This window comes from Apodemus sylvaticus, chromosome 11 (genome assembly GCF_947179515.1).
Source record: "Apodemus sylvaticus chromosome 11, mApoSyl1.1, whole genome shotgun sequence".
NCBI lineage: Eukaryota > Metazoa > Chordata > Mammalia > Rodentia > Muridae > Apodemus > Apodemus sylvaticus.
Genome location: NC_067482.1, coordinates 47,449,800 through 47,593,978, shown reverse-complemented (window position 1 = coordinate 47,593,978; position 144,179 = coordinate 47,449,800). Strand labels below are relative to the sequence as shown.

General features: G+C 38.0%; 2 protein-coding genes across 3 annotated transcripts in view; one reads left to right on the top strand and one right to left on the bottom strand.

Annotated features, from left to right (window-relative positions):
- Arap2 (ArfGAP with RhoGAP domain, ankyrin repeat and PH domain 2) overlaps positions 1–3,245 on the bottom strand; it is a 169,855-nt gene extending 166,610 nt beyond the window's left edge. For both annotated transcript variants that reach the window (XM_052199605.1, XM_052199606.1), the window contains exon 1: positions 3,032–3,245. The gene's annotated coding sequence lies outside the window, so the exon portion shown is untranslated. The remainder of the gene's footprint in view (positions 1–3,031) is intronic.
- A 40,058-nt stretch (positions 3,246–43,303) lies between these two features.
- Dthd1 (death domain containing 1) lies at positions 43,304–125,974 on the top strand. Its single transcript, XM_052198660.1, has 10 exons — positions 43,304–43,574; positions 45,214–45,826; positions 49,849–50,179; positions 53,311–53,490; positions 64,786–65,036; positions 74,138–74,302; positions 77,833–78,122; positions 90,000–90,238; positions 117,466–117,523; positions 125,652–125,974. The coding sequence occupies exons 1-10, from the start codon at positions 43,304–43,306 to the stop codon at positions 125,972–125,974; spliced, it is 2,721 nt and encodes a 906-aa protein (XP_052054620.1).
- Positions 125,975–144,179: the final 18,205 nt, after the last annotated feature.

Below are 144,179 nucleotides of genomic sequence, written 5' to 3'. Positions count from 1 at the left end.
GACAATAAGTAAAGGCAATGGCATGGGTATAAACAAGCAGCCAAGAGCCAAATGGCCCAGTACAAGTAAGGAAGGGCTAGGGAGACAGGACAACATTTTCAGAAGAACATGATGCATGCAAAACAGCACTTACTCAGCTTTGTGACCTTAAAGTTTGCAGGGTTTGCAGTGTAATGCTTTATTTAAATCACGCAGGTATGACACCATCCTTTAGAAGTGATCAGGGACTCTAGAAATCTCCCATCAACTTAAGTAATACAACTAAAGTCAGGGCTTTCCAAGGCTGAGGTCAGAGTAAGAGCTACTCACTGGGGTTTCAGGAAGGCCACAGGTGGAGACACCAACACCTGAAAGTCGACCAAAGGCCAAGAAGGAGGCACAGGGAGAGAAGATAAACATCAGGCCACAGCAAGAAGGCGGAGCAGGTGCAATGGATCTAGAGTCCAACAAGTCCTGATGTCAGAATAGCAGCTGAAGTCAGCCGGAAAGTGAAGAGGCCAAACTTCTTGTGATTGAAGTGAAACTCTCTCCACAGTTCTTCTGACCGTCTCCACCCCAGCCTCCCAAGTCATCGCTAACCAGGAAAAGGATCAGTTTTCCTTGCTGTTGGACAGACCAAGCCTTCTCTCTGCGTACTCCGCCACACAGCATAACCAGTGGTGTTTTTCTGTTTCTTTTCTGTTCTCGTTTTCTATTCTTTTTTTTTTTTGAGAACCTTCAGGAATGAATAGCCATTTATTCCCTCAGCCATTCACCTCTGTATGCATATAAAAGTCAGAAAATAATTCTCTCCACCTCTCACAAATAGCTTTCCACAAAATTCCTTCCTCACCCAAATCAGAACAGGTTTGTTCTCACTTGGGCATCAGTAGAGAACTCTGCTGACGCTGAGAAAAACTTTAAGAAAATTTCTACACAGGATAATTAAAAGAAAACAGCACGGCTATTCTGATCAAGAGGGAAAAAGTGAGGCAAATTACTTTACTAATATATATTTGATTTGGGATATATTTTATGTATATTAATGTGTGTACGTGTTTCTGTGCATTGATGGAAGTGACACTCACTGCATTTGCATGGAAGTCAGAGGACAACTTGCTAGAATCAGTTTTCTCGTCCCACTATGAGGCCCTGGGTCTTAGGGATCAAACTCATGTCATTAGGCTTGGTAGAAATATAGCCATATATCCACGCCATGACCAATGTTTTTAAACTCTAAAATAGTAAACTCTAACACAGAAATGACTTAAGAAGGTATCCACTATCTTTTACTTTTATATTCAATGTGTTTGGCTAAAAGTTAACACATATTTCTGGGACCAATAAGAAGACATTGCCTGATTAGCCTTTTTACAAACAACCAGAAACACTCCACAGCTTAGCATGTGCAAAAGCAAAGACTAATAAGTGACTCAATACACATGTCTGAAGAAGGGGTGGGGCACGTGACAACCGAAACCATTAGAACTGTGGCTGTCATTCATACTTTGAATTTTATGGTCAAGTTCAGCACACTGAGTTCATTAGTTGCAAGGAAATGTGTTAGGAAGTAACAAAACAGAAGGCAAAGTGTCCTCCTCGGACCTGGAGAAGTCTAAAACCCAGAATCCTCAGAAGCAGGTTTGTAAAACTACAGTTTCAAAATGCTAATGTAAGAAACAAAAACTACAATCCAGTATAACTTGAGTTCTATTTAACCATGGTAACTAAAAGTACTTTAATCTGAAAAGCATTCACTGAGTGCCCAGGAGCCTCACAACTGGGAACTTGAGATGTCAGGAAAACAAGAATTTGTTTCTAAGTGGACCCTCAGCCTCTTTTCACAGGCAACCCACAAAATGCACGTGACAGGCTAAGGAGAGGAAGGAAAAAGAATACAAGAAAATCAGACCCATATAAAGTCGTGTTAACAAGCTTTGTGACTTACTCTCTAGGTGCATTTAAAAAAAAAATGGCTCGGACACATCAAGTCTATATAAAACCCTCTTGGTGTGAGGTGGCACCTAAAATGTGTGTTCAATCTCTCCTTGGACCGGAGCCAGGGGATAGTTCCATTTTAGGATATAGCCTACTTGCACGACCCACTTTTATGTTTCTCTCTTTTAAACATTGTTAAACGGTGGAATACCAAGTGTCTTTGCCCACCATACTTCTCTTGTAAGTGTATAAATGTCATAAATAAAAATCTTGTATTTTCCTTTCCTTTAAAAAGTTACTGCATTCATAGCCACCTTCCACTTAGTTACAGGCAAGGCTCCATACACTTCTGGTGCACAGAACTTAAGTGAAGAAAATCGATACTGGGCTTGTAAGTACAAAGCTATTATTGGGAATAACAATGACATCCGATTAAATGTACTTTTAAAAATAGCTTATTCCGATACTTAAAAAAAAATAAACTTAGGTGCTACTAAGTGTCCAATACTTCAAGGACAAACTTGGTATCCCTCATCTAACTTACAAAAGCCTGAGACAGTTTTCCACACAGCTTATCTTATCAATTCTTTTGTATTTTTTTCCTCTAAATATCAAAGGTTACTACTCACAATATAATTTCACAAACCGTCCAAGTCAATGAAACTCCAGATCGCCACCAAGAAATCTAAGACTGATTTTTAAGAAGAAAATGTCAGAATGAAGTAAAATAAAAACTTACTTCAATTAATAGATGGACACCAATTCTCCCAAGAGAACTGCTTCCCACAGTAAAACTGAAAGAGCTGCCTGGTAACCGCACTCCAGAGAGGTCCCCTGGTACCGTGCTGGGTTCGGGCAGGTGGAGGCCGAATGATTGTAATTAAAGTTAATTAACAGGGCTGCCTTCTTAAGTGTGTAACCAGAAAGGTGCGGGGGGCGCAGGGGGTAGCACAGAGCCCCAAGTCATAACCTCCACTGAGAAAAGAACTCAGTGCCTGGAACTCGCCCAGGCTGTTTTTTGGTCGGGGGCAGAGGATGAGACAGAGTTGGGTGGAGTTGACTGTCACCCTCCGGGTCAAATCCCAGACGCAAGTGCAGCTTTCCGATCACTTACCGCCTTTGGTTTCTCTTCTGACGCCCACTCGCGGGAAGCGCAGTCCAAGCAACACACAATCCGGAGCAGCCCCGAAGCGCGGCGTCCTCGCACCCGGGACCGTACCGTAGCTAGCGCACCCTGGGGACTCGCCTTGCTCGCGCGCGGCCGCCTAGCCCGAGCAGCGCAGCGCCGGCTTGTCCCCGTGGGGCGCTGTCCCCGACAGGCGAGCGGGCGGACCCCGCGCCGCACCTGGAGGCGGGAGCGCGGCTGGGCTCGGCGGGCGAGCGCGCAGCCCCGGAAGCCGCGCCCGCCCGGGCCGCCCAGGTGCTCGGCGCCGCGCCCGGCTGCTTCCTCCCGAGCCCCGGGGGCGGGGATCCGCGGCCGGCGGGGGCGGCCCGAGCTCAGCGGCGGGGGCGGCGGGGCAGGCCGTCCCGGTTCCGCAGCATTGCTGCGCGGCTGAGTCAGCCTGCCCGCCGCTGGGTCGCGCCTGCTGCCCAGGCCACCTGGAGGGCGTCTGCCCAGTGGGGACCAGGGAAGGGCGCGTCCGGGGGCGGGGGGTTGTCCCCGTCACCCTCCCGCGGAGACCCTCGCCGGATTCCTACTACCCGGTGCTGGGACTGTGCGCGCTGACCTGGGCTGATGGCCAATGGGGTGGATCCTGCCCCTCTGATCGTAGAAGCTCCAAACTACGAGAACTTTCCCTGTTGCCTCAGCATTTCCCAAACTTCAAGCTCACCTAGGACACCCCGTTTTCCTAGGTTCCAGGAATAAGTGTATCTATCAAACCCAACGTGGGATTCTGCCCAGTTGCGATCAGATTCTAAGATCCCCCCTTTTGAGATGAATCTGAGGAGAAGCATTGTAACACCAATGGCCTAAGGAACACTTAGCCCTGGGAAACTAGGTCTCAGACCTGGGGCTTGTTAAGAGTCTGGAAGGACTTTCTGTCTTTGAATCAGTCCTTGTCTGACCTTGGTGATAAAATGAAAAAGAGGGAATCCCAGAAACCTACCTGGGAGCAAGCAGGATCCTTGCTAACCAGCTTCATACTCCTGTTTGGAGGTTTTGTTTCGTTTTTGTTTTGTTTTGTTTTGTTTTGTTTTAACAGATTACCTACCAGAGTTTCTCCCTCAAAACATGAAAGTACTTATCTTCTCGCTGTATCTGTTGACGAAAGTGAAGCAATTAAAGTGAAGCACAGACCTTATTATGAAAATAGGATAATGGGTGAAGCTCACAGGGTGAGAGGCTTCCCAGGAGCTCAGGCCTTCATGAGTTCACATCACCAACTGCCATCTAAAACCACCATCTTTCCTGGGGTAAAGAGAGGCCCGAGCTGCAGCTTCCTTTACACTAAATATTTCACAGAAGCCCTAGCCGAATTTCCTTCATTTTCTCCCGAAAGATTTGAGGAATTATTTTTGTCTGTTTATTTTTCTTTTGTCTATTTTATTTATTTATGTATTTACTTACTTATTTATTTTGCTTCTACTTTTACTTTCCACAGCATTTATTACAAAGTTTCTGTGTGGTTGCTCTTTCCGGGATCCATCTTCCTCCTGCACTCCTGGTTTCTTTTTCTTTCTTTCGAACAGCTCTCACATACCATCCCCTCCCCCACCGCACCCCCATTCTTCATTAGCCTTCTTAAATCCTTCTCTGAACAAGATAGTTTATCAAATATACAAGTATTCTTAGATCAGTTATGGTGTCTTGGGAGGCCAAGCTTTCACATGTTACATTTCATGGTTGGTTTTATAAAATCTTTTGGACATTGTAGCTCCTTACACTACCTTAGTCCCTTAATCTTGTCATTCAGTTATCTGGGGTTTTCAAAAATTGTTCTGTTGGATAATTTGAACAAGCAACTCTGAAGATACAATGGTAAACAGCTACAAAACAATCTCTAGATGCCATCCTCTCCCGGGGGGGGGGGGGGGCAGACTTTGGTGCTGCAGGGTGCACCTGTGATTTAATAGCAGCTCTGGTAGGTAAAATATCACTCTGCTACAGACTGTACGCTCCTGAGTGCTAAGCTGGTCTGTGGAATCTTCATATGGGGGGGGGGGGGGCGGTACGGGAGAAGATAGCTCAGGAAAGATGGTAAAAGCTACCTTTTATTAATTGCTTGTTAATCATCAGGCTCTAGCCAAAGAACTGATACATATTTGATAGGTATGCCACAACTCTGAGCTGAAATAATTCTTCCAGTTTTATAAAGGCAGGTTTAATTGAAGTTGAAAGAGGCCAAGCAGTGACGAGCAGATAAATTGAGCGCATCTAAGCTGTATTAGTACAGCATAAATTATTTAAGTGACGCATTAAGAGGACAAAGTGGACAAAGAAATTGACTTTCTATAAGAATTAAGATATGGAGAGATGCCGACTGCTGAGCTCCTGGAGTAGCCATCTGCCCCCACTCCTTTCTCATCAGGTTGGAATTACTCCAAGGTGACCTGCTCCTGCCCCTGGTTCCTAGATTTTGGATAGCAGAGCAAATGGGACTGCTTAACACCTTCTTCCGCCATTGTTGCTCTCATCCTGAAGTACCCATAAAGCACTGGCATGAAATCCCCTCCATGCTAGCATCTCTCTCTCTCTCTCTCTCTCTCTCTCTCTCTCTCTCTCTCTCTCTCTCTCTCTCTCTCTCTCTCTCTCTCTCCCCCACCCCTGTTTTTCTAACTCCATAGCAATGCTAACTAACATCCACTGACTTCTTACAGGACAGGACAGCTACCTGCTACTCCCAGCACCTCACTTGTAGGAGCTCATGTTGTGACAACAGCAGCTCTCTATTGGTAGGAGTATTTTCCACAGATAAGAAGCCTAAGCCATCAACCAAGGGGCACACATGGTTCCAGCCAGAGATGTGGCAAAGGAATGCATTGTCGGACATCAGTGGGAGGAGAGGTCCTTGGTCCTGTGAAGGCTCAATAGAGGTCCTGGGAGTGGGTTGGGTGGAGGAGCATATTCTTGGAGGCAGGGTGTGGGAGGATGTGTTAGGGGTTTTGGGGGGGAGGGGGAAACCGGGAAGGGATATAGCATTTGAAATGTAAATGAAGAATATATTCAATTAAAAAAAAAAGAAACCAAAAGAAAACAGGATGGGAGTGACTTAAACTGTCATGTAGGAGCAAAAATAGAGATAGGTCCAAGTCAGTCTTCTCAGGGGGATTTTTCTCTGGTGAACACATCCGGGCTGAACCTGAAAAGGCCATATTCAAGATGAAGCTCTCGACATGCCCTGTGGGCTGAGGCGGTTTGAATACCTTCATTTGAGTATATATGTTGACATTTGGGCCCTTTTTTCTCCATCCATAAAAATAATGTTCCTTGGAGCAGTGTGATTTTGTATGTAAGGCATCTAGGAATTAGTAACCCCTCAGAGCACTTAGTTCTGTTGCTTTTTATTCTCCCATGATTCTCCAAGACCTAAGTTCAAGTTTCACTTCTCAATACTTTGAAAATATCTGATAGCCAGAATTTCTTATGCATAAAATCAATCACTCATTTTATATAAAATGCCCAATACTGTTTTGCCAGATAGAAAATGTAGAGTTGGAAATGTAAATAAATAAAATAATCAATATATATATATGTGTACATACATATACATATATATGTGTATATATATATATATATATATATATATGAGAGATGGCTCAGCGGTTAAGAGCACTGACTGCTCTTCCAAAGGTCCTGAGTTCAAATTCTATAAACCATGTATAAACCATGTGGTGGCTCACAACCATCCATAATGAGATCTGACGCCTCTTCTGGTGTGTCTGAAGATAGCTACAGTGTACTTATAATAAATAAATCTATAAAACAACAACAACAACAAAATATATATAATAAAATATAGAGTTGTGGGTACAGCAGGCAAGTTTGTTCATGATGATTAAATACATAGGTGTAAATAAGCAAATGAATATATTAATTTACAAATACTATACTTTTAACTCATATTTTATGAATTTATATTATTGAACATGGAATTTGACATAAAATTTTACTGGAGAACTAAATGTAAATCATCTTGTATTCTCATCTCTTCTATAACTACATCCCTTTATGTACTGCCATTATAAACAGGTATAGAGTTTAGTTAAGTATTATACAGTGAATCTATTTGTTCATTTTATCTAATTCAACTTTTATATCCCTTCATTAGCAACTTGCCAACTTTTCTTATCTCCTAAACCTCTCTGGTAACCATGGCTCTACAATATACATCAGTGAATTCATTCATTCACTCATTCTCTCTCTCCCTCTCTCTCTCTCTCTCTTTCTCTCTCTCCTCCCTCTCCTCCTTCCCTCCCTCGTTTCTTCTGCCTCCCTCCCTTAGAATGGGGTCTCTGCTGGTTGAGTTTTTGTTAGTCTATGTCTGTTTATGCGTTTGTTCCATTTGACACAAGCTGAAATCATCTGGGAAAAGCATGTTCTGCTATTATAAACTGGTATAATGTTTGGTTGTGTATTGTACAGTGAATCTATTTGTTCATTTTATTTAACTCAACGTTTATATCCTTTGATTAGCATCTCAACAACTTTTCTTAGCTCCTAACCTCTCTGGTAACTATGGTTCTACAATACACTTTGGTGAATTCATTCATTCATTCTTCTCTTCTCTTCTCTTCTCTTCTCTTCTCTTCTCTTCTCTTTTCTCTTCTCTTCTCTTCTCTTTTCTCTTCTCTTCCTCCCCCCTTCCTTCTGACCCCTCCCTTAGAATGAGGTCTCTGCTGGTTGAGGTTGTTTGTCTGTATGTCTGTCTGTGTGTTTGTTCCATTTGACACAAGCTGAAAACTTCTAGGGAAAAAGGCCAATCTTCTGCTTGGCCTATGGGCAGACCAGTGAGGTGATCTTTTTAAAGATTGATGGACTGTGGTCAGAAAGTATAAGATAATTAAACCCTTTATTTCCCAAATTGTTTTTGTTCACAAGTGATTCAGACTCTGCAGGCCCTATGTCATCAGCACTTACACATGGAATCTTTAAATTCCGTGTATAAGAAACTTGATGCAGTTTTGTTCTTCTGCACATAGATTGTTTTATTCCAATACCTTCCAGCAGTTCAGGGCCACTCTGGAAAACACACTAAGATACTGTTCTAATTTGCTTTTTACTACTGTGATTAAGACTGTGACCAAAGTTTCTACCTGCCAATACTGGACCTCTAGTTGGTGTCAACATATGAGTCTGTGGGGGACATTTCAGATCCAACCCACAGCAACTTCTGTCTGCATCCTAACTAGATCTGACAAATAATATTTTGGGCTATATTTGCCACCTTGGGCCTTGGAAGTGATCAGGTTAATTAACTAATGGAAAAACAAAAAGGTTTTGTGGTATTTCTGTTTTTGAACCCCATATTTTGATATATTTTCTTTTTTAGCTCTCTCAGGTGGGCTGAGGATAAGGTTCTACCATTATTACCTTTTTAATCCTTTTAGAAACTGAAAGTTACTTCAGCTAAGAATATACAACCTGTAAACAAGAGAGCTAGGATTGAAAAGTCTGTGATATGGTGAGGTGGTTTGAATACACTTGACCCAGGGAGTGACACTATTAGCAGGTATGGCCTTTTTGGAGTAGGCACAGCCTTGTTGGAGGAAATATGTCACTGTGGGAGAGGGTAATGAGACCCTCCTCCTAATCTTGAGAGGGTCAGTCTTTTCCTAGTGGTCTTCATCTAAAGATGTAGAACTCCCAGCTTCTCCTGCACCATGCCTGCCTGGACGCCACCATGTTCCCGTCTTGATGGTACTAGACTGAACTCTGAACCTGTAAGCCAGCCTCAATTAGAAGTTGTCCTTATAAGAGTTGCTTTGGTCATGGTGTCTGTTTACGCAGTAAAACCCTAAGACATATGGGTTTAAAGCCTGTACTTTGTACATTATTCTGTTATGTTATAGAAATTTCTTTAAAAGTATTCAGCCATAAAGAAAAGTAAGACATTGACATTTACAGGAGCATGGAAAGAAAAAGAAATCATGAAGTTGAGTATATTAGATTCAGAAAGACAAACACAGGGTGCTTCATTTCATATGGATAATGTAGATTTTAGTTTTTATATTGTATTTGTGAAGATGTGTGTCTATATAGGGATGGTACATCCTGAAACTAAAAAGAGGACCGACCAGAATAGGAAAAAGGGGAAATCTTAAAGAAGGGTTAGAAGGAAAACCAAAGAAGGTAACAGAAGAGTTCCAAAGGGAAAGGAAGTAAGGAGAGGGCTAGAACAGGGGAGGGTGCTATGAGGTATGATCTGCCAAAACAAAGTATGTGTGGACATACCCCATTGGTTCATATGCTAATTTTTATAAACTTAAAAGTGTAGTTTTACACCAGGCAGTGGTGGCTCACGCCTGTAATCCCAGCACTTTGGGAGGCAAACACAGGCAGATTTCTGAGTTCAAGGCCAGCCTGGTCTACAGTGTGAGTTCCAGGACAGCCAGGGCTATACAGAGAAACCCTGTCTTGACAAAACCAAATCCAAAAATGTAGTTTTACCACACAGACTTCTTTTCTGAAGTTAAAATCCCCTCTGGGGATAATGGTATTCCTAGCACTGAGTTGCAGCCAGTGTTCTCTCTTGATCATTATCCCTGGCCTGTAGTTTTTACTGAATGAAAAATCTTTGTCAGTCACCAATGCACTCTGCCTACAGAGACACACCCCTTCTTACTGTTTGCTCATGATTCCTGGCGTACCCATCATAGGGCCTTAGGTAAATGTTTGCTTTATTAAGGTGAAATACTTCAACACCTTAAGCTGACTCCTTGTGGCTCTTAGATATTTTAACAGCAGCTTTGAAAGCATCACTTAACTCCTCACCACAAGAAGACCAGTAAGTGGTCGGTATACCCAGACCACAAGAGATGTGACAGCTGAGGAAGGCTCTGCTCATTCAACTATTCACCACAATGTGTGGAAGCAACCTATATTACAAAATTTTAAAGGAAACCGTTAAGTAATCTCGAGACAATGAGCAATGTATGTTTTCCTGTAAAACCAATACTTTAGAAACTCATTTAGGCTCCAGAGCTGAGAGTTTTATGGTAATATGCATATTTTTATATTCTTACTCCTTCCTAAGTGGAGCTTGAACTTAAAATGGATTGCTGTTGGCCAGGCAACAGTCATAATGGAATTGCTATTGCCTACGTGCTTACACTATCAACATTTCCTGTGAGTTATTTATATCTACAGTTCTACATACACCGAGCTTGTCAATTAAGACAGTTTACAGTAGGTTTCAGCTGTAAGACAAGGAAACAGAACAGTGAGACATTGATAAACATCTATATCTAGAAAACTTTTAAGAAAACTGTTTTCCTATGTAAAATAAAAAAGATTAAATCATTATTAAGCAAAATGTCATGGTTTAGGACACAGTAATTTGTTCTGAGGAATAGGTAGAAAAAAATGGGGAAAGGTCACATTTTCAGACTGATAACATGCTCTAATTTTTAAGTGCTAAAAATAAAATCTAACTTTACTGTTTTTTGGTAGAGCATCTCTTCAGAAAAGTCATTGCTAAGACATTTCACAAAGTCTAACTGTTGCTCAAAGGATTGGTAGATGAGACGCATGCATCCAGGTAGACAATTACTACATCATTTCCATGTGTCCATTTTTTCTCTGTGTTTTCAAACCAGATACATTTTCTAAAAAATCTATTTTCCAGTATGGGAGCTTGGAAATAATGTTTGGCTCATCCTTTCCCCTTTTTGACAGATAGTATACTTATAGAAAGATTTGAAAGCTTAAAATAAAATAAAGCAGGATTTATTTTTTATTTTTTATTTTTTATTTTTAGCAAAACAAACCATAAGGGGAAATCACACAAAATCCAAGGCTAGGAACAGACTCCTTATGAAGCAATGAAGCAGCAATGCTAGGAAGACATTTGAAAGTCCTCATATTACCACTGTAAGGGTAAATGAAGTGCAAGAGAGGAATTGATAAGAGAGCAGACCACAGGGCATCTTTAATGAAGACTGAGGTCACAAACCAGGCGCCTGGGGTGAGGAAGTGTCATGGCAGGAAGCCTATAAGATGGTTGTGGGCCACAGAGATCAGCAAATTTTAATTGGTTCCCCAAATGAAGATTTACACTAAAAAATACAGATTTTTAACTTCTCTTGAAGAATCAAAAGACCCGCTGACCTTGCATTCATGAGAAGCAAGTTTGCATTGCAGAGTTAGCTGCCGTTATTTGGTCAGGAAATTCTTTCTTTTGCTATTTTATTCCCAAATGCTGTTCCTCCCTGAGTTGATGACTCAGGGGCTGTGGCCATTGCAATTGTGAGTTTCTCTTTGCTGATATTACCATCATGGAAAGATAAGCTTCCCTAGAGGTAAGCTTGAGGATGTCTAAAATAGAAACCTTAGAAAAACACATCCCAGCAATAATATAAACCAATCATGGTAAGATTATTTTATCGTGAGCTGCAGCACAACAGTCGTAATATCCACTTCAGCTCTTATTGAGTCTTAAACCAATTCATACCGTAAATATTTTTAACATTCTACTTATTTAATAGATATTTTGGGATGTGATGTGCCCCAGACACAGAACTTAATAAGGCAGGCAAAATTTATATACCCTTGGAGCTTACAGTATGATTGTAGAGGCAGGTAGAATCCAAATAGTTATAGTTATAGTTATAGTTATAATATTTAACATGTATACAGGTGGGCATGCATGTATATATGTATGAGAGAGACAGGGGGAAGAGAAAAAGATCTGTATGTGCATTATGTCTATGCATATATACTATGAATATAACATAGTTATAAATAAATATATGATGCTTCTTCCAGAGTATATTCATGCACACCTATAGATGTAAATTTGTTTTAACATATACATGCAGCATTATATTTAAAACATATGTGCTTGCTGATAACATATCTCTAAACTCTAAAATAGTTGATCATTATATATAGCTTAAATTATTAAATTGCATTGAAAATAGAGAAAATGTTTTTTACTTCCCTCAATCCTATGCACTAATGTGGGAGGAGATTATGCCCTTCCTGCTCCCAGCCACCCACCCATGGCACACAGTCTGCCCAGTGATGAGGATAACTTATCTGGTGTTCATGGAAGGACCCATCAGCCTCAGGGACCCTGTACTGCCATCTCAGCTTTTACTTTATGTAGACTATCATTCAGAAGCTAGAAGTCTGTTCTGCTCCTCCAAGCTGAGAAACCCTGGGAAATCTCAATCTGTGTGCAACTTTCCAAGCCTGACATGTTGTCTAAACGAATACAAGCAGTATTTGTCATCATTTTGTCTCATTTCTATCAATCTGCCCATTCATTTCAAACTAATTGCTGCATTGAGGGTATTGGAACAAATGATATTTTATGGTAGAGAATAGACAGGAAAAGGAACAGTTTTGATTGGTAACTCAAAAAAAAAAAAGTCTTTTTTTAAACAAGCGACATTTAAGCTGAGAACTACAGCAGTGGGAGTGAGCTTTGCACCATACATGCACGGGGGAGGCAAAGATGTGTTTCAGGCAAAGAAGACATTTGGGAAACCTTAGAGAGAGCAAAAAGTAGGAACCTTAGAGGAAATAAAAGGAAAAAAACTACAGAACAGAACAAGTGGGAAGACAGGGCTGCAGTAATGAGTGTCTGGCAGGCCACACACAGCGGGTGGACTAATATAAGAAAGGAATACAAAGGTTTAGTGGGGTTTAAGAAGGAAAACCATAGTTACTTTAATTTGAGCATTTTATGTAATCTTCAGTTCCTGATAGAAAGTATTTCAGCTGGATGAATTTCAAAACATTGGAGGTGCAATTGCAAAGGTATTAATTGAGACAAGACGGGCAAGAGTCTGTGGGCTATTTCCTATGTACAGAAGAAGTCCAAGGCCTGTGCAAGAAATTTAAGAACATTTGTGATTTCCATATTATACCTTAGAAACAAGATGTATGAACAAGCCAGCAGCACTGCAGCTTTAAAAAATAATACATTTTCTATTTGATACCCCTGTGGAGACTTCACTTAGTGTACACTTCCAGTGTCTGCAATGAGGTTGTAATAAATTATGTATCTACGTGTTTTATTAAGTCTGAGATTGCCCGTATGTATGTGTGTGTCTGTGTGTGTGTGTGTGTGTGTGTGTTTAGAAATAAATGCAATCGCCTTCCCCAAAACCCTAGTCCCTAAATGTAGTTTAGAAGACAAAGAAGAAAAGGATGAAAATGTCCTAGCTATTCAAAAAAGTTTTGGTTGATCTGGGAATGGAGATGCTAACTCAGTATTTCTTTGTGTCTAAGCATGCCAGGCATCAGGACATAGATTGAAAAGTTCCTCAGTCACCAGCTTAGCACACTGGTTGCTGTTACTCACACACCAGCCTTATCTCTGTTCTTCCTTTAGGAAACAAATACCCAAATCAGTGTTTTTCTTTCTGGAGAGGTAATGTTCTTAACTCTCTTTAAAATGGTACCACTCCTCTGTGACTGAAGTCTGACACAACATGTCAGTTCTGCCCAACAGCAGGTGCAGACCTTCAAAGACATACACATAAGTGTGCACTTCCCTCATTCCATGTGGTTTCTGTAGCATCCGGTGTGATGGTTTTATGTTTTTTCCTGTGGAAGTGCTCACATCCCCACTACAGTAGCTTTGGTCTGGTTTAGCAATCAAAACACGACGTCTGCCCCGTAGGTTTTGAGAGCCTTTTAAGAAAGCCATGATGATCATGCCTGATTGAGGTGTTCTTTCTTCTACCTAAAGAGGAACTACCGCTCATGCATCGACTGAGCTGTAAATGCCTAGATTTTTTCAACAGAGTTTCAGGGCACCAGAGAGATTTTTCTTCCATTGATTCCCCACAGGGTGGAAAAATCAGAAAAATAAAACACCACTGAAACTAACCTCTTCTCTCTATGCTCTGGATAAAGACAGATTTTACTGGGCGATAGGTTTTAAAACCACCAATTTATCTCATTTGATCATCTTCATGAAATACATAGTACATACCATGCTTGCCAATGAGTGACAGTGCATCTTATAAGTAATCAGATGGGCAAATACTTTATTGGTATTTAGTGCTTACCCGCTCCTGATTTGATTTTGGGTTTACCCTGGCCCTAGTTAGAATATATATGGGTTCCCCTGACTTTCCTTCTTGGGTCTATGATAAAAATATGCTAATCTACATGAAATACTTACTCTGTCCTAACATACAAGGCAGGTATCAATTAATTGTGCAAAAAGCTTAATCAGCCTCTCAGCACCCTTTCCCCAAAGCCTGGGATAATGGTAGGGCAGGGAGGGCTGCGCTGTTCCTTTCCCTCTGCTCACCTCACCGCTGTTACTCCCCACAGGTCAGGCCAAGGGGAGAATGAGACTGAGAAACAAGCCAGTGTTTTAGGCTGTGAATGAAATTATAATTGTTTGGTACTTTCACTTTCAACTCCACCCTGACTCACACACATCCTTTAACTCCCTCCAGCTCTGGTGCGGGGATGCTGGGAATACTCTGTCAGCAGCTTTTGACAGCCCTTTAAAGTCCTTATAGGCATTCTTTGTTTAATAAACCCATTGTCTTCTACAGACACCATAGATAACACGATTAAGAATAATAACACAAACTTTTAGCAAAGTCTACTATTTGGTAGATGTGGGTTAGAATAGCAGCATAACATTCTGCCGAGATGAACATCTTTTTAGCATGCATGTTCTTGTAGGTGATATATTTCATAAAGTCTACCCAATCGCCAAACCAGTAGACCAACTATCGCTTTAATCTTCATATCAATGTTAGAGTTTGCACTGCATTATTCATCTCATTTTCCAGCTGATGGTTCCTAAAGGTAAAAGAGTTTAAGTAAAGTCACCCAAGTTGTAAATGGTAGAGCTGTAACTGAAGCTGGATAGCACAGAGAGGGTAGGTAGTTCACTATAATTACTACATCAGCCTATCTCCCTGGAGATGCAGTGTTATTAGCTTAACTGGTGACTGGAACTAGGCTATTATTTTTTTTCATCCAACAGCAATGTTGCTCAGATAACAGACTTGAACAGCAGCTTTCATCTTGGTTATTGATAGACATCTTCCACTGAGTGAGACATGTTCTGGGTACAGGCCTACACATGACTATAATCATATTATTAAACAATATGGAACAAGAACAAGAAACAAATCTTCCAAGTATTCTACAAAGAATTCTAGCTAGCACTGTACACACATTTTCATACATTTCATCCATAGTACAGCCAGTCACACCCTGATTAAAATTTCTGTCGATTGTTAAAGAAAAAACATCCTTTATTTAGCTATGATTTCTTCAAGTCAGGCTACAAATATTGCATACTATTTTACATACTAGTTTCTGTGAGTGCCAGAAGTGATTACTCATACCAGCTCCTGAGAAAGAAAAATTGAATGAGTTAATCACATTATCGGGAAGGTAATTCACAAACCACATTAGCATCATGTAACATCAAAGTAAATATACTAGCTATGTAAGTAAGATAGTCTGTTAGAGCACTGAACATATGGAAGATCCTGGCTGCCAGGCTACAGGGATGTCAATAACAGGAGAGAAAAGAGAACTCAGCTTGAATTTAAGCCCTGTTATTACAATAACAGCTATAATCATAGTTGTCATTATTAATATAGAATATCAAGATAAGTTCAAGAAGCAAGAGATAGAGAAAGAGAAAAACAGAAAGAGAGGGAGGGAGGGAGGGAGGGAGGGAGGAAAGAAGGAAGAGAGAAAAAGAGAGACAGCATTTACTAATGGTTTAGGTGAATGAGACAGATCAGCAGATGCTCACAGAACTCTTTCTCATGCCACTGTTGGCAACATAAAAGTGGCATTTCCAAACTAGACTCTCATTTCAAATCTCTGTGTAAGGCTTTAGGAAGAGAGGGGCTACTTGGTTAAATAATCCTGGAAAATACTTCAATTAATACTCTCTCTTTAGGATTAAATGGCACGCATCGTATGAAAGTCTTCAAGACAATCTAGCAGAGAGCAAACCTGATGCAATCCTATTTAATTTAGCCCTCCCTGGAGTCTTTTAATCAACACACCAAACTTATGTTACTGAACTACAATTTCAAAACTGTTGATCTCTGTTAAGAACACTTATTGCTGTTGCAAAGAATCTGAACACCTACACGGTGCCTCACAATCATCATTAACTCCCGTTTCAGAGAAATCATCATCATCTTTTGTCCCCTAAGGGTACAAGGCATGCACATTTACACGCAGGCAAAACCCTAACACACTTAAAACAGATAAACATTTTTGTTTGTTTAAGATGCTATTCAGGAGACTCTATGGTAATAGTTCTTCTAAAAACCCAATTCTAAATAATTATGGAACCCCATAGCCAACAGATGGTAGTCACAGAAGATTATTGAAGATTCTGCTTGCAGAAAAACTATTGAGATTGTTTTATGTGGAGTAGTTAATAGGAAATTATGTCTGTCTGTCTATCTATCTATCTATCTCTTTTTTTTTTTTAGGTAAGTTATTGCTAAGCAGCTTAAGCAGACCTCAAACTTGCAATCCACCTGCCTCTTTTCTGCCTCCCAAGTGCAGGGATAGCAAAGCATTGCCCATGATGCCCTATTGGAAATGATCCTTCAAATGTTACCTATGTGCACACAGTTTAAATAACTGTTCAATGTCCATAGTCATGCAACTAGAAATGAAGTTCAGTCTTGCACATGGACCTGAACAGGTAAACCCAGCTCCTCCTGGAAATGGAAACAGGTAGACCCTAAAGATAAAGACTTAATTTGAATAAGAATTGTTTCCAAATCCAAGCTACTTATATTCCAAAAGCAAGTAAGATCATAATGTTTTGTATCATAGAAAATTTGGTTTCAACCATTCATAAGTGGGTAAAAACAAGTGCCACATTTGATTAAAATGGTGACAAGGGGGTGACTATGGGAAGAGAGAGAGCTAATGTTAAAGTCCATTTGAGGGGCAGTACGGAAATCAAATAAAATAAAATTCCTAAAAATATATACATCTATAAAGACAATCTAAATGAAAGCATTAACTAGGTGCAGAGCCTAAACTGGACATCTCTTGCTACCAGATCAAGCTTTCAGACAGGGAAATGGTTATATCTAATTCAGTTGTTGGCCAAAAGGGTCCCATGAAAACTCCCAAACAACCCAGACAGCCTACAGAAAAGCGGGAAAAAGAAAGTATACTCTCTCTGCCTGTTTGCTTTTGATGGCAAGTCCATTTCTTCACAGGCATGAAAGTCTACTTCTTTGGGATGCTGGAATATGCTGAAGGCTAATTGAATCATCTAGTCTTATGAACAGAACAACTCCTGGATTATTGAACCTTCCATTAGTAGATAGCCATTGTTAGATTAGCTAGAACAGTCTGTGTAATCCATTATAATCAATTCCCTTTATCTCTATATCTCTCTATAGATATTTCTATATCTCTCTATAGAGATATCTCTCTATCTATTATATAATATCTATTAATAATAGAATATCTATATCTTTCAATTATATCTCTCTATATTATATCTGTAGAGATATCTCTAAAGAGAGATATAGATATAATTCTATTAGTTCTGTTTCTCTAGTGCACTCTTACTAATACAAGTTTTGATGTCAGATGTGTTTCTATAAAAAGGAAGGATATTTTAAGCATCTGGAATAGGCTTTCCAACTAACCAACAAAACACCTTCAGTTACTGAAACCTCTCCAGTTCCTGAAACCTGTCTTAGAAAGAGTGTTGAAATTAATGAACCTCTGTCAATGAACTCAATGATAACATTGACAGGCTTCAGAAATACATAAAGAGACAAATTTTTTGAGTGTTACCTGAAAGAGAATTATTCAGTACATTAAACAGCTCAGTACAAGACTTTTAGTTATGTTGACTTTATAAATTAGGGTCCTTGTTTGGATATAGTAGCAGAAGTCAAATGTTAAGATTTAAGTGATTGTTGCCCTCTGTCTTAGGGTTTTGCTGCTGTGAACAGACACGATGATCAAGGCAGCTCTTATAAAGCACAAAATTTAATTGGGCCTGGCTAACAGATTCAGAGATTCAATCCATTATCATCAAGGCAGGAACATGGCAGCATCCAGGAAGGCACTGTCCAGGCCAAACTAAGAGTTCTACATCTTCATCTGAAGACTACTAGTAGAAGACTGGCCTCCAGGCAGCTAGGACAAGGGTACTAAAGCCCACAGCCACATTAACACACCTACTCCAAGAAGGCCACACCTCCTAATAGTGTCACTCCCTGGGCCAAGCATATACATAATCCAAGACTACATCAAATTTTTCATGTCTGTTGTAGAGTAACTTTGCTCCTTGACAAAACTAACTTGTTTAATCTATCATATGATAAGATAGGAGATTAAGTGGGACTTTGGAAGGTGAAAATAGAGCCCAGAGCTCCCTGACACTATTTTCCACTAGGTAAGGATAGGGCAAATGATGGAGAGGAGTCTTCTCACCAGATGTTAACCTTGTTGCCCTAGTGGTTTTAAACTTCCAGCTCCAGACTATGAGATGTGACTCTTCTTTACCCTACTCTCATGCCAGTCTATGGTGACTTGTGAGAGCACCAGAAGCCCAAATAAAGGCACTGTCTTTATCAACATGAGGTAAACCCCCCATGGACAATTGCGGCTACTCTTATCCTTCTCCCGCTGATAGATGCCACCATCACATCTATATCCTCGCTGGCGGAAAGTAAAGGAAAGAAGGCACAGTCCAAACATCCATAGAGTAGACTAAGAAGTGGCCTATGGCTTTAACCCATGGTCTTCAGATTTGAATTTAATCAAGCAGCTAACATCTACCTTTAAATGTTCTGTAAAATGAGATCTTAATTCTGGCCCTTCACGTTATGTCAAGATCTCAGATTCCATTACTAATAAGTGGTTCTCTTGTGCAGCAAAGAGAATTAATTTCATACTCAAGAACTGCAGGCTAGTGACAAAAATCCATCCCAAATATTTTAATTCAGAGTCAGAGGAGTTAAGTTTGATATTTAATAGCAATACTAGTTTGATGCAAGGACATAAAGTTTGTGTCAAAACAAGTTCATTCTTGCTAAGGATGGGAGAGAATGGAAACTCTATAAAATCTGGGGAATTATCCCATGATACATTTCAATATCGCAAATATCCTTGGTATTTATAAGGGATATTAAATTGTAGATTGTATTTAGTCACAAAGGATGTACATTTATCTGAGCCCATTCAGATCTATCCATCACGCTCTATCTATAAAACTAAGAGAATCATCACTGAACTTCTTGGAAGCCCTCTTCCACTTGGACGTATACATGTGAGAAAAATATGGGTTAGAGCAATTCATTCTCAAATGGATGAAGATACTGCATATCAAAAAGTTTCTGGAGAGAGATACTTGCACACCCATGATGCTTTGTTTATAATCCTTAGAAAATAAAATTAACCTATATTTCTACTAACTAATGAATGACTAGAAAAAGTGTGGTACATGTCCATGGGGGAATTTTATTTCATGGTTAAAAGAAAAGACACATGTCACATTCTCTCTATCATATGTACTTCTCAGTTCAAGTCTTTTGTCTGTGTGTATTTCATGTGGTGTATATATGGAGGCTGTTGTGTCCATTTGTGAGCCCCAAAAGACCACCAAGGAGCTGGTTCTGATGCAATCATACTAGGTTCTTTTGATTCAAGCTCATGCTTGACACAGCAGGACAGAAAGGTGAAGCCCCAAGCCTAGCTTCAATCATTTATAGAGGTGAGCAAACAGGCCAGGTGGTTTCTTGCCTGGCACACATCTGATTGGGGTGAGGGCTGCTATGGAATTTTGTTGCTTTAAAATAATTGGCTGCTGCTGGGAACCAAACCATAAACTTAATTTCTGCTCTCCTCTGATTGGCGGTTGTTAGGAACTGAAGTGCCAGGGGCAGGCTTGTTGGAGAGTAACCTGGAAACTAATGCTAGGTGCAGGCTTATTGGGGAGTAACCTGGAAACTGGTGCTAGACACAGGTTTGTTGGTTGACTAGAGTTGAGCCTAAGGTCAGGTTTTCTAAGATGGAGTCTGAACCCAAGATCTCTGTGAACCTCTGGTTTCTCAGAGGCCACAAACTAGAAATGAACTATTGGTGCTGGTGCATTAAGGCAGGGAGGAGAGTGTAGCATACATGAAAATACAGAAAGGGGGCACTGTGACAGATAGGGAATATGTACATGGGGAAAAGGCAGAAGAGAAGGTTGTAAAATGATGGATATGTTAAAAAAAATCCATAGAGAACTTCCATCTTACTACCAAGAAATTAACAATTTAAGTGAGTATGGGAGCAAAAGGTATAGGAGAGGAGAAGGTTAAATGTGGGTTACTTAAAGCCAATATGAAAAAGCCACATGGAAACCACAATTTTGAAGGAAAGGCAACTTAAAACACAGCTTAAAATGAAAAACTGATTTTGAACAGAGGTTCCCTTCATGGGTAGAATGTTGCTTTTGGAAGGCATGGTTTGTTGACCAAAAATCAGTGTCAAGTATGGACAACCATGCTACAACTTATGGGTCAAGGATGCCCCAAAGCTCCCCACCACAATGTGAACTATTGGTGTCACTTTTCGTCACACATAATAACTAGATGGTTAGCTTCTACTTTTGATGACACCAGTCACATTGGACCTAAGGTATCACAGAAATCACTCTTGACTTATTGGGAAACTTCTGTCCTGTTGGGTTGGCTTTCAAAATGCTGGAAAGTGATTTTCAATTGGATGGGAGAGCTGGATGGGAGTTGGATGGTTTTACACAGCACTGGGCCCTACATCCTACAGTGTTAATCTGTCAGGCAGGCTGTGCAATCTGTTGCAGTAGTAGCATACCTGTTATGTAGTCAGTAAGCAGTCAGCTGCTTTCTGACTGGGTTTGTGGCCTGCTCTACCGCTTGGAATTCAAGCTTTTTACTGGAAATCTTCTCACAGGCGCATGGCTGGAGAGTCATGCACCCTAGAACAGAACATGCTACTACTACTATTACAATTTTACCAAAGAGTACTGCTGCCAAATTGCCATCTAAATTTTATGCTTGTATTATTAGATATGTACTGCTCTTGACCTTACACAGAGACATTTCTTTTCAGTGGAAATGAGTCAAAGCAAAGACTCATAATTAAAATTGGGGACTGTTGGGTGTTTAGCCATAAATTGGGCAACTATATTGCTTTCCCTCAGGAAACACTGCAGAAAAGAAAAAAAAATGTAAGAGCTAGAAGACTTGGGGGGGGGGTGGCAAGCTGTGATAACACAGTCTTAAGACATGGCCTGGGCATTTCACTCCTGAGTTTATAGCAGCTGTTTTTGACCTTCATAAAAATGTAAAATATCAAGGCACTCAGAATTCCAACAAGGGTTGAGGATAACCTTAGGTGTCCCCACTCCAACTGAGAAGATTTTGGTAGTTGATGACTGCCTGGGGAGTCAGCACCATTTTCCTTTAGTCGTGTGGTCAATGGTAGGTTTCTAGGCTCCAATGAATGATGTCATATGCATGTGTACTAGTTGAACTCAGCAAATTACTAAGAACAGAGAACGTTGACAAGCTGAGGGGTTGGGGATCATCTGAGGGGAATTATGGTGGAATGATAATAATTTTATTATTTTAACTAATAAACAGGAGCACTGTGAATTTGCCACAAGGAGATGGCTAAGTGAACTGAACCCTGTTTCAATGTGGCTTCCGATTACTGACATTTTTAACACTGTCGTTTACTTCAGTGGATTTTTACTTTTCCAGATATTTTCCAAGGAATTCACTTTTATTGAGAAGAGAACCTCAAATATGTGTATTTCATTCCTTTTAATACTTTATAACTTTCAAATCCTTTCTTATATAATTTTCATTTACTCATTGGAACTAATGAATATTAATATAGAGTTGAATGACTTACAATCTTGGGAGCTAAATGTGTCTTTTAATTTATTCTTGTTTGGTTAGTGAAATCCAGAGGATTAAATATATTATTTTTGTAGTGGAGAGCTTCTCTCATATTCTGGAGCTATGAAGTTTCACTGAAAACTAATAAGTTATTTGAAACCACAAGTACAATTGCAAGGAATACAGGCTTCGAATTTCTATGTAGTTTATAAGCAAGTAGCAACACTCTTTAATGTAAAAGGGGGGAAATATTTTTCTTTTCCATATATTATGACACCTGAAGAAAAATTATATGCTGAATTCTGAGTTATGAGTCACCTAACATTTTGAACATTTTAAAAGAATGTCTCTCCTTCAAAGGCAGACATTTTATTTTTGGAGAAAATCTATGCATATATGAAAGAGAATCTATGCTAATAGTTTTGAAAATACTTTTGTGTCAGAAGAGTTACTTGTTAAAAAAAAAGGCTTCAGATAAAATGAAAGTGAAATCAAATAGATAATCTCTCAGATGTAGAGGGTGGAGCTGGGGTCTCTCCCCTTCTTGCACTGTGAGTCTTGCAGAACACTAAGGTCTACCAATCACAGACTGTTCTTCATGTCAGCCCTGTGACACAGCTCTCTGCCTTCCATCAAGTAGACTGCAAAGGTGAAGTACGCTTCCCGTGTCCCTAAAAGATAATAGGAATTCAATGAAAAAGTAATTTGTGAATTATAGCAAGTAAAAGAACCTTGGGTTTAGAGGTATTATCATGAAAGATGCTTTTAAAGCAGAGGGAGAAGAGTGCAATGATCAACGGGACCCATCTGGAGCAACTTTGATGTCTCTCTGTCAGCAGGTTCTGGCTTTACCTGCATGGTCAGCACGAAGAAGCCACATGCATAGATGTTTCATGGAGTTTTAGGTATTGGCAGCCAAATGGAATTAAAACACATCGTTAAAATGCTAAGACATTTGGAGAGAAGAACAAGATATGAGAAGACAGCTAAGACCCTGTTCATATGCTAGAACTCATAAAAGACTGAGCATAAAAGACTGGGTTTACAGAGGAAAACTATCCCATGGAAGGCTTTGTGTAAGAAACAGTGAAATAGGTATTACTGGTCCTGAGAGAAAACTGAGTAAGTCCAGAATGACTAAGAGTATAAGCAGTTACCCCAGGACTGTGGGAGTAAAAGGCAAGAGATTGTGATCTCTTTCCAGGACAGCAGTTGGGAGGAAAGGTCTCATCTTGTCTGCCTCATGCTTATATGTCCAGTGCTTTCCAATTCATGTCTTCTGCAGAGGCCACATAAAATTGGGATAAATGGGAATTCTTACAGTAAAAGGACCACTGCCATTCCCTTCCCTTCCCTCCCCTCCTGTCCGGATCCACTCACTTTCAGTCTCCCATTAGAAAAGAATAGACTTCTGAGAGGTAATTACCAAGCATAACAAAATATAATAAGATATAGGAGAAAGTTGAAGAGCAGAAAGGGGAAACTATAATCAGGATATAGTATTTGAGAGCAGCAGCTGTTTTCAATAATAGAAAATAAAGGGGGTGGAGAGGATTATTGACCAGTTCTTTAGGTGAATACAGAAACAAACAAACAAACAGGAAAATGGGCTCCTTTCTGATTGCCTGAAAACTATTTCAAAACCATTTTTCCCAGTATGTACACAGTAGGAGGGAAAATCAACCCCCAAACTGATGTCACTTTCTTTCCTAAAACTAGCTGTGGTGACCCCAAACTGATATTCGTGGTCTCAGTGCTGCTTGTACATAACCTTTAACGTTCAGTGTTTTACAAACTGGAAAATCAAATTGCTTTGTGGTTTTAGAGTATTTAATAGAGTGTTACTAGTTTAAAGTTAGCATTAAGTATTCAGGATGATTAATGGTGTGTTATGTTGTCATCGCTACAAGTTATTGAATTTCTCTGCAATACATAATAGCAACAAGATCTACAAGAAGGCAATAAGTAGCCTCTTCAAAGTGTGAAAAAGATGCTATCTCTGTGTAGTGTAGATCAGACAAGAGAGAGGTAATAAGCATTCTCCATGCTCTAGACTCTCATTGGTGTCCTTATAGCAAAACCCAAAAGGTCGTCAGATGGCTAAAACATACTACAAAGTGAATGGCTTAGAGGCTGTACATAGAAGCAGAATGTGTTCTCACAGATATGCTATGCATGTGAGTATCAGTATGGTCCTATAATTTTTCACCCAAGTGGCACTACTAATATTTTCTACCCTTAATTTGTATGCAAAATTTAAAACATGAAAGCAGAAGATTTAAATGTTACATAATTACTCTCAGAAAAAAATTATTATACAAACTCTATTTCCTCTTTTCAGAAAATGTTTTTTCAATACACAGTTTTAGATACCAACATATTAAATAGTTCCACTTAAAATCCAAAAGTACTTTTCTTGACAGATAAAATTTGCCTCCAAAATTAACTGGGGATAAAAATACTCTCCTCTGTTTCTTGTACATGAAAACATAGAATTCTAGTACATTTGAAGATGATCTTACTCTTTTTTTTTAAATTTTCATATGCAGCATGCACTATGAATGACAGAAAGGACAGTTGTATGAAGAAATTATTAGTTAGGCAAGTTTTATATCAAAAGACAGACTGGAATTTCAATAATCACTGGCCAAAATTTGAAACAAATTATTTGTAATTGGTTTAATGCCAAAGGGGGGGGGGTTCAATTCTGAAACTAAACTACATCGGTCTCAATCCCTGAGTTTGGCTTGACTTATTCTTTCATTCACCAATACTCTGTGCTTTAGACACAAAACAGACAGGAGTTACAGGTTGAAAGCGCAGCTTCAGAAGGATACTTAGAATACCAGGAGAGAAGTTAGGAGGTAGCTAATCTGTGAAAAACAAATAATCCAGGTGCCAAATTGGATCCATAAAGAAGTCATAGAAACTTGTTCCCGCTATGAAGATAAGTGTCTGATATGTCTGAGGAGTATCATTGGACATGACCACAAACAGACTGACTGGGAAAAGACCCACATGCAAGCAAGGCAGAATGATGTTATTGTGGAAAACAGCTGAGGAACATAACATCTTTGCATCACTTCATTTGCCTGTCAATCAACTTTCAGAGATGACTCCAGTCTTCAGCAACACTTCCGTGGTGCTTTGAATGAGAAATGTTCCCCATAGCTACATGTGTTTGGGTATGTGATGCCCAGTTGGCAGTATTGATCAGGAAGGTTATATAACCTTCAGAAGATAGAGCATGGATGCAGAGGTACTTGACTTTGGGTGGGGTTTTTAGGTTTAATTACTCTGCTGAATTTCCCATTTTCCCTCTTGCCATTTCCTGTGTGTATGAAAATGTGATCAGTCAGCTTCTTGCCCCTGAGGCCCTGCCTTTCCTGACTTTTTCATGCTTTCCTTGGTGTGATGGGCTCTATCCCTTTTTGACTATAGCCTTTTGCTTTTCTCTTCAAAAAAGAAACATTTTTGCTTTTGTTAGCACAGTTTTTCATAGCAATAGAAAAATAACTAATGTAATTTCCAATTTACAAATACCTTTATATTCTTTTTTTCTACTAACCACAAGTAAAGCAACCACCATTCTTTGTTTAATCACGTGAATTAAATAGCCTGTCATAAGCTCTGTGAGAAATTAGACCAACTAATATTTAAAATGTGAATAATAGTGGAGGAGTGGTTGAATAAAATAATAAAATACTTGTAAAGTTTTTAATAGTATATGTGCTACATAGTTGATACTCAAATAATATGTGTGTATAGTGTGTGTATATCAAATTAATGTTATATATATATATATATATATATATATATCAAACTAAAGGATGAGATTTTTATGATTAATGCTCCTCAAGATAAATAAAGTCTATAATCCATACATTGCTGTGGATGCCACAAGAAATTACATCATAGTTGTCTCACTGCTGAGAGTAAAAGTATCCAATGGTCCGAGGTAGAATGTAGATTTAGATTTTTCGAAACCTACTAGAGTTCTTTAGTGCTTCAGTTCTTAAGTGCCTCCTTTCTAGCCCACCTACCAGAGGTAGAGGGAAAAAAAGTTAATAAGAAACAGAGGATGTGGACCTGTTTAGAAGTAGTTCTTTTGGTGATTCCAATCTTCATTGTCAGGATAACAGCAGTCCAGTCCAAAACATTAAACAAGAGTCATTACCTGCAGTCCAATCCAATCCTCAAATCCCAAACACAAATTAGTAGCAGCTGCTAGATCCATAAGAAACCACGAGGCTCTGCCATATAGATAGGAGTCAATAGAAGCAGCAAGAAACAACCAGAATACCATGAGAATTTCTCTTGTGTGTCTTTTTTTCAAAGAAGTCACAAAAAGCAAAGTTCAGGGAATACCAACAATGCACAAGGTGTTGTAAGAGCTTTGTTCACTGTCTGTTGTTGGATTGTACCTATACTCTTTCCAAACACTGTGTATCCTCTCACATTTCTGCCTCAGCAAAACATCCTCTCACAAGACAGCTTCCAGAAAAACATCACACAACACAACTGAGTCTCCAAAGAAACCAGAAATTTCTATATCAGCAAAAAGTTGTGGAGCACAGTTGTAATTCTAGCATGTAAGAAGTAGAGGCAGGTAGCTTGGGAGTTCAAGGATGGACTTAGCAATACAGAGAGTCTGAAGTCACCCTGGGCTCCAGGAGACCTTATCTCAAAAACAAGACTAACTAAAATGAAAAAATAAAAGAAGGTCAGTAATCAAGACAAGAAATTAGAACAAATGCTCTTAAAGGAAAAATTAATGAACATGAAATGAAACAAAATTTAAAATTCCCTTAGACTACCAACAATGAATCCTTGATTTTAGATTTCATTTTTCACACAGATTTTAAATTGCATTTCTTTTAAAACACAGTTTATACTTACAATTCACACATCCTGTTCTCCATCACAGATGTCTGTCTAGCTGGAGTTCCATACTTAGGAGAGGAACATCCTGCTGTTTTGAACCCACTTAGATAGAGCCCTGTGGGAACTCTTCCACATTTCCCCACTTTAATAAATCCGTAAATGTTTTCCAATTGTTCTACCTCTATCACTGTGTTAGTTGACTCCGCCCTCGATTTTTCTCTATTAATAGTCCTTTGCATTGCTTTGAAACTCTCACCACCCATTCACCCAGGAAAATAATTTAATGTTCAAATGCTTTCACTTGAATCAGTACAAGGACCATGAAGGAACTGTGATATATTTTCATCTCTTTCTGTATCTCTTTTTGGTGATTTTGGTTTAAAATCTCTTTGTTCATTATGTTAATATTTTTACATAACTATGTATAAGGTAAAATGTTACAATCAGAAAAATTAATATCTTCTGTCTTTGCTTAGTAACCAAAACAAACAAACAAACCCCTAGGGCTAATTTCCGGACCTGAAAATGTTATTGTCTTAGTCCCAGTATTATCTTTTCCTTTATTCTTTATGATTTCAGGTCATTATCAAAAATCAGGTCTATAATCAAATTGGTTGTTACTTTAAACATACTTAGGTTTTTGAACTGTTTTAAAATTCAGAGTAATAGGTCATTTATAAACTTTTAAGTAAATCATTTGTGTACCTTATAACAATGTTCATTCTGAAAAGACCACAGTTATGCAATACTAAAAATGTTTTACACAGAACTACCTCTTACCCAAGACTCTAGCTCTTTGGTAGAGCTCTTGTTAGCTGACATCCACAAAATTCCATTCTCAGCACCATAAACAAATATACAAATGACAAAAACAATTTAAGGGCATTGTAAATCACTCAACAGTTTCAGTTTGAGTGTATAAGTTTATAACAAGGATATTTTCTAAACAGTGAATATTCTTCTCTTTGACTAGAACAGGTACATGGAACTGGTTGGCTACAGATGAGGTCTGTCATAAGTCCTCAGTGAGATAAGGTAGGACAGTCTCTCATCAGCATCTTCATTCATAAAATAAGGGAGACCTAAAGGATTATTTCTGGGTTTAGAACTATGTGATTCCTTCTAAATTTAGACTCTTTTGATCTTGCCATTTAAACACCTAATTACCCTGGGTGAACATAGCCAGGAAGAGCTGTAAGAAATGGTCTTGCAATGTGGGAGTTTCCAAAGTCCTGTATATTTACAAAGACACTCTTCAGAAATACATGGGACTAAAGCACTTCCTTCCAAAATAGATTAGGATATTATTTCACACAATAAAGTTTTTGAATTCTAAGAACCCAAAATTCCATTTAAGTATCTGGAATTATGAGAATAAATCCTTAAGCTAATTCATTACAAGAGAACATGACCGAAAATATTTACTATTTCTTCATCATCTCAAAAATTTTGTAACACTACTACTTGTTTAAAACCATACTTTTTAGCAGTCCTATTTATAATAGCCAGAAGCTGGAATGAACCCAGGCATCCCTCAACAGAAGAATGGATGCAAAAAAATGTGGTATATATATACAATGGAGTACTATTCAGCCATTAGAAACAATGAATTCATGAAATTCTTAGGCAAATGGATGGAGCTGGAGAACATCATACTAAGTGAGGTAACCCAGGCTCAAAAGATCAATCATGGTATGCACTCACTAATAAGTGGATATTAGCCTGGAAAACTGGAATACCCAAAACATCATCCACACATCAAATGATGTACAAGAAGAACGGAGGAGTGGCCCCTGGTTCTGGAAAGACTCAGTGTAGCAATAAGGCAAAACCAGAACAGAGAAGTAGGAAAGGGTGGGTGGGAGAACAGGGATGGAAGGGGGCTTATGTGATTTCGGGGAGTGGGGGGACCAGAAAAGGGGAAATCATTTGAAATGTAAATAAAAAATATATAGAATAAAATAAAAAAAGAAAAAATCATACTTTTTGTTGTATTCTGTGGAAAACCCATATTAAGCTTAATAACAATAGAAAACAGTCTCAGTAACTATTTAACAATAGTTCCTGTAGATCAATTTATCTTGTTTCCAGCATAATTGCTAATGATTATTCTAACAATCAAGATAAACAAAACAACCCCATGGGAAAGAATTCACTATTAACTTTGTTACGAAATACAGGATTATCTTTAAACATGCCCCTACAGGTTAAGAACCTGCCAGTAACACTGAAAGGATTCTAAAGTATATATACACAGGAAGATTATCTAACATTTGACATCTCAGTCTGTCTTACATTGTTATCTAGCTAGCTCTTATAGCCTTGACAGTTAAACTTAACAAAAACAGGATATGTGATGCACACAGTACAGTTTGCACAAGGAATGGGGGTTTTAACCAATGCCTTACTAATCAAGTAAACCAAAGTAAAGACTAAGGCTTATCAAATGTGTTACATGAACAAAACTGCCCATAGTTTTGCTTAATTAGAATCAAAAATTTTAGTTATCAGCACTCATCAAAGTAGAATTATTTCTCATAATACATGGAGTACTTGTGAATGTTATATAAATATGAACATATACTTAGATCCACTAATTTTAATTCCTTTTTCTGGAGTATTGCACAACTTTTTGATGTAGTTACTGACCTTTCATCTGAAACCTTATAAAAGGAATTCTCCACTTGTGGGAAATCCATTCTGTCTAAACTTATGAAGTGCTATATGCAACATTGTATCTTGATGCTAAGTTTTTCCTCAGTATGTAAAGGTCACAATCTGTGAAGGAAAGAATATTTCATGTTGTAGACAATCACAACGATTTACTGAAGGCTAATAAGATATCCAGGTCCTTTGAATTTGTCTCTAAAGGTATGTAGGTCATCTGATTATACTAGTTTTTGCCCAACCCTAAATCAAAGCAGGATTGATTTAGATTTTGACTAGTTTTCGAATAACCCTAAATCAATGCAAGGTTAAATCAATCAATCAACACTAGTTAATGCAGGGTAAACAAGTTAAGAAAAGTCACATTGGCACTTAACATTTGGGAGAAATAGAAATTCCAGTAAAATGTACAGTTGGAGAATGGTACGAGTGAGCCAAATCCTCTCAGTCTGGGTTACTTGACTCGGGATGATATTTTCTAGTTCCATCCATTTGCCTGCAAAATTCATGATGTCCTCCATTGTGTACATGAACCACATTTTCTGTATCCATTCTTTCTTTGAGAGACATCTGCGTTACTACCTTCTGGTTATTACGAATAGTGGAACATGTGTCCTTGTGGTATGGTGGAGCATTTTTAGGTATATGCTCAGGAGTGGTATAGCTGGATCTTCAAGTAGAACTATTTCCAATTTTCTGAGGAACTATCAGAATGTTTTCCAGTTCAACATCCTTAGTCATCAGAGAAATGCAAATTAAACTAACCCTGAGATTCCACCTTACACAAATCATTATGACTAAGATAAAAACCATGCTGGTAAGAATGTGGAAAAAAGAGGAGCAGTGTTTCATTGATGGTGGGATTGCTTTTCTTCTTTTTTTTTTCTTTTTTTTAAGTTACAGAGGAAATGAATATTGCTATTCAAAAAAAAGAAATTAGTTAGATGTTAAGAGTTTGGGAATAAAACTAGACAAGGTGAGACATAGACAGCAAAAGAAGAGGCCCACTGATTGACAGGCCAACTGAATACAGTAGCAGATGTTGAATAACCTAAGACATCCTCATCAGCAGAAAAGTCACAAATGTAAGGAGAGCAGTGTAACTGTGTATGAAGCGACTGTGTAAGTGGGAGGAGCAGTCCTACATGAAAACAGCCCCAGGGTTCAGCCACTGTGGTGGAAGAGCTGTGTCCTGCCTCAGATGTTGGAGCTATATTAAGCATATACCATTTCCATGGAAACCATAGCTGCATGAAAGCCACATTTTGAACTTAAGACATTCAAGTTCTCCAAGTAATCTGCCAACTTACTTTTTAATGACACTATTTTTCTGCTTGATCCTGAGTCTCAGCTTGTTTGACATCATTCGATTTGCTTGGTCCAGAGAAGGTTTTATGGACATGAATTTGAACAAAATTTTAATCATATTTTCTGTGACCTACAGCATGCTAGACACTGACTCACAGATTTTATGAAGTTTAACATGAGGAAGGCCCAAGTGAAGATTCTTGGAAGAGGGAACAAAATAATCATAGGAGGCAGATCTGGGTGGGAGAGGGAGGGCAAAAGGGGGGGGGGGCAGGATCAGGTATGAGGGGGAGATAGAGAAGCCCAGAGAGCCAGGAGAATGAATGGAAATATACAGCTGTGGGGCTGGTGTAGGAATGGGGGGAAGCTCTAGAAAGTGCCAGTAACCTGGGATGTGAGAGGCTCCCAGGACTCAGTGGGGATGACCTTAGCCAGAATGTCCAACAGAGACCACCTCCAGTAGATAGACAGGGCCACCAGTGGAGGGATGGGGACACCCACCCATCTTCAAACCCAGAATTGCTTCTGTCTAAAGGAAATGTGTAGACAAAAATGGAGCAGAAATGGAAGGAAAGGCCATCCAGTGACCAGCCTAATCTGTGCTCCAACCCATGGGATCCATCCCATGGGCAAGTACCAAAACCTAACACTATTTATGTTACCATGTTGTGCATACAAAGAGGAGCCTAGCATGGCTGTCCTGTGAGAAGCTCTACCAGCAGCTGACTGGGACAAATAGAGATACCTACAGCCAACAGTTGGGCTGAGCCCAGGGACCCCTATGAAAGAATTAGGAGAAGAATTGAAGGAGCTGAATGGGATGGAAACCCCGTGAGAAGAACAATAATATCAACTAACCAGGACCCCTGGGAGCACCCAGAGACTAAGCCACCAACAAAAGAGTATATGTGGGTTGGTCTGTGGCCCCAGGCACGCATGTAGTGGAAGACTGCCTTATCTAGCCTCAGTGGGAGAGGCTATGCATAATCCTGTAGAGATTTGATGCCCCAGGGAAGGGGGATTCTGGGGAGGGGGAGAGGTAAAGAGGGTGAGGTGAAGGCAGGTAGGTGGGTGGATGATTGGAGAGGACCATCTCAGAGGCAAAAGAGAGGGCAGATGGGGTGAAGAAGTCTGGGAGAGGGTACCAGGATGGGGGACAACATATGGAATGTAAATAAACAAAAGGAAATGTTTAAAATCAAAAACAAAGAAATAAACAAAAGAGATGAATTTTTAATAAATGCAATTTTTGTCACTCCAAACTTTAAGATCCGCACAGACAGGAACAAATTATTTTAATTCACTCTCAGAATCAGGAAAGTGCCTAGCAACCAATTAACCTTTAGTTTCTAGTGACTGAAAGACAAATGTTTCACTTCAGGGGGCCTGTTCTCTGTAACTGTGCAGGTGTACAGGGCAGTGTCCTTAATCTTTGCCAACACAAATTTGGTGCTAAACACCTGCTTTCTCTGGAGGGGATGGCTTTCGGTATTCTTTTCTGGCTGTTTATGATCTTAGTGGCTCTCAGGTGATACCTGATTAGAGTTGTTCTCAAATGAACTATAATCACAGCTATGTGCCCAGATCTCACAGCTGAAGTACAGGCTGGTTCGCACTGTTATCACAACAAAGAAGCTATCATGGAAGGAGACTGAAGGTACACACTGCCACATGGAACTCTCTGGCCCAATTCCATGTTCCTTTGTGTACCATAGAAAAGGGCATTGACATAGCTATTGGATTAGGTAATAGCTCTAAGTGTCTATCTTCGAGGTCATGGGAACATACCCTGTCTTTTTGGACAGAGATAAAGATTCCAACTCCCGCTTAAATATCCTCCAGGGTAGTTCTATTTGTGAATATCTCTCCCGTGGGCCATTGATCTTCAGAACCACCTATTAGTTATTGTAGTTCTCCCATGGGCCATTGATCCTCAGAAACATCTATTAGTTATTGTAGTGTATGTACTTTACAGTCCTGTCGTCATTTTTTGTGGCATGTATTCTTATGTTCTATTCTCTCAGTTCCTAAGAATGTAGACGTTGCTTTCCATATATTGTTTAGGTGAAAATAAATGAAGTGCTGGAGATCTGTAGATTATCTGAGAATCCACTTTCCTCCTCTCTTTTAAATCTCAATTTTCTTAATGAAAATGTTTTGAATACATTAAATGCATCTTTTAAAATTTTATAGTGATTTTCAATTAATTCTTTAGAAAACACTCCTTTACAATCTTAAACTGTATCATACAAATTCAGAAGACTTGAGCTCAATTTTTATTTTAGCATTATACAAATATAGGAGACAGTTTTTCCCACAGGTGAATATAACTTTTCTCCTGAGCATTGAAAAAATAAAGATTTTTAATACTGAATAGTCATACACACATGTTCACTCTGTCTTTGTCACAAACATATGCTTACACTTGAACATTCATGTACACACATACATGAGCACACATGCTCATACACATACATTCATGCTCACAAGCATACACACACATATGCATGCATGCATGTATAATTTAGTACCACCAGTCCCCCATAGGATAAAAAGTTAAGCAATTGAGGAATTGAGTCCTTCAAATCTTAACAAGGTCACTTCTTATACACAGGCACCAACTTGTATACCACTTTGTAGAACTAAAAGACTATTACTGAAATGTAATTAAATCACTGATCCACAAATACCTCCTTAATTGTCAGGGGTTGGTTTTAGACATTAGAAGAATAAAAAGCAGATGACAAATGGGACTAGAAGACGTAAATTAACTTCAATATTCTCACTCAAATCTGGACAACAAAGTTTTTACAATTCATGATTCATCTAAGGGTTTTCTTTAAAAACTAAATTTTTTCATTTAAATATAATGTTATAAAAATAAATGAAAAGTTTTTCCATGGGAAGTGTAGACCTAATTTGAAGGCCTCAATTTCAAATGAGTCTGTCTGATCTTTTGAAGATAGCAGCTAGGAATTAATAACGACCCCCATCTTATGTGGTTAGATAATACTACAGAGAGTATTTCAATCCACAACTTCTGCTCCTATCTACTGACTAGACCTACTTAAATCAACTAACCTCTTTAATGAGCTCCAAAAATAAATGCACATTATAGAGAAAAACTAAAGCACACCCACAATTTACAGAGAAATGACACAGAGAGGGCACTTCTTCAGTCTGTGACCCAAAAAACCCACATCAGATTTAATTCCATGTGGGAATCTGGGATTACAATGGGGCTGTTTTCTGGGTCTATGGTTAAATGCAAACATATAATTAAAAGGTACAGGGTTGCCTGGGTCCGAAGAGTCATTCCTTCCAGAGAATAAAATGACTTAATACTCATTCTCATTTTTATCCTGAAGAGTTAAAAAAAGAAATTACTTTGAATAAATTCCTTGGAATTTTATAGCTGATTCTGAAATACAAAATAGATGGGTAAGTAATCATGTTTTCTGAAAGTGCTCAAAAATAACACAAAAGAAGAGTGTCTCGTGATACCACATCATTGTGCAGCCCTAACACACAGGCCGACGGGCACTGGGGCAGGCACTTCAAGACTCACGAGCTGCCATGGAGGATTCTTACTTTAAAAATTTAAATAATGCCCCAGAGGAATCTTGGACTGCCAAGATTCTAGTACAAATGGATTTATGAAGGTGATTTTGGCAGGTGATAGTATACACTGAGTGAAGAAACAACATGGAAAGTGTGTTGAAATGGAAAGGTGAAGAGGAAACTGAACCAGAAGGGACACACAGGTGATAAGTTCCTATAAGAAAAGTCTTGCCTAAGGTCAACATGGCTCCCCTCCCACACATTGCTCCTCACTGACATCGTCAAAGTGCTCCTGAGCATAAACATGAGAACATGAGAGAGAGAGAGAGAGAGAGAGAGAGAGAGAGAGAGAGAGAGAGAGAGAGAGAGAGAGAGAGAACAAAGGTAAAAGGAGACATGACTTTACATATGGCCAATATCTACGGACAGACTTCATGAGATAATAGTTGACCAAAATATTTCAAGTTAACACCAGTTTAAGAAGGGATACATTGCAGTTCTGAAGAGCCTAAAATTTCCCACCATCAATGAACTTTATTTCTGAGAGAAAGGGATACTGAGGTATGTACAGCCTAGTGTCTGGACATGGCAAATATTATGGGGTGTTGAGATGATCTAAACTAGTACAACTGGAGTTGCGTAAGTTCAAATATGTCTAACAGGCATGATACTGGACATCCCATTTCCTCTTTTTTTACCTCAGGACAGATTCTCATGATTGTGACTGAGTATTTCATGCTTATGAATTAGCTTGTTGCAAAGGAATGTTTTTTTTCTTTGTTTTTGTTTTTGTTTTTTTTGATTTTTGTTTTTGTTTTTGTTTTTGTTTTTGTTTTTGTTTTTGTTTTTTTTGCTGCTGTGTGAACAAATTTTATGTTTCTATTTTCCAGAGTAAGGAATCAGATAGCTGACTGCTGTTCAGATTTCAGGGGAGGAGCCTTTGTATATGACTGTGGCTAAGGTCTCTAGAGTATTTCAGGGTATAGTAGAAGAGAACTTCTGCTGAGATAAGATTAGAAGAAACCCGGAAGCAAAGATCACTTCAAGGAAATGTGTTAGAACAAGTGGAGTATGTTCAATTTAAAACATATGAACTACTTTCTTCTTTCCTTTTGTAGAAAATATCCTTTTCTTCACACATGTTTGTCTCTCTTTTTTTTCCTGGATCTGTCACTCCAACCAATAATTATGGCCTGACAAACTCCAATCCATAAGGAAGGCTTAGCAAGTATTCTATACACTGAGACAGCAAAGTCTATTGTGCCGATGCTTGGACACACCCTTTCGTGTAAGTCTGTTTCAGAAACCTTGGGCAGACAGGAAATCTGTCTAGATTTTAGTTCACATGAAAGTTATTTCACTGGTTTCAAGTGATAGGCCCATGACTATAGAAAGACTCAGAAGCTTTACAAACACAATGACTCAACGTAGAAGTGTTGCAAAGCTGTAATCTGAAGCACTGGCATTCACTTTGGAGGCTGTTAATGGTACTTGTAAAGGAGATTTGCGGAACAAATCATTGCATGTATAATTGCTTGTCAAGTCAAGGATAGCTCCTGACATGTTGAATAGACTACCACTTGCTTCTTGTTGTGATTGTGGAACTTGCCCAAGGAAAATGATATTTCAACACTAAATATCTATATGTAAGAAACCATTTCAGAATCACTCACAGGTCTAGTTGAATGGTAAATGTTCATGCATTTGCTTAATTGAGTGGTAAAATTTCAAGAATAAGCTCATATAGAGAGGAATAAAAGCATCTGTGCTGACATGTCTCCTATGATTTTTTCCAAATCTGGAGACTTGGTTATATCTGATGAACTGCTTTGTGCTTTGTGTAATATGGAGAATGTGCAAGTTAGATAAGTTCTGAGAAATGCTCTACCGTGGAACTACATGCCCAGCCCTCAGCATATCTCTGTAGGGAGGGCAGCCTATAATGTTGAAGATCTGATGGCTCACAGATCCTCGGAGAAGGGCATATGTGCTATTACATGGCATAGACAATGATCACATCTTACCTATGCTTACACATGGTTATATGGTGATCTTTATTTTCTCTTTGTACTACATAATATTGAGCTTCTATAAAAATTGCTATTTTTCAACACAACCATGCATACTTCTGAGAGGGCCAGAGCAGTCCCTAGCAAACACCAAAGCAATATTAAACCACTTTCAAGAAGTCAGGAATTGCTTTTCTCTTTGTGACCTTCTCTCTAGAGGCAATCGCAGTGAAGAGTCCTTTTAAAGAGCATGTTTATGTGTGGTGAATGTGTTTCCACGTGAAGAGCAAAAGTATTTCACTTGTTCTCTCTCTCTGTCTCTCTGTCTTTCTGTCTCTCTGTCTCTCTGTCTCTCTCGCTTTGTGTGTGTGTGTATGTGTGTGTGTACATGTGTGTGCATGTGTGTGCATCCACAGAGACCCAAGATTAACCCCAGGATTGCTCTCTACCTTCCATTGAGGCAGGTCCTCTCAGTTAAACTCAGAGCTCAGTGATTCAGGCAGTTTGATTATTTCCCTTGCTCTAGAGCACTCATCTTCTCTTTCCAAATTCTGAATCCACACAGACTTGCTAACATACCTGTCTAGCTTTGGTGTGGTCTTGGAGGACCTGGCTCTGGTTATAATGCTTTTACAGCAGGCACCTTAACTGTTGAGCCATTTTTCTGTTTAAGAATCTTTGTATATCCTGAAATAATAATGTTTTTATTTTTACATATTTATTTCTAAAGTAAATAGCTTTTTCTTGGAGTAATATATTTGTTTGTTCTCACAGATCCATTCCTGTATACCTGTACATACTCATCAATTATAAACTTCTTGGAAAAAATATATATAAACATATATATATATATCTCACAATGATAGAACTTTTTATTATTTGGGTTCTGTAAATTCACAGTAGACCTACACAGTAGGTCTATAAGTGTATATCATCAAAAGTTATCCTTAGCCTGGCTTCATCAATATTTTATATTAGATGAGAGGTTACCAATATACTCAGGAAGAATTTTTTGTATTTATTCTTTTTTTCTTTCTAGAATTTATATTAATAAAATTGGTTCATTAATTTTTTTCTAGCTTCCTTTTGCCCCACTTCCAACATTCAATCTCTCCTTTTTTAGTTTGATTTTTAACTGTGTTTACCTGCTCATACACTAGCTTGAAGTTTTTCTGTTAATGTATTTTGTTTTTGGAGATTCTTCCCAACACAAACATTTATTTTTGTAAAGAAAATATTTTTTTCTGGCTTGATGGTAGGAGGTGTAAACATTCGTATGTCATCCTAGAATCTGAGAACTTGAAGTACCTATGTTTGGTATTTTCTTCTCTTCCTACTGTTGTTCCCATTTCTTTCAGGTGTTTTATTTGAGGGAATTTTTTGTTTGTTTGTTTTAATTTCAGTTCCTAGCTTTACACTGGAGACTTTTAATAGATGTCTGATCTCATTGATTAATTCCCCATATTTAATAGTGAGGCTTTAGAAGCACTGTTTGCAAGCTTGACTTTCATCAGTAGAGCTTAAGACTAAGAGACTTGTTGGTGGTTGGACAATCCTTTGCTGTCTGAACAGGTTCTGAGGGGCTGGGAATTTGGGAGGGGCATCAAGTGGTTCACTCCCAATTATTGTTTCTCTCTCACAGTGCGCTGCTGCCGTAGTGAGTCCTCTCCATTCAGTCATGGAAGTTATAAGCACCCAGACAGAGGAGATTCTCATTGTTTAAAACTTCTTTAGATGCCTGTTCACTTTGTATTGAAAGACAGGATGGGAGGGGGTGGCTGGAGGAGGCAGAGGAGGGGAACCATATTCAGAGTGTGTTGTGTGAAAGAAATCTACTTCGATGTAAAAGAAAACACCCTGAGGTTTTCACTTAGCTCTGGCTGGCACAGAAGCTCCCTCTAGGTTGCTGCTCAAACAAGACCACTAGTCTTGTTTGGTAAGTAGAAAACAGAGAGTGGTGACTTACAAAGACCGGCTTCCAAACCAGTCACAACAATTCACTGCTTCCTGTTGTTGGTACTCATTTTGGACCTCTCTAATTGTTAGGGTTTCTTGAACATTTCTGCTGAATGCCAGCCCATGTTTCATGTGAGTTTCAATTCTCCTCTGCTGTCACACCATTTGCTACATTCAACCCTTTGAACTTAATTGATTTCATTCTTTTATCATGATTCTTTCTCTCGTTCTGCTGAAATTTTTTGTACTATATTTTTTTTTCCTTTCTTGGAGACTTTAGCAAGAAGCAGATGTAAACACAAAAAAAGAAGGTGTTAAACAGACTTAGCTTTAAAGCCTGAAGTGTTGACCTTCGACTTTACTATCTGAAATATTTACTTACTTTACTTCATTTATTTTAGCATGCAGAATAATGGGATGCATCATGGTATCTTCATTGGTTCATACATATATGCCATTACAGTTGGTTCTCATTCAAGTCCCTTCTCAACTACCCTCCCACAAATCTTTTCCTCCTCTATCATGTGATCATTTGAAACATTTTCAAACCAATAAATATATTGATAATAATATATTGATAATGTTTACATTTAAATTATTTTAAAGTTCTTGTACTGATCTCAGAACTGTGTGCCACTAGCCATCAGAACTTCTATAAACTAAGATATCAAAATATTAAAACTATTGTTTTCATCCCTTGTTTTGGATCAATAATTTATCCAGCTATTGTAGATTTATTTATTTACAGAGTATATTAGTAACTATGCTACTCTCCTGTTTTTATAGCTGATTGTAGACTGTCAAGGACCTTTATCTTAATCACAAAATATTTCATATTACTTTTACTTTATATATGTTATATATTTTTATTTATATTATATCATTTTTATTTTATATGTGTTAATTTGTCTCATGTCAGGAAAGTATAAGAAGTCTTACTGAGCAGCAGCAATGATGGTTCTAAACCAATGTGAAAATCACCCAGGTGAACTCTTTCAGTTGATTTATTTGGGTGTCTCTACAGCTAATGTGAGTTTTTCCTGTGGTCAACAACATCAATTAATTGAAAACAAAGTGCCTGTTTTAATAAGTGTATAAAATGTGGCTTGCAGTAGATCTTATTTTGCAAACATTTCTTCATAAATAAGAGAGAGAGAGAGAGAGAGAGAGAGAGAGAGAGAGAGAGAGAGAGCAAATTTATACTATTTATACTTGAGATGAGCAAAAGGTGGTAGAACCAAAAAGGAAGGTTTCAGGTGTGCCTCTTCCTTATCCTGTCACAGAGGGTTTTCCATATATCTATAAGGAAATAAGCATACATGGATCTAGTGATCTTGCATTTAGTATCATTTCATTCAGTATTTAAAATATGAACAATACAAGTTCTTTTACATTGTCTTATGCTGCTAGAAATTAGTTTATCACCTATTTACAGAAAATGGTCAAACATTTGCCAATATTTTTCTGACCTGTCTGCTACATTTCTTGTAGAAGAATTTTATTCCAGCAACACATCCACTCTGTGATCTGGCTGGAATGACACACATTTAATCCCTCGGGCTGGAATACAGACACACCCTTAGTATACATCTTTCATCACAGACAATATAGTTAAGGTTAGTTTGTAGAAAGAAGCAGCCATGTTTTAAAGTGATAGTTAATTGAGGGGCAGACAAAGTGATGAATCAGAGAAAGATTTGACAGAATGAGTCAGAGATAGCTTACACCCTACTCTCTGGACAACAGACAGGCAAGAGAGGCTGCTAATGAGAGCAGTGCAATAACAGAAAGTACAGATGAGAGGCAGTTTTATCAGGACAGTCTTACAGAGACAGGTTGGAGAGAGAAAAATCTAGACACAGGCGATGACAGAACAGGCCAGAGAATATGAAGGAGCCAGAAGATTAGAACAAATTGCCTGAGTTAGTTTGAGGCCAAGCAGAACAATTCACTGAGAAGCCAAGAGAAGCTGTATTAAATCAGTCATCTTGGAAAGGAGTTTGATCCAGAACAGCTGAGTTGAGCCAGCCAGTCAGAGATCGAAAAGAGCTAAAAAAGAGTGAGGAAGCCTCTGAGAGGACAATTTCATCTGTTGAGTAAATGTTACATTTACAAGTTCTAACAGAGTCTCAGTGAATTCTTGTGCTAACTTGAAAGTTACAAATCCCAAATCTATCAAGTTCTATCCCACCAAACATAAAGTCTTAATACATTTCTTAATTTTTAAATTTCTTAATAAATTGACCAGCTATGCAGTGCCTTAAGTGATATGGTTTAGTTATTGTCAACAGTAGCACTTTTATTAGTGGTCAACAAATAAATGAATATACATCCAATGCTAGTAATTTCCTTCAGTCTATCTCACAGTCTAGTAAATTCTATGTACTCTACTTCCAAATTCAATCTGCTTTCAATACATCCGCTTTTGTTGCTTTCTCTGTATCTCCTTTAATGCAGACCCTCAAACATACCAGCATATAAATATCTGACATCAATGCCATCTGCAACATGAAGCACAGATTTAATAGTATTTGTCACTTGGTTTAAAATATGAAACATTTCCCTTCTATCCACAAAGGCAAAGTCTAACTTCTCTAGTCTCTTCACAAATACTGGATGCAACTCTTTCCATTGCTCCTGACTCATACATTGAGCCTTCCCCTAAAGACCTATTTTGCTGCTCTCATCCATCCCACTGTGCAATTTCTCATGCCCATACCTTCAATCATATAATTTCTAATTAGAAATAGTCCATCCTTGTGTTCTATATTCTACTTATCCTTAGGTTCCTAATTTCAACATCTTTCACAGTTTCATACTTTAGTTCTAGCTTGCAACTGTCTCAGCTCTATTGTAACCATTTAGTCATGCATCTGCCTGAAAGACCTGACATCATGGCTCACAGTACATATTAGAGGAAGATTTCTCAGAATCAACCTTGAACAAAAGCTATTTGTATATGATCTAGGAACACACACACACACACACACACACACACACACACACACACACATTTAGGACTTAGCCATCAGGATGTCTTACAAACTGAAAAGAATGTGAAAATTTTATGTAATATTTTATATGATATGGATTACAATGTAAAGAAAGCAGTTTCACTGGAACATAGAATTTTGTAATTTTTAAAATTCAAACATGATTGAATTATTTTGCCCTCTCTTTCCTTCAACCCTTCCCACTGCCATGTGTTACCTTGCCATCTGCAACATGAAGCACAGATTTAATAGTATTTGTCACTTGGTTTAAAATATGAAACATTTCCCTTCTATCCACAAAGGCAAAGTCTGACTTCTCTAGTCTCTCCCTGACAGCTGATGCTTCCCCAGTCATTGTCATTCATGAGTCTAGAAATAGAACTGGCTAAGTCCATTTAGTGCTGCAAATACATATATAAAATTTCAGTGTTGCCATTTGCTTTTGGATGGCCAATTCGGTGTGTGTATGTGGCTCATCCTTCAGGAGAGGCGCAACCACATCTCTTTCTCTCAGCGGTTATTAGTTACTTGAAAGAGAGATATAATATTCTGGAACCCTCACCTCTCCTGTACTCTTCTCCTTATCTCTTGAAGTCCATGAACCAGGGCAATTTGAGCAAGCTGCAGGTTTGTGCTTTCATTTTTCTTTCTTTATTCCCTGGAACTGTTTCCCCCAATGGATTATATGTCTTGAGTGAAGCCCTAAGAATCTTCATGCTCAAGATGAGATAATGCTGGTTGTGGGAAGAGAGCATGCTAGCCTCCCTTTGGAAAGATTTTATTTCCATCCAAGTGCTCTAGGGAACATGAGTTGTTTTTGAATTTATTGCTCCTTCTCCCTTTGCTTTGTGGTTTCTCTTCTTAGAAGAGGGGGAGTTGGAGGAGAGGAAACAGGCTATTCTGCAGTGCATCTCAGGACCTACTGCGCCAAGCTCTGTTTTGCAATGATCTCACATATATTGTACCCACAGTGCAAGCAACACAGTAAGAACATGCTGCATCTGAATTTTAATTATAATGGTAGTAAATACTCCTCATGAGCCCAGAAGAAGCCACTCTTCAGGTTTGGTCTCTCTTTTGTAGAGAAGCCCTCAACACAATTAGAGAGGAATTATCAAAGAGCAGAGCTGAGACCAAGTTCCTATCGCAATCTCAATGTACACTTACATATAAGAAAGTAGTAATTATTCTTACTAAATTATGCTATTAGGCTATGCTCCAGCAGAGGATTTCCCCCTCTTTTAACTCTTGCTCTGGTTGGCTGTGACTGAGTTTCACTTTCCAGCTCTGACTGGTCTTGTACTTGAAGCAGTTACCTGCTTCTAACTCCCAAATGCTGTATGGCATAAGAGGAATAGCCGCCATTCCTGGACCTCTTTCCACTATTTTATCTTTAAATCTTTACTTTTTATTTTACTTGTACATAAGTTAAAGTAAGATGCCCTATGTAGCTATATCCAGTTCTAACAAATTCTCATTTTTATAGCCAATCTTATTTATTTAAACCTTATTTCTATACCCACAGATTATTTTTCAAAACCTGTACTTTCTCATTAATAATTTGTAAAGATGTACATAGGAATTTTGTTGGCAGTATTCTAATAAAGGGGAAAAAACAGTTTATTTTCCTTAATGAAATGGGATCCATATATTGTTACTTCAAAATTTGAAAGGCAAGTGGAGTTTTCATAGCATATTGAATTTGTAAAGCTTACATGAACATGTGATTACGCAAGCTAACAATGTCCCTGTGATTAATCTCTTCTGTAAACAGTAGCACCCAGAGTTCAGGAACGCCCCTCTTCTGGTCACCTAGTAACTTTTCACTAGTTAACAACAAGCTGAATAAACTCTGAGACTGCAAGAGAATGCTTGGCTAGCTGATTTGGATTATACTAGAGACTTTGGAAAAATAACCATTGCAAAGTTTGAAGGGGTTAAACCTTTAATTAAGAAATACATTATTTTGGGGGCTTAGAAATGGATACAGAAGACATGGGGTCAGGTAAATTAGGTCAAATATTGAAGCAGATTTGGACACAAAACCAAATGTTAAAGAAGGCACTTCTAGGTGATGATCTCTGTGAGGGGGCTGGTGGAACCACTTGGACAGCCACAGTGATCTTTTTGGGTCAAAGACTCAATGAAGCCCTTTATCAACTTTTGGAACACACTGCAGGATCCCTTCAGTCTACCTGCCAACAGCTTTATGTACTACTTGACAAGGATAATCAATATATCTGGAGACAAGGCAAGTAGACTCTTTTGTTTGCTTGGGTTTACGCTTTGTTTTAAAATACTCGCAGCATACAAGAGGGACTATGTATGGAAATACAGCGAATGTAGAATCTCTGCTTACAAGAAAGTAACATTACTACAGGGAAAGTAAGGGAAGACAATATTTTATAGGATTTAGAGGTTCCTCCTATTGGGGCACAGATGAAGTGCTTTAAGGCTTCTTTAGTAGCCAGGATCACATTTTAAGGAAGGGAATTTAGAACTCTGCTAGGAAATAAGTCCTACTTAAACTGACATCTAAACAATGAATTGAAGCCAAGCAACAGGAAATTCAGGTGCTTGGCTTGTTATTTGCAAGACTGAAGCCATAGGAAAGTACAAGACTAGTTAAAGCACAGCAAGTCGTTTTTCTGTATTGGAATAGTGTGTTCTAACTCTAGAGTCATTTGAGCCTAGTCCTATTAATTACAAAAACACTGGAAAGACTGGATGAGCTAGCAGAAGAAACAGGATCCCTAATATACTAAAGGCACAATGTAAATTCTTTGGAATGTGACCAGGTGGAGGTGTGTGTATGCTAAAAATGTACAAGTTTTGAGAATATTATATCTTCAGAATATTGTCTTAATAGCAATGCTTTCAGAATCTAGGTGCCTCCTAAACATACAGTGTCAAGGTGAGTGTCAGGAATCCAGGAGAACATCAGAGAAATGTTTCCCAAAGCTGTGTGATCCCAGAATCATCAGCAGGAGTTCAGGACCAGTGAGTCTAAGGAAGGGATTGAAAAACCACTATAGACAACAAGCCAAGGCAAGTACTCAGCTACCAGAAAGGAACAGTTCAAAATAAACATGAGATTTCAGACAAAAGACAAAGAATAATTTGAACTACAGTGCAAAGGCAAGCCTAGACTAGTGAGGAATTTATCTAGTGACACTGAGACGTGTGGATTCTGGATACAGATTCCTATTCAATGCTGAAGGAGCATAGAAAGCTTCAGCCTGGAGGAAGCCTGGGAAGAAAGATGCACAGATGGGAGCCTGGGATGAAATGAGGATGGAGTGATAAATAGGCTGACTCAGATATTGATGCTTATAGCCTGACAGTAGAGAAGTCTGTCTTAGTTTGTCATTGATTGGCCATTGCAGGATCTAGTCAGAATGATATGGTTAAAATTACTCTTTAAGAGAGAAATTTGACACATTTTAATGATCGCATTCTCAGCATGGGGAGGATCAAATTTCCCACCAAAATTCAGTACGTGTGTCATAAATAATACAGTTGAAGCTGTTCTGATATTTACCTATCCAGAGGTATTCAGGTCATTTTGTCTGATATTTAAAATGGGTAATTGATATAGTATGGTATCACTCAAGGCAAAATAAAAACTGTCAAATATAGCAAATTCTTGAGGACTTGTTGATTCCATTCTTATTTGGGAGAAGGTATCATCACATTCGTCAAGAAAGTTTAAAGCATGATTGTGGGCAAAAGGCATCAGTTTCACTTCCTGGCTACTATGTTAAAAGTAGAGTTTTCTTTCATCCTAGTTATATAAGTGTTAAATGGACAAATTGCACAATTATAGCCTTCATCTTCATAGAAGCATGATTTGACTTAGTTTTTAATTCTTTGTGTGTATATATGTGCAGAAATTATTGCTTTCATAAACTGCCTCATGAAAATGAATGAACATTTGGGGAACACTGCTATGCTTCTAAAGAAAGAAGAAAAGGAGATGTGTAATTTATGCAGCATGCATGAGGACCTTACTTCACAGCAGACAATATCAGCCATTCAGGATACCAAAGCAACAGACATTGCTCCAAGAAGGGAACTAAATGTCATGGAAACAGTTACTGTTGCTTCTACAAATGCAGGGGAGAGCCATTCGACCAACCAGGTCCAGTTAACAAAAAATAAAACACAGATAAATTCTGACTTAGGGGAAAAAGAAAACAATGGCCCATTGAGTGGAAATGTAATAGGGCAAGAAGAGTCACAGAGCACAGTGTTCCCAGATAATGCAGAAAATGAAGATGAAAAACAAACAGAACACGTGACTGCTGAGAACATAAATGGCAACAAGAAAGACATTCATGATGCAATCCAGACAGCAGCAAGGGACATTCAAGAGACCTCAGAAAGCCAAAGAGAAAAGCTCACCACATCCCCAACAGCATGGGATGTCTCCAGTAAGGACGTGACTAATCTTCAGAATGAGTCAGAGAGTCCAAAACAAAAGAATAACATAATGGAAAAGGAGTAAGTAAAGGCGCCGTGAGAGGTGCTTCTATATGCCAACTGATCCGTGCATTTTCTGTAGTCACTAAATGTCTTAATCCTGCTCTTAGGACAAACCACCATAAACTGGTTTGCTTTGGATGAAAGAAGTTGATTTCTCACAGTTCTGGAAGCAGAGATGAGCAAGGCACAGGAAAGTCAGTGACTACTGAGCTTTTGAGAATATAGAGATGACATTCCTTTTCCTGCATTCTCAAATGGTATAAGGATCAAACCAGCTTCAAAAGTACTGTAAAATCAGTGACTCAGGTTAAGATGTCCCCAACAGAAATGTTTGTGGTTGGTACTGCAAATATTAGTCTGTTCTTCATAATTTTAGGAAACATGCATATTAAGTAGTGCATTAAAAGAGAAACAATTAGTTACGAAAGTGTTTACAAAAATTGTTTAGAACATAAACACTTAAATATATTAAAATTAAAGTTTTGGTGAAAAAGTAATTAAGAAATTGTTAACCTGATTATATAAGTAATAAATATATATGTAATACATACATATATACATATATATGTATAAATATAATTTTCATCAGTCTTTAAACTTTGACTTCATAACTCCAGGAGACATATCGGTAGGCTTTGTCGGGTTTTTAAAGATAAATGTGCTTGCTCACACCTATTTAACTCATAAAATTGTCAGGAATTTTTTTGTTTTGATTTTGTTTGTTTGGTTTTGTTTATTTGTGTTTTTCAGATTCTCTAAAACTCCATGAAATATAAAAGGGAGAAAAATTGATATTGTATGAGCTATCTTCCCTCTACAAGGTAGCAATAATTCCTGATTGGTCTAGGTTGATATATCAAACCATATTTCCAGATAAATACATCATTTTTTTCAGCAATGTGATACAGTAGGAAAATATTTAGGGAACAGGACAAAATTCATTTTTATTTGCTGTCTTAATATTAACTTATTGGCAGTGGGCCAACTCTTCCTGTTTTTCCTTTGCTTTCCTTTTATTTGTGTGTTTGTTTTGGGTATCAGACTCTCACTTATAAGAAATCTATCTTATTCTTTGAACCATTTAGTGGCAAATGAGACAATAATGAAGGGCCTGGTGTTGGGCTCTTCTGCCAGTGATAACAAGGACTTCCGCTCTCCTAGCTCTCTTCACTGCTGTTCCTCACCTGTGTCCATCTCTGCCTAGCAGGTTGATGATCTACTGGGGACACACATAGCTCAGTTCCTGGGAAAACATCAACAAGTGTTTGTTCTTTATCAAGTACCTTTCCAAGTACTTTTACTTACATTGATCATGGGACTTCATAAAAATGAAAAAGAAAAGTAATATACTCACAGCAAAGAGAACTTAATGTGTTCTATAGATGAATCTTTCAGTGCTTGGAAGACCTCTATGGTTTGAAAGGATTACTACTCCTGACAAACAACTTGTAGTCAAGATGTGGCTTCCCATTTCATTGGAGAAAAACATTGACACTTCATATCTTCACATTCAGAAATGACTCAAAACACCAACTTGTGAGTCATTTCTGTACCACTCCCTCTCACACCTCCTTTAGGTGTTCCCTGGTTAGCAACTTCCTCTTTGTGGCATTGAACCAGTTGTGCTTGGCTTGCATATTTACTAAGATGACTCTCCATTGCAGTCCCCCAGGCTAGGAAGCCATCAAACCACATAAAAGTGTATGCAATAAACAAAACCTTGCTTAGAAACTGTTGTGGTTCCTCAACCTTAATTTTCCAAGTCTCATCCTTTGGGTTTGCTGTACTAGTATGTACACACAAAAAAAAAAAAAAAAAAAAAAAAAAAAAACTAAACTAGTGTGCTCTACTTAATAACGAGACAAGTCATATTTGATTAGTACTATGGAGAATAGATCTGTTTACAAACCTCCTGTCTACTTTATTTTCCATTTGGGAACCACACCTTGTAGTACTGGGTGTATCGAGATGTTTTCCAGCAAACAGAAGAGAGTATTCCTGAAGTTATATGAATCTAGTTCACTGAATCACTTGTTGAATAATTTTTAGCTTTTCCTGAAATATCATTATCTCTATACACCAAAAGTTAAACAGGTCAGCATGCTGGATAACTTTTTTAAGTTCAGGGTTGTATACATAAATAAATGACCTTAATGAGTTAAGCATTTTGCTACATTTCTTTATGAATTTATACTTAAAATTTTATTCAACAATAAATGAAAAGTGCTAAAACTTTATTAACATATGATAAAATAGTGCTATGTTACATATAGATTTCCCTCATTGATAGTCAACATTGCCTCTGTTAAAATTATTTTTCTGTTGTGAAATGAATAGTATTGGGGGGGAATTGCAAGTAATTGGCTTTAACATAGGCATCAAATCATTACTGAACATACAGTTGATTTGGATCCATTACTATTAAAGAGATTTAACTATTTTATCTCATTCAAAATTCTCATGATCATAGATTAAATATCAGTTTCAAGTTATAATAGATGGAATAAGCATTATTTAGAGAAGATTTGAGAAAGGCATGACAGTATTTGAGAACTTTTGCTTCCACACTAAAGATGCATGGAATCAAGTATTAGTACTAAAACTGAACATCTATGAGGTTTGTGGGAAGGTAAAATCTTAGTAAAATAGTAAAGATACTAATACTTGACACGAAAGCTATTAAAATTTAGCAAAACTATATAGCTTAAAACCTAACCCACATTAGGTTAGGTTTTAGCATTAGACTATTGAGTAGTCTGAGTGGTTATGATATTTATAAACAAACAGTTAGGACATGCCTACTTTCAAATTTGTATTCAAATTTATAAGGTTCTAAAAAAATCTTTGCAAAGATTGTGTTGAAGAGAAATAAAATAGTTAAATGAGAATTTCAGATGATGGTCTCAGGATTAGAAATAATCTAATCCTGTTTAATAGGTTAATGCATGCACACACAACCTTCAGTAAACATCACTGCTTGATCTAGTGTACAATTTCCGTACCATATATTCATCATGTCCCTTTGACGGACTAGGACTCATACAGCTCGCTGGCAGGCAGGCAGACAGGCAGGCAAATACAAGGCTTTAGGTAGAGTAATCTACTTTATACTTGAGCATTTAAGAAAAGCAACTTCCTCATTCTTCTTTCTCTCCAGGTCAAGGGCATGGTGACCTTTATCTCTCTAGAAGGAAGGGTTCAGAATTTTCAAGTTTTTCAAGACAGGTGGAAGGTGGAAATTGATCTCCTATGAAAGGGATGACTTAGCTTTTCTTCTTTGTAGGATTATTCAGTGTCCTGCAATAACCCAAACAAGACATTTCTGAGGGAGAAAAGGAATCCTCTCTAGCCCTAATCATATAAAGACTGATTATCCTCTGCTCTTGAGATTCTATCTCTTCATTCTCTCCTTCTCTCTCCTCCCACCCCCTATATTTTTTGGGAAAGGAGCACATGCAAATGCATGTGCCATTTTGCTTTCAATAAAGATTCCTTGACCCTTTCTTTTCCCCAACTTTTCATCTTTAAATCATCACAAAAAAGAACCCATTCTGGCAACACTAAAGGACCTACCTCACCATTAAACACATCACTCTCCTCACAGTTAAACAAACTATTTTGTTTATTAAAAAACACGATTAATCACTAAATTTTATTATAGGCCGAATTGTGTGGAATAAGTTAATCACTTTTATAATAAAGTCAGTCAACAACACTTATAACTTATATACTTAACTAACATAACTAACGCCGTATAGGTGACCTCACAATATGAAGGCATAGTTGTTTATAATTGTGGTAGAACTGAACATTTAACTCATAGCTTTCCTGGGACGCAAATATAATTTTCACCTATAATGCCGGAAACTGTGGCACATAGAGATAGAGCATCTTTTTGATTACAGAGTTAATTAATGGGAGAAGTAAAGTTCATATCAAAGCGATGTCCCTCGCACCTTGCATCCTTCTGGGTTTGTCAGGACAGTACGCGGATACAATAGTTGGAAAATGAGGTTGAGATTTACTTTTTTTTCCTGTAGGTATCTTGCTGTGCTGAGTGATGGGACTGACCCCCGAGTCTCTTGTTACATTACAGCGCCATCGCACATCCTCCAGTGGTTTGACTGCCACATAACTAATGAGATGAGCTCCTTTATAGTGAATGATAACGAAGAGCTGGTCAGCGATGTCATCACTGTTGAATGCTCAGATAAGGACGGGAAAATCCCATTCCCGATATGCATCGCTATTCCATTCAAGGCACGCTACAAGGGAAGTTACAGAGACATCATGGTGAAAATGTCTGACACACAATTTCAGTCAAGTTACCTAATCCCAAATTTACTGGAAAGAATGAGGGGAAGTTATAAGGTTAGTAAAACCTGGGCTATAACTGTATTTGGTGTTTATCTTTTCTTCTTATATTTTAGAATATGGTATTATAGTGTAATAATACTTGTTCTGTTGTACAAGTGTGGACCTACTTGTGTTAGCATTTTGTGGGAGAATGGACACAACTTGAAAACTTTGTATTTGCATGCTTTGATAAATTTCTCAATTGAATTTAGTTTAAACATTATAATTTCACATTGCACCTAAATATCATTGCCTATACTGCATTAATTATGTTAGCTAAATGCTTTAGCTATAATGTCATGATTTGTTAAAAAAAATACCATCTATAAAATCAAATAGTAGAAATTATCTACCAAACTTAGTATTAGAGAACTTGGGCCTGGGCCTCAGCAAATTTTATTTATTTATTTATGTATTTATTTATTTATTTATTTATTTGTTTGTTTCTTTGTTATTATTTATTTATTTTGATTGGAAAAAAACAACATAATAGCTCAATTAACCACATGGTTTAGACCAACTTCAAAATAACATGTCTAATATGTCAGACTGCTGCCTACTCTGAAGCATTAGAATCTTCAGAGGCTATAGTTTTAGTTTTTATTATTTGTAGGGTGGGACAAATAATACAAGTTAAAAACAATATGTATTCACATGCTTTGATAAATTTATCAATTTAATTTAGTCTAAACATTGCACATACACAGTATGCCGAAGTATTGCTACCTATACAACATTAATTATGTTAGCTAAGTATATAAGCTATAATTGTTTTTGACTAACTTTATTATCAAAGTGATTGATTTATTCATGACCTTTATTCAGCCTATAATAAAATACAGTGATTAATCATATTTTTAAAAGAAATAAACTAAACAGTTTACTTAACTGCGAGGAGAGTGGTGCCTTTCTGATGAGGTCCTTTAGGGTTGCCAGAATAGATTCTTTTTCCCGATAACTTAAATATAGAGTCAGGAAAATCAAAGTTTTGGCTACTCTTTGCTGAAAACAAAATCACACATGCATGAAGATGTCCATGTGCATGTGCCCCTCACCCCAAAGAAAGAGGAACAGGGGAGAGACAGGGAGGGAATAAAGAGACAGAATCTCTCAATGTAGAGTGTAATCAGGATTGTACATTTGGTAGTTAGGGTGTGGGCAGTGACGGTAAAAAACTCTGGCTCCCATATTTGTCTAGAGTGAGAAATTAGATGTATCAAAGCACCTCTTTGTGATTCAAATTTTTGATTTGAAAATAATATAATAATGTCTGCCTGATAAGATTGCAAGGATTAAATAGACTACTTAAGATGATGGGGGGAAAGGACTTAATATAAGCAAGTCGTTGTTAAGTTATCACTATTTGAAATAGACTTTATTGTAATAATATTAAGGGTATCTATGACACAAAATCAAATGTTGCTGAGAAAGAACCTAGAATTACAAAATTTAGTATTATAAAGTTAATGAGGACTTGAGTTAAGGGTTGTCTGTAGGCCACTTCACTTATTTCTAACCAATTAAAATGTTTGTCTTTTTATATGCAAAGATTTCTTGCTTGATGAGGACAGAGAAGAATACATACTAATCTTTTTTTGATAACACATTCTGTTCTTTTAGCTTGTTTACAAATCAAACTGAGGTTATATAGTTGAATAATAAAGCTAAGTGTTTTCTTATAACCCATTTTCATTAATATGTGTTAGATTTAGACTAGTTCCTGTGATTATGAATGTCTGATCAGCATTGCTCTTGAGTAAGCTTCTTAATTTTGGCAAGTCTGTGTGTCCTTTATAACAAGTGCTTTAGAAACTGCTCACAGTACAAGTGCCTTTCCCAGATGGGCTTGAAAAATGTTTTGTGACTGAATTAATTGAGACACAAGTAAAATTAAGAGGACCATTATCTATTTAAAAACTGTATTTTTCTTTACATTGTAGGCTAAGGACAATTATCACTAGTTTTAGCTCAAGAACATTTGAATTCTGGCTACCTTCCAACATCTTATGTGGGTCCTATGACATTTAAACATTCTAGTCCTCAAAAGTCTTTTTATTTCCCAGCAGTATCTGCCAACTGTGGTCTCAGTGCCCAGCAACCACCACTTGTTCCCAGGAGACCTTTTCTTCTCACTACTTTCCCTCTGGCCACTGAAGAAGGATGACTGTGCTCAGAATTTTCCCCACTGTGATATTGTGAAATGTTTCCCTTAGTCAGTTTTCAAATGATAGATTATTTTCCACTGTGAATAACCCTGTAATGTTTGCATGTGCATGTATTATTCTCCACTCGTGCTGGGTGGAGCCTAGCTGGCATTTGGAAAAGCATGGATAGAACAAATTGCTTCTTAGATTGCCTCCTCATTGAGAGTGTTAGTGATTATACATCTTGCTTTCATTTATAGACTCAGTTCCATTTAGCAAGATTAAAAATTTCAATATTTGATTATTTATATAAATAATTATAATATTAATAATAATTATTATAAATAATTATATATATTAAATTTGATTATTTATTTGAATATAAATATGTAGGAAAGAAACAGTACATTACTCTGCAGTTTTCTGTTTCTACTGCAAAAATGAAATAGACAGTAATTTTTATTATGGCATCTGAAGATGTGAGTTGTTAGAAAGAAGAATTTTTCTGACAGTACATATGTACAATGTTAGAACAAAATGTTCAACTAGCAAAATTCTATTCCTTGAAATGCTGTAAAATAGCACAGAAGCTTCTAGATAAGATCAACATATAAAATTCATTCTAGCAAAAAAAAAAAAATTCTAACCAAACATGGCTAGGAGTCCAGCCAGAAGCAATGAAAATTGTGAAGATAGTATGACTATCTATTACACGTCTGAGGATTTGATTTAAGTAACAAAATGAATTTACTTCTCATTTATTTGTTGGGAAGTCCAAGCTTGAGAACTTAACTATCAACTTATCCTTTGCTTCAACAAAGGGCCATCTATGCTCCTTGGTTGTGATCCCTCTACACCAAAGGTGATTATGCACAGCAGGTACTTTTTGTCATTGATTTTGTTTTGTTTGTTTTTTGACAGTCATCAGAGTATGCATGTGATATCCACTTCTCCAAACAATGCTATTGCTTGCTTCAGTAAAGTGTCTTTTACTCCATACAGGGGACTTGCGCTGCAGTCAATGTTTACAAGTTGGGAATGTTTTCTGTCGTGTCCTGTTTAAAGAAACAGTCTTTCACAGTGACAAAGAAGGGGCTCTCTTTGAAATCCAGCATGGATGCCCGGATATCCTTCAGTTATCCTGCAGGAGTTTTCAGCTCACCAGTGCTTGTACAACTAAAGGTAAAAATTCAAAAGGGAAAGCGAGTCAATCTTGTGTCTGTTGGGTCAAACATGGCCTAAAGATTCAGAGGACGCAGGCCTTCCTGCATGCTAATCCTCTCTTGGATTTGGCTTCCCCTTTTGCGAGTTGAGTGATGCAGCTATCATTGTAAGCACATTCTGAAATAAATATCTGCTTTTTATTTATAATGCTTTCCTAAATAGTCTTTTGCATTACATGTTTATTTTATCGGCAAACATGCTGATATCTACAAGACAATGGCGGACAAATTTGGAGTCATTTATATACATCCAGATCTTTATACAAATTGTTGGAAAGATAAGAAGCTACTGGTCCTTTCAAATGTGATTGCCATGACATTGGGATTCTATTTACTAAGGAAAATTAGCCTTCTTGGAACAGATATTTAGTGTAGACAAACACCATTTTCATAATGTACATCTCAGATTTATTTTCTCCAATAATATCCCTTGTCATCCAGGCTTATCTTTCCCATTCTCTCTTTTCTATTTCTTTTTTTTTCATGAAATACATTTTTTAATTCACTTTAAAACCCAATATTTGCCCTTCTAACCCTCCCAGCACCCTCTCATGCAATTTCTCCCCACTCCATTGCACCTTCATCTTCTCTTTTGCCCCCTGTAGGTGTCAAACAACAACCTCCACACTCCCTCCCCTCCACCCCCACCCCATCCCACTGTACCCCAGCTTACTGCACCTCCACACATCAAGTTGCAGCAGAACTGGGCACATCCTTTCCCACTGAAGCCAGACAAGGGAGTCCATTTAGAGGCAAGGGATCCACAGGCAGGTAACAGGGTGAAGAATGTGGACCCTCTGTTCCGGTTGTTGGGGAATCTGCAGGAAGACAAACCTGCTCATCTGTTACATATTTGTAGGAGGCCTAGGTCCAGCCTGAGCTTGCTCTTTGTTCGGTGATTCAGTCTCTGGGAGCCCCCAAGGGTCCAGGTTATTTGACTATATTGGTCTTCCTGTGGGGTTCCTGTACTCTTCAGATCCCTCAGTCCTTCTCTGAACTCTTCCTTAAGACTCCCAGAGCTCCACCACTTTGGGTGTGAGTCTCCACATCTGTTTCCATTGACTCCTCTCAAAAGACAGTCATGCTGATCCTTTTAAGAAGGTTCATCCTGATCGGCGGCGGCGGCGGCGGCGGCGGCAGCAGCAGCAGCAGTGGCTGCTCCAGCTGAAGGGCCATCAGCAGTGGAACCAAGGCGTCACAGGGACCAGTTAGGCCCTGCGCCCACGACCACTGACCTTCGCTGACCAGCCGGACAGCAAGCAGCTGCAGTTGTGCGGCGCCTTTCCTGCACGGAGGCCACTTCAGAACTCGGCCTCCCACCAGTCAGGAGAGGAGGATCCATCTTGGTTCCGTACTCCAGGAATCGGACAGACTGAGGTACACAAACATAATCCGAGGCCAACACCGCGGTGGTCTGAGCCCGACGGGCGTTGGCCTGCACCCAGGCCCTGGGCGGGTCGGGGGGCCATCGGGGTGCCAACCCAACCAGGAGGTTTTTTGCCCAGGCCTGCGAGCGCGCCGCCGCCATTTTGCCTGCAGGACGACAGAGAGCTCAGGCGGGCAGACCTGTAACAGGCATAGCCTAAGGCTAACAAAGCGGGGGTCCAGGCCCCAAAAGGCACAGGACTGACCCCAAGAACTGGGCGGCTTGGTGGGCCATCTGTGAGTCAACCCGCCCAGGTGATTGTTAGCAAAGCAGACTCTCCCGGCGCTTTCAGGGAGCGCGGGCGCACACGCCCGCCATCCTAGTCACCTGGCAAACCCAATTAACAGTCAAAGCCGTAGGGGAGCTTTGCTCGGACCTTGGCCTCCCAGGCTTTTGCCTGGACTCAGGGACTGGGCGGCCAGGCTAACCTTGTGTGCGATAGCCCGGTTGGCAGATCGGCTGCCCAGCGGAGTGAGCTGAACTCAGGGGAGGTCACAGTAGCATACACCGTCGGCACTCCCTGGGCTCCATCTGCTCCACAGACACAATCTGGGGCAAGGCCTCAGACAGAAGCCCTTAGCTCTACTCTCTCCGCTTCCGGATCCAGATCAGTCTGGGCGGCAGCATTACATCTCCAAGTCCTGCAAGTGGCTAGCTGGGCTTCCGGGCGGCCAGCTGGGAGAAGTCAGTGTGCTCCAGTGAATCCAGCGGGCCCCAGCGGGAGCCTTCGGGTGCCTGCTTTGGGATCTGAACAGCCTGGGCAGCAGCACACTGTCTACAAGCAGTGCAGGAGGTAAGCTGTGCACCAGAGGCCAACTGGGAAGGGGCAGCTTGCACTGGTGAGTCCAGCACTGACAAGATAAACTAACACCAGTGAGATCTAGATGGCAAAAGGCAAACGCAGGAACGTCACTAACAGAAATCAAGGCAATATGGCAACATCTGAACCCAATTCTCCTCTACCAACATGTCCTGGATACCCCATCACACCAGTAAAACAAGATTTGGATTTAAAATCACTGGTCATGATGCTGGTACAGGAACACATGAAGGTCATACATAAAGAAATTCAGGAGACAATGGATCAAAAGGTAGAAGCCCTTGCAAGGGAAACACAAAAATCATTGAAAGAAATCCAGGAGAATACAAAAGCCAACAAGGAGGAAATGCAAAAAACACTTAAAGAAATACAGGAGAACTTTGCTCAACAGGCTGAGGTCATGAAAGACGAAACACAAAAATCTCTTAAAGAAATACAGGAGAACTTTGGTCAACAGGCTGAGCTCATGAAAGAGAAAACACAAAAATCTCTTAAAGAATTACAGGAAAACACAAACATGCAAGTGAAGGAGCTAAGCAAAACCATCCAGGATCTAAAATCAGAAGTAGAAACAACTAAGAAAACTCAAAGGGAGACAACTTTGGAGATAGAAAGCCTTGGGAAGAAATCAGGGGACAGAGATACAAATATCAACAACAGAATACAAGAGATAGAAGAAAGAATCTCAGATGCTGAAGATTCCATAGAAACCATGGACTCAACAGTTAAAGAAAATGCAAAATGCAAAAAGCTTGTAACCCAAAATATCCAGGAAATCCAGGACACAATGAGAAGACCAAACCTAAGGATTATAGGCATAGAGGAGAGTGAAGATTTACAACTTAAAGGGCCAGCAAATATCTTCAATAAAATTATGGAAGACAACTTCCCTAACCTAAAGAGAGAGATGCCCATGAATATACAAGAAGCCTACAGAACTCCAAACAGACTGGACCAGAACAGAAATACTTCCCGTCACATAATAATCAAAACACCAAATGTTCTAAACAAAGAAAGAATACTAAAGGCAGTAAGAGAAAAAGGCCAAGTAACATATAAAGGAAGACCTATCAGAATCACAGCAGACTTTTCACCTGAGACTATGAAGGCTAGAAGGTCCTGGGCAGATCTCATGCAGACTCTAAGAGAACACAAATGCCAACCAAAACTACTATATCCAGCAAAACTCTCAATCACCATAGATGGAGAAACTAAGATATTTCATGACAAAACCAAGTTTACCCAATATCTATCCACAAACCCGGCCCTAAAAAGGATAATAGGAGGACAACACCAATACAAGGAGGGAAACTTCACCCTGGAAAAAGCAAGATAGTAACCTTTCATCAAACCCAAAAGAAGTTAAGCATTCAAATTTAAAAAATAACGTCAAAAATGATAGGAAGTAACAATCACTATTCCTTAATATCTCTTAACATCAATGGACTTAATGCCCCAATAAAAAGACACAGACTAACTGAATGGATACGTAAACAGGACCCTACATTTTGCTGCTTACAGGAAACACACCTCAGGGTCAAAGACAAACACTACCTTAGAGTAAAAGGCTGGAAGACAATTTTACAAGCAAATGGTCTCAGGAAACAAGCTGGAGTAGCCATTTTAATATCAGATAAAATTGACTTTCAACCCAAAGTCATCAAAAGAGACCCTGAGGGACACTTCTTGCTGGTCAAAGGAAAAATACAAAAAGAAGAACTGACAATCCTGAACATCTATGCCCCAAATGTAAGGGCACCCTCTTTTGTAAAAGAAACTTTATTAAAACTAAAAGCACACATTGCACCTAACACAATAATTGTGGGTGACTTCAACACTGCACTTTCCTCAATGGACCGATCAGGAAAACAGAAACTAAACAGGGACACAATGAAACTAATTGAAGCTTTGGACCAATTAGATTTAACAGATATATATAGAACATTCTATCCTAAAACAAAAGAATATACCTTTTTCTCAGCACCTCATGGTACCTTCTCCAAAATCGACCATATAATTGGTCACAAGACAGACCTCAACAAATATAAGAAGATCGAACTAATCCCATGCCTCCTATCTGATCACTATGGAGTAAAAGTGGTCTTCAATAGCAACAGAAACAACAGAAAGCCCACATACACGTGGAAACTGAACAATACTCTACTCAATGATACCTTGGTCAAGGAAGAAATAAAGAAAGAAATTAAAGACTTTTTAGAACACAATGAAAATGAAAACACAACATACCCAAATCTATGGGACACAATGAAAGCAGTGCTAAGAGGAAAACTCATAGCCCTGAGTGCCTCCAAAAAGAAAATGGAGAGAGCATACATTACCAGCTTAATGACACACCTGAAAGCCCTGGAACAAAAAGAAGCTATTTCGCCCAGGAGGAGTAGAAGGCAGGAAATCATCAAACTCAGGGCCGAAATCAATCAAGTAGAAACAAAGAGAACCATACAAAAAATCAACAATACCAGGAGCTGGTTCTTTGAGAAAATCAACAAGATAGATAAACCCTTAGCCAGAATGACCAAAGGGCACAGAGAAAGTATCCAAATTAACAAACTTAGAAATGAAAAGGGAGATATAACAACGGAAACTGAGGAAATCCAAAAAATCATCAGATCCTACTACAAGAGCCTATACTCAACACAACTGGAGAATCTGGAGGAAATGGACAATTTCCTTGACAGATACCAAATACCAAAATTAAATCAGGACCAACTAGACCATCTAAACAGTCCCATAATGCCTAAAGAAATAGAAGGAGTCATAGAAAGTCTTCCAACCAAAAAAAGCACAGGACCAGATGGCTTCAGTGCAGAATTCTACCAGACCTTCAAAGAAGAGTTAACACCAATACTCTTCAAACTATTCCACAAAATAGAAACAGAAGGAACACTACCCAATTCCTTCTACGAAGCCACAATTACGCTGATACCAAAGCCACACAAAGATCCAACAAAGAAAGAGAACTTCAGACCAATTTCCCTTATGAACATCGATGCAAAAATACTCAATAAAATTCTTGCCAACCGAATCCAAGAACACATCAAAACGATCATCCACCATGATCAAGTAGGCTTTATCCCAGGAATGCAGGGTTGGTTCAATATACGGAAATCCATCAATACAATCCACTACATAAACAAACTCAAAGAACAAAACCACATGGTCATTTCATTGGATGCTGAAAAAGCATTTGACAAAATTCAGCATCCCTTCATGCTTAAAGTCTTGGAGAGAACAGGAATTCAAGGCCCATACCTAAACATAGTAAAAGCAATATACAGCAAACCGGTAGCCAGCATCAAACTAAATGGAGAGAAACTTGAAGCAATCCCACTGAAATCAGGGACCAGACAAGGCTGCCCCCTTTCTCCTTATCTTTTCAATATTGTACTTGAGGTACTAGCTCGGGCAATTCGACAACATAAGGAGGTCAAAGGGATACAAATTGGAAAGGAAGAAGTCAAACTATCATTATTTGCAGACGACATGATCGTCTACCTAAGTGACCCAAAGAACTCCACTAGAGAGCTCCTACAGCTGATAAACAACTTCAGCAAAGTGGCAGGTTATAAAGTCAACTCAAGCAAATCAGTGGCCTTCCTATACTCAAAGGATAAGCAGGCTGAGAAAGAAATTAGGGAAATGACCCCCTTCACAATAGCCACAAACAGTATAAAGTATCTTGGGGTGACTCTTACCAAACATGTGAAAGATCTGTATGACAAGAACTTCAAGACTCTGAAGAAGGAAATGGAAGAAGACCTCAAAAAATGGGAAAACCTCCCATGCTCATGGATCGGCAGAATCAATATAGTTAAAATGGCCATTTTGCCTAAAGCACTATACAGATTCAATGCAATACCCATCAAAATCCCAACTCAATTCTTCACAGAGCTAGAAAGAGCAATTATCAAATTCATCTGGAACAACAAAAAACCCAGGATAGCTAAAACTATTCTCAGCAACAAAAGGAAATCTGGGGGAATCAGTATCCCTGACCTCAAGCAATACTACAGAGCAATAGTGTTAAAAACTGCATGGTATTGGTACAGTGACAGACAGGAGGATCAATGGAACAGGATTGAAGATCCAGAAATGAACCCACACACCTATGGCCACTTGATCCTCGACAAAGAGGCTGAAAACATCCAATGGAAAAAAGATAGCCTTTTCAACAAATGGTGCTGGTTCAACTGGAGGTCAGCATGCAGAAGAATGCGAATTGATCCATCCTTGTCTCCTTGTACTAAGCTCAAATCCAAATGGATCAAGGACCTCCACATAAAGCCAGACACTCTGAAGCTAATAGAAAAAAAACTGGGGAAGACCCTTGAGGACATCGGTACAGGGAGAAAGTTTCTGAACAGAACACCAATAGCGTATGCTCTAAGAGCAAGAATTGACAAATGGGACCTCATAAAATTACAAAGTTTCTGTAAGGCAAAGGACACCATCAAGAGGACAAATCGGCAACCAACACATTGGGAAAATATCTTCACCAATCCTACATCAGCTAGAGGGCTAATATCCAATATATATAAAGAACACAAGAAGTTAGACTCCAGAAAACCAAACAACCCTATTAAAAAATGGGGTACAGAGTTAAACAAAGAATTCTCACCTGAAGATCTTCGGATGGCGGAGAAGCATCTTAAAAAATGCTCAACTTCATTAGTCATTAGGGAAATGCAAATCAAAACAACCCTAAGATTTCATCTTACACCAGTCAGAATGGCTAAGATTAAAAATTCAGGAGACAGCAGGTGTTGGAGAGGGTGTGGAGAAAGAGGAACACTCCTCCACTGCTGGTGGGGTTGCAAATTGGTACAACCACTCTGGAAATCAGTCTGGCGGTTCCTCCGAAAACTGGGCACCTTACTTCCAGAAGATCCTGCTATACCACTCCTGGGCATATACCCAGAAGACTCCCCACCATGTAATAAGGATACATGTTCTACTATGTTCATAGCAGCCCTATTTGTAATTGCCAGATGCTGGAAAGAACCCAGGTATCCCTCAACAGAAGAGTGGATGCAAAAAATGTGGTATATCTACACAATGGAGTACTATTCAGCCATTAGAAACAATGAATTCATGAAATTCTTAGGCAAATGGATGGAGCTAGAGAATATCATACTAAGTGAGGTAACCCAGACTCAAAAGGTGAATCATGGTATGCACTCACTAATAAGTGGATATTAACCTAGAAAACTGGAATACCCAAAACATAATCCACACATCAAATGAGGTACAAGAAGAAAGGAGGAGTGGCCCCTGGTTCTGGAAAGACTCAGTGAAACAGTATTCAGCAAAACCAGAACGGGGAAGTGGGAAGGGGTGGGTGGGAGGACAGGGGAAGAGAAGGGGGCTTGCGGGACTTTCGGGGAGTGGGGGGACTAGAAAAGGGGAAATCATTTGAAATGTAAATAAATTATATCGAATAATAAAAAAAAAAAAAAAAAAAAAGACAGTCATGCTATGTTCTGGTCTGCAGGCATAACAGAGTATCATTAATACCGTCAAGGATTGGTTCTTACCCATGGGATATGTCTTAACTTGGAGAAGTTATTGGCTGGCCATTATCCTCAGCCTCTCCTCTATCTTTGTCCTTGCACATGTCATAAGCAGGACATATTTTGAGTCGACGTTTTGTCGTGGGTTGCTGTCCTTATATTTTCCACTTGGTTACAGGGAGTGGCCACTTAGGATCCATATCCTCTACTACTATGAATCTCAGCTAGAGTTGCCCCCAGAGGAACCCTCTGTTCCCTCTCCTCATCTTAGGTCTCTGGCATGTCCTAGAGATTGCCCTCCCTCCCAGCCGATCTTCTTTTCTCTCCCCTACTTTCCTTACATATGATCTCCTCCCACCCTGCTCTCCATTCAGTCCTCATTCCCACCCAGTTCCCTCCGTCCATCGACCTCAGATAGATGTCTATTTTGTTTCCCCTTCTGAGAAAGATTCAACCATCCTCCCTTGGGTCCTCCTTGTTATTTAGCTTCTTTGGATATGTTAATTATAACACTGATATCCTGTACTTTATGGCTAATATCTACTTATAAGATAGTACATTCCAATGCACGTCCTTTTGGGTCTGGGTTACCTCTCTCAGGCACATCTCTAAAGGTTATTATCAGCTGTAAGAAATCTCTGTTGTAATTTTTGTGGTCACTTATCATATCATCTGTGAATAGAGATACTTTGACTTCTTTTTTTCTGATTATATCCCTTCATTCTTTTTTTTAGTTGTCTTATTGTTCTAGCTAGAACTTGGTACTATATTGAAGAGATATGGGGAGAGTGGACAGCCTTGACTTGTCCCTACTTTTAGTCGAAGTGCTTTAACTTTCTCTTCATTTAATTTTATGTTGGATATTGGTTTGCTGTATATTGCCTTTATTGTGTTTAGGTATACATCTTATATCCTCGCTCTTTCCAAGACTTTTATCATGAAGGGGTATTGGATTTTATCAAATGCCTTTATCAAATCAAGTGAGATGGTTATGTGGTTCTTTTTCTTTCAGTTTGTTTATATGGCGGTTTATGTTGATGGATTTTCATATATTGAACCACCCCTGAATCCTTGTGATGAAGCCTACTTGATCATGGTGGATGATGTCTTTGATGTGTTCTTGGACTGGGGTTTGTGAGAATTTCATTAAGTGTTTTTGTATCAATCTTCAAAAGGGAAATATGTCTGAAATTGGATTTAAGATCTTCTTGTGCTTCAGTTTCATTAAGATTATCCAGGGTTTGTTGTAGCAGGATAGGTTTGGGCTCTGGTGACTGCCCTGGATCTTGTTGTTATTCTAATGTTGCTGGTTTATTGTTGTGTGTGTGCATGTGTAAGTATATGTGTGTTTCTCTTCTATCAGTTTTAATTATGTAAAATTATTTATCTATTTCTTGTGTTGTCTTAAGTATAGTTAGCCTCATTTGTTTGGAGTTTTTTCCTCTACTATCCTCTGTAAGGCTAGGTTAATGGAATTGTACTGTTTGAATTTGGTTTTATCATGGACTATCTTGGTTTCTCGATCTATGTCAATTGAATGTTTTGCTGAATATAACAGTCTGGGCTGACTTTTAAGGTCTTTTAGAATCAGTAAGACCTCTGCACAGGCCCTTCTAGCTTTTAGAGACCCAGATGAGAAACCAAGTATAATTCTGATAGATATACTTCATATGTTACTTGAACTTTTTTCCTGCTCCTTTTAAAATTTTTTGTCTGTTATGTATATTCAATGTTTTCGTTATTATATCACAGAAGGATTCTCTATTCTGTTCCAATCTGTTCAATGTTCTGTATACTTCTTGCATGTTTATAGGCACCTATTTTTCCTTCTTTGGATTAGTGAAATTTTCTTCTATGATTTTGTTGAAAATGTTTTCTGGCCCATTGAGCTGAGACTCCTCTGCCTCTTCTTCCTCTTCTTCTCCCTCTTCCGCCTCTTCTTCCTCTTCTTTCTCCTCCTCTTTCTTCCACTATTCCTATTCCTAGGTATCGTCTTTCATAGTATTCCAAATTTCCTAGATGTTTTTTTCATGAACTTTTTAGATTCTGCATTTTATTTGTCTGATTCATTGATTTCTGCTACTGTATCTTTTACACCTGATATTCTCTCTTCTGTCTCCTAGATTCTGTTGGTGGTGTTTAGGACTGTAGTTTTTGTTCTCTTTCCTAGTTTTTTCCTTCTCCAGGATTGCCTCAATTTGTGTTTTCTTTATTGATTCTATTTCCAGTCTCAGGTCTTGGGGTCTTGGACAGTTTTATTCATATCCCTTACCTGTTTGATTCCATTTTCCTGTATTTCTTTGTATTTATTTCTTTCCTCTTTTCTGTTTCTCTATTGAAATGCTAATTATTTCAATGCATTTTGCTGTATTTCCTTGAGTGATTTGTTTATGTCCTACTTAAAGGCCTCTGTCATCTTTGTGAGAGTGAATTTAAGATCTTCTTGTGTTTCAGTTTCATTAAGATATCCAAGGTTTGTCGTGACAGGATAGCTGGGCTCTGCTGATGCCATAGTGCCTTGGATCTTGTTGATTATGTATTGTGCTGTCCTTTAGGCATCTGGGTTTCCCTGGTGTTGGCTGGATGAGTCTGATGGCAGTAAGACTTCTCAGGAAGGTTTCGGGGGGGGGGGGGCGGGGGGGGGGAGGCGGGGAGCCAGACAATGGAGGTCAGTGTGTCCTTCTATCTTGGCTGTGCCTCAGGCAGACTCCACTATGAAGTCTGTGTCACAGGCGAACCTTACTCTGCAAGGTGTGTCTTGGTCATACCCAGCTGTGATGTTTTGCACATGATCTAACTATGATGGTGGTCAGGCAAGGTTCCAAGATGCTTACATTGGGGGCCTCTGAAGGTTTCCATGGGGAGCAGAGTACTCTTAGTTTCTCATAAGGCTACTCTGGACCAAGGAGGCAGGCCAGAGTTAGATAATCTTTTCCCTTTTTTTTTTTTTTTTTTTTAAGGCAACACAAATTGATTGTAAACCAAGAGAGATTAGGAAAGAAGCATAATTGTAATATTTAATTCACAAACATTTTCTCTAAACTGAATTATGTCAGTTATTTTGTTATTTGCCATTGTTATGTGAGAGGGACTGAAGTAAATATAGTCTTGTTTTTTACGTTTGTGCTTATCATATAATCTAAGAATAGTTGTAGCTAGAAATTACATGAAAATTCACTTTTGTTTTTTATTATGTTACTTATACTTTAGAATATTTCTAAAATAAAAACACACACCCAAACACAGACACATACACACATGCATTTTAAAGGATTTTACTGAGTTAGGTGCTTTTACATAAACTATTTTCTTTCCAAGAACGAATATACAGAGAAACATAAAGATATGTTCCCTAAAATTTTCAAAAAAAATATTTTAGGGGCATATCAATACTTGACACTTCTGGCTTTATTTTGCATATGTGTTTTGAGTATCTAGAGATAGGCATGGAGATATTTTTCTTTCTTCTTTGTTTAGATCCAACCAGTTGACCCTTCTCTAGTGTCATATTTAAAAGCACATCAAGATCCTTCCTATTCAGTAGTGTCCACCAGTCCACTTATCTACATCCAGCATCCATCAACTCATCCCTTTCAGAAGCCAGTCACTGTATTCCTTCCTTGTTCTCCTCTCCCTGAAAAAAAGAACCTTGAGTCTGAGAAAGATCACAGGAGGCCAGAGAGTGCAGCAGTGCACAGAAGCCTGCCAACACCCTCCTACTTAAGCAGGTGAGTTGGAGACATTACTATTGCTAACTGACTTGGTGAGAGAAAAGGAACCTTCTATGATTAACCATAACCAGGTGGTTTGTATTTAAATGTCACTAATAAAATAATATGAAGTATGCTTGCATTATTGACTCATGATAGGAAAGAGTTTTGGTTCTAATGGACCCAAAAATGTGCCATGTGAAAAGTAGTGATTTCTGATAATGTAGATATAAGAATAATTCTTTCAAGATTATGATATGGTTAATTATGAGGATGTGATACAGTACTTAAAAATTCTTCGTTTAATGTAAGAAAAAGATTAATTTGATTTTTAAAAATAAATAAAATTTACATTTACCTATATGTAGATCCCTTTTGGTTTTGAGAAATAAGGCTTGAGTCATATGTACTATTGGCTGAGAGGTCATTGTGCAACAAGTTTGTTTTGTATATTTTTGCCTGTTCTATCATTTTATTCATGTGAAGACTTAAGCACAGGGCCACTAAGAACCTCTATAAGTCTGTTAACCTGTGAATGATGCAGTCCTGACCTGAGCTTAGATATTTCCTCTCTATTGAGTAGCTAACATTTGTCTGGGTTAAAGGTGAAATTCTCTTTCCTACCATGCTTTCAAACTTGGAATAGCACTGTGTTGATTTGTGGCTGGGAAAGAAAATCAAACATTCTTTGCTACAAAATTAATGATAGAGAATATGGACATAGACAAGATCTGGTTGTGTACAATTTTGCTACTTGATATACCATCTTAGCCAATTTCTAACCTGCTTTCACATTTCTTCTCTTACATATTTCCATCATTATATGTCTATTGCAATATTCCATGTAAATTCTTCACATTCCAGTTCAAAACACCCCAAATGAGAAAAAAATACTATGACCCTTAAAAATTCACTTTAAGACAATATTTGAATCATTGTTTTTAATATTGTCTTCTAATATACAATTCTTAAAATCATATTTTCTGTCCAGTCAGACTAAGAAGGACATTTTCATGTTTGATAGTGGAACTTCTATAAGAAAAATGTAAACCTAAGTCAACCTAAGTGGGTTGACTCTATCTTTTTAATACATGGCTGTTGATATTAGAAGAGATTTGGACTCTAGAAATAGAAACAGCAATTTGTTGGTTAGTTCACATTTTAATATATAAAGTAAATTTTCTGTTGCTTAGAAGTAGGTGCTCACTAGTAATATAGAAAAAGAAAGTAATGATGTAAGAAAGTATAGAAAAATAGTTACATACTCATGATATTTGTCTTCCATATATAGTTCTTCCTCTTTTACTATTTGCTCCCTTATCCAACATGCATTATTAATTGTTAAATTTTATAATTGGGAAAAGTGGATTTATGGATCTCTTACTTTCCCCAAAAGAGTCTTAATAAATGTTATGTCATTTGTATATTCCCTGGTAATAGGGTTTGTTGCTTTTGGGATGGATAGAGATGTATGCAGAGTAGAAACCAGAGCCTTCTGAATGGAAATTGATTGAACTCATCACCCTTCTTTTTCTGTGAAGCACAACATTATGTACTCCATAAATGAGAAACATCTTTGTTTGTTTGTATGTTTGTTTGTTTCTTTCTTTCTGTCTGAGCTTGGCAATCTAAACCTGCTGAAAAGGAGAAACAAACAAAACAAAACAAAAACAAACACAAAGAAGGAAATGTGAACATGTATGACCTATGCTTATCAGTAACACGGTATAGACAAAATACATGGCAATTCTACCACTGTGTACATTTTCACATTTGAAAAAACATTTGTGTCAGTGCTTAAGGTGCAATGTCTTTGTGAATAAAATTAGAAGATACAGAAACTGACTTATATATGAGCTCAACAGTGAAGAGTATTCTCATATTTTGAGCAATTACTTTTGGAACAACAGCATGTGCTGGTGTATGTGCTAATATTGACAGTTCATGAAAGACTCTCGGCTATCACAAGCAGACACACATCCACAACTCACAGTAGATTAGGTAATGGAGTCTGTGATGAGTGTAATTGGGATTAAGAACAATCCTATTTAGGCAAGACTCCCAAAAGTTTATGACTTGCTAATTTTAACAAGATAGTTGAACCAAGAAGAAAACTTTTTCTCAATGGCTCAACAGATAAAAGCAGTAACTATTCTTCCTGAGGTCACAGGTTCAATTCCCAGCACCCACTTGGTATCTCACAACTGTCTACAATTCTAAGATCTACACCTTCACATAGTCACACATATGTGCAAAATAAACAAACAAAAAAACCCAACACGCATTAAATAGAAAAACAAAGTAATTTTAATTGAAATAATTTAAATCCCAAAGTTCTTATATTGGTTACAAATATTAAAATCAAAATTACAAAATATGACCCAAAAAATGATCACCAATTTAAAAGATAAATAAACCCGTGTACTGAAGAGACTACTGGAAATTCATCAGTGTGCTACATACCCTAGGCAGCATACCTATGCATATCTTCCTATCCATTTGCTTTCTGTCTTAGGGCTTTTATTGTTGAGATGTCTACTGTGACCAAAATCAACTAGAGGAGGAAAGAGTTTATCTGGTTTATACTTCTACATCATTGTCCATCACTAATGAAGGAAGTCTGAGCAGGAACTTAAATAGAGACCATGGAAGAATACCTGATCAACCTGGTTTTTTTATACAACCTGGGACCATGTGCACACAGGTGACACCACTCACAATGGCCTGTCCCACATGAACCATGATTCAAGAAAATACCTTACAGACTTGCCTACAGACAATAGGATGAAGCCTATTCACAACTGAATGAAGCCTTCTGTTCCTGGGTAGCTCTGACATGTGTTAAGCTGACATAACCAGTGAGGAAGCATTTCTATTTTAAACCAGCTCCATCATCAATATACATAAATTATAAAGAGAATTGGTTTATATTTTTGAGTGAAGAAGATGCTATGCAAAAATCAGTACTTTAATATAAATTAGTTTTCTGTGAAAAAGTTAATCCTAAGATGTTAATGACATTCACATTTTAAGGCCTATGCATTATGTATACCACCAAGGGAATGTTCTGAAAGTAAAATGTGCTATGAGAATTTGATGATGATATGGCTTGCAGCACATTTTTTTCCTTAGAGATTAATAGCCTGTTTATTTTAGGGAGCATCTTCAAAGAATCTGGTGCTATTTGGGGAGGAAATGAACATTTTTTTAATAAACAATTTTTTATAAAGATGTACTATATTGCCTTCTGGTTACCGTCTGCACCCGGAGCATATCTTGTGCCACAGCACCTGGAGCTGATCCTGTGCCACAGCACTTCATACCCAAATACCTCCAGGAGAGAGCTGGTTTCCCAGGAGTGCTAACATGCCTGTGAGCACAGGTAGGACCACTAATTCTGCTCTGCAGGATCTGTCTGGAGCATTCAGGACACTGGAACTGAGGAGCAACCTGGGAAAGGATCCTTCCAGTTTCCCTCTGTGCCTGGAACTGACCCTGTGCCACATCTATCCATACCCAAATTCCTCCCAGATAGAACAGTTCTCCAAAGAGTACTGACACAGGCTTGCTGGAGGGACAAGCCACAATCAGAGAGAGCAAGAGCAGCTAACACCACAGATAACCAGATGGCGAGAGACAAAAGCAAGAACATAAGCAAAAGAAACCAAGGTTTCTTGGCAGCATCAGACCAGAATTCTCCCACCACAGAAATTCCTGGATACTTCAACACATGGAAAAAGCAAGATTTGGATTTAAAATCACATATCATGATGCTGATAGAGGACTTTAGGAAGGACATAAATAACTCCCTTAAAGAAATACAGGAAAGCACAGATAAACAGGTAGAAGCCCATAAAGAAGAAACACAAAAATCCTTTAAAAAATTAAAAACAATGAATTCATGAATTTTTTAGGCAAATGGAAGGAACTTGAAAATATCATCCTAAGTGAGGTAACGCAATCACAAAGAATACACATGGAATGCAGTCATTGATACGTGGATATTAATTAGCCCTAAAGCTCTGAATACTGAAGATACAACTAGCATATCAAATGATTCCCATGAAGAAGGAAGAAGAGGGCCCTAATCCTGGAAAGGCTTGAGCCAGCATTGTAGGGGAGTACCAAGACAGAGAAAAGGGAGGGGGAAAGATAGGAGAATGGATGGAGAGAAGAGGACTTATGGAACATATGGGGGGGACTGGGAAAGGGGAAGGCTTCTAGAATGTAAACAAAGAATATAGAAAATAAATTTAAAAAATTAAAAAAAAAGAATTATAGGAAACAACCAAACACATGAAGGACTTGAACAAAACTATGCAGGATCTAAAAATGGAAGTAGAATCAATAAATAAATCACAAAGGGAGACAAATCTGGAAATAGAAAACCTAGGAAAGAGATAAGAAGTCATAGATGCAAGAATTACCAAAAGAATACAAGAGATGGAATAATCTCAGACGCAGAAAATACCATAGAAAACATTGACACAACAGTCAAAGCAAACGCAAAATGCAAAACCTCCTAACCCACACATCCAGGAAATCTAGGACACAATTAGAAGACCATACCTAAGGAAATTAGGTATAGAAGACAGTGAAGATTTCCAACTTAAAGGGCCAGTAATTATCTTCAGCAAAATTATAGAAGAAAACTTACCTAACATAAAGAAAAGAGATGCCCAAAGCATACAAGAAGCCTACAGGACTCCAAATAGATTGGACCAGAAAAGAAATTCCTCCCATCACATAATAGTCAAAACACCAAATGCACAAAGAAAGAAAGAATATTAAAAGTAGAATGCAGAAAAAGTCAAGCAACGTTTAAATACAGACCTACCAGAATTACACCAGACTTCTCACCAGAGACTATGAAAGCTAGAAGATCCTGGGCAAATGTTATACCTAGCAAAACTCTCTATTACCATAGATGGAGAAACCATGACAAAACCAAATTTACACAATATCTTTCTACAAATCCAACCTTACAAAAAATAATAGATGGAAAAAGCCAACACAAGGAGGGAAACTACACCCTAGATAAAGCAAGAAAATAATCTTCTTTCAACAAACCCAAAAGAGGATAGTGACACAAACATAAAAATAACATCAAAAATAACAGGAAGCAACAATGACTATTCCTTAATAATTCCTAACATCAATGGATTCAATTACCCAATAAAAAGACATAGACTAACAGACTGGATAAATAAAAAGGAAGGAGAATTTTGCTGCATATAGTAAATATACCTCAGTGTCAAAGAGAGACAGAGTAAAGTCATCAGAGTACATCAGAGTAAAGGTCTGAAAAACAATTTTCCAAGCAAATGGTCCCAAGAAACAAGGCATAGTAGCCATTCTAATATTGAATAAAATTGACTTTCAACCAAAGCTTATTAAAAAGGAAAAAGAAGGACATTTCATACTCATTAAAGGAAAAGTCTACCAAGAAGAACTCTCAATTCTGAACAACTATGCTCCAAATGCAAGGGCACCCAAATTTATAAAAGAAGCTTTACTAAAGCTCAAAACACACATTGTACCTCACACAATGAGAGTGAGAGACTTCAATACCCCACTCTCAGATCATGGAAACATACAGACTAAACAGTGACACAGTGAAACTAACCGAAGATAAGGATCAAATGGACTTAATAAATATCTATAGAACATTTCATCCTAAAATGAAAGAATATACCTTCTACTCAGCACCTCGTGATATGTTCTTCAAAAGTGACCATATAACTGGTCACAAAACAGGCCTCAACAGATACAAGAATATTGAAACTATTCCATGCATGCTATCAGATCACTGCTGACTAAGGCTGGTCTTCAATAGCAACAGAAACAACAGAAAGCCCACATATACATGGAAGCTGAACAACACCCTACTTAACGATAACATGGGAAAGAGAGAAATAAAGAAATTGAAGACTTTTTATAATTTAGTGAAAATAAAGGTATATCATTCCCAAATTTATGGGAAACAACAAAAGCAGTGCTAAGAAGAAAACCCATATCTCTGAGTGCCTCCAAAATGAAAATAGAGAGAGCATACTCTAGCAGCTTGACAGCACATCTGATAGCTCTAGAATGAAAAGAAGCAACTATACCCAAGAGGAGTAGACAACATAAAATAATCAAACTCAGGGCTGAAATCAACCAAGTAAAAACAAAAAGAACTATAAAAGAGCTGGATCTTTGAGAAAATCAAAAAGAAAATCAAAAAGAGAGATTAAACCCTTAGCCAGACTAACCAGAGGGCACAGAGACCGCACCCATATTACCAAAATTAGAAATGAAAAGAAAGCTATAACAACAGAAAACTAGGGAATTTAAAAAATCACCAGATCCTACTACAAAGGCCTATATTCAAAAAAACTGGAAAATCTGGATGAAATGGACAATTTTCTAAACAGATACCAAATACCAAAGTTATATTCCAATCAGATAGACAATCTAAACAGTCCAATAACCCACAAAGAAATGGAATCAGTCATTAAAAGTCTCCCAGGCAAAAAAACAAAACAAAACAAAACAAAACCTCAGGACCAGATAGGTTTAGTTCAGAATTCTAACAAACCTTCAAAGAAGACTTAATACCAATATTCTTCAAACTATTCCACAAATTAGAAACAGAAGGAAAACTACCCAGTTAATTCTATGATGAAAAGGTTACAAGCTATATGCATTTTGCATTTTCTTTGATTGTTGAGTTAGTGGTTTCTATGGTATCTTCAACATCTGATATTCTTTCTTCTATCTCTTGTATTCTGTTGTTGATATTTGCATCTATGGCCCCTAATTTCTTCCCAAGGTTTTCTATCTCCAAAGTTGTCTCCCTTTGTGATTTCTTAGTTGCTTCTACTTCTGTTTTTAGATCCTGGATGGTTTCTCTAAGTTCCTTCACTTGTTTGCGTTTTCCTGTAATTCTTTAAGAGAATTTTGTATTTCCTCTTTCATGACTTCTGCCTGTTGACTCAATTTTTCCTTCATTTCTTTAACTGGTTTTTGCATTTCCTCTTTATTGGCTTCTATCTGTTGACCCATATTTTTCTGAATTTCTTTAAGTGATTTTTGTATTTCCATTGTAAGGGAAATTCTAACTTATTCATGCTCTCCTGTATTTCTTTCAGATATTTATTTATGTCCTTTTTGTGTTCTTCTAGAAGCATCATGACCAGTGCTTTTAAATCCAAATCTTGTTTCTCTGGTGTGTTGTGGTATCTAGGACTTGCTGTTGTTGGAGAATTGGGTTCAGATGCTGCCATATTGCCTTGATTTCTGTTAGTAATGTTCCTATATTTGCATTTTACCATCTTGTTATCTCTGGTGTTAGTTGGTCTTGTTATCACTGGCTGGTGTTTGAACCTCCTGTGATCCTGTAAGGCTATTTCCACACCTCTGGATTACTGGGTTTCCCCTGGCACAGATCGTTGATATGCTGCTCTCCTCTTGGGTGCCCTTGGAGCCCTAGTGTGCCCTGCCCCAAGCAATGCCATACTTGGGTTGTCTCTGTGAACCTGATGCTGCCCATCTGCTCCTTCAGGGAGCAAAGATGGCAGATGCTGCGGGGACCTTTTCCAAGTGCTGATCACTCTGCAGGGCAAATGATTCCCCAACCGAGTTGGTGCACAGAATCTCTGGCTGAGCTTCCCAGGCCCTGAGTGCAGGCAAAAGCCTGATAGGCTTAAACCCAAGTGATGTTAGCCTCGGCCTATATCTGCGTAGCTCTATCTGTTAGATCTCTCTGGCGTCTGGGAGCCAAGATGGTGGAGTGCCTCTCGTAACTGGCTCATAGGAGGCAGAGGTCTTTGGGGCTTCACTGTGGTAAAAAGCGCTGCAACTCTGCCGCATGCAGCCCGGCTGGCCAGCGGTGGCCAGTGGTAGCGGGAGCAGGACCTGCCTGGTCCTCATCGCCTTGGTTCAGCTGGCAGCGGTCTTCTCTGAGACAGATCTTGATTTATAGTATCTAGCTCATTTCTGTCCCCTAGCAAACTGCAGGATGTTTTTCCACAAACATGTTCAGCATCGAAGGCCTTTTGCTCTTGGATATGAAGAACAGATGCTGCTTAAATGAATCCAAGGAAAAAAACGTACTAAAAGATCTCAAATGTACTCTCTGAAGACTCCACTGTCTCTTCACATTAATTTTTTTCTCCCTTTAAATATAGATTTTTCTTCTTTTTTTAATTTATTGATATATTTATTTACATTTCAAATGATTTCCCCTTTTCTGGACCCCACTCCCCGAAAGTCCCATTAATTTCCATAGCCCAGAGTTTTACAACCAAACAAAAGTGATAAGTCACAATCTTTGAACTCTTACATAATCAAATTCCAAAGAAAGGGAACCATATTGGTGGGTTCTTAGAGACTGGTCTGTGGAATGAGCTCTACTTGGCCAACAAAATAATAGAACATACAGCTTCCAGACTTTGGTTTGGACATATTATACAAGCAGGAAAAGTAGCATATTGGCTATCTTCTACTGTAGGAAATACCGCTCACACTTTCAATGATTCCTCACAACTGTTAACAGACTTAACTCTATAATGAAGGTAATATTTTAATGTGATAATCAGTGAAATTGATATATATAGAAATAAAATATCTTACACATGGTCACTTGTTAATAAGAGGCAGAACCAGCAAGGAGATAAAATGGTATTGGTTATAGCTTTATCTAGCTTGTTATATAATTGTTCATGAGTATTCTTAAAGCATTTGTGCTTGAATCTATGAGTTCATTGTTTTCAAGTGTTCGTTTAAACTTCTTTTTGTCAATAGTAAAATGTACTTAATTTTTCAAATCCATCCTATCAATGTTTTTGCTCTGCAAATATCCTTGAGTACTGTTCTCGCTCCTAAATCACCTGTACTTTTTTAGTACCACCCAGATCACCGCAGGCTGTAAGCAGACACTAGTATGATAGTTTGTAGATATTTCTAGAAGAAAGGCTATAGTAATTCCAGCTTTCTACTCTTGACATCAGAGATAATTAGTAATTCATAATATAGACATGATGAGTTGTTATTAGGTTAGTTATTTCATGAAAAGTAGATTGTCAAATATGATTTTCGCTATGCCAATTTTACTCACTTCTGTTTTGATTTTATAGGTCCAAGAGTACATCTATCAGAAAACCTGGTAACAATGCCTGTCAAACTTTGAAATTACTAGGATTCAGAAGCAGAGACAGTGGTTGGTATGGGATTGATGATGTTGTGGTGAGGACTGTGCAGAGTGGCTTGGTATCATTTGAATTATGTGAGCACTTAGAGAGGTAAGACCACAGGAAACAATCAGAGGTGACAGTTCTCTCTTACAGCATGCAATTAATGTATAGAAATGGAATCATAAGACTATATTTTTATTACTCAGATAGAAATATAAACTGTCTTTTAGGCTGTACTTAGAAAGGCAAACCACAATTTCCATGGGTCCTCTTATTGCAGTTTTGCTCAGAATAGCTAAAGTAGGGCTTTCAAAACACCTTGCAACATCAGTTTATTTTTATAGGTTTCTCTTAACCCCAAAATAGTTTCAGAATAGCACCTTCATTTCTTAAATACCACAGGAAAGTAATTAACGGTTCTTATTATGCACATCTCATAACTATGTTGATATAAACCGAATTTGTTATTTCAGTTCCTTCACTTAATGCCTTCATTTCCATGTTCTCTAGACGACCCATTAAAGGAGCATGTTTAAGGGACATGAGGTGTAGAAACTAGTGAAGAAAGAATGGCTTCATCTCATAACTACAACCTCGCCTTTATGATTATCCTTAGTCAAATTCTGCATAAACATAGTGTGAGATGAGAGGGCAATTGAATGAGTGAGGGAGGGTCTTAGCAAGATCCTTTGAGCAAATCAAAGAAGCAGAGGGATCCAGGGAAGACAGTGGAAGAGCTGGTTTTCCTTGGATTTTCCCCAGCCTGGTGCTTCAGGGGAGCTATGGTATACCACAATAGATGGCTTTTATGGTTCAACCTGGCAGTCCTTGTTTGTGGGAAAAGGCTGCTCTGGATAAGGGCCTCTATTCACTGGAGAATGACCAAGGGTTAACTTGCCAAGTTCTGTGATCTAAGTCTGTATCAATTTCGTGGGGAGCTTTAACAAAGTGTCAAAAATTGATCTATTATCTTAAAGTTCTAGAATAATGCTCATACAATGCATGCGCTTCTTTTTATTCTGAATACTCTTTAGAATAACACTAGTAATACTGAATTAGGATCATCCTAGTGACCTGAAATTTTATACCTCTGTAAGCACATAAAATGTTATACTCTTGAGTATTATACTGGATGATGTTGTTTAGATCTGAACAAAATTTAACCCAAAACAAGTTCCACTGTAAAATCTATCACATCACAGAAATGGAGATGGGTATCTCATTCCCATTTACTTGTGTTTCATGAACAGATTTTTGAGCATAGTTTGCCTTTGAATTTTGAAGCTTTACTTCAATACTATTCTACAGCCATACTCTGTTTAATGCTGGAATCATTGAAATTATGAATCTTAGTAAGCACATAGTCATGCAAGGAGCACAGCATTGCCGCATAAACCAGTGAGGCATGGCCTTAAAATGCCTAAGAGTATATGGTTGAAACTTAACAGATCTAGGTTCATTTTCAGCGAACTTTTCATTTTCAGAACACCATATGAAATTATAACCAATGTATATAAGCATATAGAAGCTGGTTTACCAAAACATATATCAGCAAAGTAAAACTATAGCATAAAAGATGTTTTTTAAAATATATACCCATGTCAATATACCATGAATTGAGTATGCAGGTTCTGGGACAGTCATTGATTGACCACTGATTAGGAAAGCTTAGGGTGTTGCTGTACACTTTGGTCATTGGTGAGGCTGAATTTATTGCATCTTCAATCATAAACACTATTGTTCACTACTATTTCAGAGTTTCATACATCTAAAATTTTTTAATTTTGGATCTTTTGTAGCAAAAATTAAAACAGAAACCAATTGTTTGGCTATATCATACTGTTTCCCTTAAATTCTTTTCTTTTCTAAGAATGGAGGAACCTATGCAGTTTAGAAGAAGGTATGGTGTTCCATAGAGCTGAAGGTATTGGTGGTTTGGAGCAGCCTGACATTGGTGCTGTGGATTCTCTTCTATGATTTCACTGCCTTCTTCTGGACACCTTCTGGTTGTCACACTTATGATGAGGGAGTAGTTTCTAAATTAATGATAAAAATACAGTATATTTTATTGTTATCATCAAGTATCATGCAGTGCACATAATTATACGTGTCATAATTGCATACAATTGGCAGGACAGTAGATTTCTCATACCAACATCGCCTCAAATATGTGGGTAATATGTACTGTGGTATGAAGACTGCAGCATCACTAAGTGATAGAATTTCTCAACTCCATTATATTCTTACAGGACCACCCACATATATGATTTCAGTCACTAACTGAAATGCAATGGGATCCATGACTGTATAATTAAAACATTTGGGGCACATTTAGAGTTCAGCTGAGGCAAGATTGTTACTTTAAGGATATGTTTTAGAGGGGGATATAGTAGTAGACACTTATAATCTCTATGATCCATCCCATATACAGTTACAAAACCCAGACACTATTATCGATGCCCATAAGTACTTGCTGACTGGAGCTGAATATAGCTGTCACCTGGGAGGCTCTGCTATGGCATAAGAGATAAAGAGGGGGACACTCTCAGCCAGCCATTGAACTGACAACAAGGTCCCCCAATTGGGGAGCTAGAGAAAGGATCCAAGGAGCTGAAGGGGTTTGCAGTACCGTAGGAGGAACAACAATATGAGCCACCCAGTGCCCCCAGAGCTCCCAGGGACAAAAACATCAACCAGAGAGTACACATAGTGTTACCCATGGCTCCAGACACATAGGCAGCAGAGGATGGCCTTGTTGGACATCAAAGGGAGGAAAGGCTCCTGGTCCTAGAAAGGCTTGATGCAGCAGTGTAGGTGAATACCAGAACAGGGAAGTGGGAGGGGGTTGATTGGGGAATGGGGAAGGGAAGATGGCTTATGGGACTTTCAGTTGGGGGAGCAGGAAAGGGGAAATCATTTGAAATGTAAATAAATAATATATCTAATAAATAAAAAGAAGAATGTTAAGGAAAGAACACTGAGTGTTCAAGGCTGGCTGGGCTACATAGCAAGAAGAAACCTCATGACAATAACCAAAAATCACATTTTGGAATTTAATTTGAGACCTAGGAAGAGATCTCAGCCAGTAAAGCTCCTGACATACAAACAAGAGGATTTCAGCTCAACAACATTCAAGAGCCTTAGCATGACAGGCATCATATGCAACTCCATACTGAGAAAAGAGACAGGCAAATCTCTGGAACTCATTGGCCAGCTAGCCTAGGGAATACAAGGAACTCTCTCAGTTCATTGAGACATTTTGTCTCAAATAATAATGAGGAGCAGGATGGAGAGACATACCTAACATCTTACATTGACCTCTTTTTCCCCCATACATACACATCCATATGCCCATACATCCAAACTTACAGATATGTACAGCCACAGAAACATACGCAAATAAAACACAGAGACAGACACATACAAAAAGGCAAATAAAGACAGCAAAGAACTTAGTTGATCTGAATTGGTTTCTTAACTGCCAAGGTTTCACTAAATGAATATGCCTTCATTAATATGGCTAGTTGGCCATCAAAATGTTTGCTTTAAGTAAAAGTTTAAAAGAACTTTTTCCTTGGGTCTGTGGTGTTTCAATGTTTCATGGACTGCTCAGCTCCTGCCTTTTTCCCTTTGCACAGGTTTATAGTGCTCCACCTCTCTTCCCCAGTAGACAATAGCCACTTGGTTTCTTTTGTCAAGTCTTTAGAAGAAGCCTCCCTCAGCACCACTGCCTGTGTTGTACTGTCACACCAGAAGGACAATCCACACAGAGTGGTTATTTTAGTGGTACCTTCTAAGGAGTTAAATCTGACACTGAAGAGCTTGCGCTCAGAAGGGTTTGGAGGACTTCCAGAATCATCTAAACAATTCCAAGTAAGAGAAGGAGAACAACTTCTTTTAAGGTTTACTGGAAACATATTTGGTTCAAGTAAGTATGAGGAAATATTCTTACATATTCTATAGACTTTAAACCATAAATCTTAGGTGCAACATCCCAAACTTAGGAAAAAAGACCTCCTTACAAATTAGGGAAACATGCAGAGACTAATTCTTTTAGGCACTTTTCTCTGCACAGGGCTGGCTGTGTGTGTGTGTGTGTGTGTGTGTGTGTGTGTGTGTGTGTTTATGGAATGATTTCAGGTAATATTATTTTTGGACTATCCTCTTTAAGATTATTTCTGGAGTTCATGTTAGCATCTCCTCTTCCTCATGGTTACTTCTTAGATTACATTCAGTAATATGAATGTGTTTCTACACAGTAATAGTAATCTCTGGATGAGCATATCATGTGACAGATGGCTCCTTACTTATGATGAGTTGATATAGAATGGCTGGCTTTATGATATGCAAAATCGATACATTCAAGAAGTGGAGCATTCTGCGTTTTGATCTTTCTCCAGCTTAGTGGTTTCAGGTTTCAGGAATGATACTTTCTGTGATGTCACAGTTCCTAGTTGGCCATCCAGTCTTGACAGGGAAAGAACCAATATTCTATGGTATGTTGGCTTGCTCGGTCATGTTGTTAAGTATATGAAGTACATTGTGTGTTTCTGACATATTTTCAAATTTTTATTTTAATATGAAAGTGACCCCATCCAGTAGCAACTGCTTGTTACTCATATGACAGAATTATATTGCCCTCCATTGCACCTAAAACTGCCTCAAATTCTATAATGTATCTTACAAAGAGTCTATCATGGGTCAGTGAACTTTCAAGAGATATTATTAGAAGTTTGGCATTTAATTCCTTATTATAATTCACACACACATATATGTAATTTTACAAACTTTTATTGTTTTGTTTTTTTGAGATGGGGTTATTCTGTGTAACAAATTTGTCCTGAATTTGATTTGTAGACCAGGCAGGCTTGCCTCGAACTCACAGAGATTCCCCCTGCCTCTGTCTCCTGAGTACTGGGATTAAAGGAAATGTCCACCATGCCTGGATTTATTTTACATATTTTTAAGCATATTCCGCATTTAGAAAGTGGTTTGAGGTACAAAAGAAGATTAAGAACATTAGATGTGGGTGATATTTCCTGTAGACTTTTCAGTCCCACACTTACCCATTAATACTTTTTGTTCCCATTTTAAATAGTATTAAACTTAGAAATTATTGATTTCTAGGTTTGGGTTTTCTTTATACTCTCAGGAGACAGTCTTCATAAGAATGAAATTTCATGTGACAATGAACATGTCTTCATTGTGCAATGTTCTCTGAACCTAAGAACTTCCAGCTTTCAATGACTGCAGACATGTCATATATGAAAAAGGATTGAGCATGCTGAGGAAAAAAAATAGATGGTAGAACTGGAAAGGGATGGGAACAAGGGAGTAACGAGAGGTTGGGGGATGAAAAGGATGCATGACAGTGAAAGAAGAGATGAAAATAATAGAAAGCAAGAGTAAATAGACAAAAGGAGAGAGAGAACCAAAAATTTTTTGTGGACTTGGCATCTGGGCATTCTTTTTCATGAATGACTTCCTATTTCCAATCTTTCTTCAAGTAACATAGAATGTCAAAGTACTTATAATAGTGAGGTAAGAGGGAGAATTAAAGGGTGGATTTATTTGTGGATCAGTAACCTTGCAGTGCACTTGACTTGATATGATACTCTTTGTATATTTATAAATCAATATGCATATCATTGAATTTCTCATTCAGATAATGACTCCAGGACTTTATATGATCTTTGTAGTTTCCATATTAGAGGATATTTGAAGTCAGTCCTGGCCCTTACAGGGATAAGTAATATCAATTATTATCCAATATCTTCCAACCTAAAATGTGTCTTCTACTCCTACATATAACATCTCAGTAATTGAAGGAAGAGAGGAATTAAGGGTGGAGAAGATGCCTTCCTACTTATGTTTTGAAGCAGAAACCACAGTATAAACCCAAGGAAAGCTCTCTAAAGAATGATAGTCAGAATCTACATATACTCCTCCCAAATGAATACTACAAATGATTTTCCTGTAATACCAAAGAGACAGCTATGTTTACCTACTGTTTTAAACAGGACTGAGCTGCTGTCCTAATAACAGGTAGACCTGTTGACCTTACTGGAGTCCATTATCACATGATAACTTAAGACAGTCTAAAGACTGGCAGCATGCATGCTGAGTTGTCTATGAAGGATGGAGATGGTCTCATATTTACTCCAGAAAACTGAAACAGGCCAGCAGACTCATGGATACTCACTGAAAGTTTCTAGATCTAGAAGGAATATGAGTCTTCACAAAAGCTGATCCCTATCACTTCATCAGAACCTAGGCATCTAATAGAAGTAAGTCAAGGCATTCTCTGCCTGCTGGAACCTCATCTTATCCCCATATCTCTCTCATACTTAATGTCTTCTTTATTTTCTTTTATTATTATTATTATTTTCTATATTCTTTGTTTACATTCCAAATGATTTTCCCTTTCCCGGTTCCCCCCCCCCATAAGTCCCATCAGACCTCTTCCCTCTGCTTGTCCCCCAATCAGCCCCCTCCCACTTCTCTGTCCTGGCAATCCCCTACAATGCTGCATCAAGCTTTTCCAGGACTAGGGCCCTCTCCTTCCTTCTTCTTGGGAATGATTTGATATGTGAGTTGTGTCTTGGGTATTCAGAGCTTCTGGGCTAATATCCACTTATCAGTGACTGCATTCCATGTGTGTTCTTTTGTGATTGGGTTACCTCACTTAGGATGATATTTTCCAGTTCCAACCATTTGCCTGAAACTAATAGAAAATAAAGTGGGGAAGACCCTTGAGGACATGGGAACAGGGGAAAAGTTCCTGAACAGAACACCAATAGCTTATGCTCTAAGATCAAGAATTGACAAATGGGACCTCACAAAATTACAAAGTTTCTGTAAGGCAAAGGACAGACACCATCAAAAGAACAAATCCGCAACTAACAAATTGGGAAAAGATCTTCACCAACCCTACATCTGACAGAGAGCTAATATCCAATATATACAAAGAACTCAAGAAGTTAGACCCCAGAGAACCAAATAATCTTTTTAAAATGGGGTACAGAGCTAAACAAAGAATTTTCACCTGAAGAACTTTGAATAGCTGAGAAGAACCTTAAAAAATGTTCAACATCATTAGTCATTAGAGAAATGCAAATCAAAATAACCCTGAGATTTCACCTCACACCAGTCAGAATGGCTAAGATTAAAATCTCAGGAGACAGCAGGTGTTGGAGAGGATGTGGAGAAAGATGAAAACTCCTCCACTGCTGGTGGGATTGCAAGATGGAACAACCACTCTGGAAATCAGTCTGGCGGTTCCTCAGAAAACTGGACATGACACTTCCGGAGGACCCTGCTATACCACTCCTGGACATATACCCAGAGGATTCCCCGGCACACAATAAGGACACATGCTCTACTATGCTCATAGCAGCCACATTCATAATAGCCAGAATCTGGAAAGAACCCAGATGTCCCTCAATGGAAGAATGGATACAGAAAATGTGATATATTTATACAATGGAATACGGCTCAGCAATTAAAAACAATGAATTCATGAAATTATTTATTTTCTTAATGATCATGTTCAAGGAAGTATTTCTTCTTCTTCTTCTTCTTCTTCTTCTTCTTCTTCTTCTTCTTCTTCTTCTTCTTCTTCTTCTTCTTCTTCTTCTTCTTCTTCTTCTTCTTCTTCACCTTCTCCTTCTCTTCCTCCTCCTCCTCCTCTTCCTCCTCCTCCTCCTCCTTCTTGTTCTTCTTGTTCTTGTTCTTCTTGTTCTTCTTGTTCTTGTTCTTCTTCTTGTTCTTCTTGTTCTTCTTCTTGTTCTTCTTGTTCTTGTTCTTCTTCTTGTTCTTCTTGTTCTTGTTCTTGTTCTTCTTCTTCTTCTTCCTCCTCTTCTTCTTCTTCTTCATCCTCTTCTTGTTCTTGTTGCTGTTGTTGTTGTTGTTGTTGTTGTTCTTCTTCTTCTTCTTCTTCTTCTTCTTCTTCTTCTTCTTCTTCTTCTTCTTCTTCCTCTTCCTCTTCCTCTTCCTCTTCCTCTTCCTCTTCCTCTTCCTCCTTATCCTCCTCTTTCTCCTTATTCTTTTTTTGTGCCAGTCTTTATTTTTATTACCACCTTATTTTATTTTCACAGATTTCTTCTTTTGTATCCCTTGCCACAGATGCAATTTTCTATTTATTCATTTAATGCCTGTTTCTATATCAAGACTCTTATTGGAAGTGCATAGTCTTGTTGGGTGAACCATGCCACACCCATTAGATAGGATGGTACAAGACAGAGAGAAGAAATTCCATGAGTAGAAATGAATATAAAAGTCCTAGCACTGTACTAGTAATTGGGATGACTGAATGAATTAATGCTGAATAAATTTATTCATTTATTGTTGAATTTGGACAACTGTCCTTTAAAAATCTCAAAGTCCTCTGACCTACCTGTTTATGATTCATAAACACTGGTCATATTCCTGAGATGAAATCAAAGGAATATTGGTTTATCTTGATCTTTATCATTTGTTTGTCATTCTTCAAGACAGAGATAGAATGTGGTTTCATTCAACTCTGTCAGAGATGTCAATACAGCACTATACATTTTGTTACAAGACCCTTAAGAGCCTCTTTTAGGGAAAAGAGAATCCAGAAAGTGCTAGCAATTTCTTTAAGATGGTTTTGTGTAAATAATACCATTGTCTTACTCCTCACGTTTAGAAATTCTCTGTGCAAGCCTGTGTGCCTTCAATACACTCTCAGTGTCTTATGTCCTCTGGAATTGGGGAAGTGATTCTGCTACATCCATATGAGCAGCATATGAAATTAACTATCCTTTTATCCAGTCAGGGAAACATCCCACTATTATGATTATTGTTGTCTAGACACAAGCCAGAAAAAAATACTAATGTTTGCAAAAAAAAAGATCACTGCAGAAAGTCAAAGCAGAAAATATAAGGAGAAGCATTACAGATTTAAACAATGATCATAGAAGAGCCATTAAGTAGAAGATGCCATATCCATCTCAGGAAGTATGTCCTAGGCATAGTCATTACAGGGCCATGTACATTTTCTGTTGAGGATTATCAAAAGCTAAGAAAGCAGGATCAGAATGCATGTTGAAAGACAGTGGGAGATGAATGGATCAGTTGAGCCATTGCAAAGACTGTGCCTGAGATTCTGTTTGACATGGGAGGTCCATAGATGTGTCAAGAGTCAAGCTACACTACAGTTCTGTTGAAAATAAGCTGTAAGGTGAGGATTGAAGTGAAGAGACCAGGTAACGAGCTAGTTCAGAAACTGAGCTATTTCTGTTAGGCCTGGACAGAAATTCAAGGTACAAGTTGTGGATAGTGGTTAGAATCATAGAAATAACCAGAGCCACTGTTTCTCTTAGGGTCCATTGGTTCCTCATATAGCTAGTACTTTTGCTTCCTCATTTGCCTTTTCTAGTGAAAGCACTCATTCATGAATGTGTACTTCCTTTCTATGATGTCAGTAAAAGACATTTGACAATCACTTCTGAGAAAATATGTATTACTGTAAGAAACCTCTGGTTACTCACAAAATATAAATACTTTCACGTTTTTAAAGTGGCAAATATTTGTCTCAATTCTCTTCTAGGTACTATGTGTCTTAGGCTGAGACTGGGCAAAACCTCTCCAAAAGTTAGCTAGTCAATGCTGTGCTTCTCACATTTCAAATGTTATCCCCTTTCCTTGTTTCCTCCAAAATCCCCTATCTCACCCTCTCTTCCCCTGCTCCTCAACCCTCTTCCCCTTTCCTGACCTGGCATTCCCCTACATTGGGGCATTGAGCCTTCACAGGACCAATGGCCTCTCCTCTCATTGATGTCTGACAAGGCCATCCTCTGCTACATATGTAGCTGGAGCCATGGGTTCCTCCATGTGTACTCTCTGGTTAATGGTGTGGGAGCTCTGGGAGTCCTGGTTGGTACATATTATTGCCCCTCTTATGGGACTGCAAACCTCTTCAGCTCCTTGGGTCCTTTCTCTAGCTCCTCCATTGTGGACCTTATGCTCAGTTCATTGGTTGGCTGTGAGCCATGGCTTGATCCCCCTTCTAAGAAGGAGCAAAGTAACCACACTTTGGTCTTCTTGAGCTTCATATGGCCTGTGAATTGTATCTTAGATATTTGGAGCTTTTGGGCTAAAATCCACTTATCAGCGGATGAATACCATGTTTGTCCTTTTGTGATTGGGTTACATCACTCAGGATGATATATTCTAGTTCCATCCATTTACCTAAAATTTCATGAATTCAATCTTTTTAATAGTGAGTAGTACTTCATTGTGTAAATGTACCAGTTTTTCTGTATCCATTCCTCTTTTGAGGGACATCTGGTTCCAGCTTCTGGCTTTTATAAATAAGGCTGCTATGAACATAGTAGAGCATGTGTCCTTATAACCTGTTGGATCATCTTCTGGGTATATAGCCAGGAGTGGTATAGCTAGGTCCTCAAGCAGAACTCAAGAAGTTAGACTCCCGAGAAACAAGTAACCTTATTAGAAAATGGGGTACTTCGCTAAACAAAGGATTCTCAACTGTGGAATACAGGATGGCTGAGAAACACCTAAAGAAATCTTCAACATCCTTAATCATCAGGGAAATGCAAATCAAAACAACCTGAGATTCCACCTTACACCAGTCAGAATGGCTAAGCTCAAAAATTCAGGGGACAGCAGATGCTGGAGAGGATGTGGAGAAAGAGGAACACTCCTCCATTGCTGGTGGTATTGCAAGCTGGTAAAACCACCCTGGAAATCAGTTTGGTGGTTCCTCAGAAAAGTGGAAATAAATCATTTTTAACTTCTCCTTTATATGTGTCAGAGAATGAGAAAAAATACTGCTATTTATTGGTACTTTTTAATCATTTGTTTCTTTTTATTATAAAATGGTGGCTTTCAAAATATAGTGTTCTATTTTAGCAAAAATACAAGGCCAACTTTAAAACACAGCATGACAACCTCTATTTAAAATCATGGATCACTGGTAATCCCTCAAGAATTTTATCCCCATTTTATCTACAGTTGTGAATTTAGGCTTCCATTATATATACTACTAATTTTTTAAAGGAGTTGACTGGCAATGATAGGTTTACAAATTCTAGGTTTAAATTTACCTGATGTAGGCTTATCTCCACAGATGTGTATCCTGCGAGATATGAATCATCTCTTTTGAGTAATTGTAAATATAGAAGGGGAAATAATACGTTTGAAGGGACAAAAAAGGAGTTTCTTCAGTGAAAGTCTATTGAGATCAAAGTTGTGCCATTCCTTCTGATAGTTTTTGGGGTGCAAAACAGAAACCTAAAAAGATGTTACTCAAAGATCTGAAGAAAACTTTAATTTAAAATTTACATTATGAAGGCTCAATGCCCCAGTATAAGGGAAGGCCAGATTAGGGAAGCGGGGAGTGGGTTGGTTGGTGAGCAGGGGGAGTAGGGATAGGATAAGGTGTTTTTGGAGGAGAAATCAGGAAAGGGAATAACATTTTAAATGTAAATAAAGAAAATATCTAATAAAAATAAAATAAATAAATAAAATTTATATTACATTTTAGTTACTCAAAATAAGACATTGAAAACTAGTATAAAACCCTTTAGTCACTAATAAGTGGCTATTAGGCCAGAAGCTCTAAATACCAAAGACACAATTCACATATAAAATCATTCTCAAGAAGAAGGAAGGCGAGGACTCTGGTCTTGGAAAGGCTTGATGCAGCATTGTAGGGGACTGCCAAGACAGAGAAGTGGGAGGGGGTTGACTGGGGAATAGGCAGAGGGAAGAGGGCTTATGGGACTTAAGGGGAGTGGAGAACTGGGAAAGGGAAAATCATTTGGAATGTAAACAAAGAATATAGAAAATAAAAAAATAAACCTATAAATTATAAGTGATTATAAACATGGAAAAAAAAAAAAAACCTTTTTAAGAACCCTTCCCCTTTTGACGGTGTCCTTTGCCTTACAGAAACTTTGTAGTTTTATGAGGTCCCATTTGTCAATTCTTGATCTTAGAGCATAAGCTATTGGTGTTCTATTCAGGAACTTGTCCACTGTTCCCATGTCCTCCAGGGTCTTCCCCAGTTTCTTTTCGATTAGTTTCAGTGTGTCAGGTTTTATGTGGAGGTCCTTGAGCCATTTGGAGTTGATCTTGGTACCAGGAGATAAGAATGGATAGATTCGCATTCTTCTGCATGCTGACCTCCAATTGAACCAGCACCATTTGTTGAAAAGACTATCTTTCTTCCACTGGATGCTTTCAGCTCCTTTGTCGAAGACCAAGTGACCATAGGTGTGTTGGTTCATTTCTGGGTCTTCAATCCTATTCCATTGATCCACTTGCCTGATATTGTACAAATGCCATGCAGTTTTTATCGCTATTGCTCTGTAGTAGAGTTTAAAGTCTGGGATATTGAATTCCCCTGAAGTTCTTTTACTGTTGAGAATAGTTTTAGCTATCTTGGGTTTTTTGTTATTGCAGATGAATTTGAGAATTGCTCTTTCTAGCTCTATGAAGAACTGACCTGGGATTTTTATGGGGATAGCATTGAATCTGTATATTGCCTTTGGCAAGATGGCCATTTTAACTATATTAATCCTGCCAATCCACGAGCATGGAAGATTTTTCCATTTTCTGAGATCTTCTTCGATTTCCTTCTTCAGAGATCTGAAGTTCTTGTCATATAGGTCTTTCACTTGTTTGGTTAGAGTCACCCCAAGATACGTTATGCTGTTTGTAGCTATTGTGAAGGGGGTCATTTCCCTAATTTCTTTCTCAGTCTGCTTATCCTTTGAATATATAAAGGCTACTGATTTGTTAGTGCTGATTTCGTAGCCAGCCACTTTGCTGAAGTTGTTTATCAGCTGTAGGAGTTCTCTAGTAGAGTTTTTAGGGTCACTTAAGTATACGATCATATCATCTGCAAATAGTGACCAACAACTGCAAAACGTCAACCAAAAGACTGGGAAAGGATCTTCACCAACCCTAAATCTGACAGAGGGTTAATATCTAATATATACAAAGAACTCAAGAAAGTAGAACCCAGAGAACCAAATAGTCCCATTAAAAAGTGGGGTACGGAGCTAAACAAAGAATTTTCACATGAAGAACTTCGGAGAGCTGAGAAACACCTTAAGAAATGTTCAACATCATTAATCATTAGGGAAATGCAAATCAAAACAACCCTGAGATTTCACCTCACACCAGTCAGAATGGCTAAGGTCAAAAACTCAGGAGACAGCAGGTGTTGGCGAGGATGTGGAGAAAGAGGAACACTCCTCCACTGCTGGTGAGATTGCAAGATGGTGCAACCACTTTGGAAATCAGTCTGGCTGTTCCTCAGAAAACTGGGCCTGACACTTCCTGAGGACCCTGCTATACCACTCCTGGGCATATATCCAGAGGATTCTTCAGCATGCAATAAGGACACATGCTCCACTATGTTCATAGCAGCCCTATTTGTAGTAGCCAGAAGCTGGAAAGAACCTAGGTGTCCTTCAACAGAGGAATGGATATAAATAATGAGGTATATTTACACAATGGAGTACTATTCAGCTATTAGAAACAATGAATTCATGAAATTCTTAGACAGATGAATGGAGCTGGAGAACATCATACTAAGTGAGGTAACCCAGTCTCAAAAGATCAATCATGGTATGCACTCACTGATAAGTGGATATTAGCCTAGAAACTTTGAATACCCAGGACATAATCCACAAATTAAATGATGTCCAAAAAGAATGGAGGAGTGGCCCCTGGTTCTGGAAAGACTCAGTGTAAGAGTATAGGGGAATTCTAGAACAGGGAAGTGGGAAGGGGTGGATGGAAGAACAGGGGGACGAAAGAGGGCTTTTGGGACTTGCGGGGAGTGGGGACCAAGAAAAGGGGAAATCATTTGAAATGTAAATAAAAAATATATCAATAAAAAAATGGAAAAAATATGGAAAAAAAAGAACCCGTCCCCAAGTAAGTCACTTTTTTCTTAGAAATATGCTTTGCTCAAGTAGCCAGATTGCCAACATGTAATCTTACACAAAGGAGGCTACTTGAGTCCTTTTTGTAACTGAAAACCATTTGGTGCCTGCTTTTAACTGTAGTTTAGAAATTTACCAAAATGTCTTTTAGCAGGCACAGAAGGGAGATAGCAATGTCTTCTACATCTTTGACTGAATTCTTCCCTCTCAGTGAAACAGAAAACACTCACTGTGTGAGAGATGGCTAAGGGTCTTCCTCTTTGTGGATTCCTGGAGAGCAGAACTTCAGTTTGACGTTCACTGCGAGTCTATTTTTTGTTTGCACACAGATGCAGAATAGCAACTGGATCCAATTATTTTTCCTTTACTAGCATACTGTCATTTATTTGATATAAACCATGTCTGTGTGCAATTATTTTATTCATATTATATCAGATTAGTTTTGAGGTAATCTTAGAAAGCAGGTGTTATTTCTCCTGCTTTAAACATGAGGAAGAGCAAGGCCTAAAAGTTCTCCAAGTGTGGACACTGGGCAGATATTACCATACTGACAAATGGTTGAGGCTGAAGTGGACTCTCGACTTTTACAGTCCAAACATGCAACCTCAATTGCTGCATCAGAGCTTCCTAAAGATGTGCTACTGTAATGCAAGCACGTCAAAGGAAGCAGTAACATCTTTTCTACTATTGGAATATGAGACTCTACAACCTACAGAGTTGAAATTCTTGCTCAGAAAATTTTGTTACTTTCTATGACAAGACTTATCTATGTCTTTGTTTTAAGAACACCCACCACATTTCCTTAATAATTTCAACAAATCCAGTAACCATTTCACTTGGCAGTTCTACAAAAGCATTATCTTTTTCTATAACTGTGGGAATCTTTTATTTCTGTGCCCTTTACTAAGAAAACCATTAACTAGGCAATAATGGTACACACCATTAATTCCCATATTTAGGAGGCAGAGGCAAGGGGATCCCTGTGAGCTCGAGGCAAAACTGGTCTACAGAATAAGTTCCAGGAGAGCCGAGGCTACACCAAGAAACAGTCTCAAAACAAACAAACAAACCACAAAACAAACAAAAAAAGAAACTAAGAAAACTATGAGACTTACATGGTAGCCATTAAGCATGGTTAGGTATGTACAGAGTGACTGAGAAGTCAAATTGTTAACACACATTCAAAACATTTATTTATTTATTCATTCATTTATTGATTTATTTATTTATGGTGTGTGTGTGTGTGTGTGTGTGTGTGTGTGTGTGTGTGAATGAGTTTATGTGGTAGTCAGAGGACAACTTACAGGGATTTGTTCTCACCTTCTACTGTGTGGAATTTGGGGATTGAAATAAAATATTCATGCTTGGTGCAAACACCTTTACCTGCTCAGCCATCTCGGAGGCCCAGATATTGAATTTTTTAATGGTTTTGAATTTAATTTTAATTTATACTTAAACAGTCACACATCACAGGCAAGTGGAGTACTACAATATCCTCTGTGAGGCCATGGCAGTGTGCACTGTGATAGGAACAGCGCAGAGGAAGGGCAACGCTTATTCCTGGAGAGTGATGATAACTCGGTAAATACTGGAAAATAAATATTTCCAAAAGTTTCCTGTTAAAAAACCATGAAGAGGAAAAAGTAAAGGGGAAACTATTAGATGTGGGAGCTTGCAAAAAAACCTGGCCCCATGACAGAAGAGGAGTTCTTCTAATAATGTACAGTAACCTGCTATGACTGTTAGGTTATGTGTTCACAGCAATGATAGCACGTAAGGCACTTCAACAATATACCACTGAGATTTCAGAAAATTAAAGTGAACTAATTATCTTACTGGGAACAAATGCCTTTCCTTTTTAGGCAATGGGAAGGATTATGGGAAAGACTACAAGCTCATTTTTCACCTGCAAAGAAAACCCAGGCTAGAACTCCACATCAAAGAGGTGGATGGATTCGGGAATTATAGCTGCCCTCATTATAAAGGTACCATTGCAGTCTACAAAGTGCCCAGAGAGAATATTGTCCACAACTTGGATCACACACTTCATGAAAATTTTTATCAGTTTCCAGTTTGCAAATTACCACTAAAATTGCCAAAGGTAAGTTAGTAGTCTTTCTATGTAACAGTCTTTGTTGCTTCTTTATAATTTCCTATTAACAATGAGTTCTGCAAATAAATGGATGTAGAAGGATAGAAAACACAATAATAAATTTGATAAAGAAGGGGTAGGTAGGATCAATTGGAGAGTGATAGGATGCATCAGGAATTCTGCTAGAGTCAATGTTAGTTTTTCTATCTAGAGCAATGCACATTGATTTTTTTCTTTATAGCATTTTGTTAATGAATATGCACACAATGCCATTCATCTTCTGAGACATCATCCGTGTTACTGAGATATCATTTATGTAAACATGCATTTCAGTCTGTACTTGAAGGACAGATCATTCTGAACATGACAATAGCATCAAAATAACTTCATTAAAACTGATAGTTTCCAGTATGTTTATTTATAAGTTATCCATATCTAATAATCTGTCTCATGTCAGAAAATCAGATTAAATTATTTTCTAGAAAAAAATCAAACACAAAAAATATACACATTTTATTATTGTATAAGTACCTTATTTCCATGTTTGAGTATAGCTAACCTACATTAATAATGAAAAATAATGCTGAAATGTCATGTTATTACTGTCTTGTAAGAAAACATTTGGTACTTTCAAGGAAAGCTAAATTTTTTTTCTGCTTTTACCTTTTGTGTGTTCAACCTCAGCAACACATTTTCTGTATACATATTTTTTATGTTTTTTTAAAACAGGTGTTTCATATAGCACACTATTCATAAACTCCTATGTAGCTGAGGATGACCTTGGACTCCAAATCCCTTTGCTTAAATGCCAAGTGCTAGGAGTACAGGTGTGAACCATCACAGCCGGCTTTTTACTGTCCTTGATTAACAAACATAAATTTTACTTCTGAAAAGTGAAGTGCTCTGTTGTGTGCTATTATAAATCCTGAAGTATAGAAATAAAATGTAGTCAGAAACTATGTTGTTAAGGGTGGTTGTCCACTGTCCACACGTGGCTAGCCATAAAGAAATCTTGTGTCACTAAGGATATATTAATGAATCATAATTTGTTTATAATGATGAAATGGCTCATTTGTAATATTTTGTTTGATCATGTTAAATATTGTTATACAAATCAATTGTAATATATATCTGGAATTCTATTTCTGTAGAATAATACTTTCCTAAATGAATGTAACCTAATGGAGTATGTAAAACACGTACATAAAACTGAATTATAAGATTAGACCCAATTAGATAATGCATTAAACAATAATGCATTAAAATAATTGTTCAGAGGTTGAAAATAGCATCTCAGGAAGCTAAAAACAGTAGATATTTTATGTTCATTACATTATTCTATTTTTCTGTTCATGGGAATGTAACCATTAGACATGAAGAACAATCTGGCTTACAGCAAGAAAATGGAATGAATTTTATTGGGGTGAGAGATTTACATATCTTAGCAGAAATTCACATTTTTGATTAAGGCCATTAACATAATTTCCAAAACACAAAAATCTTTTTAAGTGCTTTTACATGCGTGTGTGTCATTAAATCCTCATAGAAGCTGATGATGCAATGTCATTGTTCATGTGTTACTGGGAGTGGAGACAGAGCAGGTTCAGTCATGTTGTCTAGGATCCTAGGGCTAAGTGCAGACGAGGGAATCCCACACGGGAAATTTGTTTCCCAGGTAGGTGTGTTTAGCAACCTCTGCATGGTTGCCTCCTAAGCATATAAAAGATCCATTTTTAGCCCAGAAAATAGAAAAGAGGTGCAGGTACCTAGATTCTCCCTAGAAGTTGTAGAAGTTGAAAGAATGTAGACAAACTGGAAAGAACGTAGACTACTGGAAAAAGTTAGGGAACAGCATACCATGGACATTGGCCAAACAAAATCAACCTCAGTGTAGAGGAGCAAGCACTGAGCCAGCAGAGCCTTTTATCTGATGGGTTAAAGGAGATTCTGGGGTTCTAAACAGGGAGGCATGTGCTATTTAACAATTGATGGTAAAAATATGAGCTATGTTCAGGATAATATAGTCATCTGAAGGAAGATCCCCTCCCATTTGTGAATCTGCAGATTTGTCTCTATATTTATTCATGATTTCTCTCCAATTCATGTATATGTATATGTTTATGAATATGTATATGTATTTGTATGTATGTGTGTGTATGTATGTGTGTGTATATATGCATATGACAGAGTGGAGGTCATAGGAAAAGCTGCAGAAGTTGGTTCTCTTCTTTCTCCTCTGAGCAGTGTCTCTAACTCTTATTTTGATGTTAATGGACATAATAAATTTCACTTGGATGTAACTGAGTGATAGAGTGTGTGCTTAGCATGTGTGAGGTTCTGAGTTCAGTCGTCATTGGTGGTAACCAAGATATACATATATTTATTAGGTAGAGTTTTTTTTATATCTATATAACATGGAATGATCAAACTGTGATAGTTAGCATAGTCATCACCTCACACATTATTTCAATTGCCTAAAAACGAAGAATTGAATCTTCTTCTGTAGATGCTTCTCTAACGTTCAAGTCTCTGCTCACATGTTATTTGCTCTTCCTATCCCCTCATGTAATAGTGATTGTTTAATCTATATCCCCGTTTGGGCTTATTTTGTTGTATTTGGACCTAGTCTGTCCTGGTCCTGTCCTGTCCTAAATGAGCCTGATGTAGACTAGGCACTAAGTATGCCTGACTACACGTGAGAGGTGCTTTATATCCAACCCCAACCAGCTTCCCTGACGGTCACAACTCTGGGCTGAATGGGGCACTGTGATGTTCTCAGACTAGTCTTTAGTGTGCAAGCCCTTGCCTATCAGACTGAGGAGCTGATCTGACAAACATATTAAGATTTGTAGTAGAGAATACATATCATTGATGCTCTTTAGGCTGCTTAGTTGAACACCCACCCCTCCAGAAAGCTGGGTTGCTGTTCTACATGATTAGGAGGCAAATCAGAGTGCAGTAGACCTTCCTGGCAGAAAGGATTGAGAGTTTATTTACATGGTATCAAACGATTGGAAAAGAGATCTTATACACAGTAAAAGCAACTTTATATATAAAACAGGCACATGACATAGACTCAACCTTCCTTTATCTGTATTTCCTCTGAGGCCTGTATGATTCATGAAATAATAAGGTGCATTAGTCAAGCTAACATAGTAATTTATATAGATTTCTTCTGTGAAAGTTTATATGTGATCACCATAAACATGTCATGAGCTATTTTTCTGCTTTGACCTTGACACAGACTGTTCACTCATCTGCCTCCCCCTGTTGGCCGCCTCTTGTGTCTCTGCCTCAGTGTGGCATCTCCCAGGAAGCTGTCCCAATTTCACTCTCTATTCCAACCTCAACAATGCGGTCCTGACATGAACAGCCACAGATTGTGCACTTCATCTGTTGTTGTAGCTGCCACATTCTTGGCAATGCCTTGTTTATTGCTTCTCAACAGACAATTTTAAATACTTTTTTCAACCTTGCTGTTTTTATTACCTTCTGTGGAAATTGTTTTGACATTTTATTTAGGGATTACCAATCTCTGAGAAATATTAATACTAATATGTGTTTAAATAGGAGAAGATTAAAATCTCTTCTAAAATGCTGATTATATATATATACATATATATATATGTATATATATCCAATCCATACTACACACACACACATGTATCTCCATAGTATGCACACACATACATACACACATATCTTTATACCATTTATTATTTTTACTTTCATCCTTCCTGTTATTCTGTCCTACCCCTATCTTTGTTCTCCTGTGTCTTTCTTTTTTCCACATAGTTCCCTAGTGCTTATTCCATTAGAGAAAATGATACATGCTCTACTCTAGCAGCTGTTAACAGTCATTAGCTCTTTGGGAAGAGACTGGGCCTCATGGGTATCCTCTGTATCCATGGCAGAAAGCTGGATAACCCATTCTCAAGCAGGTATTCATAGCTTTTGCTCATGGCTAGGCCTGCAATGTCAAAGTCTGTATTGCAGAAGTTCATTGCACTCTTTCCCATCCTCTGTCTCTTAATTTTTTTGACCTTTCCCCTGAAATATTTTCTGGGCCTTCAGGAACTTAAGTGTGTGTGTATGTTTGTGCACTTGTCTAGTTTAAGACCAAGTAATCATCTGCCACTTATTTTCAGCATTTTAAACAAATATGAGTCTCTGCATTAATTACCACCCTCTTCAAAAGGGTACATCTCTGTTGTGTGTTGAAAGCAAAGCTAGTTATGAGTATAAATATAATTATCTACTAGGAACCAAAAATGGGCCATTGGGAGAAAAGCACTAAGGCAGCAGAATAATAAGTATAAAATGAATAATAAATAACAAAGTATGCATAGCTTTATGCATGGAAAAAAGCACCTAGATAGGATTGGGAAATTGATGGGGTTTGGAGGGTTACCAAAAGCTAAAAGAACATGTAAAGCATACAAAATCCTATTGCTTTATACCTTTCAAAAAATGTATTTAGAAGAGGTTGGGATGGAGGTACGTTTCCTTTATGTGTGGCTATTCTGGATGTATTAGGAAGTATGAAAATAAGACTAATAAATAGTATATGATTATCACTATTCTGCCCCAAGGAGCCATAGGCTTTTAAACAAAACCCATATCAGATGCAAAATACCTCCCTATGAGCTGTTGGCAAGAAAGGTCTCAGAAGCTCCAAAACAAGACAGTTTATTGCTCTTGGTTTCCCATCAGAACAAAATGATAAGACTCTGTCAGGAAGACACCACACAGTTTGTATGACACTGAAATTAAGATGTAACTAAGCTAGTTGGGATCTCTCTCTCTCTCTCTCTCTCTCTCTCTCTCTCTCTCTCTCTCTCTCAGCTAGAATTCATAGTACTGGAAGTTGCTATTTATGTTTTTGGGAAAGTAAAGTCATCAATGGCCTCACTCAGCTCTACACCACGTTTGATGCAATAGCAATGTGACATGCAAGATGTCTACTTATTAAATAGTGCCATTACCCCTACTATTTTGGAGATAATTAACCAAATGCTCTGTGATTTTATATGAAGTCCACTCCATAGGAAAGACTAAATGACTGATACTACAAAGTTGATCATAAGCATGTGCCTAGAAAAGACATAGTTCCAACTGGGAACACACAGTTTTTAGTGTTTCCCTAAATGAACATAAGCATGTAAATGAGCCTACAGAATATTTCTAAATCTCTCTTCCTCCCTCTCTCCATCCTTCCCTTCCTCCATTTCTCCCTTTATTCCTACCTCCCTTCCTATCCTTCCTTCCTTCCTTCCTTCCTTCCTTCCTTCCTTCCTTCCTTCCTTCCTTCCTTCCTTCCTTCTTTCTTTCTTTCCTTCCATCCTTTCTTCCTTCTTTCCATTTCCTTGTTTTTTCTCCACTCCATATTTCCTTCTTTCTCCTCTCCCTTCCTCTCCTTTTTTGGACTAATTGAGGAGAAGAAATTTCTTACTTATCTCTCCAGTTGTAAGGCACAATTGACAATATAGATGAATATGTCTTTCTATGTAGCTTCGCCATACAGTGCCTGATAGATACACATGTTCAGAATGTGTTTTACGAATAACTAGATCAACGAGGTAATTTCCACAAATCTTAAAAGTATTCAACCTTGAAACTTATCATCTTGAAACTACACCACCACTTTAAAGATAGAACATCATAAATATCTGCTGCTTTTTGTAGACAAATTGACTATCAATATACCATCTGTACTTTCCTTTCTTCCCAGATGGATTTGCACAGGGCTTTCCAGATTCACACTCTTGGCCACAACTTTTACACAAAACTTTTGCAATTAAGTTCCACAGGGCTGAGAAAGAATCTGTGGTTGAGGAAGTATATTTCCTCTTTTATAACCAGTGAATACCTAAATGGGAATTGAAACCATGACCTTTGTTTTGTGGGAACAGACTTCTCCACAAAGTTTAAAATAAAAAACACCCCAGTTCAGCTAAGCAGAATTAAAATGCTACACTTGCCAGTAAATAGAAGTACCCAGAGAAGGCAAATAGTTAAATATTTGTAGCAAAATAAATGTTGTGGCTTAATTTTCATAAATACAAGAAGTTAATAATATTAAACACTACTTAGAACAGTTTGAACACCTTCTCCTCTGACATGATCCTAGTTTAAAACATACTAACATTTAACCTTTAAAACAAGCAAGTCAATAGTGTTAAAAACTGCATGTTATTGGTACAGTGACAGGCAGGCAGATCAATGGAACAGGATTGAAGATCCAGAAATGAACCTACACACCTATGGCCACTTGATCTTTGACAAAGGGGCTGAAAACAGCCAATGGAAAAAAGATAGCCTTTCCAACAAATGGTGCTGGTTCAACTGGAGGTCAGAATGCAGAAGAATGCAAATTGCTCCATCCTTGTCTCCTTGTACTAAGCTCGACTCCAAATGGATCAAGAACCTCCACATAAAGCCAGACACTCTGAAGCTAATAGAAAAGAAACTGGGGAAGACCCTTGAGGTCATCAGTACAGGGGGAAAGGTCCTGAACAGAACACCAATAGCGTATGCTCTAAGATCAAGAATTGGCAAATGGGACCTCATAAAATTACAAAGTTTCTGTAAGGCAAAGGACACCATCAAAAGGACAAATCGGCAACCAACAAATTGGGAAAAGATCTTCACCAACCCTACATCAGATAGAGGGCTAATATCCAATATATACAAAGAACTCAAGAAGTTAGACCCCAGAAAATCAAATAACCCTATTTTTAAAATGGTGTACAGAGTTAAACAAAGAATTCTCACCTGCAGAACTTCAGATGGAGGAGAAGCTTCTTAAAAAATGCTCAACTTCATTAGTCATCAGGGAAATGCAAATCAAAGCAATCCTGAGATTTCACCTTACAGCAGTCAGAATGGTTAAGATAAAAAACTCAGGAGACAGCAGGTGTTGGCAAGGATGTGGAGAAAGAGGAACACTCCTCCACTGCTGGTGGGGTTGCAAATTGGTACCACCACTCTGGAAATCAGTTTGGCTGTTCCTCAGAAAACTGGGCATATCATTTCCAAAAGATCCTGCTATACCATTCCTGGGCATATACCCAGAGGATTCCCCAGCATGTAATAAGGATATATGTTCCACTATGTTCATAGCAGCCCTATTTATAATAGCCAGAAGCTGGAAAGAACCCAGGTATCCCTCAACAGAAGAATGGATGCAAAAAAATGTGGTATATCTACACAATGGAGTACTATTCAGCCATTAGAAACAATGAATTCATGAAATTCTTAGGCAAATGGATGGAGCTGGAGAACATCATACTAAGTGAGGTAACCCAGTCTCAAAAGATCAATCATAGTATGCACTCACTAATAAGTGGATATTAGCCTGGAAAACTGGAATACCCAAAACATAATCCACACATCAAATGAGGTACAAGAAGAATGGAGGAGTGGCCTTTGGTTCTGGAAAGACTCAGTGCAGCAGTATAATGCAAAACCAGAACAGGGAAGTGGGAAGGGGTGGGTGGGAGAACAAGGGGAGGGAAGGGGGCGTATGTGACTTTCGGGGAGTGGGGGACCAGAAAAGAGGAAATCATTTGAAATGTAAATAAAAAATATATCGAATAAAAAATCATTACTTAAAAAAAAAGAACAACAACAACAACAAAAAAACCAAAACAAGAAAGTCTACCTTTGTATGTTTGAAAGATCTAGAAAGCTAGGTGATTGTTACAGGGTTACAGACTGAATATATTTTATAACCATGAGTTCAAGACATCAAGAGTACTTGAAGAATAAACATCTCAAAGACAGTTTGTGATTAAGCAGTCACTATGTGCTCTGTGTGTATATAGTGGCATATTATTTGCACACAAGCAATCAAAGGTAAATGCTAATGAACAGTGAGGTTCCTCAAAAAGTTAAGATCATCTGTAACTTGTACTTCTTTGCTTCCTGTTAGTAAGAATACCTTACACACTTTAACCTCCACATTTTGCTCATTTATATATTACTCCTTTAAAATCCATATTTGGTATGTCAAGGGCCTAATGTACAATAATGATCCCATATAAGTAGCATAATATGTACTTTTTTGTCACTGTGAACTTATGAGAAGCAAGCTAAGGAAAAAAGGACTTATTCTGGTTAAGATAGAGGGGAGAGACCATCAGGACAGGAAGGCATGGTGACAAGGTTGGTTCATTGTCGCCGCACTAGGGTGTTCTCCTACTGATATATTTCAGGAATCTGAGATAAACAAACATTGGGTCCAGTGTTCCTTTTTCCCTTTTAATTCAGTTTGGATGCACTATCCCATGGGATTTTGCAGCCCGCATTCAGAGTGAGTCTTTCATTCTCAGTTTAACTTCCATGCACATACACTTGCAGACACCAGAGGTGTGTTTCCCAGCAAACAGAAATCCATCTAAGATGAAAACAAAGAACAATGATCACAGCCTGAAGCTTGCCTTGCCCTTCTACCCTCCTTCTTCATTTAGAGCAGCAGTTCTCAACCATCAGTCATGATACCTTTGGGAGTTGAACAATCCTTTCACAGGGGTCACATATTCACAACACTATCAAAATTATAGTTATAAAATAGCAGCAAAAATGTAAAATAGTTTTAGGGTTTGGGGTCACCACAACAGGAAGAACTGTATTGAAAGGTTGCAGTGTTAGGAAGATTGAGAACTACTGATCTAGCATGCAAGGTATCTTTCAAAACATCATTCAGATCACATGTCTGCTCCAAACACTGCAGTGATTCTGGTTTCTCTCAGAGCAACGGCTCCATTCATGTGCAGGAAATATGTTCCAAGGCTGATGGCTATTCCTGGTTGTCAACTTGACTACATCTGGAATGAACTATATTTCAGAAATGGAGGGCATACCTGTGATCCAGATCTTGAAGATGGAAGACTCAGGCTTCTGATCCAGATTTTAACATGGAGATCTTGAAGCATAGTGGTTATGAAAGCTTAGGCCCAGGCAAGGAGGTATACCAGATACAGAGACAATTACATCTCTGAGTTCAAGGCCAGCCTGAGACAAAACAAGTCCCAAATCCAGGTATGGTGGTATAAAGGTTTAATCTGGGGCACATCTTCTGCTGGAGGTCTACAAAATGACATTGGAAGAAGGAAGACTCACTCTTCTTTGTCTGCTTGCACTTAATTGCCAGCACATCTGTTGGAACCTACTTCTTTAGGATTCCAGCTTATACAGAAGAGCTGCTTAAACAGCTAGCCTTGTGGCACTGGGTAACTATTAGATTCTTAGACTTCCCATTTATAGATGCTCATTGTTGGGTTAGTTGGACTACAGTCTTCAAATCACTTCAATAAATTCCCTTAATATATAGAACCATTCTATAAGTTCTGTGACTCTAGAGAATCCCTGCTAATACAGCCATTAAAGCCAAAAAGTACTGTGTAACGATTTCCTTAAGTTAGGAATTGGAATACATGTATTTATATGTATTCAATACATTGGAATACATGTATTTATATGTATTTATATGTATTCATAGCTAGAAGGTTCCTATATCCATTTAGAATCCATAGAGTGAGGGCTGCTAGGAGAAGACTGGCCCTAACATGGTTAGGAGGAGGGTTTTATTCTGTCACTGCCACAGTGACACAGTTCTTCCAACAAAACCATACCTCCTAATAGTGTGGGCCAAGCATGTTCAAACCATGACTCCCACTGAGTGCTAGAAATAATTGAAAGCTAAGTGAATATCATTTTTAATGTATACATATCTCTGACATGGTTCAGTTTCTAAATTAGACAGAGTACAGTGTAAATAAGCACAGCTAACAATAAAATGGAAAAAATGATAATTTACTATTAAAAAGTTCTATAAGATTTATCAATTGCTTGTGTCTGGTATTGATAATTAATAATTTTAACCACAGTTGACCATGATACCATGGAGATTGAAGGATACTGAGTCCAGAAAATACACAGCACTCATGAGGGACAGCTACTGTAAGTCTTTACATGGCCTATTTGGCTGCTGTTTCCAGGCCTTTGTATCCCGTTCCCTTCACTTGTTCAGCACCAGTTCCACAGTTAGCCTGTCCCTACTTCTAGGAGGCGCTACCTGTCTACTTATTTAAATCTGTATTAATGATTTCTCTGTCCTGAATGGTCCTCCTTATATCTACCTATATGCTAATACCTCAATCTTGATCTTATAGTCAAGTTGCACATTCTCTCTAAAGCCTTCTATGAATCTACTCAATAACAAATATATTTCTAGATTATTGACCCAACACTCTAGAGCCTTTGTACTTGATTTAACTGTGTTTCCCTCTAAAGCACTGGGGCCTTGTGTGTTAGCTATATTTCAGAAACACTGACATAGCAAGGATTTAAGTAAGCTCTGTTACTTCAAGGGAACTTTGTTCTATTCCTTTATTATTCAATAACAAGGATGTATAGCAATGCTTGGCATAGGTAGATGTAACAAATGCCTGTTGTATAAATACATTAATAAATACAGCTTATTTTATAGGTGATAAAATAAGGGGAGAAAGTGAGACATGCTAAGGAAAGAAACACATTAGCATCAGAGAATAAACAAAATTAGTGACATGTATGTTAAAATAGGATAGGTACAGAGGACCTGCTGTGAGTTATCTTCTGGGCAGAGGAGCAACACATAATATGAAGCCTCTTTGCCTATAGTCCTGGGAAAGCATCAGCTAAAGCTAGGAAAATAGTAAGTATCTGGACTCCATGATGGCTCCAAGGAAAGATACTTATTCATATGGTACCTAAGAGGTTGAAGTGAGGTCTGAAAAATGATCAGGTGGGTCTTCATCGTCCTCGGTAATTAAGATGCCCATCTGAAAATGATCATGTCAGCAATACAGATGAAAATTTGAGGCCTCATAATACAATCATTTCCAGTAAATCATTTTTAAGTTATGCCTGAAGCAACTCTTTTCAGAAATGTTCCAGAACATTTTGTTGACATTACATGCATTTGTCTACAGGAAGAAGGAAAGCACCTTTAAAAAAATCAAGTTTCTAAGTAGAAGGAAGTGGTTAGAATGTTTGGTGCTGGAACATGTGTTTCTGAAATCACCCAGATGGCTGTCTATATGACATTTGGGTTTTTTTTTTTTCATCAGCTCGGGTTTTGAAGACCTTGTACTTTTCCCACCTGTTTGGTGGTTTTGCTGTGAGTACAGTCATGGCCCCAGTCACATAGCTGGAGTCTACCTGAGGCTGGAGTTCTGAGTAATACCTCAGTGGCAGGTTTACATAAGCAATCCTGACCTAACTTCTGCTGAGACTGAACTTCCTTTAAAAAGACAAAAAGACCCTGTGAACTCATGACATATTGTCATGCCATTTCTAGTTTTAAAAAAAAGTGTCAAAACGTTTGCTCTTCCACCACATTAAATAGGTTAAAGGAAGGAACTGTGAACTGCTACTGCAAGAGCTGGTTTATCAAAAGCATCACTTTCTCTCAGTTTGAGACTTTCATTGCCTACTCCCTGCCATGCTAAAAATGATTTTAAAAATATAATTTTTTCTAAGCACCCGAACTGCCAAATGAATCTTAATGAAGTAAATTAGAAGATTCTGAGGTGGGAGAAATTTTATCATGTTCGCAAATACCTTAGCATTGCTTACAATTTTCAAATGTAGGTATATTACGTAATTATATTAGGATTAAAAATGAAAGTGTCACTAGCACATGTGGGTAGCACTAGATGCACTCAGTGGGTTGTAAATAGAAAATTAATTGGAAGGAAAATGTGTTGGGAGATCAAGGAGTAGTTAGACTGTGTGTGTGTGTGTGTGTGTGTGTGTGTGTGTGTGTGTGTGTGTGTGAATATACAGATATGATTTAGATACATTCTATACAATGTGTAAAATTTTTAGAATAAATATAAATACTATTTTAAAAAGCACAATTCGTTAGTCTGTTGCTGGATAATAAAACAAGTTAGGAAATATATATATATATGTATATATATATACACAAATACATGTAGTATATATGCATTATATATAATGCATATTTAATACACACATGTGTATATGTATGTACGTATGAAGCCTGATCAGAAAAAAAGGCTAATTTGGGTTTTATTGTTTCTGCAGAAGCATGGAACTTACAACAGTTTTAGAGTTTCCTAGAACTCAGATCCATGTTTTCTATATTGAAGTCAATTTCAGCAACATCTGTATTGCTTTATTGTCCACTCTCTGGCAGTCAGAGAATGAGTTCACTAAGATCTCAATAAATTGAAATATTATGTTAAATTATGCAGAGAATGAGAGACCTTGGGACACTTAGTTCTTCCTAAATGAGATATCTCCACCAAATCTCTCTTCTCACAACTTAGGGGAACTCCTGGAAGAGGAGACAGAGAGAACTTAAGAATCAGAAGGGACTGAGGATACCAAGAAAGAAATCTGTAAATCTATATGATCATAGCTCATATTCTCCCTCTCAACTTTAAGTTGGGAGGGAGAAAAAGAGGATCTGGAGGGACTTGTGGGAGGGAGAAAAATCTAACATGTTGGTTTTAATAATGAAAATTATAATAATGAAAAATAAAATGCTGTATTATAGGTTTAAATATTCTGATAATAAAGATGAGTGACTTGGCTTTTAAGAAAATTTAAATGTTTTAAAGTCAAGGCATGAATTTTTCTTTGCAGGACTATTCAATATTAGAAGCATTTTTCCAAGAAACACGATAGCAACAGAATTGTACTTTCTCTTAACAACCACCTATAAAATTGTGTTTGAATATTAAAAATTACTTATATCTTTAGGAACCTACAGGAACATTGAAATACTTTAACAGAGCAAGAAAGTACAAGGTTTACATGCAGAAAATAATTCAGACAAATAATCACTAATTGTGACCATTACTAATTTTATTATTGTTGGGATCAAATTTTAAAAAACTGTAAAGCCATTGTACAAGAAATATATAAGACATGTCTTATACTCATGTTATAAAGTTTTGGATTAGCATCTATGTTTATATGACAGATACTAGTGAAACAAAATAAAATCAGCCAATTTCCCAATTTTCAAGTAAAATTATAGACAATATGGAATATTTAATATTTTGTAGAGAATTGATTAAAAAATACAGAGTTAAACTTGATCCAGATATTGAGAAAGTAATGAGTAAATTTTGTCAGAATGATATGATACAGAAGTAAAATCATCAGGTAAAACAAATGATGGAATTGGTCACAGGAAATAGAGTCCATAAAAATTATATTCATAATTAAGGCATAAAAATAAATTATCCACCCCCCAAAACCCAGACAAAATATATGTATACATTTGGTTAGCTTTACATTTAGTTTCATATAGAAAAATAAAAAAATCCATGAAATCTTAAAATAATAATCACTCATTTAACATAAAAGTTTGAGATAAATTCATGGTAACCTTTATTCTAAAAGTTCTTAAGCAAACAATTTTTGAACAACGTATTCTTAGTGAATAGCAACCAGCCCTATAGTTCTTAGCACTGAAGAACAAGGCACACAGATCCAAGAAACCAGAGACTATGATTTTTGTTGATACCAGTTGGAACCCCATAATTTAAGTCAGATAAGGGGATGCATTCATGGATTAGGACAAAAGATAGTGTCTGAAGCTAACTAATGTGAGCAACTGGTTTCACCATGAAGGGGAGACATGAGTCTCAAACACTATAGCATAATCAGACTTTACCAGAGAATAATATTTTGATATTGCTTATCATCGTGTATTTTCAGAAGTAAAGCAAAACATTCTGAAAATAAACAAATTCCTTCCAATCTAGGCTTCTCAGTAACTTCACAAATGCCCAGACTCTTGACAGAAAGATGAAGAGGTACCTGTAGTTGCCTGGTACCTTGGGTGAGCGAGCATAGGTTAAAACTAAGACTCAGTGTGGTTTAATGAGGATAATCATAATGAGGATAATCTTAAATGCAGAGCGTTTAAGAAATTAGCCAAAAGGTTTAAAAAATCATGGAAGGAAATATCTACACAGAAAACTACATCTGAGGTAAGTTAAAATTTGACAAGAGTGACAGGTATAAAGAGACAAAGACTCCAAAGCACCCGGACAAGGTAGAAGGCTATATGGAACATGAAACAGATGATAAACATTGGATGGAAAACTAGAAAGAATCATGTTATCAGTTTTTATATTAATTTTCCATATGGAAGGAGCCTAGTAGGGTTTAGGAAAGAGTTACTAATCAAACATCTGATCTCTGAAGTTTTACTGGTAAATGAAGGAATACCAAAGGAAAAAAAATGTTCATTAAAATCATGTAGGGAAAGCAGGTCACATTCAAGGAGAGAACAATTAGGCTGATAGCGCAGTAATTTCCATTTATATCAAGATCCACACAGAGGGCAGTACTGTAATGACTTAATCTCCTATGGGAAAACAGCCATCAACAAAATTACAATTCAAATCAGTATTGAGCTTTAAATTTCCTGGAATCTAAACCTAAATGTTTATCACCAACATGGATTCATTAATAGAAATTCTGAAAGATGTAATTTAAGAAAAGGAAAAGGTAATTATTTCAGAATGTAGTTTACAATGTCTCAAACATTTTTTTCCCTTTTATAAAAATAGAATAGATTTGTTTTTCATCCAATATATTCTGGTTATAGTTTAACCCCTTTATCTCCTACCAGGTCCTCCCTACCTCCACATTGACCTAAATTCACTCCTTTCAGGCTGGCTATTTTTAGAAAACAAAGAGACATGTAGAAATACAAAGCAAGATAAAACAAAAATGACAAGAACAAACAGAAAAAACAAGACCAAAGAGAAAGCACAAGAAACACACTTATACACACACGATTTTATGAACAGAATCCCCATAAAAAACAAAATGAAAACTGTATCATGTAAGTAGATGGTCTATAGGAAAAAGAAAAGCCTGAGCAAAGAATTATAAGAAAAAATATAAACACACAAAGAAACCAAAACCCCCAAAGCCCTCCAAAAATATGATTGAGGTCATTTTTCATTGCCTGTGCTTCAGTGTGACTTATGGACCCAATGAGATTATACCTTCACATGCAGTAATCAATTAACTTCTGGGTTAGGTATGGGTGCTGTGTCCACATCCCCTCCCAACACTCAGATTTGGCTTAGATATACAGGTTCAGTGCAGGTTGCCATGGCCTCTGTAAGTTCCTAAGGACTTCAGCCCTGCTGTATCTACAAGGCCTTCTTTCCTTGTTGCCTTGCATTTCTTCAGGTTATTCCAATCTTCCACAGACTTCTCTAAGCCCTGAGGGGAGGGAATTGATGAATACACCTATTTAGAGATAGGGTGTTCCAAGATTTTTTACTCCTTGCACACTGTCCTATTGTGGTTATATACCAAAGAAGCAAGTTTTTATGATGTCTGAGTGAGATACTGATCTGTGAGTGTAGCAGGCATTATATTGTTATGTTTCTTTATTAGAACAAAAATATTTTGTTTTTCCTTGGATCACTGGCCTGTATAGTCTCAGGTTCTCGGACATCGGAACAATGTCTTATGTGAATTCCATCTCATGGCAGGGGCCTTAAATCCAATTAAATAGTGGCTGGTTACTCCCACAGCTTTTGTGCCACTTTTGTCTCAGTCTTGCAGGCAGGTTTGGAAATGTTTTTACCTATCTCCTCTGGTAGCATGCAGAGTACTCCCTAGGGCCGTGAACACTAGCTAATAGAAATGACGCTTCTAGATAGGCAGAAGGTTGGCTTCTCTGTGTTAAATGAGGAGTGTAGGTGCTATCTTCAGCAATAGGGCCTTACTATCAATTTGTGGAGAGCAAACAATAGTTTTAGGAATAGCCTGGATTGTTGGGGGTTTCTATGAAGTCCCTTTTACCATCAACTCAATTGTTTATAGCCCATTCCCTGGCCATGGAGTTTTATTTGGTGGTGAGAGATGTCTCACTGGAGCTTTATCTCCCCAGTTATTTGGTGATTCTGTTTAGATTCTTGTTATTATTCACAAACTCACACACTCACACACACACACACACACACATTACTTCTACTGTATTCATTTTCTATAAAATTCCTTCAGTGGTCTTTAGTTTTAGCTGTGCCTTTTTACTTAAACCTCCCTTTTAGTCCACTGATTAAAGGTAGGGGGAAAAGGTGATTATAGGCCATAGGCAGTCGGGGGAGGGATGTGAACGTGTTTAGAAGTAGTTCTTTGGGGAGATACAGTTCTTCACTGTCAAGATATTAGTAGTCCAGTTGACAACATTAAACATGAATCAGTAGCAGTGGTCTAATCAAGAAGAAATTGCCATGCTCTGACTCATTGGCACAAGTCTGTGGTAGTGGTAAGAAGCAGCTGGAATACTACAAGAAATTATTTGTTGCATATCTTTCTACAAAGTAATTTCAAAAGAAGTTCAGGGAGGGAAGACCAGTGAAATATTTCAAGGCAAACCAATGCAAGAGCAGCCTCTATCTGTGAGGTTATATTTATATTCTTTTTAAACATCACATATTCTCTTAAGCATCCACTCCAGCAAAATGCCCTTTCTCAAGACAGCTTCCAGAAAAATACTACATATCTGTTCTCAGCAAAATATCCTTTCATGCATCAGCTTCAGCAAAATATTATTTCATAAGACACTTTCCAGAAAAATATCACTTGACACAACTGAGTCTCCAAAGAAACCAGAAATTGCTACTTCAAAGCCTCTTCCCTCCTTCATGCTGTTCTTCCCTTCCCTTCCCATTTAGTTGCACTATTCCTTGTCTTCTCCCATCTATCCATCCATCCAAACTACATATTCTAGTTTCCCTTCCTAGATATTTCTCCACTCCCTAGTTGCTTAGCCTTTATGGTTACAGAGTTAACTATAGTCACATATAAGTAATTGTGAGAAGTCTGGTGTGATTCTGATAGGTCTGCCTTGATAAGTTACTTGTCCTTTTCCCCTTACTGCTTTTAATATTCTTTCTTTGTTTAGTGAATTTGGTGATTTGATTATTATGTGCTGGGAGCACTTTCTGTTCTGGTCCTGTCTGTTTGGAGTTCTAAAGGCTTTTTGTATGTTCATGGGCATCTCTTTCTCTAGTTAGGGAAATTTTCTTCTACAATATTGTTGAAGATATTTACTGGGCCTTAAGATGTAAATCCTCCCTGTCATCTATACCTATAATCCTTAGGTTTGATCCTCTTATTGTGTCCTGGAGTTCCTGGATGTTTTGGGTTACCAGTTTTATGCATTTTGCATTTTCTTTGACTGTTGAGACAATGTTTTCTATGGTATCTTCAGCACCTGAGGTTTTTTTCTTCTATCTTTTGTATTCTGTTTTTCATGCTTGCATCTATGACTCCTGAATTACTTCTAAGGTTTTCTATTTCCAGAGATGTCTTACTTTGTGATTGCTTTATTGTTTCTACTTCCACTTTTAGATTCTGCATGGTTTTATTCAGTTCCTTCACTTGATTATTTGTATTTTCCTGTAATTTTTTAAGGGATTTTTGTGTTTCTTCTTTAAGGGCTTCTGCCTGTTGACCCATGATCTCCTGTATTTCCTTAAGGGATTTTTGTGTTTCCTCTTTAAGGGCTTTTACCTGTTGATGGATGTTCTCCTCTATTTCTTTAAGGGAATTATTTAAGTCTTTCTTGAAGCCCTCTGTCAGCATCATGAGATATGATTTTAGATCCAACTCTTGCTTCCCTGGTGTGTTGGGGGTATCTGGGACTTGCTGTGGTGGGAGAACTGACTGGCTTCTGACGTTGAGATGTGGCCTTGGTTTCTGTTGGTAGAGTTCTTGTGCTTGCCTTTTGCCATCTGATTATCTCTGGTGCTAGTTGGTATTGTTGTCTCTGGCTGGACTTTGTTCCTCCTGTGGGTCTGTAAGCCTGTGGAGTTTCCTGGCTCCCTGGTGCAAATGGAGGCAGGAAGACTTCTGTCCCAGCTGCTCCAATGATCACAGAAGGCTGTGGAGTCTCCAGGCTCCCTGGTACAAATGGCAGTGGGATGACTTCTGTCCCCGCTTCTCCACTGATCTTAGGCCCTGTGTGCTACTAGAAGGTCCTCTCCAGAGAGAAGGTGGAGAACTCACCTCTCTGCACTCAGAAGTGAAAGCACTGCTGGGAGATCACTCTCTCTTGGCGGGCTATGCACAGAAGGCTATGGAGTCTCCTGGCACCCTGGGGCAAATGGCAGTAGCTGAATTTCATCCTGTGAATTTTATGATTTCATTTTTGTTTGTTTTTTTGTTTGTTTGTTTGTTTTAAACAACCCAGTAATAGCATTTGTATAAATGTACAGTTTCTTTATCCATTGATAGCCTCTTTCCCATTTCTGGCTATTGTGAATGAAGTAGTAATAAACATGGCTAAACAAGTGTCTCTGTAATAGGATGAGTTGTGGGATTCAGGCATCCTCGCTTGGATCCTTCAGCCTGTTAAACTTTTTAAGTTCTGTGGATTGTATTCTAGGTATTTTGTACTTTTTTTTTTTTTGCTAATATACACCTTGTGTGTGCTTGTGCATAAACACATAAATATGCACCAAAATACAGAAAAAATAATACATGAAATAAGCATTTTTTGGCATTTCTCCCATTATTTTATGCCCTGATTTGATGGTATTATTTCTTCATGCTGAAGATTTTAAAGCAAATAAAATATATCATATAATTTTATCTACAAATAAATATGTCCAAGCACATTTCTAAAGGCTGAGAGTAAAAACTGGCTGCAAGACCATTGCTCCTCCACAAAGAGCACCAGCTGGCTTATGTTTTATGTTCAATGACTGATTCCTTTTTCTTTATCTTTTGATTTGTAAAAGACAGGATCCTAGTAGGATCTCATCAGTGCATTAGGCTTCTGCCACTATCTTTTGAATCTAGTCCAAGCCTCCCCCTCCAGGAGGGAATGAGCTATTTTACATTTTCATTTTTTAAAATGAAAATAGACTCTTCTCTCATACAATTCATCCTAATTACATTTCCCCTCCCTCTACTCCTCCCAGCTTCCTCTGCCTCCCCTCTCCCCCAAACTCACTTCCCTTCCACTTCCCTTCAGAACAAAGCAGGCATCCAAGAGACAATAGAACACAAGACAAACCAAGATACAATAAGACAAGTGGAAGGCAATCATATTGAGGCTGTGTGAAACAACAAATAGGAGAAAAAAAAGTCTCTAGAGCAGGCACAAAGGGTCAGGGACACACCTACTCCCACTGTTATGAGTTCTGTAAAACACCAACCTAACAACCATAACATATATGCAGAATTTTAATCTATCTTCAAATCCTCTCTGGAAATAGAATGTATTATTATTGCTTCCCAGTTGGAATTCAAGAAAAGATTTATTTAGATACTGTACCTCAGTAACACAATGTTACAGATACCAAGGCAGCTAGGAAAACCTTCTTCTTTTTATCTTTATCATCTGTGCCTCAAATAAGCCAGGTCTTTGTGTACTCCCTGCCTGCCACTTCTACCAAAATGACAAGTTGTCTCTCAAATCCCTTGTTCCCTTGGAGTATTTGATAGATCTAGAGACAGCTGGGATTGTTGGATGGATGCTTTTGTTGAAACTTAGCTTTGGGATAGGATCTTAGATGGTAGTTAATCTGTTCACCTGAAGATTTTCAGCTCCTACAACAGAAACAGATTTCCATATTCTTGTTGGTTTTAAAGGCTTAGTCACTTATGTTATTATGCTGGTAGCATTTTCTGTTCTATTCAGATAGTGACAAAGTTCATACATCTACTGAGAAGACACTGTAGACATCCCTTTAACAGGCTAGATCTGACTTCCTCTGATTTGGAAGAGTAGAGTTCTGTTGATGACGGATCACTCCCATACCATTACATTTTTCTCTGGAGCCTAAAAGACACAAACACTATCCATATATGTTTACACTGACTGGTGTCATTCCTGAAATAAAAAGGATGTTTACTTTACCCAATGCTTGACCTCAACTTTTGGAGTTACCAGTAGTGTTTTCACTTAATTATCAAGTGAATATATAAATTATTTTCAAATAAAAAATATATATAAACTCACATAGTGAGTCAGCTGTTCTCCTTTTAGTTCCTTTCTCTGATCTTGTGGCTGGTGTGAATGTCTCCAACACTTGCAAAACTCCCTTCTTAGCTGAGAATTGTTCTCAGGTTCAGAAATCTTGGCTGGCAACAGAATTTAGCAATGCTGTTTTGTTCTAATTGCACTTATTTTTAGAGTTTCTTTTTGTTTATATAAGTGAACTTCCTTTTAAATAGGCAAGAAGTAGTCATTAAAAACCATAATTAATTGCTGGTAATATTTTGAGCATTTCGTTGTACACTATGCATTGCATTAAGGGAACATGATATAATTCAATGACTTCTTTCAATGTCACAGGGAAACCAGTGTTATTATTTCTGCTTGTTAAGTGAGGAAAGAAGGAAAGAGAGAACATGTCACTTAATGTCATAAGTGAAGGAGTACTAGCCAGGACTTGGGCTCCTTTGCTCCATCTAACACTGCCTTGAAGTCCAGAAAAACAAGGTTGGCACATATGAATGATGGATACTGTGTAGAAGGTGCTAGAATAAAGTGGTTAAGAGCACTCACTGCTCTCCCAAAAGTCCTGAGTTCAATTCCCAGAAACCACCTGGGGGCTTACAACCATCTGTAATGGAATCTGATCCCCTCTTCTGCAGTGTCTGAAGAGACATATTAAATTTATATGCAAATTTTATCTTACAGTTTTAAATATAGAATCTGACTTTCTAGCTTATACTAGCTTGAATGGTCTGTTTATCATTTCAAATGTGTAGTTTGGGCAAAATTGTCTTTCTTTAAATCTGTTCTCTTCATTTGTAAATTATACATAATAATGAGGACATGAGATGCACACAAAATTATATTTGCTACATAGATTAAAGGATTTAACTTCTTAGAGTAACTCCTAGTACAAGATTACTAATCAAAATTACTGACTAATGTTATCATCAGGGCACATTATTACCTCCGAAATTGGAGTTTTCAAGAGACTGGAGTTTTAAGACTAGTTCTGCAATATTCTAGCCATGTTGCTTAGGTGAATTTACAATTGTGAAATAGGTATGGCAATTAGTCAAACTATTGTTTTATCTTTGGGATAAAACAATGAGACAATACTGATATAGGCTTTTACTTGATAGTTATGACGAGACTATAAATACAGTAGAATTTATGTTACCATTAGTTTTATAACAGATTAACACTTGACTAATATTCTTTGATTAATATTCTCTCTAACTTGTTTATAATGTAAAACCATTAAGAAATCAATGTGGGCCATGTGTTATAAAATACGATAGTTTATGCTAGAATAAATGCTCTCAAATGCAAATGATACCTATTATTAAAGAATCTTTCACACAAGATATATATAGTAAATGGCTGTATTAGTTATTTTGCTATTGCTGTGATAAAGCATTATGAACAATTTAACATCTAAAGTAGAATGTTTAATTGGGCTTGCAATTTCAGAGGGTTACAGTTTATATGGGGACAGAGGGAAGACATGACGTCACACAGCTAAAGCAGCTCAAATTTCATTCTGTAAGCAGGAGGGACAGAGAGCACATTGGGTATAAAGCTTTTGAAGTTTTGTAGCTAACTGCCTGTCTCTAGTGATGTTTCCACTAACTAGAGCACATCTATTAATCCTCCCCAAATAGCCACACAATGGAGACTAAGTATTCAAATATATAAGGTTATGGATACTATTCTCATTCAAATCCCCATATCTATAAATGACAAAACTGGATTATGGTGTTTTAATTTATTTTTTATTAAAACCCATGCTAAAGATATCCTGACAAATACTAACTAGATACATGTTTTGGTCTATTGCTAATCATATCACATTAAGTTGCATGTATTTTAATAGCAAAATTAATAATGTGGTCACCAATAATGTCTATGGCAAGGTGAAGTGTGAGGAGTGTTGGGAAGAATTAGATGAAGGAGCTGTTACCACAAGATATTGTAAACAGTAAGATATTGTAAGTACCTGCAAAATATATCTTCATGATTAAGTGCCCCAAGATACATGTTAAAAATCTATTTTACTTCTGGGTAATAAGAAAGTGCAATCAAGTCATTATTGTATACTGCATAAATGCTTAAGGATACTTAAAAGAGGAGAGAAACTCAGAATGGTATTTTAATAAAAAAAACATACTCTTCTCTAGTGACTCATACTGTGGTGCAGTAGAAACCAAGTACGACAAATTTAACATTTATTAGTTGTACATTTACCAAATTCCATCAATATTGCCATAGATGCCTTTGAAATTAATTTACTACCCAAGGAATAATTTAAAATAGATTATTTCTCTAGGACTCAAAGTTCTATTTTTATTTTATTGTTTCTACATAACCACTTAAAATATGTGTGGAAAAATGATTTAGCTTCCTTGAATTTTTCTTTTTTAAAGTATCCTATTGGGTTTTAATATTTATTGTGGTAGATGCTGGAACTTGGTTCACCTCCATCATCCTGGCTGTGTTCTCCACTGTGACCCATGGTCAATGATTTAAGGTGGGAGGATGGAAGGATAGCATGATGTCACCAAGCATGATGTCACTAAAGGCAGCCCACAGTGGGCTCCTGCTTTCTCTGCATGGCTTTTCCCTTTGTTCTCATCCATGTTTTTCTCGACTGGTATTGGCTTGGCTAGTGAATGTACCATTATAAGTTCCTCTATAGCACATTACAATAGGTACAAATCCTGGCTGACATTGAAATGCCGAAGCTTTTTTCAGTACAAAGTACTTTCTGAAATTACATGTTCTGCCATACCTCATGGCTGCTCTGAGACACTATGTAGGGTAACTATTTGTGATGCTACTGTGCAGCAGTGACATTGATTGAAATGGTATTTCTCTCTACCCAAGCCTCGGCTTGCATTATAATTAGAGATGGAATTTTGAACAGTCATCTCTCTATTAGAACGTTAGTGCTGTAGAAATCTATTATACGTGCAAAAAATGACAGCCATTTCTCCAAAACTGTGTGATTTCAACTGAGTATACATTATGCACCAAGAACAGCAATGAGCCATGTCACTTAAAATTCATTACAGTTTCTTTCTGTCTTCATTTAATTGCTATAAAAGAGTATTTGGAGGGCAAACCAGGAAAATGGATAACATTTGAAATGTAAATAAATATCTAATAAAAATAAAAAAGTAGCAATTAAGAAGAATTAATTCTAGGATCTATAAAATAGTTGGATAGCTATTATCTATTTATCTATCCATTATCTATCTATAATCTATTTATACAGACAACCTTATATTACAATAAGTAAAAGAGTTTGTGAATGCCAACATTCAAAGATAATTAGTATAAACAGAAAAGTCCATTCCTCCATTGAGGGACATCTGGGTTCTTTCCAGCTTCTGGCTGTTATAAATAACGCTGCTATTAACATAGGGGAGCATGTGTCCTTATTGCATGCCTCTGGGTATATGCTCAGGAGTGGTATGAGTGGTATAGCAGGGACCTCTGGAAGTGTCATGCCCAGTTTTCTGAGGAACCGCCAGATTAGCCAGAAGCTGGAAAGAACCCAGATGTCCCTCAATGGAGAAATGGATAGAGAAAATGTGGTATATTTACACACTGGAATACTACTGAGCAATTAATAACAATGAATTCATGAAATTCTTAGACAAATGGTTGGAACTGGAAAATATCATCCTAAGTGAGGTAACCCAATCACAAAAGAACACACATGGAATGGATATTAGCCCAGAAGCTCTGAATACCCAAGACACAATTCACATATCAAATCATTCCCAAGAAGAAGAAAGGAGAGGCCCCTGGTCCTGGAAAGGCTTGATGCAGCAATGTAGGGGATTACCAGGACAGAGAAGTGGGAGGGGGTTGATCAGGGAATGGGCAGAGGGAAGAAGGCTTATGGGACTTATGGGGAGGGGGGAACCAGGAAAGGGGAAATCATTTGGAATGTAAACAAAGAATATAGAGAATAAATAAAAATCAAAAAAAAAACCCAGAAAAGTCAAAATGGATCAGGGCTCAATATTCCACAGTGAAAAGACCTACAAGGGGGTAAATGGGAGGCGCTAAGGGACATAACGCTGTAGAGTTTAATAGATGCCTTTATGTCAGTTTGTTGAAAATTGCAAAGAAAAGCAACTCAACTCACAGATTAAATTCTTTAGTAACTTTAAGAATTCAGGAAGAAGATTATACTTCTACAAGATGGAATGAATAGTCAGCAATGGTTGAAATTCTGACACTAAAACCCTTCAAACTCAGTATTCAATTCCCTCAAGCCTAAGTGGCTGGTTTTCATTTCAGTTCTCTTAAACTTCTTTTTCTGAGAGGGGTTTATAAATAGCAGTATAAATATGTCACACCTGAACATATCCAAATTACTTATATTTTATTTTGATGTAATTAAGAGTATTATAGGGAGGTAAAAGTGCCCATATAACTCTTGCTATTCTCTTTTGTGAGAGAATAGAGTATTGAGGAAAAGTTATGAAAACTTAGAGCCAGATATTGATTTATTCAGCAATTTGCATGTGGTATGAAAGGTGAAAGTGATGACGTTTTATTCAACATGAAAATGCACTAGGTTAATATACAGGAAGGTTATCAATAACAATAATCAGCCATCCCTTCGCAGATGACTGAGGTAACAGAATGGTACCATTTAAGTGAAATGGAAAAAGAGTAAACATAAAGTAGGGAAATAGAGCTGGCTTTGGCAAGAAGAAGGTGTGGGCATTTCTAAGGACATTAGAAAGAAGGAGTGCCTGCAAGCATGCAGAGTCTATCTTGCCTTTGGGGCAACTCTGGACTCCAGAAAGCTTCAACGGCAATGGTCCAGGGAAAGTAGCATACAGCCAAGAACTGTGTGCACCAAAAGAAACCATGCAGGGAGTGGCTGGGAAGGTAAGCATAGGTAAGGGAGAACAAGGCAAGGGAGGGAACATTCAAAATCTCTTACAACCTTAGGTCTGAGCAGTTGATATAGAGATACAAGTTACATTATAAATAATCAGAAAAGTATTTTTAGGAATATGTATGCATATAACTATATGAATGCAGTAATTATTAATAAAACAAAAGATCATAAATTTGGAGAAGAGTGGAAAGGAGTATACAGAAGGGGTTGTTAGGTAGTCAGGGAAGAGAGAAATGAAACCATAATTTCAAATATTAAAAGAAAGTCCTTTATGAGGAGGCTGGGTGACATATATGCGTTAAAAAAATAAACGCTCTGTACTTAAGTATTAGAAATGTTGTAATGCATCAATATGCTATGATAAATCTCTAAAAGAAGCAGAAAAAATTACTGATATATAACAAAAGTAATTTGATCCCAATGCCAGGACATAGCCTCATCTATGCAATACCCTTTGATGGGGAGGCAGATTCTATTTTACCATTTATGGATCTGACATGATAGCTTGATTTACTACTTAATCTAACAGAACAGAGTTTAGATCTCAGTACCTACATAGTTCGGTACACATACACATGTAATTCTAACTCCATGGCATCTGACATCAGAGCTTCAAAGAGCATCTGAACATGTTTGTGTGCATACATTCTCACAAGCACACACAACACTAGCATACATATACGCTAACTTAAAAGGATAAATAAATTGACATTTGTATTTCAGTTTTCCAGAGTCTATCACATAGTTGATACATCTGAATTGATTTTGGTTGAAGTGCTACAGTACAGTACACTTGAACATATACTTGTTTCTTAATTTCCTCCTATTGAAACTTCTTAATGTAAGTTTTATATTCTTTCATAGAACTTCTATGAAACCATGCCTTCAAAATAAGTTTTCATATTCAATGAATAGGTTGTATTAATTACCTAGGATGTGCCACAGTAACACATAATATTTTATCATTTATGTATCATTGGTATAATGTAGTGTTTTTGTTTGTTTGTGTTTTAATTTGGGGTGTTGCAGTGTAACTCTACCTTGGTGTTAGAACACAAAGGAAAAGTAAACTTTGTAGATTTGTAGGAGATTGGAAAGTTAATATAGATATATACCATCTCTGAATTTCCACAAGAGTCACATCATACATGACCACACTATACTGTTAAAGCCAGGAACATGACATCATCCATGTTTATGTGTAGCTCTGTACCATTTATTAGCTTGATGAAACACATTTCCATCATACCATCTAGGTACAGGACTAGTTCATTACAACAAAGACCTCTTTATAGAATTATCTATAGCAAACACTAATAATATTTTCCATTTTGAACATAAAATGTCATTTCAAGAATGTGTCCTAAAAAAAACAGAATATGCAGCCAGCATAACACCCTATAGTATTTTTATTTAAAAGCTGTTGAAAGTTTTAATTTTATTCCTTTTTAATCCTTCAATTATTTTTCATTTATATCTTAGTAAGCACTTTTTTATAATTTCAATCTGATTTTCACTTGTTTAGAACATCTTGGTAAGTTATAGTTTATGTAACTACAAATGAAATTTCAATTAATTTCTGTGATCAAGATTTTGTGATATATATTTTTAATAAATTATATTCACAGAGACCGAGGTGACAAAATCTCCATTGGAACCCTGTGTCTCATCCTATAATTAATGGTTCAAACAAGGACATTTTTGCTTCATGCCTTGTGCCATTTTTCACTCTACCATATTAGCTTTGTAAAAACTCATCTTCAGGTAGTTTCTTAAAGTAATGACCAGTTTCTTAAAGTAATGACTAACTACGTGATTAATTCTGGGAAAATATTAATTTTAAACATGCATACATATATAACAACTTAACTGGTTTGTGTACCCATTATATCCATCGTTCATTCATTCACTAAAACTGTTTGATTCCCTACTAGGTACCAAGTCATGAGTTGAATGTTATGGTCCAGTGCCTAGCCCATGTAGATTCTATGTATAGTCATGTATTTATATGAACTTTAATTTTAATGATCTTCAATATTAAATTTATTTGGGGTTCATGTGATTTCTATGGGAATACTTAAATGTGTATTACTATGTGCGAATTTCCTGAAACATTTGGGTAGCTGTACTTTGCCCTATCACAGGAAAACAACTGCTGAATGTTCACATACATACAAAGTCTAAGTTTGCAAGATGTGCAGATGGCATCTTGTAAACATGGTGAGTTTTGGGTGGAGACTTGTATGTTGTTTATTGGCAGGTAATTTTCTCCCCTGATTCTGCTTCCATTTCTCTGAACAGCATGAAAAAGTAATCAACCGTCCACAGAGCACCAAAAGAATTTCTACAGACCCTCTAGGTAAGGACTTTGGCTCTGTCCTTGCCATATGCCTGAGTTTTTTTTATATATAAAAGAATTTAGAGAATGACACTTATCATTGCTTGAAAGTCTACCAATGCACTTTTTTGGGAATTGGTGTATGTATAACCCAAAATAACATTTGCAAATGTACATATAATTAAACATACATTGAAACTCATAGAAATCTGAGCTTTAAAATGTATTTTGCTCAGATGGTAAGAAATGTCTCATGTTGGTAAATACACTACAGTTTTGCACTATTGCAAAACTGCTCAGTTCCAACTCTGCTTTCAATTGGTGATATCTAGTATTATTAGAGAAAGCCGAAATTAGGTGTCTGTAGATGTGAAATTGGGGTGTTTATTCCTTTGAAACAGAACAGTAGGTACCATAGTGTAATGCTGGGCACTTTGGACTTTGAAAATAGAGAGAAAATATTTTGTTGTGGTTATTCATAATTAGTTAGGTTGTAATCTATAAACAAATATGTAGAAACCTAACAAAGATGCAAATTTCCAGATTGGATATGACACTTTTATTTTATTTTATTTTTTAAATATGTTATTTAATAATATTAAATCTACTAATCCAATAACTTATGCTCTTCTAAAACATCAGGTTATTCTCTGCACTTATATATGCTATACCTTATCATCTTTGGTCATATAAAAAGAAGCAAGAATATTTCTTCCAGGCCTTTGCCTTTCCCACAGAGATTCACATGGATGCGCCAGTGTATTCCCTCCACATTCTTACTTCCAAGTGCATTCACTTATCAGAGTTTATGTAATTCTTTCTAGAAGGCTACCTTCTGGGAGTAACATTCTGCACTCTTCTCCAGTAAGTTCACAGCATTCCTACACAGGCTCCCTTAGTAAGTAACAATAAAAACAAGTAAATGTTTAAAATGTCAAGCTAGAAAGCCTAAATGAGAGAAGTAGCCTCCAATACATTTATGAAAAGGGATTGATAAGATAAGATCAAGCCCTAAACTTTTATTAGTTGTGTCAAATACAAAAACGAGCCTAAAGTGGACAGCAAGAACATAAATGAGAATCTAATTCTGCCAATCAATGCTTCAGCAAGAAGACAGACCCTTGTAGTAATCAATCTTCCAACAGCGTGGCAAAAATAACTGAGAAAATCAATTTAAAAGTTCTGGAAGGAATCCGGAGCAGTGGCTCTGTGGTAATGAGCATTTGTTGCTCATGCAAAAGAACTTGGTTTGGCTTCCAACACCCACACTATGGTAACTCTAGTTACTGGGAGTCGGATGCCCTCCTTTGCTTCTGTGTGTATACAGTACTTACACACACACACACACAGGCAAAAGACTATTACACATGAAGCAAAGCAAATACATCTAAAATATTTAAAATAAGAAAACTTTATTTTGGCTTGGTTTTGCAATGACTTTCTGGCAGGAGAGTATAACATCGTAGGAGGAATTTGCAAAGGAGTCTTGTTCAATTCATCCCTTCAGGAAAAGCCAGAGACAAAATGGGAAGACCTCAAAATTATAGTGCTCCCCAAAACAAGAAAGCCACAAATGACCTAACTTTATCTCACCAGGCTCCACATCCTAAATGTTCTACCATCTCCAAATAGCACTATAGGCCAAGAGTTGGGAACGATAGTGAAGATTCAAACTATAGCAAGAACGAGTAATAGTGAATCAACAGGGCTGGAAAACAGAAGAAATATGGAGATTCCTAAAGTTGAGGCACTTAGGCATAACATTCATGAAATAGGTTTTGAGAAATTTAAATAACAGCCAGTGTTATAGTTTACTCAACCAAACTACCACATTAAAGCACAAAGAGGCAAGCAAATAGAATGAAGACCAAACAGCTGGAAAGAAGGAAAGGCCAAAGGTGATGGTTATAATTTTATAAATTTGATACCTCAGTTGTCTGTTCTATGGCTTTGTAGATAAATTTATCTCTCACAAAGATGACTATTTCAGATACTATAGCAGATCTGAGAAAAAAACAAGCTAAAGATGAGATTATAGCAGATGTGGTATGTGTTACATAAAGAATAGAAGTAAGTGAGCAAGAATATATGAATTCATTGGAGAAAGACAGAAAAAAATGGAAAATATTGGGTTGGCAAGATGGTTTAGCAGGTAAAAGAGCTTTCCATACAAGTCCAAAGACCCGAGTTCAACCCCCGAGTCCTACAGTGGGAGAGAATTGACTCCCAATCATATTACCTTCTAACCTCAAAATCCACACTATCTGCACAACCACATTCTCACCTATACATATCACACACACACACACACACACACACACACACACAGAGAGAGAGAGAGAGAGAGAGAGACAGAGAGAGAGAGACAGAGAGAGAGAGAGAAGGAGGGAGAGAGAGGGAGAGAGAGAAAGAGAGAGAAGGAGGGAGAGAGAGAGAGAGAGAGAGAGAGAGAGAGAGAGAGAGAGAGAGAGAGAGAGATTTTAAAAAGTTATATTGTAAGGGTCTATAATTTGCCAATGAATGATATCCTGGACTCAAATTGTATGTAAATTTAAAATGGGTTATTCTGCAGAAGTCAGGCATTCTGGGGTCTCCCATTACCAAGACAGAGAGATAGCCAGTGAGGTCAGAGGCCTGGTTTAGAGCACATTAAGGGACGCTGGGTAGTTGAACTTTATCCTGTTCCATCTCTAGAGACATTCTATAATTAGGTCATTGGGACTGGAACCTGAGGAAGTCTGGAAACTGTTGCTAACTGATTGCCCTTGCCTCAGGCCAGGTGGCAGGCCATCTTTTGAGGGCAGGACTTGCCTGGACTTTTGTAGTTCTTGTAAACAGATTTAGGATTCATCTCTTGAACTGCTAATTTGAAGCCTGTCATGGAATCAGCCTTGCCTTCACAATTCTTTTAGAAAAAGAATAATTTAAAAAATAAAATAAAATTCAAAAGCTACGACTCAGCAAGCCTCCACTATGTCACACTGGGGAGATGAGTTAACAGAGGGAAGAAAGAAAAGAAGAAAGCCATGGAAATCATGAAATATGACTTCCACCAATAATAACAGTGACAAGATCCGTGTGTGTCAGAGAAAATAAAGGTTAAGAACCAGTATCTATAAATAGTAACCAAAATATCTCTAGGATGGTTTGAGTAATTGTTTACCTGAATGTTAAACAGACCCCCAAATCAAAGATGAAATAGTTTGTGTGTGTGTGTGTGTATAATAGTGTATATTATATATATATATATTTATATATATTATATATATATGTATAAATATATTTATATATATTTTATATATATGTATAAATATATATATATTTAATATATATATTAAATGCAAAGATAATAATTATAAAGAAAGTGAGCACTGCAGCACCATAGCTTGACATAACATAATAATCAAAGTTAGTTGAGGTCTCAGAATGTGTAGAAAAGACTAGAAACAAAAGAAGGTAAGGAGACCAGGAACAGATGTCAAAGGGACACTGCATAACAACATAGTAGGGATGCAGTCCCAATAAACTGAAGAGGGACTGAAAGCAAGTTACTTCTAAATGTAAAGGTGGTGTCAAGAACTTAACATATTAACATATAACACATAAACAGCTTTGGTTAAAGCAGGAAAGTAAACACTGAGTGAAAGGGAGTGGGTGAAGTTGTGGCTTAATGGAAGAAGAAAGGATTACGGGGTCATTAGTGTAGAAATTTTTAAACTGAATTTAGAAAAAGAAGACATTTCTACATGGACTTGCCAATACTTGGAATAGTACAAGTGATAGAATGTAGCATAGCTGACTGAATTCAACAAAATTTTCAGGGACATTTGGGAAGCCCAGGATTAAAACTGGAAAAATAAAATCAGCAAAGCTGAAGAGGAAATACATTTAATAGATCATCTAAACAGTCCCATAACCCCTAAAGAAATAGAAGGGGTCATAGAAAGTCTTCCAACCAAAAAAAAGCACAGGACCAGATGGTTTCAGTGAAGAATTCTATCAGACCTTCAAAGAAGACCTAACATCAATACTCTTCAAACTATTCCACAAAATAGCAATGAAAGGAACACTACCCAACTCCTTCTACGAAGCCACAATTACACTGATACCAAAACCACACAAAGATCCAACAAAGAAAGAGAACTTCAGACCAATTTCCCTTATGAACATCGATGCAAAAATACTCAATAAAATTCTTGCCAATCAAATCCAAGAACACATCAAAACGATCATCCACCATGATCACGTAGGCTTTATCCCAGGGATGCAGGGATGGTTCAATATATGGAAATCCATCAATGCAATCCACTACATAAACAAACTCAAAGAAAAAAAAAACCCACATGGTCATTTCATTGGATGCTGAAAAAGCATTTGACAAAATTCAGCATCCTTTCATGCTTAAAGCCTTGGAAAGAACAGGAATTCAAGGCCCATACCTAAACATAGTAAATGCAATATACAGCAAACCGGTAGCTAACATAAAACTAAATGTAGAGAAACTTGAAGCAATCCCACTAAAATCAGGGACTAGACAAGGCTGCCCCATCTCTCCTTTTCTTTTCAATATTGTACTTGAGGTACTAGCTCAGGCAATTAGACAACATAAGGATGTCAAATGGATATAAATAGGAAAGGAAGAAGTCAAACTATCACTATTTGCAGATGATATGATAGTCTACCTAAGTGACCCAAAAACTCCACTAGATAAATCCTACAGCTGATAAAAAACTTCAGCAAAGTAGCATGTTATAAAAATCAACTCAAGCAAATCAGTTTCCTTCCTATACTCAAAGAATAAGTAGGCTGAGAAAGAAATTAGAGAAATGACACCCTTCACAATAGCCACAAACAGCATAAAGTATCTTGGTGTGACTCTGACCACACACGTGAAAGATCTGTATGACAAGAACTTCTGGTCTCTAAAGAAGGAAATGGAAGAAGACCTCGGAAAATAAAAAAATCTACCATGCTTGTGGATTGGCAGGATTAATAAAGTTAAAATGGCCATTTTGCCAAAAGCAATATACAGATTCAACGCAATACCCATCAAAATCCCCACTCAGTTCTTCATAGAGTTAGAAAGAGCAATTCTCAAATTCATCTGGAATAACAAAAACCCAGGATAGCTAAATCTATTCTCAACAACAAAAAGAAATTCTGGGGGAATCAGTATCCCTGACCTCAAACAATACTACAGAGCAATAGTGTTAAAAACTGCATGATATTGGTACAGTAACAAGCAGGCAGATCAATGGAATAGGATTGAAGATCCAGAAATGAACCCACACACCTATGGCCACTTGATCTTCGACAAAGGAGCTGAAAACATCCAGTGGAAAAGATAGCCTTTTCAACAAATGGTGCTGGTTCAACTGGAGGTCAGCATGCAGAATGCAAATTGATCCATCCTTATCTCCTTGTACTAAGCTTAACTCTAAATGGATCAAGGACCTCCACATAAATCCAGACACTCTGAAGCTAATAGAAAAGAAACTGGGGAAGACCCTTGAGGACATTGGTACAGGGGAAAAGTTCCTGAACAGAACACCAATAGCTTATGCTCTAAGATCAAGAATTGACAAATGGGGCCTCATAAAATTACAAAGTTTCTGTAAGGTAAAGGACACCATCAAAAGGACAAATTGGCAACCAACAAATTGGGAAAAGATCTTCACCAACCCTACATCAGATAGAGGGCTAATATCCAATATATACAAAGAACTCAAGAAGTTAGACCCCAAAAAGCCAAAGAACCCTATTAAAAATGGGGTATAGAGCTATACAAAGAATTTTCATCTGAAGCACTTCGGATGGCTGAGAAGCATCTTAAAAAATGCTCAACTTCATTAGTGATTAGGGAAATGCAAATCAAAACAACCCTGAGATTTCACCTTACACCAGTCAGAATGGCTAAGATTTAAAATCCAGGAGACAGCAGGTGTTGGTGATGATGTGGAACACTCCCCCACTGCTGGTGGGTTGCAAATTGGTACAACTACTCTGGAAATCAGTCAGGTGGTTCCTTAGAAAACTGCGCACATCACTTCCAAGGGATCCTGCTATACCAGTCCTGGGCATATACCCAGAGGATTCTCCAGCAGGTAATAAGGATACGTGCTCCACTATGTTCATAGAAGCCCGATTTACAATAGCCAGGACCTGGAAAGGACCCAGATGTCCCTCAAGGGAAGAATGGATGCAAAAAATGTGGTATATACACACAATTACTATTCAGCCATTAGAAACAATGAATTTATGAAATTCTTAGACAAATGGATGGAGCTGGAGAACATCATACTAAGTGAGGTAACCCAGTCTCAAAAGATTAATCATGGCATGTACTCACTAATAAGTGGATATTAGCCTAGAAAATTGGAATATCCAAAACATAATCCACACATCAAATGATGTACAAGAAGAACAGAGAAGGGGCCTGGTTCTGGAAAGACTCAGTGTAGCAGTATAGGGCAAAACCAGAACAGGGAAGTGGGAAGGGGTCGATGGGAGAACGGGGAAGGGAAGAGAGCTTATGGGACTTTTGGGGAGGGGGGGCAGAAAAGGGGAAATCATTTGAAATGTAAATAAAAATTATAATGAATTCAAAAAATAGTTGGTTCTAAGACCATCATGGATATAGACCGCTGAGCCTTTAAGGCTGTACTGGTACAGAGGTAGATAGAACTCTGCAGGGATGTGTGACTATGGAGGATAGCCACTAGAGATAGGTCAATGTGAATACCACCAGGAGCAGAGGAATTGGAGTCATGGAAGTTTAGGATGTGGAGGAAAATAATGATGTTGAGAAGTTTAGGCCGCAGAGGAGGAATCAGTCTGCTTGAGTAAGGACAAGATCTTCCAGGCTGTGGACGGATGTAGTTTAGTGACAGAGTGGTTGTCTAAAATATGATAGAGTGACTGCTGACCAGGAGGGAGGCCCCACTCCTGATCTTCAGCAATGCAAAGAAAGAAAATGGAAACAAACAAACAATAAAGGAAGAAAGGGGAAGAAAGGAAGACTGGAACAGAACAGAAGAAGGAAAAAGAAAAAGAAAAAGAAAAGGGAAAAGGAAAAGGAAAAGGAAAAGGAAAAGGAAAAGGAAAAGGAAAAGGAAAAGAAATGTGATGAGTGCTTCTAACCTGTTTGAGAAACACAAGACAGGCCAATGAGATTGTGGGAAAAGGAGTGAATATTTACCTACAAGGCTCCTTGTAGGTAGATGAAGTTAGCCAGGCTCCTGTTGATTTCAGGAGAAGGATAAAGGGCAGAGAGAGGAAGAACTTTGAAGTACAATGGATAGCAAAATGAGTGCATTGCCTGATGCTAGAACACTGGAAAAACAGCAAGGATGTATCAGCCCCCTTTCCTAAGAAATCCTCATAAGAAACTGGCTTCAGAGTGCCATTTATGAAAACTGTACATGTGGGAATGATCACAAAACCGGAAAAGTGAAAGAGTATGGCGAAGGATCTGAATCACATACCAAAACCAGTAACTGTAGGAAAATGGAATCAGAAGTATAAGAGATGGCCAGGTGGTTTCCAAGCCTGGTAAGGGCTACGATGAACATAATGCATATAGTCGAGATGCTTGCAGATCTAACTGGTGCAGAGGTCAGTCGAAATGCTCCTGTAAAGGACCTTCTGTAGAATGTACCCTGGGTATTCTGGTTTTTGTGAATATTTGTGTGGTTATAGTCCTGTGAAAATTGACAAGCTTAAATATTCATCTGTATCATTAACGTTAATAAAGAGAAATATATTTTTGTAGCTATACAATATCCTGTAACACAGTGCCATTCAAGAGTGGTCAGTACTCCATCATCCGTTCATTAAACATACCAAGTGTGCTCCTTACGCTACTATTGCATTGTGCGGATGGGGCATAAAAATCCTTTTATGAAGCCCTCTGGTTCTTAAAGGTCATTCACATCACTAAGCCTCAGCAGGAGCTGTTAGCCTCAGATGATCTTTGGTCTTGGCAGAGTTTCAGCAGCCTATGGTGTGGTCTCATAGTATTCCTTCTCAGAGGCTGAACCTGAAAGCTGGTCGATTTTAAGTGGGCTGGCGAGGAGTGTTAGATTAGCACGTGCCTAAGCAAGAGTCCTAGCTTTACTGTAATTACCTTATCTTACATGTGCCCTGACAGAGGTCCTTTGGGATAACTTGCTCCACTGGCTGGCTGAGGAACTCTCTGAAGAAGGTGCTGAGGTCCTGGCTGCATCCCTCCCGCTGCGCCGCAGCACAGTCCAGCTCATCAAACTCAAGCATCCTGATGATCTGATAGAGCAGATCCACGAACTCCTTTGCTTCTGGAAAAGATCACTCCCGACTTCCACTGACAAAATTCGTCTCCTGGCTCGCCATCTCCGCAAAATGGGCCGTGGTGATCTCGCAGAAGAGCTCAAATTCAAATGGGAACATAAGGTGTTCACAGAACCGCAGTCCTGGTTTGATGTGGCTGCTGAATAAGGGTGTGCTCATACTTCTTTTACCCTAAAAAAGGGGCGGGGGGGGGGGCTCATGGATTTTAAAGATTGAGTGGCACCGTTTTCCAGTTACTGAGTAAGATTGAAGTGAGTCTGTTTGATAGACTTGCTACTGGGAAATCGATGGAAACAAAGGAGAAGCTTGTAGCAGCAAGTTTAGCTATACTGCTCTGTCTACCAGAAAGTCACCATCTCTCTCTCTCTCTCTCTCTCTCTCTCTCTCTCTCTCTCTCTCTCTCTCTCTCTCTCTCTCATTAATTTTAAACATCTTCACTAGCTCAATGCTTGGGCAGTTCTAATCCTCCCTGATGCTACTTTTCCCTCCTGTAATCCTGGTTTAATGCCCTCTAATTCAATATTTTATCTTGGTTTTCCTTGCTCCTATTGGGCATCTCCCTAGTCTACTGCCCAAGATGCTTCTTGGTAGCCCTGCCAGGAGCATTCCTTCTCACCTACAACGGGAGAAGGTGATTTTCCTTCTGCAGTTTTGATCCATCTTCCTCCAAATCATGGTGATTCTCCTCTCTTTCCTTCCAGCTTCCTTGCAAATTCAAAGGTCCTATCTCAGTCTGTCTGGCCAACGATTTGGCCGTTGGCTCTTTTTTTTTTTTAATCAATCAGAAACCAATTGGGGACAAGGACCTTCAGCATTTGGAGAAACAGACTGACAATTTGGGGGTTAGATTAATTCAAAATATTAGAACCAATCACCAATATAAACTTAATCAGACAACTGAAAAAAACCCTGGGTGTCAGCACCATCAAAAATGACTGGTGTGTTTTCTGAGGCCAATAGCTGAGCTTAGTGGCGTTTGCAATATAATTTGCCCAGTTTACCTTTCTACAGCCAAGGTTGTTTTCTACGTGAGAAGTGAAGATATGATATAGAGAACAACTTTAAAACAATTATTATATAAAATTAAGCTAGTTGCCAGATGCTGGAAAGAACCCAGGTATCCCTCAACAGAAGAGTGGATACAAAAAATGTGGTATATCTACACAATGGAGTACTATTCAGCCATTAGAAACAATGAATTCATGAAATTCTTAGGCAAATGGATGGAGCTAGAGAACATCATACTAAGTGAGGTAACCCAGACTCAAAAGGTGAATCATGGTATGCACTCACTAATAAGTGGTTATTAACCTAGAAAACTGGAATACCCAAAACATAATCCACACATCAAATGAGATACAAGAAGAAAGCAGGAGTGGTCCCTGGTTCTGGAAAGACTCAGTGAAACAGTTTTTGGCAAAACCAGAACGGGGAACTGGGAAGGGGTGGGAGGGAGGACAGGGGAAGAGAAGGGGGCTTACGGGACTTTCGGGGAGTGGGGGGGGGGCTAGAAAAGGGGAAATCATTTGAAATGTAAATAAATTATATCAAATAAAAAAAAAAAAAAGACAAGAAAAAAAAAATTAAGCTAGTTGTTCATGACTCCAAGCAACCAATTCTAGGTATAGAGACAACAGAGGCCGACATGCAACAATGTGACGTAAACGAAACCAGGAAAAACAATAACAAGGCCATTTTTGAAAACTGAAACCCTTAGAATAAATTAAAAGTATGAAAATACTTCAGCCACTTACTGTCAAAAGGACATTGGAATTGATGACTTTATATTCATTATTATGTAAATTAAGCAATGCAGAAAAAAATGAAGTTGTGTAAAGTAATCCAAGGCCTCTTTCAATTACTTAAAAAAAGGTGAGGCCTTTTTCTTAGCTAAAAGAAATTTTATTGCATAAGTGTCAGGGTGGGGGCAGCGAAGGGATGCACAGCACATGCGGCCCTCCTGGGCAGCCTGAGATGTTCCCTTTGAGCTGGGCCTAGACACAGCTCAAACTGGAGTTCATGGCTTCAACATAGGAAAGAATCTTATGACAAGCCATCATTAAATAGAGATGGTGTTTACTAAAGATATTTGAGAGTGGCATCAGCATGAAGATTAAGGCAGAAGAGAAATGCCCAAAAGAAAAGCTACCTAGACAGCATGGTAAGGGTTTCTTCAAGACATTCACAATTTACTACCTTGTATTTTATTAGTCAAGAAATAGCTTATTAACTAAGATTTTTATTTTATACAATAACCAAAAAGAACAATAGGCATTTTTGTATTCTTACAGTGAATAGAAAAATAAAATGTTTTGCATTTCTGCAAGACTACAAAAAGACTTAATGTTTCTTTTATTGTGCCACTAGAGATCACTATTTCAGATAGTAATTGGTTCTTTCTGGTGTCCTTCTCTTCCAAGAAAAATGTTTCATTCCTATTTGTATGGATTTGTGTTTGTACACACATATATATGGTCCAACAACCCCCTTAAAAACATACACAAGCCTTCTAATATACATGGCCCTCACGTGCTCATCTCCCTAATCCTATACATCTCCCTAGTATCTGCACGCAGACATGCATACAAACATACATGCACAATACACACATACACACATATATACACATACAAACAGACATTCATGGACACACATAAACATGCATACACACATACATCACAAACTCAAACGTGTCCACACAAACATGCACACACATATACACCACACACACATGCAAACACACATGCATACATTATACATACTCATGTGCACACAGGTACATCACACATACTTTCACACACATGCCCACACTCACCACACACACAAGCATGCACACACATTTATTCATATGGACACATCTTCTTTTCACACCTCTTACAATCATGCTCTTAACATACCATTTTCTTCACATTCTTAAGCCTGTCTGTGTATCTCATGTGCATCTGAATACTGTCAGAAACACTACACTTTCAACTCTTCAGGCACATTTTTATATACATAATCACATGTACACACGTGGACATACTCTCAAATTTACTTGCACATTTCCACATGGATTCACAGGCATATCTTTTCATATATAATCTACTCCTAAATCTTGTACATACATTCAACATGTGCACCCCTCAATACACACACACACACACACATACACACACACCTTTACCTGCACACTTATGTTTTCACACATTCTTCTTCTTACAAAGGCTACTCTTGCCCTACATCTTTTTCTCTCACATACATTTAAACTCACACTCTGAAAGGGAAATACATACATACACCCCTTCATACATATTGGCATAGTTTTTTTCATTATTAAAACATTTCTCATATAATTGCAACATTAAAATAATAAAGAGGCATAGCAGGGTCCTCCAGAAATGTCATACCCAGATTTCTGAGGAACCTGCTATACCACTCCTGGGCACATACCCAGAGGATTCCCCAGCATGCAATAAGGACACATGCTCCACTATGTTCATAGCAGCCCTATTTGTAATAGCCAGAAGCTGGAAAGAACCCAGAGGAATGGATACAAAAAATGTGGTATATTTACACAATGGAGTACTATTCAGCCATTAGAAACAATGAATTCATGAAATTCTTAGACAAATGGATGGAGCTGAAGAAGATCATACTAAGTGAGGTAACCCAGTTTCAAAAGATCAATCATGGTATGCACTCACTGATAAGTGGATATTAGCCTAGAAACTTTGAATACCCAAGACATAATCCATATATTAAATGATGTCCAAGAAGAACGGAGGAGTGGCCCCTGGTTCTGAAAAGACTCAATGCAGCAGTATAGGGGAATACCAGAACAGGGAAGTGGGAAGGGGTGGATGGGGGAACAGAGGGATGGAAGAGGGCTTATGGGACTTTCGGGGAGTGGGGACCCAGAAAAGCAGAAATCATTGAAATGTAAATAAAAAATATATCGAATAAAAAAGTGGAATAAACTTAAGAAAATCCAAAAAAATAAAGAGGCATATAAAGAAAAGGAAAAAAAACAGCATCTTTCAGTATTACCTCTCCTTTACATAATATGGGCCAATCAGCCTAATGTGAGGTATTTTTTCCCCTGTTGGGAACCTGCTCCCGAATTCCCTACAACCTCACCCCAGCCTCATGTATCTGCATTCTGTCTGAAGCACTGACTTTTGTGGACCACATTACTAGTAACTCTGGTTTCTAGCTAGGTTGGCTTAAGGGCAAGACCTAGCAAGTGACTGGAAGGCAGGTGGAAATTGAATTGCACCCCACCATGCTTTTTCTTTCTATGGCCATGATCCTAAAGCTCTGTCCCTCATCTAAACCCCTCCAGCAGGGCACACTCCTGGGGTTTGGTAACTGGCTTTTCTCCTTTCCTTGGGACTGGAGCTTACACCAGCCTCATTTCGGGAGCAGCTGCACTATTCCTTTGCTTCCCACGAGCTCTTTCTATTAGGACAAGGCTCCTTTAATGATTGCTATTTCATCACCCCATCTGTTGCTTATTGAAATCACAGGCAATTCATCTCCATACCCTCACCTCACACTTGAGAAACTTATCTGTGTATATTTTACCAGAAGAGGAATGATGTGTTTGTACGTAATTTATAGTTTCAAAAAATAATAATTATGTGCATCTTCAATGTATTTGAGTGTTCCACATGAAAGTTCCTATCCTATCGTAGTTAATTTTAGAAAATGTTCCAATTGAAAAATGTAACAAGTATTCTCTGACTGTTTTTGTTTTGTTGAAATACACTGATGTTGCCGTGTATGGCCACCGTTTGTTCACTTGTATTATTGCTCAAAACTTTATTATGGGAAAAATAAAATTACATATGTGTTCTTTTTTGTTTGCATGTTTTTCTAGTCAGGATTTCTCTGTGTAGCTCGGGCTGTCCTAGAACTTACTCTGTAGACAAGACTGCCCTTTTACTTAAAGAAATCCTCATACCTCTGCCTCCCAAGTGCTGAGATTAAAGGTGTGCACCACCACAACCCAGCATATTATTCATAATAATCTATTGTATACTGACATTGAAATAAGTTCTCCTTTCAAATTGTAATAAATGGAGAGTTATGGTGAAATTTCTTTGCATACTTTTAAATATATATGCATATAAATTTAGCTATATATTATATAAATTAAGCCTTGCTGCTTGCTTGATGTCAAACAGGCTTAAGGATGACCTATCATTTACATTAATCACCAACTTCAGCAGTGAAAAACCTATTATAAGTATCACCCTGCTCACTATTAAGCACCTTGTTACTTAATTTTACAAATTAGATAAAATTGAAGTTTGTTATTCAAACTAACAAAACCTATGGTGATTAATCAGAGTTACCTTGACTAAATGGGTGTGTCTGGAGTATAAATTTCCTAAGGTATTCCAGAGAAAAGTAGGAAAGTATTAAATGAATGAGAACATCATAATTCAGTCTTAAGGAATGAGAACATCATAATTCAGTATTCCAAGGAGTTAACTTCTGTGGGCAAAGGTATGCTTTCTAAAGTAATATTTCTCAGAAGACTGATATGGTATATTAAGTGCCATGTTGCTTTGCAAGAATCTAATCTGAACTGGTTCGTGGAATTCAGCCATTTAAACAGCTCTCCACAGTGTTGCGCTGATAAGGAGAGGGATAGGTTGTTGATAAGAGCAATGTGGTAAGAATAAGGCACTGGAGTCAACCTTGGGCTTGGTGTGGAGTATTAATACAGAAATGGGAATCTAAAGTATTTAAGGGATAGCTCCAAATTAAAGCCTCTGCTAGATCTTCAAGAAACTGATCTCTCTCTCTCTCTCTCTCTCTCTCTCTCCTCTCTTGTTCAGAAAGATTCTTTCTCCGTGAGTAGACAGGAGCTGTTCCATGGAGTGAGATGTTTATTGATGGTTCAGTCATACTGCCTTAAAAGGGCAACGCATGGGGGAAGAAGGGAGCAGTGCATGGGGTCAATGCCCGGGTTGACGTAGGCTGGGGGATTCCCAGCTGCTTAGCCAAGCATTGCTTCTGTCATCTAACTTCTCAGAAAGTCACAGCAGGCTGTGCACATTTCTAGAGATGCCCTGCCAGTCATTTGATCCTTGACTCACAACCTCGCCCAGTCTTTCCTGCTGGCAGCTCCTCCCAGTTTATTATTCTAATGTATCAAGTAGTCTACTTGCTTGCACCTTGGGAGTCAGGACCCTCCTCAGTGCACACACTCATAAGGGTCAGGCACTTGTCTCTTGCTCACTGATACATTCCTATTACACAGAACGTCGGCTCCAAGACTGCATGCTCAACTATAAACATTTCCTTGTTTGTTACTCATATAAGAAGGAAAAAATTGCAACTTGAGTCAATAGCTAGAGGTTCAGCTTGCCATGGTAGCTCCTGTGTTGGATACCGGTAATCTGGAGGCTGTGCCACCAGGGTTGAAGGCCAGCCTGAGCAACACAGGAAGACCCTGCCTCAAAATCCAAAACAAGCAGACGCAACGAATAAAAACCATAGATGATTCTGTTTTCAGAGTCCTTTCTCTTCTACCCTGGGCTACTCCCCTAACTTTCCACCCTAGTCTACTAGAGCTTCTACATTTGACAATGTTTTTCCATTTCCTGACTTCCAAGGGTAAGGTAAATGACCAGTGAATTCTCCCCATCAACTTGTCTGTACATGATTATGCTGTCTGTTGATGTGTATTTTTTCCCAGTCACACTGTAGGATTCTTGCACACAATTCCTTGGCTTTCATCCATCAGCAGAGTCCCAGAGCTTTGTAACGGAAACGTCAAATAGTAGGCACTCAATGCTTCTTTATCAAATTAATGAATGAAACAGTAACATGAACATACTGCCAGGCCATCTGGACTCATTTGTTCTATCTCTCTCCTCAAGGCAACCTTGTGAAGCAAATATACCGTTTGCAAAGAGAAAAATGTGCTCAGATTCTAAAGTCATCTCCACTACTCAGCAAAGCATAGACAGGCAAAGCTGGCCACAGATTTAACAGGAATCAACCCAGCCCCACACATCACAGCTGTGAAGTGTTTCCTGCAGGTGACTGCTGCTTCCTTCCACACTGAGAAACTTTGTTCTCCAAAATCATCCAATAAAAGAAAAACTTGCCATTTGAAGTTGTTTCAGTCAGGAAGAAATTCCTTTCTTGCTTGGAAGATTGAAACAATTTTGGCACAGAAAGCATTCTCCATTTACAGCTGAGGTGTCTAGCTTTGTCCAGATAAAAGGTCTCTAGATAAAGGACTGCACATCCACCTCAGTCTTAAGGTTGCACTTTGCAAGGCAAACCTGATGCTGACCTCTGCACGTACGTGCAGCTGTTTTGTATTCACTGAAATATACTACAATATCTCATTTATTTTGTATAACAGGACTCAGACTATCCCTTTGATATAAAGTCTCCTTAATTCAAATGAAGCAGTAAACCTGATTTTGTTGTTTCCAGGTGTGCCCATGTAGTCCTTCCCCATCTGTGCTACCTTTATGATGCTCCTATAGTCAACACAGTAGTACTCAAACTTGCTGTATATTAGGACAGCAATTATCTTGGGGTTGATTCTGGCAAATCTTGCTTACTTTGGCTTGGAGTAGGCCCTAGGAAGCACAATCACAAAGTTACTTGCCTGGATTTCTTTTCTGGTCAAATAGACTCAGATGAATCTAGGGGGGATGTTAAAAATCAGTTACATAAAATAAAACCTTGCTCCTCTAAATCAGTTTTGGACTATGTATAATTGTCAAGTTCCTTAAGTCATGTTGATGCCCATAGAAGTTGAAGGGCGTTGTCTACTGTATTCTATTTCCTGCCCAGAGCACTCTTTCAGTTTTGTGCTAAGCACTGGGCCAAGAGGAATAGAAGGGAAGAAACTAAACAGAGAAAGCTCTGTGTCTGCTGACTACAACGACTTTTTCCTTTGGAGAGGTCATTTGAGAAGATATATCAGTTCACAAGGCAGAGCACTGTGGAGCCCAGAGCTGAGATAAGGGGGTGAGGCTGAGGAAGAGCCCAGGCCCTCGGGTAAGAGAGAAACAGCGAAAAGCTGTCTGTGTCCATGCAGAGAGAGGGGTTGACGTCTCAGGAAGTGCTTATTGAACAGCTAATGTGAATGAACTTTTCAATAGTTTCATATTCCACTATAAATTTAATAAAATTGTGCTCTAATGTTTTTATGCACACTAAAAGATTTAAAATATGACACATTAATTTTACCCTGGTGCTTAGATTAATTTGGGGGTCATTTGTACAGATACTGAGGACCTCCACAATGAAAAGACCCAAGCCTTGCTTCTCTGTGGCTACCACATCCGGACACTTTCCTTTATAAGCAGTGAATGCAAGTGAGTTTGTATCACCACAAGGGGGAACCCATGTCCCACACAAGGATAAACTCAAGCCTACAAAAGTATCCCTTTACACACTGAGAAAACAATTTACATTATATTTAAACAATAACAAATTAGAACATAGGAAAGAATGTGACATATACTCAATGCATGTGAATATAATTATTTCTAGCTAAATTCACATCTAATAATAGTCTCAAAACTCTAACACTCATTTTGATATTACAAAACAAAATATGCCAAAATTGCTACATATAACTTTAAGGTTATAATAAATCCTGTGTTTCTTTAAACAGAGTAATTTAAATGAAAGTGCAATATAGGATTAGTTATTGGAGAAATATGTAACTTTTTCAAATTTTCAAGGAGGAGTAAGTAAAAGCATAATTGGTGGTATTAAGAAATAAATATACTATGAATTACATTCAGTTTCCAATTAATGTTTACTAACTGACTTGACTCTTAGGAGTCAGGAGCTAATTTCTAATTTCAAAATATTCTGAACCATATTCTGGCCACAAGCGAAACTGGCTAACACCTGTACCTTAAAATGTATTTCTGAGCATACAGTTCCTTTTAATTGATCATGCGACCTTTTAGCAGATTGTTTTTAATTGTGAGTTCATATTTCCTGAGACCAATTCTACGTAGAACTGAGGAGTATCATTCTTTTCACAGTATGTCTCAAAACTGTAAGCCAAGGTTAGGATGGCAGATGCACTGGAAAAGACGGCCAAGCTGAAGAGGGCTAGCACAAGTAGATGTGCAAAGACTGCTGGCCCACAGTGGGCATGTCAGCATGTTTGCCGTTCCTTGCTGTGGGATGGTAGCATATTCCTGCCTATTGATGCCCTGCTTTAATATGTGTTTCAGAGTGCACCACAACATACACTATCATATTTGAATGAGAATGATTTTAGCCCACTCCTTTTCTTCCTGATTTGTCAACACCACCAAGTCTATAAGGGATGTTTCCCTGGCTTCAGTGCTGGAGATGGGAAGAGACACACTACACATGTACAATACATAGGAAATACATAACAAATTTTGTGGAAATACTAGTTGGATTCATTTATCAAGTACAAGGGACAAAACTGTACATTCGCTGTTAAGGCTACGAGTTTTTGAGAAATGTTGAAAAAAGGAGTGTAGGCTTTAGAAGGAAGACAAATAGATGAAAATACACAAAGTAATATTTTTCTCACAGCTAGAAAGAGTTTACAGCTGGGGTTCTATGCCCATATATTTCTTCTAGAAAATATTAGTAATAGGTATCAATTAATTGAGTGCCAGTAACATTTCATAAGATTTTAGTATATAATATTATTTCATTCTCTTAAGTAGCTTTCAATTTGGTGTTATAGTTTATCTTTTTCCATGATAAAATATGTTTGGAAATGGTCAGTTATTTTTCATTTGCCTGTTCCCTTTCTCTTCATCCATTTATACACTCATTGATAGCTAAATAAATATTCATCAAAGAGATATTTTAAGTCAAAATTTAAAATTCTATTTTTAAACTTCTGTACTTAATTCCAAAGCTTGCTTTCTCTCTATTTCATAAAATTCTGTGGTAGGCAGACTTCTAAAATTATGTCCAGAACATCCCAATCTCTTGTCATAAAAAAATTGTGTGCTTTCTATTCTAAGAATATACTGGACTTCAATAATGCTATATGGTAGAGTTGACTCTAAAGAAGACAATACTAGTGACCATGACTTATTAGCTTCATTTTGTTTTTCTCAGTATGAGAAATGAAAGAAAATATGATTATGGCGATTCCAGTAGAGGAACTGTCTCCTTTAGTGAAACAGAGATGCTGTATGGCCCAAGTCTAAATGTAACTTCCAGGTGATGGCATGTAAAATATCAATGGGACACAAGCCATATATCCACAAAGACACATGGTTTGGTAACAACTTCCTGCTTTTTCACCATGCTTTTACTCTGCCATCATGGAGCCTAATCCTCACCTCGGTCATTGTGGTTGATCTAAACAGGTCACTCAACAGCACTCAACAGGCTAGAAATAAAACCCTGTACTGGAAATCTAGTTGGTCTAAACAGGTCCACTCAACAGACTAGAAATAAAACCCTGTACTGGAAATCTAGTCAGCTTTCCAGAGCTAGTGAGTTCATGGGCTAAGAGCAGGAATCTAGTACTGTGAGATTGCTATACCATCATAATTCCTTACATTCTACATCTTATCATTATACTCATGGATAAGTGTAGCTACCCACCCCTCATCCATGAAGCTTTTCTATACAGCAAGTCCTAACTATCACAGAAAACAACAGCTGGATGTAACACAGAAATCAGTGCATTGATCACTAAGAACTAAACACCAACAGATACATTTACATAAAAGCTCCTCTATCTATGGCTCAGGAAACACGGAAGAAGAGAAGACATAATGATTGTAAAAAGAAGTCCAGTATGAAACAATCTAACCTAGAAATAGCTGCATAAAAAAGATTGGAACAAAGGCCAGTATCAATGGATAAACTAACATTAAAGTGAGAAAAATCTGTGGTGTCCCAACCACAGACAAAGAACTATAGGGAACTAATAATTTCTAGAAGAATTAGCTTTTTCCATAGATAAACCCCTTTATTGATTATCTAGTAAAGAGTGGTCAGACTTGGAAACATATACCCACAAGCAACAAAAATAGACTGAGCAGGCTGAACTTATGTAACATATAAAATTTAACAATAATAATAGAAAGAGCTATCAACTTCAAAACTGGGAGGCATGTTGTGCGAGAGTAAGGATATCTTAGAGGGAGGGTGAAAAGTGATATAATTCTATTTCAATTAAAATGTTATTTAGAAGAGAGAAACAGTTAATACAGGCAGAAACAATTTCCTGTGAAATAAAAATTCCACTTCCTATTAAAAATTTGGGGAATCTAATTTTATGGGTGCTATTTAGAGAAAGCTTGTGTTTTCAGTCTGTATTATTCCAGTTAGCAGCTGATCCTACACTTTGCCAAGAGCCTTGATAAATTGTTGAATTAATGTACTCTTCATCCAGTGAAGCCCAGGCACTCTGCAGGGCTTCCAACACCAATCCCCAAGTAATAGCATCTTGTGTGATTGATCAAGCCCCAATTTGCTGCCAGATAAATTGGTTTCTCTGGGTTTTAATTTTAACAGTCCATTACATAAAGTGGAGACATACAGTTAAAAGCCTGTGAAAATAAACCCTTTCCTAACATAATTATGAACTCTTAAGAAAGTGATGGGGAGTCTTGAGAAAATAAGGAGGTATAATATCTTCCGTTTGTAGATAAGAGAACTCAGAGTGCTGGAGTAACATTCTGCACACTGAACTAACAGGGGAACAATCCAGGGAGAAATCCAGGTCATTTCCCTCAGTAAGGCCAGTATTTAAAATTCTAATAATAAACTTAGAGATACTAAGGAAAGAAGATTTATTAAATCATTATTATGCACCCCCTTAAATATTACCTGGAATTTTTGGCTTCTGATTAGGGATAAAATCTGGGAAAAAACATTGCTTACAGTGGAATAGCCAGAAGAAAATTATAAATCTTCTTGAATCTAATATATATATCTTAGGTTCCAAACTAGGCTGAACTTTAAAAGGTAGCTATTTATAAGGGAAAAGATACAAGTCATACCCAATGATATGCATGAAAGGTCACAGATTGGACATAGGGCTGAGTAGCAAGTTTGTGGAAAGAGTTAAGGCCAAAATTTAAAAAAAAAAAATGCTATAAGTGGAGTGTAGTAAAGTGTGAGAATATAGAACTTGTGAAAGGTGAAGACAAAAGAGCAATTTACATGGTGTTTCTCATTATAGGTGTTCTCTGCAGGTCCATGCTGGGAGCTGACAAGAAAGGCTATAGGCAGGTAGAAGAAGATAAAGCTAGTGATGCCTGTAAAATGGAAGAAGCCACATTTGAGGGTTAAGTCCAGAAGTTGGTTCGATGCCTCTCTCTTGGAAAACAGCTTTAAGTCATCTTCAGTAAACAAAACAAAATACTGAGCATAAGCCCAAGCCCATTGAGGCTAAGGAAAGGAAAATGCATTCTACAGGGGGAAAGAAGCAGAAAATCTGAATCAGAATATAAGATATCTATTACCAGTAAGGCAGGAATCACAGAAGTCACATGACACATCGTTGTGAGGTCACTTCAGAAACCCTACCTCTGTCTATCTCTACTAGTTAGTGAGCATCTCATAGCAAGAAGCAAGGGATTTCTCTGGGAAGGAGAATGTTGCAAACCTAGAAAAGTAAGATACAAAGCTACACTTGTGTGTGTGATCAAGAAACTGGAAGTAGCAGAGAGTGTTTGCTGGGTGATGTGGTAAGGCTTTCTAGGAAAATTTGGACAATTTGAATCGAAACATAGAGAATTTCAGCAGAGATGGAAACTATAGAAAGAAGTCATACACAAGTTAAAGGACAGTAATGCAGATGAAGAAAAACATTCCCTGACTTCACAGTGGACATGAGGTGACTGAGGCAAGACCAAGTGGAGCTGAGTCTAGCTCAGCAAGTTTTGACGAAACCGAATCTAACAGGAAAGGAGAAGGAAAACCTAACACTGCATAGCAACAGTACATCAAAATTGTGAGGTCTAGGAGAAAAAATAAACATTAAGTACAGAAGAAATACGCCATCTTGATCATGTGCACAATGATATAATGTTATGAGAGGAATTATTTGGGATTTTCCTTGAAAAACTCAGAACTCTGCCAATTAATGTAAAAACATTAATCAAATCCCAATTAAGAAGCTTTGTGTGAAATGCATTAAGAAACTATTTGACATCTGTCACCTGACAAGGTCATCACAAATTAAACTGAGAAGGCATTTTGGAAAAAATATCTAGAGTCACTGATGAATAAACGTAATATGTAGAGTCTGAGTAGGATTTTAAGGAATTCTACATCAATACTATGCCAGGCTTGGCTCTATATGATAATAAAGTACACTACATCAATTTGAACTTTTGACAAAGGGTAATTTTGGACACCCTAAAATTCTTGATATTGATTATAAATAGGGGGCAGGAAGGAATACCCTCTCAAGGCAAAGGGGAGAGGGGATGGGTTGAAGAACTCTGGGATGGAGGACTGAGAGGGAGGGCAACATTTGGAATATAGATAAATAAAACAATTAATTTAAAATGTAAAACAAATTGTCATAGAGACTTTTTCTGTGACCATAGGTATTATCTATATTGAGATCAATGCGGTTATCTTTACCAGCTCTGAGTAAATCTTTGTAGAGCTTGGAAAGAAACTGAGGATCATTTTATGGACCAATTCAAATCCCTTGCTAATTGCTGCCTAGAAAGATATCCTATGATTTTGATGCCCAAATGATAGGTTATTCCTAGTGAAAAGAGAGCAGTGGCATTAGAAAGCCACATCCTGGTTTGAATATGTGATACCTTCCATATGCTCACTGTTTTTTTATTCGATATATTTTTAATTTACATTTCAAATGATTTCCCCTTTTCTGGTCCCCCACTCCCCGAAAGTCACATAAGCCCTCTTCCCTCCCCCTGTGCTCCCACCCACCCCTTCCTACTTCCTTGTTCTGGTTTTGCCCTATACTGCTACACTGAGTCTTTCCAGAACCAGGGGCCACTCCTCCGTTCTTCTTGTACCTCATTTGATGTGTGGATTATGTTTTGGGTATTCCAGTTTTCCAGGCTAATATCCACTTATTAGTGAGTGCATACCATGATTGATCTTTTGAGACTGGGTTACCTCACTTAGTATGATGTTCTCCAGCTCCATCCATTTGCCGAAGAATTTCATGAATTCATTGTTTCTAATGGCTGAATAGTACTCCATTGTGTATTTATACCACATTTTTTGCATCCATTCTTCTGTTGAGGGATACCTGGGTTCTTCCCAGCTTCTGGCTATTATAAATAGGGCTGCTATGAACATAGTGGAACACGTATCCTTATTACATGCCGGGAAATCCTCTGGGTACATGCCCAGGAGTGGTACAGCAGGATCTTTCCGAAGTGACATGCCCAGTTTTCTGAGGAACAGCCAGACTGATTTCCAGAGTGGTTGTACCAATTTGCAACCCCACCAGCAGTGGAGGAGTGTTCCTCTTTCTCCACATGCTCGCCAACACCTGCTATTTCCTGAGTTTTTAATCTTAGCCATTCTGACTGGTGTAAGGTGAAATCTCAGGGTTGTTTTGATATTTTATGAGGTTCTAAAACTGAGGTAGGACTGTGCTATGAGAACTTGGTCATGGTAAAAGGGTCCTTAGGGATGGTATCCCTATCTTGTTCTCTCTGCTTTCTGTTTGCGTAACAAGTAAATAGTTGTTCTCCATCATATGTTTTCACTGACATTATGTTTTGTCCAAATCTATGGAACTAAGTCATTTGTATTAACCCTTTGAAACCTCACCCTAAAATGAATCTTTTCTCCCTTAAATTGTTCTGTTAGCTATTTTCTCATAGCAACATGAGAAATCATACAGAAACTTAATCCTGCTATTTTAAAACCTAATCCCAGGGTTTTTATAGTTACTTTTATGAAGGAAAAACTTGCAAAATTTTGGAGGTGCAAGTTAAGTAATACTAGAATGTTGTAATTTGAAATTGATTAACTATACCAGTGAGAGATCAGAATACTGAGACAAATTCAGACATTAAATTGAATTGTGAATCATTTGGATTTTTGATATGGAACACTCCCTCTGTGAGACTGTTGTTTTCCTTCATTTGGCATCTCTAGCATAACTTCAAGACTCTCAGGAAAGAAACAGAAGAAGCTCTCAGAAAATGGAGAGATTCCCCCATGCTCATTGATTGGCAGAATTAACATAGTAAAAATGGCCACACTACCAAAGGCAATCTGTAGATTCAATGCAATCTCCATAAAAATCCCAACTCAATTCTTCAAAGACATGGAGAGAGCAATTCTCAAATTCATCTAGAAAGGCAAAAAACCCAAAATGGTGAAAACAACTCTTAACAATAAAAGAACAGCTGGGTGAAACACCATTACTACAGAGCAATCGTGATAACAGTTGCATGGTATTGCTACTGAAAAAAAACAATGGCTTTGAAGTGAAGACCCACAAATAAAACCACACACTTAAGGACACTTAATCTTTGACAAAGAAGCCAAAAATATATGATGGATAAAAGAAAGCATCTTCAATAAATTGTGCTGCTCTAACTGGCTATCTGTAGGTAGAAAAATGAAAATAGACCCACATTTGTCTCCTTGCACAAAGCTCAAGTCCAAGTGGATCAAAAAACCTTACATAAAACTGGATACAGTGGATCAAATAGAAGAGAAAGTTGCAAAGAGTGTTGAACTCATTGGTACAGGGGGAAATTTCCTGAACAGAACTCCAATGGCTCATGCTTTAAGACCTAGAATTGATAAATGGGACCTCATGAAACTAGAAAACTTCTGTAAGGCAAAGGACATAGTCAATAAGACAAATTGGCAACCTACAGATTGGGAAAAAAATTCTAATATCCGAAATTTATAATGAACTCAAGAAAATAATCACCAAAACACCAAACAACCCAATCCAAAACTGGGGTATAATTTGAGATTCCACCTTACACCAATCAGAATGGCTAAGCTCAAACTTCAGGTGACAACACATGTTGGAGAGGATGTGGAGAAAGAGGAACACTCCACCATTGCTGGTGGTATTGCAAGCTGTTACAACTACTCTGGAAATCTACTGGAAAACTACTCTGGAAGTTCCTCAGAAAATTGGAATTAGATCTACCTGATGATCCAGCAATTCCACTATTGGGAATATACCCGAAGATGCCCCACCATGGCACAGGGTCACATGTATCACTATGTTCATAGTGACCTTATTTGTGAATGCCAGAAGCTGGAAACAACCTAGATGTCCCACAACAGAAGAATGTATACAGAAAATGTGGTTCATTTACACAATGGAATACTACTCAGCTATTAAGAATGAGGACATCCTGTGTTTTGCAGGCAAATGGATGGAACTAGAAGGTATCATCCTGAGTGAGATATCTCATACCCAAAAGGACATGAATGATATGTACTCACTAGTAAATGGATATGAGATATTAGAACTCAAAATGTCTTCAAGCTGAAATGCCCTAGTGAGCATGCCTCAATGCCACTTGGGAGGGAGAAGAAAGAAATCACAAGTGGGTAGGGACCTGGTAGGGAAAGTGGACATAGGGAGGGAGTCAGGGGGAGAAGGGAACCTGACCTAGTTAAGTGAAATAGACAACCCCGGGAGATAGAAGGTTGGGGGACCCTCCAGAATGCACCAGAGACCTGAGAGGTGAGAGACTCTCAGGACTCAAATGGAGGGACCTTAGATGAAATGCCTGCCAGTAGGAAGAGGGAACTTATAGAACCCACCTCCAGCAGGAAGACAGGACATCAAATGAGGGATAGAGGAACAATCCCACACCAACAACTCTGACCCAGAATTGTTCCTATCTGAACGAATTACAGGGATGGAAATGGAGAAGAACCTGAAGAAAAGGAGGTGCAGTGACAGACCCAAAGTGGGACCCAGCTCAAGAGGAGGTCCCAAGGCCTGACACTATTACTGAGGCTATGAAGCACTCATAAAAAGGGGCCTGGCATGACTACTCCAGAAGACCCAACAAGCAGATGAAAGAGTCAGATGCAGATATTTGCACCCAACCAATGGACAGGAGCTACTGACCCCTGTGGTTGGGTTAGTAAAGGCAGAAAGAAGCTGAGGATGAGGGCGAACCTGTAGGAGGACCAGCAGTCTAAACTAATCTGGACCCATGAGCTCCCTCAAACACTAAACCACCAAACACACAGCAGCATACACGAGCTGATTTGAGGCCCCCAACATACATATAGTAGAGGACTGCCAGGTGTGGGTTTACTCAAAGATGATGTGAGGCCCCAGGGAGTTTAGAGGTCAGGTGGGGTGGAAGGTGGGGACATCCACATGGAGATGGGAATGGTGGGGGATATGTATGAGATGTGGAACAGTCAGAGGGTGAACAGCATGGGGGAATAAAACATAGAGTGTAAAATAGTAAATAAATAAATTATAATAAAAGAAAAACTGGCCCCAAGATTTAAATGTAGTTCTCTTTTATATCACCCGCAAATAAAAGATCAAGTACAAATGTTTTTAATTAAACCACATTAGAATGAGGTCCATGTGTAAATGTTTGTTTAATTTCCAGAGGAAAGGGTGAGATACGAGCCATGCCCAAGCTTTATGAATACATGGGTTAGGCTGAGCCCAGAGCATTTCTACGCAACTATCCCTAGGCCCAAGCCTGAAACTTTCTAGCCTCCATACAATCTAATCTTCCACAAGCTGGACCTTGAAGGATTCAGCTTCTAGTCTCCATCTGCTAACCTAGTTCTAGAATGTATCAGCCTCCAAGACTTACTGCTGAATAAACTTACTCTTTCTAGATCTTTCTGAACTGTGGCTGGCTGGTTCTACTCATCTGTTTTGACTCACACTTCTCTCCAAGATGACTGATTCAAATTGTCTTCTTTCAGCTCTGCTTGGCAAAGCTTCCTCTGAACTCTAGGAACTGAACGAACTGCTCTGATTTCACTAACAGCACAGACTGAAATAACCCAACTGGACTCAACTAAACATTCAACTAAACTGCATCAAATTACAGTCATTCAACTCCACTCTACTGTGTCCTGGCAGTGCTCTTAAGTAGCCTCTCTTTTCTGTCTGTTCTTGAATTGGGTTTATCCTATCTTTGACTCATTCTGTCAAATTTTTTCACTGATTTGTCATTTTGTCAACCCCTCAATTAGACCTCACTATGGGGGATTGAAGGTATGCACTAAAGCCATATACTCCAACCAAAGGGATTAAATGTCTGTGGCAAATTTGCATTCCAGGAGGATAACAGAAACCTACAAGGTCTTTGGATGTGATCCCTTGCCAGAGCAGCCCTGTTGCTGGATTCAAGTGACAATGAAATAATAATTTATATAAAACACTTCTGTTTGTATA

Bases quoted from the DNA above. Each gene is read 5' to 3' on its own strand.
- Dthd1 (XM_052198660.1), top strand. From the start codon at position 43,304: ATGGATACAGAAGACATGGGGTCAGGTAAATTAGGTCAAATATTGAAG. The intron at 53,491-64,785 runs GTAAAAATTCAA...TTCTTTGTTTAG, and splicing joins CAGTGCTTGTACAACTAAAG to ATCCAACCAGTTGACCCTTC. The intron at 117,524-125,651 runs GTAAGGACTTTG...GTGCCCTGACAG, and splicing joins AATTTCTACAGACCCTCTAG to AGGTCCTTTGGGATAACTTG.